At 39.1% G+C, this 144,179-nt stretch overlaps 2 protein-coding genes and 1 non-coding gene across 5 annotated transcripts; all 3 read right to left on the reverse strand.

Moving 5' to 3' along the window:
- Positions 1-466: 466 nt before the first annotated feature.
- Positions 467-75,792, reverse strand: FAR1 (fatty acyl-CoA reductase 1). 3 transcript variants are annotated; one of them, XM_046685954.1, is made up of 13 exons: positions 75,659-75,757; positions 50,519-50,592; positions 40,366-40,561; positions 31,934-32,109; positions 25,397-25,576; positions 22,236-22,413; positions 21,142-21,186; positions 20,899-21,017; positions 19,891-19,958; positions 17,728-17,899; positions 10,527-10,656; positions 4,951-5,078; positions 467-3,393 (listed from the first exon to the last, which is right to left on the reverse strand). In XM_046685954.1, the coding sequence occupies exons 3-13, from the start codon at positions 40,552-40,554 to the stop codon at positions 3,231-3,233; spliced, it is 1,548 nt and encodes a 515-aa protein (XP_046541910.1). In that variant the 5' UTR covers positions 40,555-40,561; positions 50,519-50,592; positions 75,659-75,757; the 3' UTR covers positions 467-3,230. The 3 variants fall into 3 exon arrangements, with proteins under 3 accessions (XP_046541910.1, XP_046541909.1, XP_046541912.1); XM_046685953.1 differs by lacking the exon at positions 17,728-17,899 and adding an exon at positions 18,207-18,378 and having other exon boundaries at positions 75,659-75,755; XM_046685956.1 differs by lacking the exons at positions 17,728-17,899; positions 50,519-50,592 and adding an exon at positions 18,207-18,378 and having other exon boundaries at positions 75,659-75,792.
- A 41,041-nt stretch (positions 75,793-116,833) lies between these two features.
- LOC124225900 (U6 spliceosomal RNA) lies at positions 116,834-116,940 on the reverse strand. The gene has a single exon (XR_006885123.1). It is a non-coding gene; the product is annotated as a U6 spliceosomal RNA (small nuclear RNA).
- Positions 116,941-124,400: 7,460 nt separating this feature from the next.
- LOC124225352 (EF-hand domain-containing protein D1-like) lies at positions 124,401-124,901 on the reverse strand. The gene has a single exon (XM_046637972.1). The coding sequence runs from the start codon at positions 124,831-124,833 to the stop codon at positions 124,432-124,434; it is 402 nt and encodes a 133-aa protein (XP_046493928.1). The 5' UTR covers positions 124,834-124,901; the 3' UTR covers positions 124,401-124,431.
- Positions 124,902-144,179: the final 19,278 nt, after the last annotated feature.

Consider the following 144,179-nt stretch of genomic DNA (forward strand, 5'->3'; position numbering starts at 1 on the left):
CACTCGCACTCTCCTGCACCGTAGCCTCATCCGCCTCCGTTTTCACAGTCAACCTCTGTTACTAATGAATGATCCTTTACACTTAACAGATAAACGACTACAAATGTACCTATAAATTAATATGATATCATTTAATGTGGAAGAGAGTAGCTGGAGCCTAATGACACCCTGGCAATCTGCTGGTACTGTTTTTAGAAAACAGAAAAACCACCTCATTCCAGCTAATAAAAAAAAATGATATTTTTAACAAAAAGTGCTCGTCCTGCCTATATGCCTCCCCCAAGACAATGTGTAAGAAACTTAGAATTAAATACAGTTAGGATACAAGAAGGAGCACACCTAAAAAGAGGTAAGAAGTATAAGTGAGGACTGCTTCCATAATCCTAACCACATTATCTCATTGGTGACTTCCAGTATGATTTGCAGTATCATTATTGTAAAAATACAATAAATACTATAATGGAAATATAGGGATTCATTTATTACTTTTTGGTTTACAAAAAAGGCACCCAATAATGCTTCTACTTACTTCTTATAAAAGATTATCAATTTACATTTAAAACAAAAATCAAAAAACCCTGAACCAGTTCCTACAGACAAACACAAAAAACGGGGGAGAAATAAGATTTTTTCCTCCCTGCTTCAAACCTTTATTACATAGATTCAAAGAGTGTTTATTTTATACCATTCTTAAGTCAAAGAAAGTATTGCCATGCTTCTTTGTGTTGAGTGTTAGGACATAGTAATGTTGCCACATAAAATTTAAATACAGTCACAACAATGTCACAATCGACAAATGCATATGCCAGAATTATAAGAATCAGGAGTGAGTGGGGGGAAAAAACCAAATGTTTTACAATATAGCTTTATCAAAAGAGTTAAATGAAATATTAAATTTATTTAATAGGCTAATAGGCTACCCTGTTAAAAATTAAGTTTGTGTAGAAAACTAATCAAACAGAACTAAAAACCATGTCTAGCAAATGACATAAATAGAATGATTTCCAAAATCTTTCAACTTTGAGTTAAGCTTAAAGTCTAGTTGGTGGGAATTAACAATCTGTATACTCTTTACACTAATTTTAGAACTCTAAATTCCAGAATGATGTATTAATTTACTCATTAGCTTTCTTTTGACAACAGAATTCTAAATAAACACACAAAATTATGCAGTGACCTCAGCACCATCCCAGTTAGCATTTAAGTTAGATTACAAGAACAATGACACAGTTCAGAAGACATATACCCCCATGTACGTCACATGCCTGCCGATGTTATACCTGATTCTTCCGTAAGACACAAAGACAATTCATCTGATTCTAAGTAGATTCGGCAGATGTGTAAAAATCATACAAATGTTAGCATGTTTTCAACACATTATGAAAATGTATTTGGAGAGATGGAGCACTCAGTGTATAGAGCATGTATAAAGTTAATTACGTGGGCCACTTTAAATCAAAGGCATCATCGTTTATTCCATTTTTAGACACTGTCCTGATCTCTCACACCTTATACCCAGGTATGATCCTAGACCACAGTATCTTCCAAAGAATATATATATATTTAGATAGATATTTCTTTTAAAATAACGTTTAAAAGTTTTACTACAGAAAGTCTAGCTTCAACATGGAAGCACTTTTCCTTTTCAAGATTACACACCTGCATGGAAGAAGGTGATTTTCTTTACATTTAGTTTTTTCATAATAACAAAATAAACTTCTTATACATTGCATTTAAATTGACAAAGGAAATTAAGGTGTAAAATTCTATGTAACTTTTTTGTATTGTGACTGACCTCATTAAACATATTCCAGATATACTGTTAACAATTTAAATATAGTACAACTTGGATCAGCTAAATCAGAACATGTTATGTTGATCAATCTGTTAAACTAAATGTATGTTAAAAGAGTAAGGAGAGTTAATCACTATTAAGGTTTAAAGGGAATTATAACGTATCCTTAAAATATACACTAATTTTCTTGCTATTACTTGTTTCTATAATGCAGTTCTTTCTAAAGCTAAAAACACATGCAGAAAAAATAAACGTTATCTTCAAACTCATTCAACAGTTTGCTACTTTATGTGGTATGTAAATAAAGTCCTTTATTTAATTTTATACACATTATTTTATGCATTATTTTATTTTTCTTGAAGGAATTCAGCTCTCAAGGTCAAAAGTTACTATGTGTTTACACACACGTGAGAACATTTTCTTAATGTTATGACTACCTGCAAATACATTCTTCCATAATAATGCACTTTCAGTTTCATTGGAAAGACACTATAAGCCTTTTAAAAGTCTTATTATTAAATTTATAAAGGGAGGAGAGTACAAGTATGGCGAATCCCCCCCCAACACACACACTTGCCAAAGTCTCAAAAAGTCCTCCAGCTTCAAAACATGAACAAAATCTCACAGGATTGATTTTTATTTGGTCATAATGTGGACAAGAAAAATGTATTGTCATTCTTTTTGATACTAATAGTCTTACTGAATTCACTTTAATTTTCCTTCAAAAAGCACACAGTGTATGTTGATATGGATTCTTAAACCCATTTAGATTTAGTAGGGTCCTTAGAATAACAGATAGCCTTCTGATTATAGAAGCAACTGATGGTTTATAGAAAAACTATATGGATGAGACCTCTAATCAGAGAAAGAAAAATGAGAACATGTCTTTCATGTGTGAGACCACTCAATAACTTAACAGGATGATGTGAAAATAGTTTGGCTATAATTTTAACAAAACTAAAGCTCACTCTGACTGATAGAAAAAATCAAACACTGAAGAATCAAATATGTACCAACTTAGCTAGTATTCCTGTCCAAATAAATGCTTTCCAGTGCACTAAATATTAGAATTAGAAATTCACTATATGTTAAGGCATATTTTAATTAATAAGTTCCAGAATTGCACAGTTATATTGGTCAGTTTTCCTATTTCCCCACTCCTACTTTCACTCCACCCCTTTTCCCGAGGGATCAAAATGTTAAGTCATGGTTTTGGTGGCTATTGTAGATTTGAGCTGGCATACCACAGTGTGTTCACTAGGTTTTTATGAGAATAAACATTAAAATGTTACATAAAATGTACCATAATTTACTCCACACTCCGATCTAAGATGGTTTAATGTCTTGACAAAAGGTGAGATGACTCAAGTACATTTTACATTTTGTGCATTTAGACCACCGTATGCATAGATGTTCTAATGCTAAATTCTTGTCTTCAGTATCTCATAGTGCTGGATGCTCGGAAGTAGGACAGAAACTTGTAACACAGACTAACCACAAAGTACCAGATGTTTCTTGCCATTTGTGATCTTGCAATAAAAATGCGCCAGATCAGGATCACAAGGATAGTATTGAAACCATAACGTATGTTCCTCAACCTGGAAAGCAAATTAAGGGAAGTATGAGACAATATTTTCAAGAATAAAATATTGCTGGATGGCAGATAATTAATGCTCAGTTTTTAATCTAATAAAGTTTAAATCCATATTAGTTTGAAACTTGTTTAAAAACTAACTAGAAGTCCTTAAGTTAGAAATTAGCAAAAGTCAAACCTGAATATGATACTCTAGTCAGCAGCCCATCAAACAATGTCTTACCTCTATTGACAATGAATAGCAGTTTTTTTAAAACAGTATGTTAGGGACAAAAGTTTATTCACTCAGCAAGTATTACTGAGCATCTTTCTGGGTGCCCAGGACTGTGCTAGGCACCAAGTATATTGTAGGCAAAAGAGACACACACCTTGCACTTCTGGAGCTTCCTCTCTAATCTAAAAAGGTTTGTTTATTATATACAGCATCCTACAGACAAAAATAAAGATTTTTTTGGACATCTTTAGCTATCAAGACAAGTTGTAAGACAAGTGAACTTACCCCTTCAGTTATAGCTGACAATCACACGATCCAAGGCCAACTGGTCAAGCCTCACTCATGAATGAAACATGACACTAGCTCTATATAGGAGGACCCTCTCATTCTCAAAGAGCAACATGCACACGATCTTGGTCATGTTTCAACATTTTTGATACTTTTTAATAGTCTTAGAAAACAATATAAATCTTTAGATATGCAATAATGTTACATAAATTACATTAACTTCAACAGGCAGTGCAAGATAGGACCGCAACATATGAACAATGGATGTAGACAAGAGAGTTATGAATTGGGAGTCAAAAGATCAGTGTTCTAGTTTGTTTGCCACTTAATACAATATCATCAAGGCAAACACAACTTCCCTAAGCCTCAATTCCTCATCTATACAACTAGCTGCCTGGCAAAGCCTCTTAGAGTTGGAGGCATGAGAAGAATATTATGAAAGTCTTGAAAACTGTTATAAAAATTGTCTAAGAAACTACAATAAAGGAGATTACTATTAAAATTAACTGCATCTCTGAATGACGGATTAACAGTGATTTTTCCTTCTCTATTTTCTGAGGTTTTTTTTTAAACAATCAGTTATGTATTACTTTTATAAAGAGACTAACAGAATAATTGTAACTCTATCTTATAAACAAAGAAAATTCCATGCCGAATGACGTATTATTATATCTCTTTTCCTCTTCCAAAGATGTATTTGAGTAGGGTAAAAAAAACTTTAAATAAATAAATTACCTCCAGTTTCAAATACATTTTTACTTTCTCCTAATCTTTACTTCTTCTGTAGCAATATAAGGGAAGATAATAGTGATTTTTAAAACTAAATTCCACCTGAACATAGTGCTAAGGAACAGTACAAACTGATGAAGACAGTAAATTTCAGCAATCTCAGGCTAAACCAACACTACCTCAGTTCCAGTCCAAAGGTAAGTACTTTTCCTAAATACAATAGATTATTAGCATAGTATCTTTCATTCAATATACCCGCTTACCAAAAACAACCGATGTGTAATATTTCAAAAGGAAGAGAAAATGAAATTAAACCCATGTAAAACTTACTTGTTCAGATGTTTTCTAGCTGCAGGGAGGCCAGACATTTCTTCATTCAACACATATTTCTTAGTTCCCATGCAGTAGTTCTCTATATATTCTGCCCAATGTAACTGCCGTACATCAATATTAAAGGTCTACATAAACAAAAAAGTTACTGGCCACTTTCTTAATTTTCTTCACAACTAGTCAGAAATTCATACTTTTTCTAAAGGCTAATTCCAAACGACATGATTACAAAATGTTTACAGTATTAACTTTTAAAGTCTTACTGCTTTCACAAAAAAGTTCCTTCCTATTCCCTACTTTCCATTAAACACAGAAACATTGGAGAAGATAATCCAAAAACTCATGTCAGCACCTAACAAAGATTATATGAAGTGTAAGGAGAAAGCCTGCACCATTAAAAAAAAAAAAGACAAAATCCTATTGTCCAAATGGGTCTATGTATTCCTCATTTATACATGTATTGATACATTATTTCCAGTTTCTTCTACCTACAGTATCTCCTCTCTTCTTAAACATCCTGCATACCACATGGATTAATTTTCCTAGCAAATAGTAGGGACATCAAGAGAAAGAATACATTATGAAAGCTGGCTTACGAGTTTAGACAACAGTAACAACCATTTGATGCAAAGAGTAGATAAATGCAGAAAAGAAAACCTTACAAAAATGCTATTTCATGACAAAATAAGAGGGCTATGCACTGCTCAGTGCTCCTCCACACACAATCAGATAATTTTTGTCATTGTGATAGATTATTTACTATATACCATCACTTATCTGAAAAAAGCAAGTTCTAAACAAAAAAGAAGCTACCATAAATAAAACATTAAAGTAAGTGAAATAAAATGGAGACTTGACTTAAGATATAAGATATGAGGTCTCATGTATGTGCAATTGGGTTCCCACAGGAAGAGTGAAAAAGAATGGAACAGAAGCAATATCTTAGAAGACAATGGCCAGAAATTTTCCACAAATGATGAGACATCAAGCCACACATTCAAAACATACATACACCACATGCACACACATATTGGGCATATCAGAGAAAAACTGTTGAAAGTCAAAGAGCAAAATTTTCAAGATGTCAGAAAAAGGCCATACAGATTACCTCCAAAGGACAACTGCTAGACTGACAGCTGACTTTTCAAAACAGGCACTGGGAAGCCAAAAGACTAAGAGAAGACGTCTCCCCAGTGCTCAAAGAAAACTGCTAAAGTGGAATTCTATACCAGCATAAATATCTTTGAAAAAGAAAGATGTTTCCAGAAAAATAAAAACTGAGACAATCTGCTACCAGCAGCAGACCCACACTAGAGGAAGTACACTAAAGGGTATTCTTTACACAGAATGAAAATGACTCCAGATCGAAGTCTGGAGATGAGGAAAAAATGAAGAGCTTTATAATAAAAGGACAATTATGCTAGTAAATCTATATGAATACTTACTGAACAGATTGTAATAAGAATAATGGTTTTGAGCCACATACACAGTATTAAAATAGGTAGTAATAATAGCAGATAGATGTTAATCCTTGCATTGTCCAAGAAAAGGTGCAAGTATCAATATTGTTAGACCTTGATAAATTAAGAAAGGAGGTTGTCACCTCTAGAGTAAGCTACCCAAACAAGTGAAAAAGAATCTATTTCTATGTAACCAACACAGATGGGAAAATAAGGAATTGTAAAAGATAACCTCAAAAAAGGCAAAAAAGAAAAGAAAAAGGAGCTTAAAACAGGTCGGACAAATAGGAAAGTACTAAGAGTCAGATTTAAATCCAAAATTATCAGGAATTACATTATGGATTAAATCTTCCAATTAAGGGTCAAAAACTGTCAGACTGAAAAAAAATCCTATATGCCGCTTATAAGAGAAATATCTGAAAGATAAGAATACAGAAAAGTTGAAAATAAAAGGATGAAGAAAGAGATTTCTACCAGCAATGTATGGGAACGTCCCTTTGCTCAAGGCCTCACCACAGTATGCTGGCAAAGTTTACATTTTTGCAAATCTGACAAATAGTAAATATCTCAATATAGTTTTAATTTGCATTTCCATTGGTATGAGCGGGGTTAAATATCTTTTCAAATGGTTAAGAAATCATTTGCAGTTACTTTTCTATAAAATGTTCGTCTCTTTAGCTCATTTTTCAATAGGATTATTGACTTTTGCCTTTTCTACATAAGCTTTTTATGTAATACGAAATGCAACTAAAATCACATTGAGACACCACTACACACCCACCAAAGTGGCTAAAATAAAAAATTAAAATGCCAAATACTGGGCAGGATGTGGATTAACAGGAACTCTCATACACTGCCACTTGGAATGTAAACTGATACAACCACTTTAGAAAACTATTTGGTATTATCTACTAAACGTATGAAGACCCTTTGACTCAGCTATTCTATTTTTAAATATACGTTCTACACAAATGTGTACACATGGTTCACAGAATTATTCCCAAGAGCCAACAACTGGAAATAAATGTTTATCAACAGAAGAATAAAAAATACCGTACAATACCATTTGTGTAAAGTCAAAAATTGGATAAAACTAACATTTAGTGTGACAGTTCAAGATGGAGTTACTTTTGGGAAAAGAGAGGAGGTCGGGATTGGAAGGGGGCATGACGGGATCTTCTGGGGGTAACAACGTTCTATGTCTTCACCCAGGCACCCACTTGCTAACAATCCATTGAGCAGTATGTGTTGTGCACTGGGATACATGTGTTGAGGCTGGGGGTGGAGAAAGTTAGATTTAGCAGAAGCCATAAATCTTTCAACCTGAGGTTATCTGCAGGACCCTGGTAACTCAGATACCAGGCTGCAGGTAGAGAGGAAGACTGGTTATATAAAGCCTATGGCCCCATAAGTTGAGTCTTACAGAATACTCCTGCAAAAAGATAAGAACCCAAAAAGTTGTATCCTTACAGCAAGGGTAAAAAAGAAGTAAATCTACCACACACAGAAGTGGGCAGAGAAACAGCACACTTGAGGAGGTCTGTCATGCAGAACTAGTAGAATGGACTAGATCTCACTGCCCAATATGGTAGGCACAAGCCACATGCAGCTCTTGGGCACCTGAAATGTGGCTAGTTTGAACTGAGATGTGTTGTGGAGTATAAAATGCACACTGGGTTTCAAAGGGTCAGTATGAAAAATACAAAGTAAAATATCTCTTAAATAAATTTTTTTGTTTTTTTAAAGAATGGCACTTGGGCTAACAACTGTTGCCAATGTTTTTTTGTTTTTCTGCTTTATCTCCCCAAACCCGCCCTGTACATAGTTGTATATCTTAGCTGCAGGTCTTTCTAGTTGTGGGATGTGAGACGCCGCCTCGATGTGGCCTGACGAGCAGTGCCATGTCCACGCCCAGGATCTGAACCCTGGGCCGCCACAGCGGAGCGCACGAACTTAACCACTCGGCCACAGAGCCGGCGCCTTAAATAATTTTTTAAATTTTAAATGATTCTTAAAATGTTGTTCAAATTATATATTATTTTGGATATACCGGGTTAAATAAAACATTATTAAAAAACTTTTTGGAGGCCAGCCCGGTGGCCCAGTGGTTAAGTTCACGTGCTCTGCTTTGGCAGCCCAGGGTTTTGCCGGTTCGGATTCTGGCGCAGACATGGCACCGCTCATCAGGCCATGCTGAGGTGGCATCCCACATGGCACAACTAGAAGGTACTGGGGGGCTTTGGGGAGAAGAAGAAAAAATAAAAAATAAAATCTTTAAAAAAAAAAACTTTTTTAAAGATGTGAGAAGAGAAAGGAAGCTGGTACTGGGAAGATGAGGGAAAAAAAAAACTCCTTTGAGAAACTATAATCATGAACCAGCCCTACACTCTATTTAAGGTCTATATTTACCTGAGTTATGCTAAAAATCCAATCAGATATGTTAAAGTGGTCCTGATTTGTTAATGCCACCTGGCTAGTTAATGCTAATAGTGACCAGGCTATTGGTGGAAGCAAAGGCAAATCCTCATTGGAAAACTGCAATTTCAATCTAGGCTTCAAAAAATTCCCACAGAAATCCTCAAGGAATATGAATTCACAGTCAAACAAACAACAACAAAAAACAAAGAAACAAGGGGTCATGAGTGAGGCCCAGCTTCAACCACAGAGGACAGACCGGATGGTGCACAGCCCTTCAAAGTCTGAATGATAAGAAACAGAATTTAAAACAATTATGCTTAACATGTTTCAAGAAAAAAATTCTAAAGATTAAGAAATGTCTGTAAGATTTGAAAAATAAATTGAACTTCTAAAAATAAAAATATAGCAACTGAAACCTAAAATTCAGTTGATGGTTTAGACACAGTTGTACACTGCCATAGCACTTTAACGAATTATCTAGATTGCAGGCCAGAAACAGATACAAAACACGGAATTAAAGTTAAAAGACCTGGAGGAGAGAATGATCTAACGTATACTAAAATTTCACAACAAGATAAGAGAATGGTGATGAGGCAATATTTGAAGAAACAATAGTTATTTCCCTGAAGTGCTAAAAAACATCAAACTTCAGATCCAGGAAGTCCAACTGAAACAGAATAAATTTTTCTAAATTACAGCCACATTCATTGTGAAACCGTGGAACATCAAACATACAGAAAACTCTGAACAGGAGCCAGGAATAACAGATCATTCAGAAAGCAGCAGCAAATTAGACTGACTTCTCAACAGCAACAGCACAAGACAGAACAGAAAATGAAAGCTTTCTTCAATGTGCTGAAACCATGTTAGAGAAACAAGAGTGAAAGAAAGACATGTTAGACAAACAAAGACCAAGAGTTCACTACTAACAAACCCCTACTAAACATATTCTGCTATTCTGGATATATTTCAAGGAGAAAGAAAATGATCTCAAAGATCTGATAGCAAAGACATTGGTAAATACATAGATAAATCTAAATAAAACTGAACAAAATAATCATTTCTACTTATGAGGCTTAACTAGAGAACTAAAGTAATGTGTAACTATGTAAGTTAGTGGTAGCGGAGGTGGTACTCACAGCTACAATATTTTCAGGTCCTAAACATCACCAAGGAAGAGGCTAGCGAAATTGCTTAATTTAGACTTTGTTAGGTATACACATTAAAATATCTAAGGTAACCTCAAAAAGAACACACACACAGAGTTTAAGTTTCAAACTAACAACAGACAGCAGAATGTCAAATGATGAAAAGTAAAACAGTATATTGAAAAACAACTTCTGAGAGAATGTTTTCCTCAAAACTCAAAGAAAACAAAGTGTTTTGGGGAAAAAATGCATAAAGAAGTCAAAGTTCTCTTTGAACCTGACATTAAAAGGAAAAAGAGAATCAACGTTTCGATCATACTTTGAAAATACCTCAGCCACTCTCAAATACTTACCTTATAAATTCTAAGGCAAGGCAATTTAATTTCACCACCAACAACTATGATTGAGGCTTTAATGAGAGACTATAAATAGATCAACGACTTTCTTGTTGCATAATGGCTGTGGAAAACACCCAATTATTTCTCAGGTTGGTAATGGTTCTCTAATTAGCATGCTACTTATTATCTAATATAAAACAGAAAATACTTGCCTTCTTATCTTCAGGGTTTAGTTGATTCATTAGCATATTGACATTGTCAGTATTCCAAACCCAAGAATGACTTGTGAAATATTCAAGAAACACCATAGCTCTGTGAAGACGAGTTATTGTTTTCATCATCCTGTATTATAAGAAAAATTGACAGATTCATATTTTGCACAGATTAGGAAAAGTATCACCACCACCCAGGGTACCAGTTTCTATATTGAGACATTAATGGTAAAACTATAATACATAATTCAGTAAGTGTACCAAACCAGCAGGCAATAAGAATATTTCTGCATCCTGGAAGAACATTTCATAAATCCAAAATGGAAAAGAAATTTTTTTAAGCAGCAGCAAATGAATTTAATACTACCTACACAGAGTTCTGCTTATATACGAAATTAATTTTCAAAGGAAATATAATATTTTAAGGTCAAATTTTCTATAGACAATACTAAGCAAGTAAATGGATTCAATTAGAATGCCCTTGCCTTTTGTTCCTTTGACCACATTTTAGTTCAGCTGCATTTACTAAGATTTCCTGTGAATTCACAATATAATGTATTATATTAGTTCAACTCTTCAGCATCACAGAAGCAAAGTATACAGAAATATTCCTTTGCCATTTAATCAACTCTCTTTCTATATATTTTAAATAACTTTCTCTTTAATACTGATAGGTACCACTCTTGATCATCTGAATGTGCCATGAAATCAATGACTCATGTTGAAAACTTTCTGAAATAGATATTCAAGATATTCACTCATCTCTCCAAATCCCCAATATCCATCCTTATAGACATGAGGGAGTTCAATATTTTTTGTTTCTTTTTAAAGGGGTGAGGGGCCTTAATCTTGAAATCATGTCATTTTAGCATGGCTCATTGTAAGTCATTGATATCATAACCCCAGTCTCAGCAGTAACAGCTATACAATAACGATTACCTAGAATCAGTAGGAAAAGGGAAGGAAAAACTTTTTGAAAGAAAACACACACCCAAACCTCCTAACCTCTGAGAAACAGAAAAATAATTTGTGGAGAGATACTTAAAAAGAATTCATTTATATTCCCACAATAAGGATTAGCATTACATGTAGTTTAGTAAGTCCCAGAATTAAGGTCTTTAGAAATGAGGGAAATAGCAGAAATTCAGAACATTGCGGGGGGGGGGGGGGGCGTCTAAAGAGTAACATTAGCTAAGCAATCCTGATGATACAGTCAATACTTTTAGAAAGAAATCATGAAACCAGATTATTGAGAGAAAATGAGGCAACATGGACTATCAAAAGAAAAACTATAGTTAAAAAACATAATTCCAAAATAAAACCTCCATTACACACAAAAAGAATTATTAAGCCTCAGAGGCTATATCTGGACAGAAATCGTTTCTATAGATAGAAAACACTTGGGGTGAAAAAAGCAAGACATGCCGCTTTTAGAAAAGAGATTAGACATTTTTTTTCCTAAAAATAAACAAGATATAACAGATTTAATTAAATCAATATCCACTGTCACAGCCAGTAGACTTGAATCACATACATACACATAGTTGGTTAACGTGGTTTTCTAACATGCATCTTATTAAAAAGATTTTCTTCCTTACTCCTTTTCCACTGCCAATTCTCACCTAGTTTTATCTTCAGATTCATTCAAGTGATGAAATTACTTCATTCAAGTGATGAAATTACTCTAAAGCCAATCACTGATTCAGCCATTCCAAAATAATTACAACAAAAAATTGGAGGGGAGGAAGGAACTTTGAACGGCCACATATGTGTGAACTTCATAGAACTTTTTTTTTTAAATAGATGAGGGAGTTTTTTGAGCTAACATCTGTTGCCAATCTTCCTTTTTTTTTCCTTCTCCCCAAAGCCCCAATACATGGTTTGCATATCCTAGTTGTCAGTCATTCTAGTTCTACATGGGCTGCTGCCACAGTATGGGGCTTGATGAGCGATGCACAGGTCCACACCCAGGATCCAAATCAGCAAACCCCAGGCCACTGAAGTGGAGTATGGGAACTTAACCACTCAGCCATGGGGCCAACCCCAAGCTCACAGAATATTTATCAAGAAATAGGGGCCGGCCCGGTGGTACAGCGGTTAAGTTTGCACGTTCCGCTTCTCAGCAGCCCGGGATTCGTGGGTTCGGATCCCGGGTGCGGACACAGGACCGCTTGGCAAGCCATGCTGTAGTAGGCGTCCCACATATAAAGTAGAGGAAGATGGGCATGGATGTTAGCTCAGGGCCAGTCTTCCTCAGCAAAAAGAGGAGGACTGGCAGTAGTTAGCTCAGGGCTAATCTTCCTAAAAAAACAAAAGAAAGAAAAGTACTAGATTGAATACTATGGAGGATAAAAGGAAACTTAAAATTTTGCACCATCATTCTTTGGTTAAATATGTCATAAGAGCAGATGCCTGGGGCTACACTGCCATGTATGTTCTGAGTATTTATTACTTATTATGGAAACCCGCAAAAAGTAATCAATCACAATTCTTTAGAGTGTAGGGTAAGATCTTAATGGTCATCTAGTCTAGGGTTTCTCAACTTCGGCACTACATAATTCTTTGTGGTGGGGGCTGTCTTGCGCACTGTAGGATGCTTGGCTGCACCCCTGGCCTCTACACAACAGATAACAGCAGCAGCCCTCCCCCAGCTGTGATAACTAAAAACATCTCCAAATACTGTCAAATAAAAGTCTCGTGAGGGGGCCAAAATTGTCCTTCGCTGAGAATCACCCAGATAAAAAAAAATGTCAGCTTCAGAGAAATTAAGCTAGAGAGAGTTAAGCTAAATAAAATACAAGACCATGGAACCATTTTATTTAAATGTCATTTTTAAGTCACGAAATATCTACTGTAGTTCAAGAGCTAGAGTGAATAATTTATACTCCTTCTACATGCAATAATATCATGCATCCTTGATCCCAATGACTATTAACCAGGAATCCATATGATGCATATCTGAGTTGTACTTTTCATAATTATGTCAAGATAGATATAACAAGTCAGATTTTTATCTGCTGACACTCAGAATAATGTAAATGAGTAAAATAGACATCATGAATGACATGATTAACATTAGTTCAATGTGGAAATAGGCATTATATTAAGGCCCCAATATAAGGTATAAAGCCTGTAGCCTGCTCGGTAAGTATCTGAACAAATTAAATAATATAAATTATAAGATTTTGTATTTGACATTTGTAAAATTACTTAAACAAAAAACCTTTACATCTCTTGCTGCCTTTAGACTACGAGCTCCCAGAGGTCAAGGATCATTCCTGCTTTGATACTTAGAAAGGCTCACACAGGACAAACCTCAGGTAAGAAGATTCTTTGTTTCACGTTTCCTATTTGGAGCAGACTTTAATTTCCAAAAGTGGCTGCAATATTATCTTCCATCCTACATGCTCACCTTGACTATCTTTCTGTCAAGAGCTGAAGGTAATTTACAACCAACAGAATGAGGCGGAAACGATACTGTGTGACTGCCAAGGGCAGGTAAGAAAAGGTGAAGAGCTGTCTGCCTTGCTCTGTGGAATACTCACCCTTGAAGCTTCAGTCGCCATGTGTGCTGTCCAGCACCCCCTGAGGCTGCCATGCTGTGAGGAAGCCCAAACTAGTCCATGTGGAAAGACCACACAGAGAGGCTCTGAGACTACATGAAGAGAGAAAGATGCCCAGCCCCGCCAGCTGCTTTGCACGCTTTCTCTCCCTTACCACTCCTCCACAGAGTACTTGCTCCTGGCCCTATCTCACTGCAACCACTTAAAAGACCAGGAACCAGAACCACCTAGCCAAAGTCTTCTAGAATTCCTGATGCATAGAAGTCATGAGAGATAAAGAAAATGATTGTTTTAAGATACTAAGTTTGAGATGATATGCCAAGCAGGACAGATAACAGGCACAGATCTTAGCACGGGGAGCAAGGGGCTGCTATAATGAAACCTAAGGCATGTAGTATTGGCTTTAGGATCAGGTGGCAGACAGAATCTGGAAGGCCCTTGAGGAGACTTTTGGTGAAACCTGGAAGGACCAAGAAAAGAACGCTAAAAGAAGCCTTAAAGGGCTTTAAGGAAGCTATTGGTAAGGGCTTAAAGAACAGTGAGGAAAATATTGTTGGAAGTTGGAAGAACAAAAGTGTCACCTGCGTTAACACGGGAAAGAGAAACTGTACCTAATAAACTCAGTGATCTAGCCAAGATGATCTGCTCAAAGAGGACAAAGATGGTCTTAAAAAATGAACTATTTTGAGTGGAATTTGGAGGAAATATAAAATGCCAGCCGGGAATTAAGAAATGGCTTCTGAGCATAGATCAAATCCAGAATACGGATGCAAGAGTCTTCGTTAAGACCTCGGAAAGATTTAAGGTAGTACCTCAGAATCTTTCAGACAAAAAAAGGCTCGTTCCAGATCTTAAAGAAACGTCTTATAGAAACCTACTGTTTAAGAGGCAAGGATCTAAGATCTAAGGGTATTGTCCCATAGCAACCTCATAAGGAACCCAAGATAGACAAGGGCATGTCTCAAAGAGATCTGTGGGTATGGCTTTGGTCTAATGAAGCTGATTGTTTCAAAACAGATACACAGGAAACCCACAGTTTTAAAAGGAACGCTACCAGCTTACACTTAAAGGGACAGAGACAGTATAAAATGAAGAGGCCTCTGGATCAAGGGTCAGCAAACCTGAGCCTAGGGTCCAAATCCACCTGTTTTTGTAAATAAAGTTTAACTGGAACACAATCATGCTTATTCATTTACATATTGTCTATCACTGCACAACTGAGTAGTTGCAAGGTGACAGCTACATTTAGCAGCAGAGTTAAGTATGTACAACAGAAACCATATGGCCCTTTACAGAAAAAGTTTGCCGGTCCCTGCCTTGGGGCCTCCCAACATTTTATGAGCAGGAAATCCAGTAAGAAGGTTATTCAGTTGCAAACACAGGCCAATTTTTTTTTCTGGAAAAAGAAAATGACTCAGAGAGCAGAGCTAAGAGCCATGGAGAATTCCAAGAGAGTAGGACTGAGCCCTAATTAAGGAGCCATCAAAATATATCTGGCTAAAAACATATATATATATCTGGCTGGAAGATAGAACTGTTATGGACCAGTGATTGCTGTGTGCCTCCCATTTTCTCTCTTTTTGAACAAGATTGTCTAAAGTCATTTTAGACAATTTTGTCTCACCCGTTACATAGTGGGTATATGGCAAGCTGGAAATTGGTTGCTTTAATTCACAGGCTTTCAGACCAATACTCAGGAACTATACTTGTAAAACCACTCCTAAAGAGCCTCATCCACGGTTGCACCAGATACAGTTGACCAAACACTGGCGTCAGGCTGATGCCAGAGGGGTCTTGAGGGGAAGTAGCAAGTGTATTTTCCATGTGGGAGGAGTATGAATTATTCTGTCCAGAAGGCTGACTGCAGCAGATTGCACTTTCCAAAAACAGCCACAACAATTTCTTTCATCTCACTTGCTTATTTACAACATGATCTTGACCATTCTCACACCCCCTTTCCTCGAATCTCGGAGGACTTATGACTCGCCTGCAACTAAAAGAATGAGGTGGAAGTGGGTGCTGCATGATTTCCATAGGTAGGTCAGAAAATGAATGTAACTTCCACCTTGCCTGCTAAAATATTCTCCTTGAAGCCTTCAGTCACCATGTAAGCCAGCAGTCCAGTTCTCCTAAGGCTGCCGCTAAGTGCTTGTAAAGAGACTCTATGAAGAGATCCTGACACCGTATTAAGAGAGTGATACTAGCTGTTCCACTGCACCAACCCTGCTTCAGCTCCTTCTGACCGCAACCACATGAAACATCCCCAAGCCGAAAATGCCCAGCTGATTCCCTCCCGAATTCCTGATCCCGAGAGAAATAATAATTAAAAGAAATAATAAAATGACTGCTGCTGCTTTCAAGCCTCTAAGTTTGAGACGGCTTGTTACGTTGCAACACCTACTATAAATTATTTAATAATTTTGGCTATTCACTCCTTTTTTTAAGTTTACTAAGCTCCTTTTTTCTGTGTAAGGCATTGTGATTTATTTAACCTCTTGTAATTTTTTGACCTAATTTTGACTTTTCTGCTCTAACTTGTGAGAACTTTATTAATATCAAGAAAACATGCATTTGCCATCACTCATAAATTTTACATTTGCTTTTTAGCCATGAAAGAATGTTGCCAATGACAAATACCACACTTGCAGATCATTCCAGAAACCCTTGAAAATAACTTTGATGTATTCTGTGTCTTTCTTCCGTTAAGTATTTCTTTACCCATTCTAAAGCTGTTCAATTCAACCCTCTCACATATTTCAATATTTAACATATAGAGTTTGAAACATAATGGACAACTGAATCCACAGAAAATTCCTACAAGTAACTCAGATCCTGATACACTATAACTGGCAGATACCTCACTTTTATTTTTTGAGCAGTTGATGGAAGTTCTGGAATCAGCATCTTCTTTATACATAAATACTCAAATCCTGAACTCTCCAATCAAAGGCTCCACTGTAATGCCAATGTAGTTAAAAAAAATAAATATTTTTATAGTACATTTCACTATAATTTTGGTAAGACAGTAGGAGGATTTTATTTAAGTTTGTGAGGTTTCAATAAAAAAGAAAAGAGAGAAGAAAGGCTATTATAACAACTATAAGAAAATAGAAAGTTTTCCATTTGTTATTAACTTTTTAATAAAACTATGACATTTTCAACCTGGAAAATTAGTCAGAAACTGTAATTACCATATTATAAGCTGAATGGGCAGCTGAGATATATTCAAACAATTAATTTTCTAGAAACATTTTATGTTTTTTCATATACAACTGCACAACCTACTTAAAGCAAAGGAACATTTTACCCTTAATCCCCTATAAAATCACCCCATCCCTAAATTTTGAAGGGGGAGAGGAGAAGGGCTCAATTTCAGCTTATAATAACAATGACAATCTTGATGTTGGACATTTCTTATATTATGGGATTTGGGCAGATCAATGGCACTATTAGACAAGATCCACATGTTAGCCTCCCCAAATATCCCAATTTCTAAGAAATGTCCTAGCATTGATTGTGATTGTGATTAATCAGGTTAGTAATGCTAAAGGTAAAGCTCATGCTAGCGACTGTTCGTCTTTCCAGCAAGCTTCCACCACCTTACCAATACATAGTGTATTTACTCCTATTCTTCTTACCACGGCTTCTGACCTGTCAACCTGAGTGCAAGATCGAGCAATAATGCAGGTACTGTATGTCTGACACCCTTCCAATAATGAAGCAATAAGTTGTTGGAATAGAACTTAATATTGGGGCGCCTGAACACTTGGTTTAAAGGATTCATCTTGAAGGAATGATTTAGATAATATCCTGTAGGAAAAATAAGCGTCAAAGCATTTTGAATGTTATTTGTTATTCAGAAACAATATCTAAAGTTAGTCCTAGAATTCAGCACATGACAGTAATTTATCAACCAAACTTTAGAATAAAATAGAGTGAATTACAACACTACCTTCGCTTTTCTGACAAAGTCTTAAATTCAAGAGTCTTCTCATTCATGAAAGGCCATTAAGCCTTATCATAGGCATAAACAAATACAGAGTTAATAGCATTTTAGTGTAAGCATGGGCTGTTTAACAGTCAGAGGAACAGATAAGACAGAGCTAGTCACCATTACCTTGGGCTTCTTCCAGTCATCCTGAGGTAGATATCATACAGGAATGCTGGGGCCTTATGGCTTACAGCAATCCAGTAGTGATATAAAAGGTGATTGGAGGTTAGATTTACATTGGGCCGTCTGAAGGCCTGTTCGAGAGGATTCCTCTTGAAAGTGGAAATTACATGGTATTCTGAGGAAGAAAAGTTGTGTAACAGCTTTGATAATAACCATGTAATGAAGTTTTGAAAAACAAAAAATCATGTTTTTACAAAGCAAAATATTTTACCAAAGATGTCAGAGATCACTCATTTAAAAACACTTTTCTACTCTCTACAGTAGCTCAGAGAATACGGGTGGTAGACTGTTGAACTCCAGTGGTGTTACAACTGCCACTATTTATGAATTTTAATTAGATGAATGAATTTTTGCTAAAATTCACTCTTAAAAATCCTTTTAATGTTTTACCTATGTCAGTTTACAATGTTACTTTCTATATTTCACCTCTCACGATAGCTTCTTTCTTTCTGTTCCTCTTTTCCGATTCTTATTACTGTACTTACTTAAAAAAGAAAAGGAAAATCATCATCCTTTGCGTATGAATAATTAAGTTGCTCAAATTAACATATGTCAACAAGCTTAAAACAACCCGAAATTAACTTCTGTTGTAATTTATTTAGGTTATGAAATGTCAAGACAATCAAATCTATTATCATCTATGTTAACACTTTAATAGAAATGTATATTGAGATAGTCACTAAAAAAACAATGCTTGACTTGATTTTTACTAAACTGTACAACACAATGAAAGATTACAAAAAACCTAACTCATTTAAAGTTTTAAAATTCCTAAAACACTTTATTATTAAAACTTTATTTTATATAAATATAATTAAATATTATTTAAATAATTAAACTTAAAATCATCCTAGATTTTTTCTTATATGCTCTTAACAATCTTTAATTTGAAATAAAAAATGCCATAAAAAAACCCTAAGACAAATAACATAAAAGATTTACTTTAAAATCAAAATTGTTCTGCAAGGGTAACAAAAATTGTTCAATGAGAGTTAAAATAAGACCTATTACTAAATCAATTCCATAAATATATTTTACTTTAAATTTGAAAACATAAATCCACAAGTTAAAAATGATTCAATTTCAGTAGGCTTTAAGTTATACTATTCCTATTTTAGAACAAGTAACATAGCATACACACTACTTGCTGTGAATTTAAATACATTAATAAATGTAATAGAAAATATTCTGGCAATATGTCTCCTACTTGCTAACTCCTTCATTTATTACTCTTGGGACCATTAGCTATCTCCTGCGATAAACCAACTCTTGTAGTCGGAAGGGATACTGCCTCTGGATAGGCAATAGCAGGATTCAGTGCCATGAGGGGAAAAAAAAGTACTGTTTCCATGCCACGGCATCTGAGGGCTGCTGCAGATGGCAGCAGAAAACAGTATAGGTCAGACAACAGTGGGACAGGGAGGAAATAGCACGATATTTTCAAATTTGTGAAACATTAATAAGGACCACAAGGCAGTATTGCTAGACATTAAGATGGCAATTAAAATAAGAATTGGTAACTCAGTGGCCTTAATGCCTCGTGGGTTACTCTAACATAAAAACTCAGTAAATATTTTAAGTTCTTTAAGATTTATTCTAAGATTCAAAAACACAGGTAAGATCATACCAACTTCACCCCAGTGGAAAGGATTGGTGCTGCCTGTCGTGCAGTTATACACCATGATGTTCCTTGGTCTGCAAAACAAAGATCAAAGCAATGAAAAGTGGAAAGGGGCCCAACCTAGCTAATCTAAATCTTATGACGTTTAAGCAGAAAGAAATGAGGATGATGGGTACCTTTTCTACATTGATTATTTTTAAAATTATCCTTAAAAGATGAATTTTTCTATCTGAAGGAATATTTACCATCACCCTTTTTCCCTCCTCTACCAAAAAAAATAACATTAAAAAATACAGATTTTTTTTCTTTTCCTATTTTTCCTCCTTGTATTAGCAGGATTGTTTGTTTTTAAATGCAAGGAAAATAACAGTCTCAGCTCTTCCAATCTCCTTCCCATTTTCAGAGGCTCCAGTTGAAAAAAATTACAGACTGAGTTCTCTTTTATTAGAAACAATATATTCATATAATCATATCCTTCTTTTTAGCATCTAATAAATTCTGACTTCAAAAATAAGGGCAGTTTATGAATTAGGAAAAAAAACTATTGAGAAAGTTAAAGTTTAGGTGCTCTTTGTAAATGCTACTATTCCCTTTTAAAACGAGGCCCATGAGTTGATTCAAGCTGTTCTAGTGTGCCATGTTTGATATATGTAAGTCATTTTCTGTGAATTTCAGGTTTTTATATATGCCTAGTTTATACCACGTTTTAGTTTGGATTAAGGAAAAAATCATCCAGGGGGAACAGGTTTTATTATTTTCATTTTTAATCTTTAATGAACTTGTCCATCCTATAGGTACAGTACATGAGAATTAACCTTAATGCTTAATTATTGCTGATGAAACCACTTGCTATATCATATGTGATAAACCAACTCTTGCAGTTGGAAGTGATAATGCCCATATATACTGGTATGGGAATATAAGGACCGACAGATTAATGAACATTAGTCAGTAGCTCTGTTTTTTCTTCTCAGTTACCATATCTTTAACAAGTGACACTGTCACTTCATATACCTATTAACTCCGGAATACCAGGCTGCCGCGAGACTCGTGTTGACAACGACATCTACAGGAACAAGATCTGCAAGAGCATTGTTGGAGGCACGCATTGTTCGAAGAATTCCTTTCCCTGCCTTTGTTGAAATTAAAAACAACACCTTAAGACACACAAGCCAGAGTGCATATTTACATATAAAGATATTCAAAAAACAGAAAAAAAATATAGAGAATATTAAATAAATCAAAAGATTTACTTACCGCAATAAAGAGACCACTTGGTCCATTAAAGTTATCAATCCATCCCTAATACCAAAAATTTAAAAAAAGGGAGCTTAGAAATATTATGAAACTAGAGATCTATTTTGAAATCTACAACTCCACATATATACTTGGTAATTTTCTTTCCAAAACTAAAAAATAGACTAGATTCAGGCCAGAATCTCTCTCCCTGTCCCAAGTGGAAGCAGTCTTCCAGGAACTCGGATCGCAAACGGCTAAGTCAAGTCACTTTCAAGGGGTCACCTACTCTTCCATTAACTCTCCACAAGCAGAACTTTATGAAAACGAGTTTATACCTATCACACATTTTTGCTAAATTAAGCCTGTCCAAGTTTGGTCTTGTGCTATTTACTGATGCACTATCCTGAGATTAGGGAGAAATGACACATCCTCCTCAAAATTACTGAATAAAACAGGAAAATAGAACAATTGTCAAAGCAACTAAAGAGATGCTATCACCTACTTCCATTCTAGAAACCGAAGTTTCTCCTAAATCAATTTTGCTGTTAGTTTCTATCGATGTTTTGTCTTCTTCCAGGGAGTCAGAAATACCATAATGCCCAGCTTTTCTACAGCAAATTATCATAGAAATCTCGGATATCTTTCTTAGCTTGTGATCTATGCAGGGTGGAGTCTATCTCTCGGAAGGCCTGCCTCTTTTCGGTACTAAAAGCAAATGAAATACAATAAGATCCTGAATATTCTCATCCTTATTCCCTTCACCTCTGCAGGGAAGCTAACCAACAAATAATTTTCAAAGCTAACAAATGTTGATGCGTCCGAGTCCAGTCTCTTGTCAGTCACAAAGAAAAGTCAGAAGGTATGGTCTCCTTTGACTTGAGACAACGTCATAGCCTTTTAAATTTCAATTATGATTTTGTAAACGGTGATTTGCATTTTTATACATGCAGGATTACATCAGAAATAAAAGTACCAATAGAAGTGTCTCTGCGAATAAAAAACAGCATTGCTATAGTAACACATGCTCTTAAACAACTGCCAACTCTTTTTATACCGAGTTACAACTTAAAATTTTCAACTCCAATTATTTACAAAGATTTCTAACAACTTACTGGAAAAGGTTCTTTCCAACTGGCACCCACAATCGAGGGCCTTACAATTGCCACATTTAGCTTTGCTCCTTCTTGTTGTACAACATATTCTGCCAATGCTTTTGTGTAAATGTATGTATTAGGTCTGTCTCCTATCAATTTCGGTGTGATATCATTTACTAGGCCATCATCCATCCACCTGGTAAACAAAGAAATTGCATGGAAAAAAGATTTTCAGATGTTTTACCATAAAACGAAAAACCACTTAACTTTGCACATTCAAACATATCTACTGCTCTGACTCAAATGATTTGACAACTTTTACTAAAAATATGGACGTTGGTCTCACTTTCAGGAAATATCAACTACAAGTCCACATCTCTTTTATCCAATTTCTATACCCAAAAAGGTCTGAAAACCTAGAGTTCTCTGATAAATCATACAGCAGATACCAAAAGCTAATTTGAACTGATTTATGGTCTTTTTAAAATACTGCTTAGTGTAATATTCATATACTTCACATGTGTTTGATCAGCTGTGCTACCGGAGATCTACCTGAAGTTATTTCATATTATACATAACATAGATTATACTCCTTTCTCAAGTTCAAATAAATTCCAAAATACATCTGGCCGCAAGGGTTTCAGATTAGGAACTATAGATCTGTATATGACCATCTAACAGTGTAACATGTTAATTATATACATTTGCAGTGAACATCCACTTACAATTAATATAAAGCGTCCAGCAATCTAAATATTTAAGGTGAAGCACTGAAAACTGTATGCTGTCACTAGCGAGATTAACAAATACTAGGATAAACGATAAAAATAAATTGAACCATGCTATAAAAATTCAATTAGCAACCTACTATGGAGTGATAAAATTCCTCGAATTTTCTCAGTGTCTCTGAAAAAAAGGTCTACTCTGATAACCTGTAAAAGCAGGGTGACACACTAGATGATATCTATGTTCTTTTTCAGTCTAAATTTCTGATTCCAGTATGTTATGTACTTGTTTTCAGATACTTTTCTTTATTGTCTATAATGGTATGCATACTTGTATACTCAGTACACTGTCACATTCTAATGATACCCATACTAACCTATGAGGAAGCACAAAATGGAGATTATCAAGATAAATTTTCTTCTGTATGTAGAAGCTTTTGTGTGTGGAAGGAAAAGAATATTAATGAAATTGAAGGAAGGTTGCTATTCAACTTAGGAAAAATTCCATAGTGGAGAGTAGTTTTGAAAAATGGAAGAGATAGTTACTACACTTAAAAAGAAAAAAATGGGGCCGGCCCGGTGGCACAGTGGTTAAGTGCGCATGTTCTGCTTCAGCGGCCCAGGGTTCCCCGGTTCGGATCCCGGGTGCGGACATGGCACCACTTGGTGAGCCCTGCTGTGGTAGGCATGCCACATATAAAGTAGAGGAAGATGGGCACGGATGTGAGCTCAGGGCCAGTCTTCCTCAGCAAAAAGAAGACTGTAAGCAGATGTTAGCTCAGGGCTAATTTTCCTTAAAAAAAAAAGAAAGGCTAAACCAAGGACAGGCTTTAGCCAGTAAGCCTTATCACTGGAGTGGGTTTACAGAGCCAATCTATGAGTTGACTTAAAATTACCTGTTAGTTAAATCACTTTGTAAGCAAAGAAAGGAAATCAAGAATTAGAAGGTTACTGGCTCTTTCTCAGCAACCTAGATGTTTAGAAATACCAACTGCTAATAAGAGAAAAAGTAAAAAGCTTCAGTAACTCCCACATTCAACTTTTCCTAGAGATGTTAAACACTTCTGCCTACTGATCTAAGAGGAAGACGAGGTAGATACTTGGGACCAGCTAAGAAAGGGAGTCAGAAAACAGAAACTAGGGAATTACCATAAGAATTTCTTGGTAAGCTACCATATTTACTAATTTTCTTACAATCTATCTGCTTCCTCATAGTGCTTAGCAGAAAAATCTTAAAGAAAAGGACTTGTGGGCTTATTTTAGGAGAAAACTTGGAGAAGGAGCTGTGAACAGCTACGGACACTCTGTACACCCTTGGGAAGAAAAGAATTCAACTGAGAAAACACAGGATGGTAACTAAGAAGCTGAGAGCGGACAGGATCTCTGGGAAGAAAGGAGATCTAAGGGGAAACAGAGAAGCATAAAGGAAGAAAAAGCTCTACAGGGACATTACATGAAGATTAACAAATATATGAAGACATGATGAATACTAGAATGTTTCTATAATTATAATCTATAAAAGAAAACAACGAGCCTTCCTCTTTTGTTTTTGCTCTGATCTTGTCTGTTTCACTTGATGAGAAGCAAATGAAATCTTCGCCATTGTATAAGCATACTTCACTTACTCCCTATCCATCAAATACTCACAAATACTTCTTTTTTTTTAATGATTTTTTATTTTTTTCCTTTTTCTCCCTAAAGCCCCCCAGTACATAGCTATATATTCTTCGTTGTGGGTCCTTCTACTTGTGGCATGTGGGACGCTGCCTCAGCATGGTTTGATGAGCAGTGCCATGTCCACGCCCAGGATTCGAACCAACGAAACAGCGGGCAGCCTGCAGCAGAATGCACAAACTTAACCACTTGGCCACGGAGCCAGCCCCCTACAAATATTTCTCATGCAATAACTGCTAATAGGATCTTAGTCCTCAGAAACACGATAAACAGTAACACTAGGAGTACCAATGAAAGGATCATGTCTCCTCAGATTCCCTAATAATTAAAGGCCCCTCTATAGATATACTCCATTGGGCAAAATAAAAAGGATAATATTTAATAAATTAGAACTTTGCTAATGAAGGCAGTCATCAGTCTCCATAGGTATCAGGTACTACTTAGTCACTAGGATTGATTTTCTGGAAAATAGTGGTCCTAGTATCATGGATGAGTTGTTCACAGGCCTTCTTCCAACCATGATACTTGGACAAAAGTGGAAGCTCCACAACTGACTTCACCAACAGTCATTTAGACCTAAATCTATACAATAAAAAGAACATACCATAGTAAAGTAATAACTTGTTGAAAAATAAATAGATAAATGTATGTACATATGTGTGGGTAGAAAGAGGTGAGGGGAGAGAGATGAAATAGACCAAGAGATATAGATAAATAGATAAACTTGGATCCAAAGTTTTGGGATCAAAGCAAATGTATACAAATTTCAAACAAACATACTCTAAAGAATCAATCAGCTTCTTGGGATCCACAGGGGGTGGATAGACTACTTCATCAATATGCTTTCGATTGCAGTAGGCATATGCTGTTGATACATGCATGAACACTTCCAGATTCTTCATTTGTTGTGCAAGGAGAATAAGCTGTCGTGTAGCGATCACATTTAATTGAACAGCATCTCTGTAAAAGAAAAGATGACAATGAAAAGTTTGGAAGCTACGTCATTTATTTCACCTGATAAAAAAAATCTTATTTACATTAGAGAGAAAGACAGACAGAGACAGAGAGATTTTTGTTTCTTTACAACTGATCCTTTAGCTCTGATTTTGTGTATTTTATTTCAGTATGAAGTACATCCATTCTCAGTTGTGCTTAAAAAGAAAGATTTTCTGATTATAAAATAAACTTCATATTAGAATTGTAAAAAGTAAAAAGTAAAAATTTTAAATTACCCAGAAATAAACACAAATAATTGCTGTCTTTGGCTTTTATGTATACATTTTGAAGTCATGTGAGCTTTCTCTTGCATCTTGATTTTTAAAAGTACGCAGTTTCATGATATGGATGTACCACAAGAAGAAACCAGAATGGTTATCTGAATGTTTTACCTAAGCTTACCAGGGGCAATGACCTGGACGGGAATCTGGCTTCCCCAGGTCTTTTGGAGAACAGTCATAAAATCTTTTCTTCCTGTCCCTTCTTTTTGTGAATACAGAAATGCAATTACTTACAGAAATGAAGCAATTATTATAAAAAGAAGAATTTATTAACAATATGGTTTGAAAATGAAGTGAACTAAATTTTTTCGTCTTCATATGAATTGGGATATTTTTCCATAAACATATTTAATCAGAAATATGCAGTGAAAGCAAGATCACGCTAATAAACTTGATTGTCATGCCCTCAAAAGAAAGAAAGAAACTAGAATGGTTAAACAATTCTAAAATGCTAAGGCTGAGTCACCAACAATGGTAAAACAGTCAAAGAAAACCTGGAAACATTAAATTATATTAACATATAATCAAGTTAGAACATACTTTTTCCCTCTTTGTAGCAATTAATTCAAACACCTTTATAAGATTATCTTACAAAATTCAAAAGGGTATTCTCATAAAACTGGTACATTTGGTACAAGAGGCACACGCAAGATCCCAAGATGATTTATATATTTCCTTCTTGAAATTTATTTGAAGCAAATAATTTCACAAATGCAAAAGTATATATGGAGAAAAATAATCAGTGAAGCATCATCTAGTAATAGCAAAAGCCTAGAGAGCCCAAATATTCACTATGAATGAGATGGTTTAACACAGTAGGCATTTTATCACAATGAAAGAATATAGCCATTAAAATAATTATATGACAACTATAAAAACATGGAAAATCTGCATGAATATTTAAAAATACATAGATTATGAAGTAAATCAAGATTAAGAACAAGATGGAATAAGACCTGAGTTCGAATCCTGACTTGGCCTACCTATCAGCTAGGATTAGGTGACCCTGTAAAGTCACTCAAGCTACTCGGACCTCAGTTTCCTCACCTGTAAAAGGGAACAATAATGGAGTCTACCTACTAGGACTTGCATAATTTTAAATGAAATAAATAGCTTGCAAGTATTTAGCATTATTCTCAACATAGTCTCAAAAACAGATATTCAATAAATACTAAGATAATGAGATGGTGAGTAGTTTTTTGCTTCCTATTAAACTTTTGTTTATAGTTTGTTATTTGAGAAAAAAAGATGGAATACTCAAACTAGTAATACTACGGGAAAACCAGCAAAGTAATATACTGTTGGTGACACTATAAATTGCTACAACTGACCTGAAAGAGACCGGACAGAGTACCAGGAATTACAGAAGTGATGCCGTTATTAATCTAGTCCATCTAGTGAAATTGTAACTCAGAAGAAAAATTAACTTTTCAAACAAAAAGAAATTAAAATTCCCTAAATTTGCTATACTAAGTGAACCTTATATCAACATGATGAAATAGCATCACATCATGAAAACTGCAACTATGACAATAATTAGAAACAGAGAAATTGTTTCTATAAATAAAATTAAAATTCTGTTTACATTTCATATAAAACAATATATGTTCAAAGATGGACAAGGAAATTTTTTTAGAAATAAAAATAGTGAGTACTTTCCAAAATTCTAACATTTTCAGTATTTAAGAAGAAAAAATCCAACTATTCTTTTAAAAAGGACATGTCACAGATGGAATCTGGGCCACTTGACTGCAGAGCAGGGCTGTGAAGCTATCACATCTGTAAAACAATGGGGATGGGAGGGCACGGACTTGGAAGAGGCACACAGAGAATATTCTGTTACAGGTTCCTAAGGACAGGACAACCAGTCTGGGTCACCAGAAACAAGCATAATTCATGAGAGGAAAAACTCCTGGGCCTTATTTTTTCTTCTAATTTAATAGTATCTGAGAAGCTATGAACACACAGTAGAAGGAACTTTTTTTAATGAAATAATTGGGTTGGGGGGGGTCTTACAATCATGAACGTATCTTCTTTCTTCCTTATCTCAACTGAGAGGGTAAAATCTGTTCAAATGGAAATCCAGCAAAGAAGACATTTCACAGAGAGGACACTGTCCATGAGACTGTAAGGCAACGTGTTATTTTCTTTCGCACTTGCAAAACAATGGGGGTAGGGAGAGTACTGTTTTCACAGCAGTACACAAAGGATATTCTGTTACAGGCTCCTGAGGATGGTGACAGAGCTTCTGGGTCACCGAAAATAAGAAATAACTTGAGAGAGGAAACACTCCTGGGCCTTGCCTACCCCCACCCCCTACCCACCCATTTGTACCTGAGAGCCCAAACCTGAAGGCATTCTGTACCCGCAGAAGTAACTCTTAGTATCTCCGCCAGGCTAGTAACCTCACTCTATTCTACCACCATCCAATCTCTACTCCATTAAACTTCAGGCTGAGACCATGACATGTCAGATCAGAAAGCATTTAGTATTAAACAAAAATAATGTTCTCATTATGTTTGGTTATATAGTCATAAATGCATCTTAAATAGCACTGGCTTTTGGAAGGAAGCGCAAAATGAACAAATCTTTGTAATTATAGTCCACCATTAATACAGACATAGAAATCACTTTAAATAAAAAGAAAACAACTTGAAATGCCAATAAATTTTCTTGTTCACTTGTCTTCTGCAGACATCCTGGATTGTTCAAAATCTATGTTGACAATATTTCTAAGACCTTAAACTAGAGATATCACACTTGGCATGACAGACAGCTGGGAGCTCATTGAAAATGTAGATTGCTTGACCTCATCCTCAGACACTTTCTAATATCTGAATGGAGGTCTGGGAAACTACATTTGAAATAAATTGCCCAGGCCATTCTGATTTCTCTTTCCCCTTCCCCACCTCTGAGAAAATATTACCTGGATAAGATCTTCTCACTACTGCTGTTGATTTTTTCTTCTTCTTCTTCTCCCCAAAGCCCCACCCCCCAGTACATAGTTGTATATTGTAGTTGTAGGTCCTTCTGGTTGTTTGGGACACCGCCTCAGCATGGCTTGATGAGTGGTGCCATGTCTTTGCCCAGGATCCGAACTGGTGAAACCCTGGGCCGCCGAAGGGGAGCATGCGAACTTAACCACTTAGCCACAGGGCCAGCACCTGATTTTTTTTTTTAATTTAATGACAACATAGACACAGATGTCTAGGGACCAATTAATCAATCTTAGGATAGGAGACTCAAACTTCTATAATTTAAATCACACCCAAGGCTCTTGCTAAACATGAGGATTCCTGGGTATCCCAAAACTAGAAGATCTCAATTCGGCAAGTACAGGTCCAAAATTCTGCATTTTTAACACATTTTCCAGGAATTCTTACGGTTCATATACATTCTAAAGTTTGAGAATCAATGTTCTTAGACTCAACAGTTTCTCGATCTTTTCTAATCATAAATCTTTACTTCCACTCCTTTCTGAACACCTACTCTCATATTCATATCCTGAGACTTAACACCCCAAATTGCTCCATCTCTGAAATCTCACACTAAGAATTTTCCCTAGACCACACCATCTCTCTGTCCTTCCATTTCTCCCCTTTAGCCTGTTTTCTGTCCTCACCATGGTCTCTAGTTTCTTGATACTTCTTTACTCTCAATTCCACTGGCCCTGTCCTATCTTCACTTTCCTTACTAGGTAGGGTATACCACACCCCCGGATCAACTATTTAAGTAACTCCCTTTATTATCCTCAGTATTTCTTTACAATTCCTAATCTAAATATCCATTTTTTTTCCTACCTGAAGGCTTACAAACCACCATATGTGAAAATAAATGACCTCTATACATCTCAACTCAACTTGACGTGCGCTCTTCAGTAACTCCTTATTTTCTATCCTATATTATGCTTATTTAAGCATAACCTATCTCCTCTATTTGACTATATGGACTTTGCAAATAGGATCTGTGTGCAGTTTATCTTGGTTTCTCCCAAAATATTGGATATAATGTTGGGAGTAAAATCTGGATTTTTTTGCCCTGGCAGTAAAGGTTTTGTGTCATTTTTTATTTGTGGGTTAATTTAAAAAATGGTTATAAAGAGTAATTGTTTTGTAAGTAGTTATTATACGTCAACCTATAGTATTTTAGAATGTCTGGTCCAAATCTAATGTTGCAATATACCGCTGAGACATCAATATCCATTAAAATTGCTTCACAGAAAACAATAATTTCAATGTAATGACTAGGGTTAGGTCATTAAACATACAAGCCTCGACAAGGAAGAAACAAGCAATAAATTTTCTTGTTCACTTCTCTGCCCTTCCACAATGGTATCTCCAGTAAAAGAAGAAAGGGTAATAAAGAAGAGATTTCCCTTTCATTAATGGCAGCCTTGCTTACCCCGCGGGGAACAGAAAGAGAGAAAAGTATCCTCCTTTGGTCTTCCTCATAAAGGTAACTTTGATGAGTCTCACCCTAAGGAATGTTGCTTATTTGCAAATCAATTTCGCCTTTAAAAGCACCTAATTTCCCCTTTAAGCCAATGAGGACTATACCACAATTATCCAGTATCTGCATACTTTTTTTTTGAAAACAGTTTCATAGGGCTGTGTGAACTCTTTCTTTTAGTTACGAAAAAAAATAATGAAAGCCAGAACTATGGGGGAAAAAAATGTTAGACTATTGCATACAAAAAACCTACCTGTAATCACACTACCCAAAGATAATAACTAGCACATAACGAAAGACACGTACCTAAGTACAGATATATGCATATACATATTTTATGAAAATGAGATAATACTATAGGTCTAATAAGATTCTTTTATCACTTTTGAATCATGAACACATAATGGCTGCACGGAAAGAACTAAAAAGTAAATAAATTATCACCACCAGATAATAAACAATAAAGTCAAGATCAGAATTAAGGTACATAATTCCAAAGCTCATGCCCTTTCCAGTACACAGTGCTGCCTCAGCACTCAAGCATAAAATGGATTTGCCTATAAGATTATAATGGGTAACATTACCACGGTATAAAATAATGAATGAGAAAACGCCCTGAAAACTATAAAGCACTACTACAGAAATGTAAGGAACTATTACAGCACCCTCCCCTGGGATACAGCAAAACACATTATGAGGCATTGGCACTGAACTGTCATATTGTACTATGTCAATTAAGGTTTATACTTCTATATTAAAGACAATATGGGAGATAATCTAAAAGCCTTTTATAATCAGATTTTAATTTAAAAACATTTTAAGAAAAAGGCCTTCGAGTAATTGTGAAACTGAAAGAAGCTTGCACCATTGTAACTGGCATAAAACCATACAATTAGATTAACATTATAAAACTGTAATTTTGGACATACTATCAAAAAGAGTGTTCTGAATAAAGCACAATTATTTGAAATACATGTTTGTTAGATTTTTAAAAAAACAGTGAACATTAAGAACATAATTTTCTTCCTGAAACAGGCACCTTGAAGGAATTCCAAATGCTTTTTACATTAAACTTACGTCTACTGTACCCTGCCACAACACTGCTACCAAAGTTTTAAAACAAAAACAAGGTATGACTTAAATTTATAAGCTATTTTATCTTAGTCTACAAAACCTGAGCCTAATTTGTTAAAATTTTCAGATGGATATGTATGGAGGAGAAAAATAAAGCTGCTGGGATCCAGGCCTCTGAAAGAAGGGAGGGAAGAGGAAGCAAACACTATCAGTTGCAAGATAACACTCTAGCCAAGGTCAACTTCTCTTTCTTCTTCTCCACACTTCCCAGTTCTTGCCTTCTCCCTTTCACTATTTCAATTCGCGGCAACTCCGTCCAATAAACACGCTAGCTATCCAGTGTTTCTAAACTGATACAAAGAAGGAAATTCTTTTAGCATTTTGTAGGACACTGAAAGCTGCAATTCACATAGGGCAAACAGCTTCAAATCACTTTCAAAACAACTGACTATAAAGTAGAATTCAAATTAGATTTTTTAACTATGCTGAAGTTCAAATCATAAATAGCTTTACTTACCTTAAGTTTTCATTAAACCTTACTGTAGCTGCACAGTGGAATATAATATTGGTAGAATCTATGATGATGTCTTTATCTTCTTCACTAAGTGCCAGTTTAGGTTGGGTGAGTTCACTGTTGATTGCTATAATTTTCTCCCTAAAATCTGGATTTTCATCTCTCAATCTGTCAAAGAGCTATCAAAGGGGAAAAACTTTTAGGGCAGTATTTTTCAACTTTCTAAAACCCATTGTCATCCCCTTTTCCCCACCAAGAATCACTATTTTAAAAACTTCAACTACGCAAACCCTAAGGTTGCTCTTCTTAATTGCTATCATTCTGCATAGAAAACACTCTATGAAGCCCACTTTAGTATCCCCAGTTTAGAGACAAGCAATCTGAGACACAGAAACGGTAAACAACTTGCTGAGGACACAGAGACGGTAGTTTGCAGAGTTAAATTTGAACTGTTCATGCTTTTGTTGATTAGATTATATTACCCAGTGGAATAGGCCTGAAGCAGTACCGACATCGGGACAATGTCCACCATGATCATTCAGGTTTCTAAAATCCAGACCTTAATTTATCACTTCCTTTTATTTTGGGTTGTATTCCCTTTCAGTAGATTAGAGTTAAATATCATGATTCCTATTCTACCTAAAATCTTAGAACAAATTTTTTAAAAGGGAAAAAAAAGTAAACATGTTAAAGGAAAAAAAGTTGGTAAGCAAATATGCAGATTAAAATCTGAACGAACTTGAGAAATATCACATGTGCATACACAGGATTCTAAACTGAAAATTGAATACTTCTTAAGTATACTCAAAGGAATAAATTTAACTAGAGAATCAGATCCCAAGGTGATTATAGTGTAGAGGTATATTCAATTGCGAGTCAAATTTTTTATTCTAGATTTCACAAACATTGATGCTACCTCTAGCTTACTGCTCTATTACAGTTTGACTCTCCACTTCATCTAAAGGCCATATTTGCAGTTTAAGCAAGGATTCTCGATCTGGGAAGAAAGTCCATACGTGTTGTGTACTCACTTTCACTTTCCTAGATGACTTCTAGTAGGTAACAGTCTTTCCCTCCACCACTCTTAGCTAGTGACTTCAATACTAACGTGTTCTTACATTAATTCATAAAATATTTACTAAGCATTTCAGATGAGTCAGAGACCTTCTAGACACTGAGAAAAAAAGGAAACGACCTTTGCCTCACGCTAGTTAGATTGTAACAGGACACACTAGACAAGTAAACTAACAATTAAAACAGAGTTATAAGTAATCAAATAGGGGTAATATTACAGTGCTTTGGGACTATACAGGAGAAAACAACTAACCCAAGCTTGGAAAGGACCTGAGATTATAAAGTAGAATAGTGTTCTAGGCAGAGAAAGTAGCATGTATAACCACCTGAAGTGAGAGAACATTAATTTGCTTGGGAATTAAAAATAATTCAGTAAGGGTTTGGCCCAGTGGCGCAGCGGTTAAGTGCGCATGTTCCGCTTCGGCAGCCCGGGGTTCACGGGTTCGGATCCCGGGTGTGGACATGGCACTACTCGGCAAGCCATGCTATGGCAGGCGTCCCACATACAAAGTAGAGGAAGATGGGCACGGAGATTAGCTCAGGACCAGTATTCCCCAGCAAAAAGAGGAGGATTGGCAGCAGATGTTAGCTCAGGGCTAATCTTCCTCAAAAAAAAAAAAAAAATTCAGTAAGACTTGGCCAATGACGATATGAGGGATAAGGAAGGTACACTTCATGAGGACACAAATCACATTTGTTTTGCTCAGCATACAAGCCCTAGATAGCAGAATGCCTGGCAAGATACAGACATAATAAACATTTGTTAAGTGAATAAATTCATTAGGTGGAAACCAGTGGAAGAGAAAGAAGTACAGTTACGGAGATATGAGTTCAGTTCTGTGAATGCCGAGTGTAAAGTACCTATGTGACACCTCAGATGATAGGTCTAGCAGAGGTTAACTGGCTCTGTGGGTCTGGAGTTGTGGGGAGAGCCAGACTACTGACAGCGATTTTACTAACCACACACAGGTAGCCTGTGGTAGAAGATCATCCAAGTAGCAGCACTGATGAGCAGCTGAGGTCTGAGGTCCAGACTACAGGAAGCTTTTTCCAAATCTAATTTAAAATATAACCATTCATCTCACATTAAACAGAGGATGCTGAGTAATCACCTATCTGGACCTAGTAAGAAAAGATCAAGGCTTAGGGAAAAACTCTGAAGAATACCAATATTCAAGGGGCAAGCAGAGAAAAAGGAAGCTGAAGAATGACCAGAAAAGAACTTGTAACACCTTGAATTGACACTTTTTTGTTCTGTCAGATTGCCAACGACCTTTAATTCCCCCTCATATCAGATATCTCTACCACTACTACCAAGACATGACCGTGCTGCTTCACAAGTTACATCTCAAACTTGATACTCCTCCCCTCTCTAGCCACCATCTCTTTATTCAGTACCATCTTTTCCAGTGAATTTAACCTACCGGTACCCCAATTAGTTCCTACTTTATTAAGTTCACTAATGCCCTCTGTAATATACTTTACTCCCTGTCCAGCATTTATTTTGTGGTCAGCTATTTTAATTCAATCCTCACCATCCAAAGGAATTTCTTTTCCCAGAGACGTTCCCATAAACCAGTGGTTCTCAACTAGGGGCATTTCAGCCCCTGGGAACACTTGGTGATGTCTGGAGACACCTTTAGTTGTCACAACTGGGGGTGGGGAGGCGGGGTGGCAGTAAGGAGCAGGAGCTGCTGGCACCTACTGGGTAGAGGTCAGGAATGCTGCTGATCCCTGCAATGCACAAGACAGCTCCCACAACAAGGAGTTATCCAGCCCAAAATGTCAACATTGCTGAGGTTGAGAAACTGCTCTAAGACAATGTTCCACTATAGTGTATGCTCTGTGCCTATGCTCTTTACTGTTTTAAAACCATAATAGGCTTTACCTCTAAGTTTCTTACCAACTTCAAGTGTACATTCCCTGCTACTTGAAACAAAAAGGACTCATTTTACTCATTCACCAGCAATGCTATACGTAACGGGGAATGAGCGGCCCTAGGATTAAGTGGCAGGATGTGCTAGGACGGAATTAAAGGCATAAAATAAAATGACAAAATTTTATGGAGTGTTTGAGTCCAATACTTATTTAGACAAATATTTGGGGACAAAGTATTTTATATTGAAAATAATGGCCATGTCTTTAAGCTATCCCACAGAAGTTCAATGAAATTTCAGGCTTTAAATAGAAGATATTCATTTTCTTTACAAATTAGACTTAATGGAGAGGAAAAATTCTAGAAGCACTGCCCTACAGATCCCAGAGGGGATGCCCAAATCTTTTATATTTTACTCAGGCCCTCAATTCCAACCAAGACATCAACTTCAACAACTGCTCCTATCCAATCTCTGCATACCTCTGCACTCTCTCTTCTTTCCCTCCTCCCTCTTAAAAACTCTCCAGAATGTAGGCTCCAGTAAGGCTGGGACTCTATCTTATTTATCTCTGAATTCAACACCTCACATCAAGTCGAGTGCCCAGCACTGAGTAGGCACAATAAATGTTTTCTGAACAATAAAAACTGACTAAGAATAAACAGCCTCTCACTAGGGGAAGAGAGACTATTAGGAGGGAGATTAATGAACACCAATTACAAATCGTTCACGATAAAATGCCAAGATGAGTAAACAAAGGGCAGAGATGGCGACAAAACACACATGCAGGTATTTTTACTTAAAAAAAGCCTTGTGGCCTTACAGCCCCTCAATGACTCCCTTTCTCATAGGTTTCCAGGGAAGCAAAAGATTCCAAAAGGACTCAGGAGAGAATCAGAAAGAGAAAAAATGGTGAATGTAGACTAATTTGAGTAGTTGAGAACTATAGAGATAATTTCTAAATATCTGAGAAGGAATCCCACATCTCACAGTTAAAGATAAAAGCAACATGTTGAAGAGTATCTGCTGTATGATGTCAAAGACAAGCTAATGTGATATGACAATTAGTTCCAATCCAAAGAACTATCACAAAGGTACACTTATGTGCCACATAACGATGTTTTGGTCAACAATGGACTGCATATACGATGGTGGTCCCATAAGACAGTACCATATAGCCTAGGTGTGTAGTAGGCCACACCAACTAGGTTTGCGTAAGTGCACTCTGTGACGTTTGCACGACAATGACATCACCTAAAGACACATTTCTCAGAATGTATCCCCATCAATAACTGATGCATGACTGTACATGAAGTTCACTTGAAGTGAAAAGTCTGGTTGGTTGCTCTGTAGAAGCATCTGCTACTATTTAGGTTTTTTTCAACAGACCTGTAAGAACTTAGATATTCAAATAAGCATTATTCTCAATCCAAAATAAATGCTATAATCAAAATTCCTTTTTGGGATATGCCTTCAGAGTCAGATTCCTCACGTGTACTAAAATTGAGCTCATAGCTTTCTAATCACTTTTGTTTCTGACTCCAACTTCATTCTCTGAATCTTTAGTGCTAAGCTCGGGTTCAAATTAATTTTGGATGTCTGTGCAAGTCAACTCTTTCCTTAAAGCATGAACATTTCCCTTATTAGGTACATCCATAAGAATGTGCTGGAAGTCTGTCTAAGTAACACTGTATACTCTTAAACAGCAGCAGTTCTCAAAGTGTGGTCTAAGGATCCTACTAGTCTCCCAGACTATTTTAGGTAGTTCACAAGGTCAAAACTATTACCATACTAAAACTAAGACATTATTTGCATTTTTTTACTTTCGTTCTCTTAAAAGTGTAGAGAGGAGTTTCTCAAAGGCCATGTGTGTGATGACATCATTGCTCTGATGCTAACGGAATGTGTGCTTGTATATTCTTTTACTTTAGAAGGTTCTCAGTTTTAATTTCTATCACAATAAATATCAATAAGATATTTGAAACAAAATTTCACAAAAACAAAACCTCACAAAAACAAAACCTCTTAAATCTCAATAATTTTTAAGAGAGCAAAGGGGTCCAGAGACCAAAAGTTTGAGAATCACTGCCTTAAATAAACAGAATCTTCCAACCTATTTGGCAGACATGAAAAAGTATAGCCACAAGGTAATGGTATCAGTCTGCAATACACTGCAGTCAATCTACCATTTCAAATAATTTTCTCAAGAGTTATAATTAAAAGTCACTTGGAAAAAATGTGTAAATTATATCATGTGTTTTAAAAATGTCCTTATACTAGTCTACAAAACAGTTTCATTTTAAAATGATATGGAACACAGCTCAGTCCCTCTCCTCAGTTCTTGGGAAAAATCTGAAAATGAACTCTGTACCTCCCGCACTTTAAGATGGCAAGTTCTTCAAGTGCAGTTAATATGTAGTTACCTTTTCTGTTAGTAAATATTGAAATATTAACTTACATCTTACTTTTAAAAATAAATACCTGGAAAGTTCCTGTGGTAAATCTTTAATCTAAGAGTTTAAAGTTAATACTATTTACACTCTTCTCATTTTAATTGTATTTCAGGAGGCAGAAACCTTACTTGGGGAAAGCAGGAATGTTGGTAGAGAACACCCCAGCACTTAATACCTACGTTACATGCCTTATACAGCTCCCAGTAAGGCAAAAACCACAGCTTGCCCTGGATCTTTCAGCCCATCAAACAGCACCCATGGCAGGGCCTCTGCGCCTGCTGCCTCCTCTGCCTTGAACACTCTTCCTCCACGTACCCACAAGGATTCCCTCACTTCATTCAGGTCTCTACCCCAAACGTCACCTGAGAGAGAACTTGTCTTCCATCGTATCTAAAGGAGCACCTCCATCACTTTCAATCCCCTTTACCTGCTTTCCTTGTCTTCACAGCAAGTATCACTATTCAACACCTTACAGATTTGTTAACTTGTCTCCCTGACTAGAATGTAAATTCTCCAAATGCTAGGACTTTGTTTTGTTCTCTGTTACATCTTTAGTCACCTGAACAGGCCCTAGTGCACCAGCAGGACTCAACATATCTTTGTGGCAGGGAGGGTAGGAGAGGAACGCAAGCACATGAGAGTTTGGGGCAATGGGAAGAACATCACTAAGGTATAACTAGCTACGTGAATTATACTGCCATTGAGCAGCTCTCAAAGAAGATTTTTTTTTTAAGTAATTCAGAGAAAAGAAGTTTTTCTAGTTGAAGTAAGAATTATTTAAAGTTTTCAAGCGAGGACAAACTAAATTAATAAAGTAAACAGTGGAGACAAACGTAAATTTTTTTTATTCTTTAACTCCCTATTAATGGTATCAAATAATTTTTTTTTGAGGAAGATTAGCCTTGAGCTAACATCTGCTGCCAATCCTCTTTTTGCTGAGGCCCTGAGCTAATATCCGTGCCCATCTTCCTCTACTTTATATTTGGGACGCCTGCCACAGCATGGCTTGCCAAACGATGCCATGTCTGCGCCCGGGATCCAAACTGGCGAACCCCGGGCCCCCAAAGCGGAACGTGTGCACTTAACCACTGCACCACCAGGCCAGCCTCAAATAATTTATTTTTAAAAGGAAAAACTAATATTAATTTACACTTCACTGCTAAAACCCTGTGTATAAAATTACCTCTTTATAAGGGGGAACAAAATACAAACAAGGAAAACATGGATGCTTCACACAGAAGTGAAGTTTATCTTTCTGAACCAAAATTATATTTGAATGGCAATCATTCTCAAACAACACAATATCTCAGTAAAGAAAATATTCTACATATAGCTTAATGTCTTCTTAACTCATCATGTCATCATAGTGAATATTGGCTATTGTACTTTATCATAATAGTGTGATATTAAGACAATTAAAAAGTTATATTTTAACACCCCCAAACTTCTATACATGTCTTAGTGTGTATGTTTCCCGTTTTTTCTCATAATTGTTCTTCTGCTATCGTACTTGTCACTCCTGGAAGATATGCTCCCCATTACTGCCCTAACCCATAACCTGACTCCTCTCCTTGCTGTGTGTTACATGTTATTCTTATTCTCTACCCTTCACCCTCTTTTTTTCTGCTCTCTGTCATCTTCTCTCTTAATTTTTGTCAACTTGGGCACCAACTGCCATTAGCTTTGGGAAATCAAGCTACTTTTACTCAGCATGTATCAGCTACAAATCTTACAACTAGTAAGCTATCCAACTCTAAAGACTACTTTACCAACTTACCACAAAGCCTTCCATCATCTTTTCTTTACTTTCTTATCTATTGGGGAAGTAATGTTACAAAGTAGAAAGATAACAGGGGTTTGTTAGCAAGTCATCTGTATTATCTCCAAGGTCTATCAGCTACAGAACCTCAGATAAAATTACAACCTCTGAGACTCACTGTCCATATTTGTAAAATGAGATCTATCAACATCTGCCCATACCAGAGGATGAGCTCTGGGTTGGACTGCCAGACTGCAGAGACATTAGCTCTAACGTTCATTAACGATATGACCTTGTGAAATGGGAATACCCGTACCTACCTTAAAGAGTTGTTGTGATAATTAAACACATATAAGGTGCTTTGCACACAGTGCCCAGCACAAGGTAAGTACTCAATAAATGTTAATCACTATTAACTACTTTACGGATTTCTACTGAAAGATCCAAACAGACTGGAAAACAAATCATGTCTAACAAATTATTTATTTATTAACTCTAGTGACTTAATCTATAATTAATCATCGTATCTTTTGACACTTTTCAGCAATTCTTTGACTGCTCAGTGACTCAGAGGTTTCTGGGTTTTTTTTTCAAACATCAGTCATAGCTGCTCTAGAGGGTTAAAACGTACCAGATGCCTATCTAGAAACTAAAAAATGACAGAGCTACTATACTAAACTTACTATCAATTAATGTCAAATTCATTCATTTTGAGAGAATCCAAAAGCTTATGATTGTAAAATAATTTTAATCCAGCTCATTTCTACTTTTTCTTAGCACTATTTTTCTAAAGGGTCAAAATGTACGACATTTCTTGTATTTTATGACCCCTCTGTCATTATGGTCATATTTGTCAAATGGGAATACGTAACTTTGTGACCTCCTAATATAGTTGTGGAGAGCAATCAGTGCTTACAAACTTTTAAGTGTTATCAAAGTATAATGTCTTAGCATAGTAGGTGGTTAGAAATTACCTCAATTACTATTATTCTGAAGAGTATTTAAAATAGCTAATTACAAATAACCTGCCTCAAGTATTCTAAATATTAAAGGCAATTTAGAACTTAATATAGAATTTTGCCTATCATAGAGGAAAGCCTTTTTTTCCCCTACTGATCACAAGTCATATCCAGTTTATTGCCATCCTTTAAGATTTTTTTTACTAATTTTTTTTCAGGATACTAAGGAAATATACCAAGATGTTAATGATTACAATAATTATACACCCAAAAACACACTTTTTCTCTCCTCCAAATGATCATTTTCCACACTTACCTTGCCACTAATGATTTCTTCTACTCGCTCTTGGGGCGTCTGTCCAGCTTTCTGTCTGACCAAAACGTACACTGAATTCACCTTAGGACAAGACCTCAGCAGCTTTTCCAAAAGCACCTTCCCCAGGAAGCCAGTGGCTCCAGTGAGGAGGACGTTCTTGCCTTCGTAGTATTCGGGGATTGAAACCATCCTGATCCTAGGGAAACAGAGCAAACAAGCACTAGTTCAAAGACGTACTTTCATCCTTGTATACTAAAAATCTCTTGGTATTCAAATAAGTATTTTAAAGGACAGGCAAAAATCCAAGTTGAATGTTAACAAAAGGGACTTCAACATTGGGTTCACTGTAGAAAGGTAGAAAGAACAACGAATTAAAGCTATGGCTTCTCATACCTGTGTTCTCCCGCTGGATCACCTCTGACAACTCACTCCCCTTCTCTGGGCCTGGGTTTCTTTAGTACAGTTTACACTAAATGACCTCTAAAAATTCCTTCCAGCAATAAGAACCCAAATCTTCATTTAAACCTCTGTTAAACCCTAAACACAAATGAATAGTGTTTCTCTGTCTCCAAAAAGATTTATAACACCAAATAGAGGCCAGCAGCAAGACTGAATTGCCTAGGTTGTATAACATGGCAAGGTGTCATATTCATGTATCATCGCCAGTTGAAACACGAAGAGGTAACACCAAGTCCTTTCTCCCGCATGTCTGTAGTGACAATATATCCAAAAAGTGCTTAAATTAAATTTCTCTTTTAAAAAAGCCATAATAAGATATATATGGGCTGACTTCTCCTCCTACCCAAATTCCACTGAAAAAGCAGAAAAGATAGTATACTAAGAGAAGGAACAAACAAAAGAACCATGATGAATGGAAAAAAACAAGACACAAAAGGAATCATGCAGTGTCATTATTCAAAGCTCAAACACACTCAAAACAACGCTCTTTAATGTTTGGAAATGTATATACACAATAATATTAATAGATGCATGAGAGGGAGTGCAATACAATCAGAGAATAAGAAGCTTCAATTATATTTATGTTTTATTTAAGCTGGGGAGTAGATACATGTGTCTTATGTGCAAATTTTTCATAATTATAAAAAAAATCAACAATTTGAAAATAAGAAATAGACCCAGAAACAAGCAAAAATGAAGTAAAGAATTTCTAGAAGAACCAGATGAGACTAAATTGATAGAGAAGCCGTAGCAGAAGAAATAACAACTCAAGCAACAAGTATAGGAAAGGACTATAAGGAGACAAGAGCTGTCCCAACCCCCTAAATAGAAAACACCAAACTCAGGATCAAGAAGCTGCATTAAAGCATAGGGAAATCAAGGTTATTAAAGATTTGCTCACAGAACAACAGAGCTAGTCATGACAGTCTTACTTCCTGTATAAACTTTGGCTCCCAAGCTGAGTATCTAGATCTGCCGAGAAGAGCATTCAGCATGGGTGCTAGGGACAAAAGAGAAGTAGGGCTGAGACTGAGGTTGTACCAAACATCCACAAATGGAGGTGGAGGAGGTGGGGGAGAGAGGAAACAAAAACAACCCAAAGAAAAACGTTGGGGCCAGCCCGTGGTCAGTGGTTAAGTTTGCGCGTTCCACTTCAGCGGCCCAGGGTTTCACCGGTTTGGATCCTGGGCATGACATGGCACTGCTCATCAAGCCATGCTGAGGCGGCATCCCACATGCCACAACTAGAAGGACTCACAACTAAAAATATACAACTATGTACCAGGGGGCTTTGGGGAGAAAAAGGAAAAGGTTTAATAAGACTATTTCAAGATTTCAATGACCAAAAAGTCTAATTAAAACTATAGAGCATTAAACTTAAAACATTAATAACCTCATAGGGGAGAAATGAAGAATAGTTCTGTATGAATACACCTAACACATCTTGTAGGTATTAATGACAATTACATACCAAATATATGTTAAACACAGTGTCCTTAGAACACAACCCAGAACAAATTATCTAATTCTCTGAGTTTCATTTTCTTCATATGTAAAAGTTTCATCTGCATTTTATTTTTTTCTGCTTTTTCCTCCCAAATCCCCTCAGTAACAGTTGTATATCTTACTTGTGGGTCCTTCTAGTTGTGACATGTGCGATGCCACCTCAACATGGCCTAACGAGTGGTGCCATGTCTGTGCAGGATCCAAACTGGCGATACCCTGGGCTGCCGAAGCAGAGCGCAGGAACTTAACCACTGGGCTGGGCCCCATCATATGTAAAAATTTACTCAACAAATTAAGCATCTATATATAACGATATACACCTGAAATTCATATAATGTTATAAGGCAATGTTACCTCAATAAAAAATAAAGAAACTAGGGATAATATTAATAAATTAAAAAAAAAAAAAAACCAGCATCAACTAGATACCAGGCACCAAAAAGTTTTCCTTGGGTATATATATGCATTTAAGACAGAAAAAGATACTAAGCAGTTTTCCCTCTAATAATTGAGGATTTTTTTTCTTTTTTTTAATTGAGTTAATGATAGGTTACAATCTTGTGAAATTTCAGTTGTACGTTAACATTTGTCAGTCATGTTGTAGGTGCACCACTTCACCCTTTGTGCCCACCCCCCACCCCACCTTTCCCCTGGTAGCCACTAATCTGTTCTCTTTGCCCACATTTTTAAATTCCTCATATGAGTGGAGTCATACAGAGATTAGCCTTCTCTAACTGGCTTATTTCACTTAACATAATTCCCTCAAGCTCCATCCATGTTATTGCAAATGGAATGATTTTGTTCTGTTTTGCAGCTGAGTAGTAGTCCACTGTATGTATATACCACATCTTCTTTATCCATTTATCTGTTGATGGGCACTTAGCTTGCTTCCATGTCTTGGCTATTGTAAATAATGCTGCAATGAACATTGGGGTGCATAGGACTTTTGGAATTGCTGACTTGAAGCTCTTTGGATAGATACCCAGCAGTGGAATGGCTGGATCGTATGGTAGTTCTATTTTTAATTTTTTGAGGAATCTCCATACTGTTTTCCATAGTGGCTACACCACTTTGCACTCCCAACAGCAGTGTATCAGGGTTCCTTTTTCTCCACAACCTCTCCAACATTTGTTGCTATTAGTTTTAGATATTTTTGTCATTCTAATGGGTGTAAGGTGATATCTTAGTGTAGTTTTGATTTGCATTTCCCTGATGATCAGCGACGATGAGCATCTTTTGATCTGCCTATTGGCCATCCGTATATCTTCTTTGGAGAAAAATGTCTGTTCATGTCTCCAGCCCATTTTTTGATCAGGTTGTTTGATTTTTTGCTGTTGAGTTGTGAGAGTTCTTTATATATTATGGATATTAAGCCTTTGTCGGATATATGACTTGCAAATATTTTTTCCCAGTTAGTGGGTTGTTTTTTTGTTTCAATCCTGTTTTCATTTGCCTTGAAGAAGCTCTTTAGTCTGATGAAGTCCCATTTGTTTCTTCTTTCTATTGTTTCCCTTCTCTGAGAAGACATGGTGTCTGAAAAGATCCTTTTAATACCAATGTCAAAGAGTGTACTGTCTAGGTTTTCTTCTAGAAGCCTTATGGTTTCAGGTCTCACCTTTAGGTCTTTGATCCATTTTGAGTTTATTTTGGTGAATGGTGAGAAAGAATGGTCAATTTTCATTCTTTCACGTATGGCTTTCCAGTTTTCCCAGCACCACTTGTTGAAAAGAGTTCTTTTCTCCATTGTATGCTCTCAGCTCCTTTGTCGAAGATAAGCTGTCCATAGATGTGTGGTTTTATTTCTGGGCTTTCAATTCTGTTCCATTATCTGTGCACCTGTTTTTGTACCAGTACCATGCTGTTTTGATTATGGTAGCTTTGTAGTATGTTTTGAAGTCAGGGATTGTGATGCCTCCCATTTTGTTCTTTTTTCTCAGGATTGCTTTAGCAATTCGGGGTCTTTTGTTGCCCCATATAAATTTTAGGATTCTTTGTTCTAATTCTGTAAAGAATGTCATTAGGATTCTGATTGGGATAGCATTGAATCTGTAGATTGCTTTAGGCAGAATGGACATTTTAACAATGTTTATGCTTCCAATCCATGTACATAGAATGTCTTTCCATCTCCTTATGTCGTCATCCAATTCTCTCAAAAAGGCCTTGTAATTTTCATTATATAGGTCCTTCACTTCCCTAGTTAAATTTATCCCGAGGTATTTTATTCTTTTTGTTGCGATTGTGAATGGTATTGTGTTCTTGAGTTCTTTTTCTGTTAGTTCGTTATTAGAATATAGAAATGCTACTGATTTATACAAATTGATTTTATACCCTGCAACTTTGCTGTAGCTGTTGATTACTTCTAAGAGTTTCCCAATGGATTCTTTGGGGTTTTCTATATATAAGATCATGTCGTCTGCAAACAGCAAGAGTTTCACTTCTTCCCTCCCTATTTGGATTCCATTTTCTTGCCTGATTGCTCTGGCCAGGACCTCCAGTACCATGTTGAATAAGAGTGGTGAGAGAGGGCATCCTTGTCTCAGTCCTGTTTTCAGGGAGATGGCGCTCAGTTTTTGCCCATTGAGTATGATGCTGGCTGTGGGTTTGTCATATATGCCCTTTATTATGTTGAGTTAGTTCCCTTCTATGCCCATTTTGTTCAGTTTTAATCATAAATGGCTGTTGGATCTTGTCAAATGCTTTCTCTGCATCTATTGAGATGATCATGTGGTTTTTTCCTCAGTTTGTTGATGTGGTGTATCACATTGATTGATTTGCGGATGTTGAACCATCCCTGTGTCCCTGGTATGAATTCCACCTGATCATGATGTATGATCCTTTTGATGAATTGGTGAATTCTTGTTGCCAAAATTTTGTTTAGAATTTTTGCATCTATGTTCATCAGCAACATTACCCTGTTGTTCTCTTTTTTCGTGGTGTCCTTGTCAGGCTTTGGTATCAGCATGATGTTGGCCTCATAGAATGTGTTAGAAGTGTTCCATCCTCCCTAATTTTTTGGAATAGCTTGAAAAGGATAGGTACTAAATACTGTCTGAACGTTTGGTAGAATTCCCCAGGGAAGCCATCTGGTCCTGGGGTTTTATTCTTTGGGATGTTTTTGATTGCTATTTCAATCTCTTTCCTTGTGACTGGTCTGTTCAAATTGTCTGCTTCTTCTTGAGTGAGCTTTGGGAGATTGTAGGAGTCCAAGAATTTATCCATTTCCTCTAGGTTATCCATTCTGTTAGCATAGAGTTTTTCATAGAATTCTCTTATAACCCGTTATATTTCTGCAGAGTCTGTTGTTATTTCTCCTCTTTCATTTCTGATTTTGTTTATTTAGGCTTTCTCTCTTTTTTTCTTTGTAAGTCTGGCTAGGGGTTTGTCAATTTTATTTATCTTCTCAAAGAACCAGCTCTTTGTTTCATTGATCCTTTCTACTGCCTTTTTCATTTCAATAGTATTTATTTCTGCTCTGATTTTTATTATTTCTCTCCTTCTGCTGACTTTGGGCTTTGTTTGTTATTCTTTCTCTAGTTTAGTTAGGTGTAATTTAAGACTGCTTATTTGGGATTTTTCTTGTTTGTTAAGATGTGCCTGTATTGCGATGAATTTTCCTCTTAATACAGCTTTTGCTGCATCCCATATGAGTTGGTATGGCATGTTATCATTTTCATTTGTTTCCAGGTATTTTTTGATTTCTTCTTTAATTTCTTCAATGATTCATTGCTTGTTCAGTAGTGTATTATTTAGTCTCCAAATCTTTGTGCCTTTCTCAGCTTTTTTCTTGTAATTAATTTCTATCCTTACAGCATTATGATCGGAGAAGATGCTTGTTATTATTTCAATTTTTTAAATTTGTAGAGGCTTGCCTTGTTTCCCAACATATGGCCTATCCTTGAGAGTGTTCCATGTGCACTTGAGAAGAATGTGTATTCTGCGGTTTTAGGATGAAGTGATCTATATATGTCTGTTAAGTCCAATTGTTTTAGTTTTTCATTTAGCTCCACTATTTCCTTGTTGATGATCTGTCCATTGATGTGAGTGGGGTGTTGAGGTCCCCTACTATTATTGTGTTGTTTTTAATATCTTCCTTTAAGTCTGTTAATAGTTGCTTTATGAACCTTGGTGCCCCTATGTTGGGTGCATAAATATTTATAAGCGTTATTTCTTCTTGATGTAGTGTCCCTTTGATCATTATATATTGTCCCTCTGTGTCTCTCTGTAGCTGTCTTATTTTGAAATCCGCTTTGTCTGATATAAGAATTGCAGCACCTGCTTTTTTTTGCTTGCTATTAGCTTGAAGTATTGTTCTCCACCCCTTCACTCTGAGCCTGTGTTTGTCCTTGGAGCTGAGGTGTGTTTCCTGGAGGCAACAAATTGTTGGATCTTGTTCTTTAATCCATTTTGCCACTCTGTGTCTTTTTATTGGAGAGTTCAATCCGTTTACATTGAGAGTGATTATTGATGCATGTGGACTTAATGCTGTCAATCTGTCACTCGTTATCTGAATTTCCTGCGTTTCTCTTCCTGCGTGCTTTAGCCTACCCATTTAATACTGCAATTTCTTATGCTGGGTTTCTTGGATTTTTCCTTATTTATGTTTTGTGGCTCTGTTCTGTTTTTTAGTTTAGTGGCTACCCTGAAGTTTGTATTTAGAATCTCGTGTATAATATAGTCTATTCTCTGGTGGTCTCTTACTTACTTGGCCTAGACTGATTTAGTCCCCTTGCTCTTCCCCTCCTAAATTATTTTTTTCATTTCTTATTCCAACTCATGTTATGAGTTTGTAGTTAGAGTGATAAGATTGTCTTTGCTTTGGTCGTTTCCTTACCTTTATCCTAACGCTATAGTTGAATATTTGCTATCCTATTGTGGTTCTATTTATTTGTCTCCCTACTCTGTGGTTTGTGACCCCTGTCTCCCTTTTTTCCTTTTTCAGGTATGAGAGCCTTCTTGAGGATTTCTTGTAGTGGAGGACTTTTGGTTACAAATTCCCATAACTTTTGTTTGTCTGGAAAAGATTTAATTTCTCCCTCATATCTGAAGGATATTCTTGCTGGATAGAGTATTCTGGGCTGAAGATTTTTATCTTTTAAAGTTTTGAATATGTCACTCCATTCTCTCCTAGCTTGTAAGGTTTCTGTAGAGAAATCCACTGAAAGTCTGATAGGAGTTCCTTTGTAGGTTATTTTCTTCTGTCTTGCTGCCCTGAGTATTCTTTCTTTGTCTTTCATTTCTGCCATCTGTACTACTATATGTCTTGCAGTAGGTCTTTTTGCATTGACAAATCTAGTAGATCTGAAAGCTTCCTCTACACACATTTCTCCCTCAATCCCTAGATTTGGGAAGTTCTCTTCTATAACTTCATTAAGCACACTTTCTGCTCCATTTTCCTTTTCCACGTTCTCCGGAATTCCTCTGATCCTTAAATTCTTTCTCCTCAGTGAATCTGCTCTCTCTCTGAGATTCTACTCATTTTTTTTAACTCTTAGTTCTCTTTCTTCCTCTGTCTGGAGCCATTCAGCCTGTCTATCTTCAATTTATCCTAATTTGCTCCTCTGTGGTGTCTACATGGGCATTCAGGGAATCCGTATTCTGTTTTATCTGATCCATTGCATTTTTCATCTCTAGTAATTCTGTTTGATTCTTCTTTATAATTTCAATCTCTTTTGTGAAGTAAGTCCAGAACTCGTTGGCTTGTTTCTCTGTCTTTCTCTCTACCTCACTGAGTTTTTTGATTATAGCTACTCTGAACTCATTTTCACTTAGTTTACCTATTTCCAAGTCCTCAGGACTGAATTCTGTGTTTTTATTGTTTTCCTTCTGGTCTGGGGCTTTTATAAATTGCCGGGTGGTAGAGGAGCAGTTTTTCGCATGGTAGTAGAATTCGGTTGCAGTTACAGCCTGTCGCCACTAGACGGGGGTTGAGAGCCGCACGTTCTGAGCTCTCCGCCTTTGGGCAAGACGGTGGCACCCACTGCGGTTTGCCAGGGGGAGGGGCTATTTTTCTCACACAACAATCTGAATTCGGATCTGTTCTGTTCTCTGGTCTCCCGAGTCCCCGGGTTTATGGGGTCCCCGCACATAGAAGCTTTCCCCCGCCAGCAGGTTTCCACTGTACCGGCGGCAGGAGTCCTGGACGATCCCCTGGTCGTGCGGCCCCTCCCCTGCTCCTTCTTGTACCTGCGGCAGCGATCCCAGACTCTAGGGGAGGGAGCAAAGTCCTCTCCTACCCTGTTCCACCTCCTCCGAGGCTGGCAGCAGGGTCTCCATCCTCCGTCTTTTTGATACTGTAGGTCTCTGACGTCCTGGCATTAGGTTTATTAGCTGAAATTCAGGTTTTTTTCCAGTCCTTTGTTGTAATTTGGAGGGGAGAGAGTCCCGGGTCAGCTCACCCTGCCATTTTGCTCTGCCCTCTTCGGATCTTTCCAATAATGGAGGATTTATATCTTGAATATGTGATTGGCTCAACCCTAAAAAAGCACAACTACATACTTTCTTCCCTCATCTACCAGGACATCTTCCCTATAAAGCCTTAATAACAAATCTGTTAACACCACATAGCAGAAAATTTTTACCTAACCTAATTCTCTCTCCTCAAGCTTAACTATATACAGATTGTTTAGGGAGTTGCAGAAAAACTGCTTCTTATCAGTTTCAGTAAGTAGCTCAAAGCTATTAATACGTGGTTTTATCCTACTACAATGACTTACATGGTCTTCTTCATGAAGAAAGTACAGAATTCCCACAATTTCCCCACCTTATCACAATGCCACCAAAAACTTTACAAGCACTAAGTACTTTTAAACTCTATCTCTAGGTATTCTTGATTCCCCCATCCACCAATACACTCCACCCTACTAACTTAGTGGCAAAGCCAGTACAAATGAGAATTCTTTTAAAGGAAGTTCAGACTTGTCACATCTTCCACACAGTCGTGCCAGTGTGCCCAGAAGATAGTGGAAAAGCAGAAACCAGGAAAGAGATGCTGCCAATCCTTCCAGGGCATGTTGTTTAGATTTCTACTGTGTGATTCTCCTACACAGCAAGATATCTAAAGCTCCCACTGCCTGCTGAAAAGTCACTGCAGCACTGCAGTACTGAGCACAGCGGGAGCACTGCCACTCCCCTGGGCTGGCGGGGAGGAGCCAGGACACGTGATTCCTATTTATTTTCACCGTTCTTGAGCAGCCTCAGGAAATACCACCTACCAGTGGCAACTGGGTATTTTCCTCAAAAAATACCTTATCCTAAGATATACAGATGGCCAATAGACACATGAAAAGATGCTCATCATCACTAATCATCAGGGAAATGCAAATCAAAACCACACTAAGATATCACCTTACACCTGTTAGAATGGCAAAAATATTCAAAACCAAGAGTGACAAATGTTGGAGAGGCTGTGGAGAAAAGGGAACCCTCATACACTGTTGGTGGGAATGCAAACTGGTGCAACCACTATGGAAAACAGTATGGAGATTCCTCAAAAAGTTAAGAATAGAAGTACCTTATGACCCAGCCATCCCACTACTGGGTATCTATCCTAAGAACCTGAAATCAGCAATTCCAAAAGGCCCATGCACCCCTATGTTCATCGCAGCATTATTCACAATAGCCAAGTCATGGAACCAACCTAAGTGCGCAGCAACTGATGATTGGATAAAGAAGATATGGTATATATATACAATGGAATACTACTCAGCCATAAAAAAGGACAAAGTCATCCCATTCACAACATGGATAGACCTTGAGAGTACTATGTTGAGTGAAACAAGCCAGACAGAGAAAGACGAACTATGTATGACTCCACTCATAGGTGGTAGTTAACATATGGACAAAGAGAACTGATCGGTGGTTGCCAGGGCAAAGGGGGATGGGGGAAGGGCACTAGGGGTGAAGTGGTGTACCTACAACATGACTAATAATGACATACAACTGTAATTTCACAAGGATGTTAACTTTCATAACCTTAATAAAAAAAAAAAAATACCTTATCCTAAGGTTCAAAAGTTAAAGAGGCAGAAATCTTTCGGAAGACCAGCAAAATGCTGGGTACCAGATATGACAATTATTCTCAAGCCTTTCTTGCTAGAGTGGGTTTTCCCAGTGGGTTTTAATTATACATTTATATTTACATTAAGAGAACATATTACAAAGCTACTTAAATTAAAATACATTCACTTACTAGGATTTCAAGTCCAGACTCTGCCACTTTGAAGCCAGGAGATCCTAAGATCTACTCTGAAGCTGTTTCCTTATCTGTAAAAGGAGAACATGAGGGTCTCATGGGCAGAAAGAGCCTGAAATGGTCGCAAATGGGGGAACCACAGAGAGCTTCTAAGACAGCACTCACGCAATCAATAGCAACTGTACCCTTGTGACATAGTCGTACTCTCGTAACAAATGTTCTAATATTAAGAGAAGGATAATCTTGTTGTCTCATTAGTTTTAGAAACTTAGTTAAGATAAATGATTACAGGCAAGATCCTCTCTCATTTTCTACTTTTTTTTAAGAGTTCTTTAAATAGACAAAGCAATTAAAGTGAGAGACTAGGATATTATAATAACCAGAAAACCACAAAAATCTACCAAAAGACAAAAAAAAAAAAGGCAGCTCTTCAGTGCCAAGAAATGGGAATTCCTTTGCCTGTATTAGAGCCAAAAACAACTCAATTAATTAAAATTTTTAATGTACTGTCAACTAATTGTGTCAGACACTTGCTAAGCAGAAAGACAAATGTGAACAAGCATAGGGCAAGTAGGGTATGGTGGGAAGAAGGAATGAGAGGCAATTCCATGGTCTTGAAGCCCAGTGTTACAAAAGACTCACCAATAATGAGAAAAATAAACAGTAAAGGGAAAATTTATTAAGCACAGAAAACTATCTCTGATGATTTCAGGTACAATTTCCCACAGGGCTCCTTAATAATTTTTCTTGCCGCCCAAGATCACTCAGCACACATATATGGCAGAGCCAAGTTTGAACCAATATCTTCACACTAAATCCCACATTTACAGAGGACGTAAAAAGTTCCTACTGGGACCGGCCCGTGGCTAAGCGGTTAAGTTAGCAGCTCCGCTTCCGTGGGGTTCACTGGTTCGGATCCTGAGCATGGACCCACACACCGCTCATCAAGCCATGATGTGGTGGCATCCCACACAGAAGAACTAGAAGGACCTATAACTAGAATATACAACGATGTACTGGGGCTTTGGGGAGAAAAAAAAAAAAAGGAGGAAGATTGGCAACAGATGTTAGCTTAGCAATCTTCCTCACCAAAAAGCATACCTTTAAAAAAAGAATTTCTGCTGGTCCTACAGTAAGGTAAAGGCACCAATTCATGGATAAGGACTGAGTGCATAGCACTGGAAAAAAGTTCAGAGAAAGTGAGGAGGTTGGAACAGATGATCTGGAGGGCCCTTGCCACTTCTACAGCAGTACGATTTACCAAGAGGAAATGAACAGCACTCTTCACTACAGGGCCTTCTTGGCATATCCGAAACAGACAAGAATGTCCTCCATAGAAAATTTTAACACACAAAATAAGGCAAATTCTAGCTCCAGAAACCTTAAAATTCCACATCATTCCATAACAAAAGTTGTTGGGCCAAACCAGCAAAGCTTTATGGAAATGTGACTATTAATTGGCTCACGCAGACTCTTCAACAATTAAAATTCAAAGGCAATTAGACTTTACCAGCATTTCCCTGAGGGCCAGTTCCAGAGGCAGCCAACAAAGGGAAAGAATGTAAGAGGTCTACTGTCAAACTCAGAATGGGACTCCCAAAACCATCAAGGTGGACTTAATTATTGCCATGATCAGTTTGAATAAAAAGACATCATTCTCAGGTTAAGAAATAAGCATTTATCAAAGGTTAGTGGATTTATTTCCAACTCTCCTCTACCCCACCCACTGACAGACTTTACCTAGGTAGAATCATTATTGGAATACTGGGAACAAAACACCTAGGGCAGCAGAGATAGTAAGATAAGGTAGAAGAAAAGAAGTTCTGGGGTCTTGATTAAGATTAATAACAAAATTCAAACACGTTTCTGCAAATATCTACACCAAAATAATCCTACGGATCATTGAACTTTGAAAATATGTATTGGACTTAACTGCCTTTGAAAACCGTAAGTTTTGTGTGAGGGAGCACGGGGGATCAGAAAGTGCATCCCCAAAATATGTCACTCTGGCAAATGGATTACTTTGAGCTGAAGGCAACTGAGATTCAACAGATGCAGAAAGAAGTCTTCTTGGAGCTTCCATTATCTGATTCAAAGCAGAAACTTCTGAAAAATGAGGACCACCATAATGAGGACCCCCTGGGGGAATTTTATGGCCATGAAGAAGATGGAAAGTTGGCACCAAGATGAGTCTGCACAAACAAACCTTACTAAAATAATCTTTATCTATTACTAGTTTTCCCGTATATTTATCTTCCCACAATTTACTGCCCCTAGAAGCCCAAACCCATTTTCCTTTGTCTTGTCATTTCTCCATAATTTGTCACCCTTTTGTTAATATGGTATATAACCTTTCAAGTCTAACCACATTTTGGGGTTTTCATTTCTTTTCTGTGAAGCCCCCATGGATATTAGAAAAATATATATATATATATATGTATATATAGACAGACATGTGTTTTCTCCTGTTAACCTGTTTTTGTCAGTTTAATTAGCAGGCACCAGCCACTGAACCTAAGAGGGTAGAAGAAAAGTCTTTCCTCCCCTACATGAGTTATTAGGAAACTAAATCTCTAGTGAAGCCATTTTCAGTACTGTATGAAACCAGGCCCTACTATAAACTGCTTCCTGCTAAATAAGGTTGTCCCTTTGTGGAAACAAGCCTTTCAGATAACTGGATGTCAGAATGTAGTGGAAACCCTTGGGCTCTGAGTCTAGCAGGGCTGGGCTGGAATCCAGGCTCATCCATTTATCTTGGGGGTGAGCTTACTTACCTGTTTGGTTCTGTATATTCCTCATCTCTAAAATACAGACAGCATACCCACCCCCTCCCCTCACATCGCAGCATTTGTGTGAGGATTAAATGTAATACACAAAAGGCTGGGCACACAATTACATTTCCTTATTCACCTTCCCCTAACATCTTTGGCAGTAATTCTTGGTACTATCCCTTGGTGGTCAGTCCAATCTGTAAAATTTCCGTTTAAAAAATTTTAATGGTCCTGTGGCCGGCCCTGTGGCCAAGTGGTTGTGTTCGCACACTCTGCTTTGGCAGCCCAGGGTTTCGCCAGTTCGAATCCTGGGTGCGGACATGGCACCACTCGTCAGGCCACGCTGAGGTGGTGTCCCACATGCCACAACTAGAAGGACCCACAACTAAAAATACACAACCATGTCCTGGGGAGCTTTGGGAGAAAAAGGAAAAATAAAATTAAAAAAAAAAAATCTAATGGTCCTTTTCTATGGAAAGAATCTTTTTAGACAAGGAGGAAAATTTTATTACCAAAGCAAAACTTATAGCTATTTTCTCTCTGCACTATACACGGCTATATTCACATGTACATAAACTCATTTTTTAATTTTGGGAAAGAAATTAATGATTTGAGCAGAAGCAGGCTTAAACCAAACCTTTGAGGGCTTGACAAAACAACTGACAAGCCATACCTCCTTACTGGCTGAAAGAAGGATTAACAAGCCTTCAAATGCTTCCTAAGGTAGGAAATCGGGCTACAGTCTCAGGGCAGCTTTATTAGGAGCAATATACCCAGGTAACGTCTCCACCCTGGGGCTTCTCCGACTTGTAGATGATGGTGTAGAACTGGTGCCCTCCTAACACTTCCAGCGCAGCAGAAATAGGTACAATCACTTTGGGAAACTATTTGGCAATATTTACTAAAGAACACCAAAAGACTTGAAAAACAAGAAGATTCAAAGAAGTATTATTTGCAACATCCTAAGCAGAAAAAATTCAAATACCCATCAACAGTAAAACAGATAAATAATGGCATATTCCAACATACAAATTCTATACAGCAATGAAACTGAAAGAGTTCTCAAATCTTAGCCAAAGAACCTAGATGCAATAAGAATACATGTAGTGTGATTCCATTTGTATAAAATTCAAACAAAAGCCAACTCATCTAGGCATGTGAAGTCCAGACAGTGGTTACCTCTGGGGAGGAAGGAAGGGGCATAAGCGAGTCTTCTGGGGCTCTAATATTTTCTGTTTTTTGATCTAAGCCCACCAAGCCTTAAACTCTGACTTGAACACTATTTCTCTTGGCTGAACTCATCACAGTCGGCCTAGCTTTCACCAATTCCCTCTCCCCAGACCCTGTCCTAAACATAAAACCTCTACTTGGAAATTTTATTTCAATCCTAATAAATTCTGGACCCTGGGGAACCCTACGGAAATGAAACATTCCAGTGCTAAATAAAGCCATATCCAAAGACCCCTGCTCCAGTTCCTCCAGGAACAAAACCCCACATCTCAAATCTTTTTACTCGTCCAATTTAGAGCCAAGTTCATGAGACCCCAACCCCCTCAGAAATGGTCATCTGTATACCTCTCCGGGAGGTTACTGCCTTTCAGGCCAGATGAATCCCTCTACTAGTGCTCCCATAACTTTAATTTGCACACAAGTGACCCAGAGACAGTGCTAAAACAGATTCTGATTCAATAAGTCTGGCATGGGTCTGAGATTCTTCATTTCTAAAAGCTCCTAAAAGTGATGCTGGGAACCACACTCTGAATAGTAAGACTCTACTACAGACACTCCCACTGCTAGCTCACCACTGAGGCTGTGTGTTCCCAATAGTGCCAAGACTATTTAATAATCTGTTTTACTTAAGACAAATGAAAAGGAACAAAGAAAATACCAAGAATATCTCCCCACATTCAAGCGCACACAGACACACACACATATCTTTATGCTACATACCCATGATCTCTAATATAAAATGCAATGCTTCCAAATGCTACAATTAGCCAGAATGGAAGTATATCATATCAAAGAGAAAGGGCCTATTCCTGTCAACAAAGAAACAGCATTTGCAATCTAATAAAAATCAAAAGATCATTGCAAGACCCAGACAGAAAGCAGCTTCCAGTGTCGGTGCCAGCAGAAAATACTAAGTGTTAGTCATCCACAATAAATTAAAAATATAATAAAGGAAAATTAAACTAAAAAACAAAAAAACCAACAATTAATTAGATGGGCCAAAGATATAAATGGAAAGTAAACAGAAAAAAAAAATACAAACGGCTCTTAACCATCCGTAACGATACTCAACCTTACTCATTCAGAAAACTGCAAATTAAAGCTACAAGATTCATTTTTTCACTTATGAGACTTACAAAGACCACCAAAAACTTATAATTAAAATACACACAAAGAACAGAGACGCTTATATTGCTGGTCGGGCTATAAACTAGTACAACCTCTATGGGGACGGAGGAGAATATCTATCAAATTTTAAATGCCCATTACCTTTGACCCTGCAATTCTATTTCTAATAATTTATCCTGCAGCTACTCTTGCATGTGTGTGAAATGATGTATTCACTGCAACACTGATATCAAAAGACCGAAAACCTAAATATCCACCAATAGCACACTGAGCAGACAAATTGGTATATTCCTATAATGGTATACTTTGCAACTAAAAGAAGAACGAGTGGTTCAACATACACTGACACGGAATAGCATTCCTGATACTTTCTGAAGGCCAAGATGTAATATACTGGATGATATACCACCTTTTAGGGAAAAGGAATGAAAAAAAGTATGCATATGCTTATAAGTATATAGATTATTTCTGACAAAAAAGCCAAAAGATTGGTAATGATGGTTGCCTCTGGGAGAACTGAATAACTGGGCAAGAAAGATGAGGGGTATTTACTTTTCACTACATATCCTTTTGTACATTTTTAAATTATGTACTATGTGCATGTATTATATATTTGTAAAAACCACTCTTGTAAAATAGAAAGAAATCAGAAAGCACCAAAATAAATATTTGAAAGCACAAATTTTCCCCTCAATTAGCCAGTCTCCACTACCTTTTGTCTTCCGACAATTTATAAATTCATTTTCATCTGTTATTAGGAAAAGTTTGACAAATCTTTCTTAAAGAGATAATAAAAGACTACCATATTGTTAAGAAAAAAGGGTATTTTCTTTCTTCAGCTAACCTTTATTACTTAAATTTTCATTCCATTTCTTTATTGGATGGAAAATCTATTAGATTAAAAATGAGATGATTACTTAACTATGAAACTCTTGATGAACAGGACTCTAACAGGCTGGATTTCCTGATGGAACGTGAGAAATTCGTCCCCCTCAGGCTAATGTTGGTCTTGGGATCAGATGGCCCTCTCCTCCATCTCCTGGGAGATCTTCTACGTTCACCATGTTCACCAAGCAGTCAAGTACACAGTACTAACAAATACAGTTCTGCAGTGAAGTCTAGACTCGCTCTACCTGTGTGACTTTTTTTTTAATGATTGGCACCTGTGCTAACATCTGTTGCCAATCTTCTTTTTTTTCCTTCTTCTCCCAAAAGCCCCCAAGTACATAGTTGTATATTCTAGTTGTGAGTGCCTCTGGTTGTGCTATGTGGGACGCCACCTCGGCATGGCCTGATGAGTGGTGCCATGTCCCCGCCCAGGATCCAAACAAGCGACCCTGGGGCGCCGAAGCGGAGTGCACAAACTTATCCACTTGGCCACAGGGCGGGCCCCTACCTGTATGTTTCTTTCTGCATCAGTATGTATTGAACACAAACAGTAAAAACTGACAATATTTGTAAGGACTCTTAGTTCCATGTTTTAGCTGCTACAAATTTATTTAGGGAAACTAAGCACTGAATATGAAAGTCTCAAGTTAATGTCTAACATTCAATCCAGCTTCCTATAAATTTCCACTGCCTACAGCTAACCCTTAAAGTAGGGACCATTTAATTGTGTTCCTATTAAAAACTGGCTCCTGTGTGCCTTCAGCATATAAACAAATTCAAAGTCAAAACTTACCAACGGAGACAGTGAGAAGAGCAAATGGACGAAGAATAAGATATTTCATCTATCTTTCCATTGGGAGTCAGTGACTGACTCCCAATCAGGGGCAACTGTGTGGAACACAGCCACATCCAATGCTGTTTGGTCTCAGTCCTACTACGCCCCTGAGCTGGAGCACCACTTGGCAGGAACACTGAAGGAAATTCAACCAGCAGACAGAAAGTGGAGCTAACTAGTCTTTCAATCTCCCCTAGATTCCATTACTGAAAAAGAAAGAAAAAAAAAGAACTTCATATATTCTTAAAAGGGGGGAATTAATTCCAAAATATTCTAAACCAAGAGTTGGCAGAGGTTTCTGTAAAGGGTCAGGAAGTAAACGTTTTCAGCTTTGTGGGCCATACACTCTTAGTAGCAACTACTCAATTCCGCCATTTTGGGCACAAAATCAGCCACGGACAATAAGTAAACAAATGGGCATGACTGTGTTCCAATAAAACTTTATTCACAAAAACGGGAAAACAGGTTTTGCAGGCCATAGTTTGCCAACTCCTGTTCTAAATGATGATTTCCAATATTACACATTCAGAAAAATGAACTACAAATGCGAAAGGCATTAACAGGAAACCAGTATGGTCTAAAAGTTCATTGCCTATGACTTTGCTACCACTAGAGTTACTATTCATACCACCATAATATGGACAGTAAATACCTGTTTGATATAATATCTTCAAAATCAAACTAACAAATTAACACCAAGCTTCAGAAATATAGATATGCCAAAGGCTAAATGCAAAACGAAGACATGATCTACAGGCTCTTTCAAGGTGTGTAAAAAAATCTGTATTTTTAAAACGAAAGCCCATTAAGATGTTCAGGAGTGAGGCTTGGACAATATTATTTCAGAGAAAAGACTACAATGGAAGAAAAGCACAGAATATAATCTTGTCACAGACTCAGAAACCCTAGACCACTACTCTGTTCAAAAAAAATCTTGATATCGGGGCTGGCTCCATAGCCGAGTGGTTAAGTTTGCACACTCCGCTGCGGCGGCCCAGGGTTCGGATCCTGGGTGCGGACACGGCACCGCTCATCAGGCCACATTGAGGCAGCATCCCACATTCTACAACTAGAAGGACCTGCAACTGAGATATACAACCATGTACAGGGGGTTTGGGAAGATAAAGCAGAAAAAAAAAGACTGGCAACAGTTAGCAGCTGAGGTGCCAATCTAAAAAAAAAAAAAACTTGATATAATAATAAAAAAATAACAGGATTTAAAGAGGTGAAGAGTTAACCCAATGCTGTGGCAAGACAGAAAGGGCTGTTTATATACTGTGTACAGGTCTAAAAGAACCTAGATTATTCTTCTCTACAGAAAAGCATGACATTATTTACAATTTTACTTAGCCAAAGTTATATGTGGGGGATAGGGGCGGGAAAAGAGTCTAACGACATGGTAAATGTCACATAAATATGAAGATTTCCCAGAAAGCTGCATTGAGCTACAATGACCACAAGGGAATCCTACACATGCACATACATCCACTTCCTCCTTTTTTCCCTTTTATTTTTTCACTAAAAGGGAAATGGAGATTAGGTATTTCCAATCCATGGGAATTAATAACAATCTAATCCAAAAGTTCATGAACAGGTTTCGGGGTAGGGGGTACAAGAACATAGTTTCACATAAAATATTGCTGTGAATGTGTCTGTATATATATGTGTGCAAGTGTGCTCTCCCATGCATACATTTGTACATTTTTCTAGGGGAAGAATACACTCCTTTTATCAGATTCTCAAAGGGGGTCAATGAGCCTAAACAGTTAAAAACTACTATCAAATTTTATGTACATTACGTGTGTATGCTGGAGGGAAGGGGGACTTAACATGCAGAGAACAGAACTTCATGGGCACTGGGGGCCAGCCCAGTGGCACAGTGGTCGAGTTCAAGTGCTCTGCTTCGGCAGCCCAGGGTTCACCGGTTCAGATCCTGAGCACAGACCTACACGCTACTTATCAAGCCATGCTGTGGCAGGCGTCCCATGTATAAAATAGAGGAAGACTGGCACAGATGTTAGCTCAGGGCCAATATTCCTCAGCAAAAAAGAGGAGGATTAGAGGCGGAGGTTAGCTCAGGGCTGATCTTCCTCAAAAAAAAAAAAAAAAAAGAATTTCATGGGTACTGATTAAAAACCCCATTCAAATTTAAAGTGAAGTAAACATATGTAAATGGTTAAAACATAATTATACCACTCTCCCTTGAGGCCTGTTACGGATTGAACTGTGTTCCCCCTAAAAAGATATGCTGAAATCCTAACTTCCAGAACCTCAGAGTGGGAACTTATTTGGAAATAAGGTCATTGAAGATGTAATTAGTTAAGGTAATTGATGTCACACTGTAACAGAGTGGGTCTCTAATCCAATTATCACTGGTGTCCTTATAAGAAGAGGGCCATGTGAAGACACAGAGACACACAGGGAGAACTCCATGTGACAACAAAAGCAGAGACTGGAGTTGGAGTTACACAGCTACAAGCCAAGGAATGCCAAAATTACCAACAAAAAAGCTAGGGAGAGGGACCAGCCCCATGGCAGAATGGTTAAGTTCAAAGTGCTCCATTTCAGCAGCCAGGGTTCGTGGGTTCAGATCTTGGGCGTGGACCTACACCACTTGTCACCATGCTGTGGCAGTGACCCACATATAAAAAGTGGATGCAGGAAGACTAGCACAGATGTTAGCTCAGGGCTAATCTTCCTCAAGCAAAAAAAAAAAAAAAAGACAAGCAACAGATGTGAGGGGCTAATCTTCCTTAGGAAAAACAAACCTAGGAAGAGGCAAGGAAGGATTCCCTTATAGGTTTCACAGGGAGGATGGGTTTCAGACTTCTAGCCTCCCCAACCGTGAGACAATAAATTTCCATTGTTTAAGCCATCCAGTTTGTGGTAATTTGTTACAGCAACCCTAGCAAGCTAACAGAAGGACAAATATCATAGTAACTAAAATGAAGGTAGAGAGCAGAAGGCCTTCTAAAGATGATGCATATCCTCTCATGCCATAATAAACATATCATGGACACTTTCCAACACACACAACAGTCTCAGTTATCAAAATACACTCTACCTAATTCTTAAGGAAGGAATGGCTTTTCCAAATGATTGTAGGAAGGGATGGTAGAAAAAAATTTTATATATCAAAGGTAAAAGATCAAAATAAGGCTAATGTTCGGATCCCAGAACAAATCATTGGGAGTGTATTCCTGACTGTACATCTGCACGTTGTCAAATCTCAGTATACGGTAGCAGATTCAGGCAAAGAAGTGTTGTAATTATCTATTGCTATGTAAGACAATAACTCTAAAACTTAGTGTCTTAAAACAACCATAATCCTTTTATCCTCTCTCACAATATCTGTGAGTTAGGAATTTGGGAAGGGCTTGAGTAAACATCTCTAGCTGAACAGTTCTAGCTCCTCATCTTAGATCCTCTTCCCATGGTCTCGCCACATGAGGTAGTTGGAGCTTCCTTGCAGCACGGCAATCTCAGGCTAGAGTGCTTACAAAGCTGCTAAAGGCTCCAAGAGCAGTATCCCAGTGAGCTAGGCAGAAGCTCTCCCACCTTTTCTGACCTCGCCTTGAAAGTCACACAGTATAACTTCTGTCGCATTTTATTGGTTACAAGCGATTCACAAGACCACCCAAATTCAAGGAGAGGGGACACGAACCCCACCTCGGGATGAGAGAAGAGTCAAAGTCACCCTGAAAGAATACGTGAGATGGGAGATATCATTACTACTATCTTTAAAAAACACAATCTGCCACAAAGATCACAATGAAGTAACTGCTTATTACTCCTGAGACTGTCAACCATTTAATCCATGTGGGACCTATTTCATGAGGATAGGGGACAACAAAGAGTTGTTCCTCACTACACTTTTCTTTACCCACCTCAAACTTTAAAAAATACGGCCCCACGAGCCTCCTACTTTGAAATACTTTGTCTACCAAATAACCTCATTTACTGAATAAAAAATTTCATTTTCCCATGTTCACTTAACTGTGAACTTCTAACCAGTAAGTTACCACTTGGAGTTGACACAGTTCTAGCCAAAAGCAAGCCAACTTATTTTAGTCAGGCTATGAAGAGGCCTCACCTTACAGATGCCATCTGGAGACAGATGGGAACCACTGGTCTAATGTCTTTCCTACTATATTTTAGTAACTCTGGAACCTTTATTTAGTGTTTTGATTAAGACAACATAAAATAAAACCTCCTCTGAAAGAAAGCTGTAAGCAACAATTAAAGGGTCAAAACGCAAACTCAAAATGTACAAACTATTTACTGTAGCTGTGCTGGTAAGAATAGTGGGTTCCTTTTTCCTTTTTCAAAAAGTAAGGCTTATTAAGGCATTTTTCCACAAACAAAAGAATGGCTGTAGCATCTTGGTTAACATCTCTTTTTTCAATAAAAGATGCCAGTGTCCAACCCTATTGTAAGCACTCATTGAAGTAGATATAATGGCCACTCTGTTTGCCCACACAGACACTGATATACCAATATTTAACTCTCTGTATCCTACTTTCCTCAATGTCCAAGGTACTTCCTGGTGGTAAGGAATCTCAACAGGTTCATTAGTTCTTAGGGCAATATACAACTATTTTGTACACTAATGGTGCTCTGTGAGCATGGCACTTTGGCAAGAGTTAAAATGCCTTAGGGCCTCACTATCCTGGAAAACATTAGATAACAAGAAAAATCAGTCTCATATGTAAAAGTCAAACACAAAGACATATTAAAAAGTCAAGTTCTACTCAGTCAGAGAGAAAATGTCAATTCTACAGCATTACAATTACAATCTGCTGGCAAGGAAACTTGTATTTTTCAGCAATATCCATTTCCCTTTGTTTCTGTTTCCATCCTTAAGGCCTGCACGAGTTGGGTGACTTCTCTACCGTAAAGCCTACAGAAGGGCTGTGCTCTCGTTACACACAGTTTGGTAATAAACCATTCCACTGTTGAGAAAACAAGTATTCGATTCCATTCTGAGGGAAAACAATTTAACAAAGTAATTTCCACAAGTCACACATGATTCTTTTTTAGATAAACTATTGTGCTATAGTCTCTCCTTACGTTAACAAAAATGTTTTCATGTTAAGACATGGAATTTTTCTCCTAATACTTTCAGACTCAGAAAAGTGAAATAAAATATTCCAATATACAAAGTCAAACTAGTATTTTAAGTGTACTAAATCCCATTTTGCTTAAAAATTCATGAAAGTTTTGTGTTTTACACCATAATATATCTAAGGATTAATATAAAAATGTTTCAGGGGCTGCCCCCGTGGCCGAGTGGTTAAGTTCGCACGCTCCACTTTGGGGGCCCAGGGTTTTGCGGGTTTGGATCCTGGGTGAGGACCTAGCACGGTTTCTCAAGCCAGGCTGAGGTGGCGTCCCACACAGCAGAACTGGAAGGACCTGCAATTAGAATTTACAACTATGTACCAGCAGGCTTGTGGAAGAAGAAAAAAACAAAAGACTGGCAACAGATGTTAGCTCAGCTGCCAATCTTTAAAAAAAAAAAATTTCAAACTACTCAGTAAAATTGATGTTAACAGGAAAAGGTACCATATTTACCCTGAATACTACGTGTAGACTACCCACAAGTTTACCCAAAAAGTGACTCATGCAGATTACTAATTATGTATCTTGTACAGTCCAATTTAAAACTACCAAATCCTACTCATGAAGACTCGTTACCTTTCAAAACAAGCTGGGAGAACGAGGTATCCCAGTGGTCAGAGAAGTAGTTCAGACTCTGCTTAGAAGCAGTTTAGACTCATCTGATCACTACAGCAAACGACTTGCAATACTTAGCAGCAAGAAAGTGCTCTGAAGTTCCTGCTGTATTTCCTGTTTCTCGTGTCACTTTCTTACGCACCTTCTGAATCTGTTCTCAAGGCACAACCTAAAAACAGGTTCCAGTCCTCCAAGTCAGCATTTTCCGAATCCTGGTAAATGGGGCTGGAAAACTACTTCATCCCCAACCAGGATCAATACAGTATATTAGCATATCAAAAACCACAAACTGGCCTGAGGTAAAGAGGCTCATTGAACTCCATTCAAGCCCAGCCCTTCACAAATTTCCCAAAACAGCTAGGGAAACAATGCTCCTGAAAAACTCCTTACCTTCTAACTGTCCAAAAATGGGCCAAACTTCCCATGGACCACAAATGATTGAGAAAGCATGATGTTCCTTTGATCCATAAGGCTACTTATGAATAAAATACTAAGCCAGTTATTAATCTTGCAAAAATGAGCATGTTATTATTAGAATGTACCAAAGACTTCAATTTGTATATAATTAATAACTAGTTGCTGCAACTCGCTATGCTGCGAAGCTCCTACCACATGTGCACACTCGAAAGCTGGAATTCTGTAATTTTCAAGAGGGACACTCCCCGTCAGTGAATTTGTGTTGTCTTTAGCTGGTCACGGTTTTCAATTATCATTATTCTTACTTTTAATTAAAAATTACCATTAGATGAGCTTCATTATTCTCATTTTAGTTTTAGTTGTTTTACTGAACCTGCAGAATGTATTACACAATTGCATCACTAAGATTTGAGGCCTAGTTTTTTAACTAGTCTAGACTTTATTTTCTGTGATTCAATTAGGAACCATGCATATCCCTAACTGGGAAACCAGGGGCCAACTTGCTTTAACTATATTCAGGTAGCTGTTTGCAAAAGTACTTAGATAATGCATTACTGGAGCCCACCCCTTAGAGAGCATCTCTGTGGCCTGGGTCACCACGGTAACGGGTGCTTAAGTGTTTCAGGAACTGAGAGTTGGACTCCTTTTCCAGTTCTGACCAGTTAATACCACTGACTCATCAACTGGGCCGTGCAGATGACCAAAAGGTGACCCTTTGATATCAGGGGGCTGAAAACTCCACCCTCAGATATTGCTAACATCACCATTTTGTGAACACGTGGCCTATGAAGAGCCATGAAGCCTGACTACACTTGGACGGATCATCAATTACCTCACTTCCTTACCTTCGATCATTCATCCCCACACTTCAGACCACCCTGCCCCATTTATTCCATAAATAGCCCTAATCCCCATTCTCGGGGGTGGGCCAGGGGTACAGATTTGAGATTTGGTCTCCTATCTCCCCGCTTGGCTGGCTTGTAAAGAAACCCTTTCTCTGCTGCAAATTTGTCTGTCTTGGTGATTGGCATTTCGCGCAGTAGGCAAAACGTAACTGGTTCAGTAACAATTGCTGTAGAAAGCCCCTCTCCCTAAAAAATGCTTGTACCTTAACAATGAGTTGTTCTTATTCCACAAGAAAGTTATTATTGAACCAAAGAATGACCTAGGGGCTGGCCCCAAGGCTGAGTGGCTGAGTTCGCGTGCTCTGCTTCGGCGGCCCAGGGTTTCGCTAGTTAGAATCCTGGGCACGGACATGCCACCGCTCATCAGGCCATGCTGAGGCTGCGTCCCACATGCCACAATTAGAAGGATTCACAACTAGAATATGCAGCTATGAACTGGGGGGATTCGAGAAGCAGCAGGAGAAAAAAAAGAAAGGAAGAAGAATAAGATTGGCAACAGTTGTTAGCTCAGGAGCCAATCTTTAAAAAAATTAAAGAAAAAATAATGACCTAGCTAAAGGGCCGCGATTAAAACAGCTTGAGAGTCACTGTTCTAAGTCACTGTTCTAACCAACATCTGCTTAACAAATCACTAAGGGGCAGGTCTTCTTCCTGGCCACCAGGACTACACCAACTAAATGCGGCCTAAGGACTTGGAATAAGGGCCCTCATGGAAGTAATAACAACTTATCTGAACTTGGCCATCAACGATCCTTCCAGTCTCTAGCTTTGAGTCCGAAGCCTTCAGGAATGTCTTAAATCCACTAAATCTCATAATAATACCCCCCCCAAAAGAATCTTTTCCCAGTTTATCTTTAAAACTTTGCAAGGGGGGCTGGCCCCATGGCGGAGTGGTTAAGTTCACGCACTCCACTTTGGCGGCCCAGGGTTTCACCGGTTCAGATCCTGGGTGCAGACATGGCACCGCTCATCAGACCACGCTGAGGTGGCGTCCCACATGCCACAACTAGAAGGACACACAACTAAAATATACAACTAGGTACTGGGGGGTTTTGGGGAGAAAAAGGAAAGATAAAAAATAATTAAAAAAAAAACCTTTGCCAGGTTCAAAGACAGCTTGCAACTAAATGCTGACAGGTAGGGATCAGCCCAGAAAGGTATGGAAAACATAAGGGAAGTGTTTAATGACTTTTTCAATTCTTAGCATCTGTTTCCAGGTGCGAAACTGCCTAACCTCCTAAGAAGCCTACTCCAAAGAGCTTTGTAATCATGGGTTATTGTGCTAAAGATGGGGTGAAAACATGAATAGCAAAGTAAAAACATTAGAGTATAAAAATTCAGGGAACTTTTAGCCAATTTATCACTTGAGAATCAAAGTCACAATGCTAAATAAAAACTCTAGTATTGAGCTACTTTCTTCTCCAGAAACTGAGATCCAGAAAGAAAAGACAGCCAAAATAAATAAGCCCAAGAGACTTAGCAAAAATCAGGCAGAGTAATGAATAACTACACCGTCGGGACTGCCACTAACCACCTGACCTTGGGCAAGTCAAGTAACTGTTGTGATCTTCCGTGAAATTCACTGAAGGGGCGGCAAGATGACTGATGTTTAAATCCTCTCCTCGCTCTCAAAGTCTGTGTATCTATTTCTACATATTAGAATGAGTTGTTTCCTAGTAGTACATTAGGTACTCAGAAAATTATTAACTCCAATAGGTCAGAGGGTTATCACTTTAAAGCAATATACCTAATATTAAGTGATCTTCAAACAGCCTACACACTGCTCCGGAGTCAAATATCCCATAAGCAGCTAATTCACGTGTTCCCATCTCCTAAGGACTCTGCTAATGATAACAACCATTATCATGATTACATTTTAGGTGCAATCCACAGGTTTTTAAAACCACATATTTATAAGAAACTTATTAAGACCATCCTTCGAACTAGATGGATGATAACCACATGATAGGGTTCCACTGAGAATCAATCGTTTGTGAGTCCAATACACGTTTGCAAGCCCCTGTATCACTAAGCCCCTGTATCACAGTTATTTTAACACAAATGTGAACCTCAAAATATATATTTTTTTGAGAAAGATTAGCCCTGAGTTAACATCCACTGCCAATCGTCCTCTTTCCACTGACAAAGATTGGCCCTGAGCAAACATCTGTGCCTTCCTCTACTTATATGTGGGACGCCTGCCAAAGGACGGCTTGATAAACAGTGCTAGGTCTGCGCCCAGGATCCGAACCAACGAACCCCGGGCTGCTGAAGCAGAGCACATGAACTTAACCACTACGCCATGGGTCCAGCCCCACTCAAATACTTTAACAGATCCTTTCCTCCTGTGAGAGATGAGATGAATGGAGCCATATTAAAACAGAGCTGGAGCTGCCATTTCAGAGGAACTGCCTTGCACATCTTGTTTTCTTTATCTTTCAAACTGGACCAAATCACCGAAATTTCAAGAACTCAGTAAAGACAAGAATACTGTTTATACGGACTGATGAAACTGGACTTTGCTGATGATCAAATTACTAACCAATCAAAGAAGTACAAATCTAGCCTTACCTCATCTGGCACCAATGAACTCTTCTTTAATGCAACTTACTTCATCTTCCTCCTTTTTTCCCATAAAAACCTTGAGCCCCTCTCCTGTAATCAGACAGTATTTGGGTTTCTACCTGAATCAATGCTCCCCAAATTGCCAAATTTTTGACCTCCAAAAAACGCCTTTCTCCCTCTCATTTTGGCTATTTTTAGGTTAACACTCCACGGATCTTAACTACGTAGGGGCAAGATGGCTCAAAGAAGTTTTTTCCTTTACCTCTGAAAAAAATAGTATTTACACATTTATTCATTCGTAAGTCATATATTCTACTTCCTGTTAATTCAGGATGGACAGCAGCCATTATACAAAGTACCACACATTTATTCCAAAATCTTTGGTAAAATCCATTCCTACATACTTATTAAACTGGCTACAGCTTGTTTTTCCCCAATAAACCAATTAAGAATTGGCCTATTTTTTTAATTAGGTATTTGCATAATGAGTTTTATAATTTTGTCACTCAATAATGAAAATGAGGGGCTGGCCCAGTGGCACAGCGGTTAAGTTTGCAAGTTCCACTCCGGCAGCCCAGCGTCCGCTGGGTCGGATCCCAGGTATGGACACGGCACTGCTCATCAAAGCCATGCTGTGGCAGGTATCCCACATATAAAGTAAAGGAAGATGGGCACAGATGTTAGCTCAGGGCCAGTCTTCCTCAGCAAAAAGAGGAGGATTGTCAATAGATGTTAGCTCAGGGCTGATCTTCCTCAAAAGAAAAAAAAAGCCATTTGTTTGTAAAAGGTGAACAAATAAATTTGAGTTGAATTTTAGTAGTATGCTTTCTGCCAATACATTAAAGAATGGATTATTAAACCAGAATCCATAGAACCCCAAGGATATATGAATGGGTCCTGAGAGTCTTATTACCCCCCAGAAATTACATGAAAAACTAAGTGTGATGAACATTTTTCTGAGGAGATAGCACAAAGCTCTGAGGAGATGCTAAAAGAGGTTCACGACCTCTGAGTAAGAATCTCTGCATTATGGAATATATTTTAAGATTTATTTCTCAGTTAATACTTCAAAGTATTTAATACTCCAAAACAATAAGGTATAATGGTAAGAATTCTGTAAATTCAAGAAGGATTTCTCACATGACTGTCATGCCAACATTTCTGGCAAAAATTCCAAAGTCAAGAATGAGGTAAACTAGATATTTCAAAGTAGTCTTAAAATTGTCAAATAGTTATCAAACACACACACACACACACAGACATGCCACCATTTAAAATCTCAAAATGATTATACTTGAAAGCTGATGGCACACACAAACATTCTAGACAAAATGGATCTATTAATACATGTGGAACTAAGATATTCAGAAGCCTTTTTAAAGGAATGTGTCAAATAATTCACCATGGACACAAAGTGTCCTACTACAAAGTAGTGTGTCCCAATTTGAATACAGGAACTGCCTTTTTTCAAGTACTGATGTAAGATCTACACTATGTCAATAACATCTTGTAGAGGTCTAAAAGATATAGAGAGATACAGATTTAGACAAAACTTTTTCTTTGAAGCTAAAGTTAGATTTTTCTAACTGCATGTTTTCTCCATGTGATCATCCTCATCTTACCCCCTAAATGTTTTCTCTCCTTGCCTAAATCCTACTTTCATTCAGAAATAATGTCATTTTCCACTTAGAATCTCTGTCGCCAATTCTGGCATAGGATCTCGCATTGCTACATTCTGTTTTATACATGTATATTCAATCTCCCCAGTTACATTATCCCCACCCTACCGATTATTATATCTAATTTCTCTCGCCCAGCACAGTATAAAAATACAAGTCTCAAAATATACTTATACGAACAAATTTCCATTTCACTTAGATTAGCATGTCTATTGTGACACTAACACTGTATAGTGTTAAAAACAAAAATCCAAGCAGTAAATTCGAAGATCTAATTGACTTTACTCAACTATTCATGAATCAGGCAGCATCTTACCTAGCAAGCAGAGGCACTCCCAGAGGATATACACAAAATGGAAGGTTTTTATAGGAGGGAGGGTGAGGCAAAGAAGCTATGAGAAAAGAAAAGGTTATTGTGAGCCAGACCTGCTGTTTGGGGGGAAGGGCCCAGAAAGGGTTTTATCATGCAGATTGCCTCTTCCTCCTCTGGAGAGGAAGCAGAGGGCCCAGAGGACCCACGTGACAGATTATCTCATTGGTACTGACCAGAAAATTCCAGACTGGTTGATTAAGATTACATTTCTGGGTAACTGCAATTAGGTTAGGTATGAAATCTAGGTTTGGTATCATGGGCTTCAGCACCAGTGACGCCATTTTGGGCCTGTGGTTTTCTCTTTAACAATGGTAATAATTGCTAAAAATGTCTAGGGATTTGCTTCAAAATAAAAAAAAGGGGGGGGGGAGCAGAAGTGGGTGGAGGTACAGATCAAACAAGATTGACCACAAATTGAAACTGTTAAAGTTGGTTATACATATGTTATTGTATTTTTAAAGTTGGTGATATGTATATTATTGTATTTTTTATATTGGCAATTTCCTATAATACAGTTTAAAGAACTTTGCCTTTCCTTCTAGAACAGAGAGCTTCTTAAAGACAGACCCAGTAGTTTCCTTCTTTGTACATGTTCCCAGTAAAGAGCAGACAAATTTACTCAACACATTTCAATCTTTACACAGAACTACTTTTCAATGAAACTTCAACAGTTTTTTGATGGTATTTTATTTAAATGATTTATTAACTCAGATAAAACATATATTTATTCATTCATTAACTATTTACTAGGTACCCACATTCTCAGATATTCTGTCTTGGTAAATGAGGATATCAAAAATAATTCATCTTCAGGGCCAGCCCAGTGGCACAGCAGTTAAGTTCGCACGTTCTGCTTCTCGGCAACCTGGGGTTCGCTGGTTCAGATCCTGGGTGCAGACACGGCACTGCTTGGCAAAAGCCATGCTGTGGTAGGCGACCCACATATAAAGCAGAGAAAGATGGGCATGGATGTTAGCTCAGGGCCAGTCTTCCTCAGCAAAAAGAGGATTGGCAGCAGTTAGCTCAGGGCTAATCTTCCTCAAAAAAAAAAAAAATCTTATCTAATTAATTAAGAATCTGACAGTACCCTCAAGAATTCATGAAAAAAAGGGTAGGAAGAGAAGACAGGGAGACAAGAAAAAAATAGTAAAAAGCAATAAATACAGTTATTGATTTTTCTTCTTCTTCTTCTCCCCAAAGCCCCCCCCCCCAGTATATAGTTGTATATTCTAGTTGTGAATGCCTCTGGTTGTGCTATGTGGGACGCCACCTCAGCATGGGCTGATGAGCAGTGCCATGTCTGTACCCAGGATCTGAACCAGCAAAACCCTGGGCCACCGAAGCAGAGCACGCAAACTTAACAACTCAACCATGGGGCCAGCCCCTTAGCAAAGGAATCTAAGACATCCACGTTTTTAATTAGAAACAGGGCATATAGTTTGTTCAAGCTAGACAGGCCTAAAGGTCCCCTCCCTACTTCATTCTACAGATGAGGAAACTAAAGCTCAGAGAGAAGTGACTTGCCTCCAGCCACACATCAAGTTGAAGCAAAACCAAAATTAAAACTCAGATCTGATGATTAACAGTGCCATGCGAATTTTCTACAGCTAAATATTTTCTTCTACACCATAATATTCACTAGCTAAAGTGAATGGCTATTTTGTTATCAATATATACTTCAATTCTGTATTATACTATACTAAAAAAAGGAAGTAACAGGCTAAGTAAACGGGGGAGATGGAAGAAAATGCACACAGCAAACTGCTCAGTTACACGTGAAGACTACATGCACATACCACACTTTCTCAGTTCTAAGACACGTGACTGTAAGACAGTACCATTTCATAAACATTTTAAAATAGACCGTAAAATACATCTTCATTTCAAAAATTACTAAAATGGAAAACAGACACCTCTAAATGTAATATAGTGTATCCTATAAGACCCACAAAAACCCTATCATTTAAGAGCCAGAGTCACAAGGCACCACACACACAGCCAGAGTCTTATCTTCTATGGTAACAAAGAGTTACTAAATATCGAAGGTTAGGTGGCATTTTTTTTTTTTAAAGACTTTATTGTTCCTTTTTCTCCCCAAGCCCCCCAGGTACATAGTTGTATATTTTTAGTTGTGGGTCCTTCTAGTTATGGCATGTGGGACCCTGCCTCAGCATGGCTTGACGAGTGGTGCCATGTCCACACCCAGGATCCAAACTGGCGAAACCCTGGGCTGCCAAAGCGGAGCACTCGAACTTAATCACTCGGCCACAGGGCCAGCCTGGGCATTTTTTTCAATCGTAGGTAATAATAAAAACAAGTCCTTCTTGCCATTTGTCTCACATGCATGAGTTTTGGAGTTAGACAAAGCAAGGGTTGAATCTCAGTTCCGCCACTTAGCTCCCTCAGCTCTGGAAAGTTACTAAGCTTCATTGTCTGAGCCTCAGGCTCTTCATCTGTAAAATGGGATATCTACCTTAGAGAACTGTATGGAAATTTTTATTTTTTCATTTTTTATTTTTTTTGGTGAGGAAGATTGGCCCTGAGCTAACATCTGTTGCCAATCTTCCTCTATTTTATATGTGGGATACTGGCACAGCATGGCTTGATGAGCAGTATGCAGGTCTGCACCTAGGATCCAAATGCATGAAACCCTGGGCCGGCGAGCACATGGGCTTAACTACCACGGCACGGGGCCAGCCCCTATATAAGAATTAAACGTGATCATTTATTTAAGGAACATAGTACAGTGCCTAGATGAAACATTAAGTTTCTTCTCACAATCCCTATGGACCAAATGAAATTAAACTAAACACTAAGTTCCACTCTTGACCCACAAGATTCCTCTGTCTCCATTTTAGAGATTGGAATAAATCTAAAATGCTTCTAGGGCAAATCCTACTAGTTTGCTTTGAAATAATTATTTGATAAGAAAAGCTTCTTGAAATTTGTCTCTTTTCTTCTTCAAATTGGAAACAGAAAACAATGAGGAATGTTAAGTGTTTAAGTTAAGTATTAGTTACATGTAAATTCAGGACTTTCATATCATCTTAACCCTTTACAAACCTAACGAAGAGAGGAACTATAGAACTAATGTGTGGGAAGAGGAAAGGATGGAAGGCCAAAAGACAGTTAAAATGACTCAATTGTATGAGTGGGCTTTTTTTTTTTTTATTGAATTCATTTATTACACTCTAAGAAAATAACATTCAGGAGAGCCAAAACCGTATCTCCTCAATTCAGGGTGCTTTAGTAGCCTGACCCCTCAGATTAAGCAAATACCATTTTTCAGGATATACAGTTTCATGATGCTTCCGCCAGTAACAACCCAGTCATTTCCAAGATGGGTATGTGCCCTTCAAAGTGGCTGATCTACAGTAGGTACTGAAATAAGACTGTCTTTTCTCCTACCTCAAACATAGTACAGACTAGCCCACCCACACTATAAACTCATTTCAGTTGAGTGATTTTTCTCCACTAACTATAATGTTTGTGTTTTTAAACTTGGGAAAATACAAAAAGTACAAGCATTTTTAAACCAACCATGATCTTATCAGCCCAAAATTAAAATATTACAAGGGGACATTCCTACATCTTTCCTAAGAATTTGACCATAACTGTGATCATACCAAAATTTAAATTTATATAGAGCACTTGCCACTAAACATGATTAAATACCAGCCTATATCTTAATATCTTCATTCTGGCTTTCTTGAGACTAAATTTACATTACTCTTTTCCTTACTCAACTCAGGAGTTCTTCTCAATCTTTGTTCTCTCAGCTACATATTTTGCTGCTGACCACTTCCTCTTTCTTAAAACTCTATCTGAAGTTTCCCTAAACAGTATATTTCTCAGTGTCTACAAAAGTCTCTCCAATTAATCTTTTTCTCTTTCTTCACTGGCTCTCTTCTGTTAACTCTTGACAATCTAAAAAAATGACTCAATACTTGAATAAAACAAAAAAATAATAAAATAAAACAACAGGATACTATAAAATAGGAACATTCAAATAACAAAAAAGAACTTTTGAAAACTAAAAATGTGCACCAGAAATTAAAAAAAAAAAAAAGGCTCAGGCCTAATCTTTGGACTGGCTTGTCAACTTTAAATCTCTAGCACTCAACAAAAGTGCCAGGCATGAAGCAGATGCTCAATTAACATTTACTGATTGGCTTTGCCAATTTTGACCTGCTACTCACTAGATGGGTGACCCTGGGCAAATTAAATCTTTCTGAATCTCAGTTCCCTATCTATAAAATAGGGACAATGAAAAAGGAAGATGATGCTTAGAAAGCTCAAAACAGTGTCTCACACTAAGTTGCACCCAATAAATTTTGCTATTATTAACAACATAATCTAATGCGGAACTCAAAAAATGTTGCTGATTATCATATACGGTTCAACACCAAATCTACCTCTCAACAACCCAACTTAAAAACTTTCACCATATTCTCTTATCATAACTATCAAAAAATATTTTTGTGCTTCCCTTTACTACCTATCTCCTATCCATCACCAACTATTCTAATTCTTCTCTCCTAGCCACCATGTGGAACCATCATTTATCAACTAAGCTACAATAACAGGTTTAGTTGATTTCTACACCGTTAAATCTTGATTTGAATCTTCAATCCTCCCTAAAAACCATTTTTAATTTGTCACTCTTGCCCACAGTTGTCAATAGCATGTCCAAACTACTGGAACCTCATCCTCATGTTTTCCAGTAACCCATATCCTAACTCCTAGCTCAAAAAATGGCTCAAAACTCACCTCTTCCAGGAAACCTTCCCTGATTAACTCCACACCACTCAGATTACTTCTCTGTTCCCAGTTGCCTCAGCATCTCAGCACTGAGGTATTCTGTTATACTAAGGGTAAAATGTGATCAGTGAATAGCATTACCAAGAAATTACTTCCACAAAATCATTTCTATGTCCTAAAGAATGAGCCATTCGATACAATGCTTTATTGATCTAGTTAATAAGCAAACATCCTATACAATAAATGCCCTCTTTGGTTTCTGTCCGTGACACTATACTATCTTATGTTTGTCGAGAAGTGTTTAACTCTTCACAACCCTTTCACCCTACCTTCAAGCAGAAAGTACACCTCACTGTCTATACTTCCTCCCATTTAAAGCCACTGGAAATGCGGCAGGCGGCCACTTTTTCCCCTATTCCTTCTTCTCTGGCCCCAACCTCTACCCACACCCCATAAATAAAAATTCCAAAAAGGCAACAGCAGTGATACACACATACTATGTCTTTCTCTAAGTGAAAAGAATTTTGAACCTATTTAGCTACAAAACTCTTCCTAAGGCTGAAAAATTTCTCAACAAGCATGATACACAATCAAACTCTACCACATCAAAATAGTTGATCCTATAAGATTGTACTTATATGCTAATTCTCACTTGTGTTACTATAAGAAATCTCGCGTCATTTTTAAGCTACACTACACATGCCCAACAAGATAGCTGAGAAACTTCCCCGTAGGGCACATTTTCTGTATCTTCCAACGTTATCTTTAAGCCAACGCATTCCACTTTGTTTAATATAAAACATTAAGTGATTCCTCACTGCCATCCAATCCAAATCAAACAATACTTGTGTCATTACTTCTGAGAGGGTGAGTTTGCTGCTGAGGCAAAACAATGAGACGAACTATGGGGGCGGGGGTGGGGCGGGGAGACACACGACCATCAGTCTCAGCAGTGAGAGTTAACCAGTCTGAGTGTTCGGGCCCTGGATCAGGAGCGAATGAGCCAATGAACCTGCCTGACTAGCTCCTACCTGAGACATTCGGCTCTCCCGTGCCTGCCAAAACGAACAGCTGTTCTTGCTCAATTACTCATAAAAGGTCCATACCCTTGAGCTATCATAGCTCAACCTACGCCGTTTGTTCTCCGTAGACTTTATCCTAACTGGCCACCTAACGCCTTCTAATCAGCCTCCATCCAGACCGCACCTAAAAACCTTCCCCTCTCACCTGCCGTTTGCAGTAGGTGCCTCTCACTTCGGATCCACGTGTCCCCATTTGCTCAGAGATCATAACCTTCAAAACCCAAGCCTGTCCTCCCTCCACTCCCACTGACCCCCACCCCGCCAATGCCTACTTCCAAGAAGCCAACCCCACTCCCGGACTCCGCACTTTCTCCCCGGGCACGCTTTTCTGAGCATCATCCTTTTCCCATCACTGATTTCCTCCCCCAGACCCAGAATCCTTCAATCGCAGGCCCCCTTGGCGGCCACCCTCGGGCACACGAGCCTGCTCCTCCGTTACCTACCCCGCCCAACCTTCGCCACCTCGAAGCGGCCTCGCCACCCCAGGCGGCGCTCCCGGGCTCCGCGGCTGCAAACCAGGCTCCTCCCTGCAGCCCCACTCGCGGTGCCGGCCCTGCCGAGGGCGGCGGCCCGGCCAGGGGCGCAGAGACCAACCGGGCTGAGGTGGGCGCCCCGGCTCGGGCGGCCGAGGGTGGGGGCGGGGAAGGGGCGCCCGAGGTCGCCCCCGCCTGGGCCTGCCCCGCCGCCGGGGCTCCCGCGCTGGCCCCCGGGCCAGGCGAGGAGGGGCCTGCGGTCCGGCCTCTCCGCCCGGCGCCCCCGCCTCTCACCTAGACGCAGAGGCTCGGGCCTCGCTTTCCCCCCGGCCGTCCACGATGGCTCCGCCGCCGCCGCGCTCTCCTCACTCGCTCTTCCACCGCCCCCGACCGGCTAATGAAGAGCGGACGAACAGTGGCACGCCCATTGGCTGCGACCCTCACTCGCGTCAGCCGGCCCCGACCCGGACCTCGCGATGTCACTGGCTGGCGCGGCGCTTCTTTTCCACGTCCGGCCCTGATTGGCTGTCTCGTGCCCCCTCACCGGGAGGACCGCTCACCCTCCTCCCGGCTTCAGCACCCCCGCCCCCAACGCGGTCTCCAGCCTGGCGGGAGGGGGGCGGGAGCAGGCGCGGGTGGGATGCGAACCGCCAATGGGAGCCCCGAGAGACGCCCGGGAGGTGGGCGCTGCGGCCGGCCGGCCGGCCCGCCGAGGGAAGTGCAGCCAATGGGCGCGCGCCCCACATCCCGGGTTCAGGAGCGCCCCCACCCTGGCCGCTGACGTTCGGGCGGGTGGCGCCCAGGGCCACGCCCGGCTGTCGGTCGTGCCGAAGGGGCACCCGCTCGAAAGGTGGGAAGAATGCGGCGAGGCCGGCGCGGGAGAGCCCGGGGCAGCCATTGTGGCGTGCTCCGTATCGCCTACGTGGGGCCCGGAGCGCCTTTTGGTGGGGCTGGTTCAGGTCAGTGAGCGCGGAGCCGCCGCTCCCTGGATCCCTGGAACCTCCGCGGGGTGCCCATTAGGGAGGGAACCGAGCCTGCGTGTGGTCTAGCCCCGCAGGACTGTTGGTCAAATCATTTAACTTTCTCCAGAAAAATTTCATGCGAAACTTACCAATGATGAGAGAACTTAGAATGATGGTTACCTCTGGGAGATGGAGGGACACAAGGGAACCTAATGGGAGCTGGAAAGGCTCTGTCTCTTGGTACGGGTGGTAATTACAGAGGTGTGTACATATGTAGAAATTCATCGAGCTGTACACTTCATATTAGTGCACTCAACACACTTTGTATAATATCTCAATTTTTGAAATAATGAAAGGATTGTGAGAATAACTGTAATATTACCATAACCTTAGGCTCCCTGTGACTCCCACGGTATAAACAATCTCACTAGGATTTAACTATCATTCAAAAACTACAAACCATAGGAAGAAAAAAAAGATTGTGAGGGTTAAAAATGAGTGAAAGCTCCTGGCACAGTGAATAACACGCGCAGGTTGATGCTTGAAAGGTGACCTGAGATGGTGCAGAGTGCTTTTTCTTTGAGCATTTGGAGTTTGTTTCGGTGCCTGTCCCTCTTAGGAGCACAAAAGCACCCATGGCACTGCACCCAGTTGAAAACTACAAAGTTTGCTGAGCTGCGTACCTTGTGGCTAACCTAAATTCTGAGCCCAAGGGACTTTTAATTCGAATACCGTCGCTTCTGCCCTGGAGGAGCTCCTAATGCAGCAGTAAGTACAGTTATTCCTGGAGAAGGGCGCAGTACACAAAGCCAACAGCTACTTACCCTCAGGGATGAGGCGTTCTACCGGATTAGGCAAAGTGTGTGGGCCTAGAACTTAGTACAGTAGGAGAGTTATGAAATGCCAGGCTTAGGTGAAACACTCTTAAGAATGAGTCGGGGCGGGCCCATTGGTGCAGAGGTTAAGAGCACATGTTCCGCTTAGTCTGCCTGGGGTTTGCCGGTTCGGATCCCGGGTGCAGACATGGCACTGCTTGGCAAAAGGCATGCTGTGGTAGGCGTCCCATATATAAAGTAGAGGAAGATGGGCATGGATGTTAGCTCAGGGCCAGTCTTCCTCAGCAAAAAGAGGAGGATTGGCAGTAGTTAGCTCAGGGCTAATCTTCCTCAAAAAAGAAGAATGAGTCAGTAATATTCTCCCCAAAAGAAACATAAGAACTCTGGGCCAAATTCCAGCCTGTGAAAGGGCAGCAGCAAAACAGTTAAAGATTACAGGATTCATATTCACTCATTTATTCGTTAAGTTGTTCAGTTCAGATAAATGTCTTTGTTTAAAGTACTCGTCTCTGAAGTAGGCACACAAAGTTAGATAAGACAGTATCTTCCACAGAGCATAGGGTGTAACAGGGAGACAGACATAGACAGATAATTCCACTATAATGCAGGATGAGGATATACATATAAAGAGGATCTAACCCAGCCGGGGGTATTTAGGGCCATCTTCTGAGAAGACACAAACTAAGTTAACCACTGCTGAGGTTTATGAGCAAACCATATGCAATTAGGCACTATTTCTGGAGAATACTTTCATGACAAATTTTTAAATTTTCGTGCAAATATCTTGATTTTTTTAAATAGCTATATATAAATACAAAAACATAAATTAATACTTAGTTCTGAGGAAAACACATGAAGAAATTAAGTAATTGCTTAATGAGTACATTATGATTTTCAAAAATAACTTGAGGATTAAGAGCATAAAGTCATCTCATTTGATTCAAGTCAATGAGTATGCAGCATGTGTCTCCAGCAGAGAACCCACACTGTGCTTTCCGGAGGAGAACTTAAAATTAAAACAACAGTTCACTCTCCGAGATGGTACTCTCCAAGATAAGGAGGACAGGTTGGGCATGCTGTATGGCTCAGAGTGCACTATCATTCTTAAGTGAATTCAAAGAATTCATATATCTACAAACAGTTAGTAGTTAATAGTCTTCACAAAAGGCGTTGAAGGATTTTGCTGGGGGTCTAACCTATAAACTGTAGTAATACGGGAAAAGGTAATCATGCATTCAAGTGCTTTTCCTATCTTTCTTCCACAATAGCTCTGAAAATTCGGCTACCATATATTGGAATCAACTGCATTGTAATTTTATTCAAATATGAAACACCTGTATGTGTTTTTATCCTTGCTATAGAAACATAGTTCTGTAAATGAAGGCAAGTTACACCAAGCCCAAAATGTGATATTATAGTTTACAACCTAAAGAGAGATACCATACATTACTAAGAAAATAGATAGGAATAAACACCAAAAATACATATGCTACACATAATGTAGTTATAGATATTTATGAATCCCTCAGAATTTCATAACTTCTTTAAAAGCAGAAAACAAGGTTAAGCTTTAATTTTTTTATGCAAATAATACCTCTTCCTGCTCTGAGTAAACACTTTTCTTATAGCATGTATCAATTTCTAACTCATCTTACATATTTTTCTGTCAATGTCTTATTAAACACAGTTCTGGCGAGGTTCTTCACAGCAGTCTTATGTAAATATTCATCTATGTGTCTGAATTTCACAGAAGAGAAAATTGAGGCTTAATGAGCCAACTAACTGGCCCAAAGTCACATAGCTGTTGGGTGGCAGAAGTGGGATTGAAATCTATGTCAATTTGATGGCAAACTCCCTAATCATTCTGCTATGCCACATTTGCCTCTTCCAAAACAAGATCACGTCATTTTGCCTTGTCCTTATACACTCATGCACCTCATAATGATGTTTTGGTCAACAACAGAGCACATATTCAACAGTGGTCCCGTAAGATTGGTACCATATGGCCTAGGTGTGTGGCAGTATTGGTACCATATAGCCTAGGTGTGTGGTAGTACCATCTAGGTTTGTGTAAGTATTGTAGGAGAGGAAGAAATTTTCCTCTACTAAGTTCTTCTGGCTGGCCCAAGAATTAAATTGGCGTGAGACAGATTAACAGGAGAAAGACAAACAAAAGCTTAATAACGTGTATACATGGGAGAAAACCAGGAAAACCAAGTAACTCACCAAAATGGCCAAAGCCATCACCTTAAATACCATCCTCAGCTAAAGACAAAAGAAGATGTTGGGGGTGGGGAGAATCAGGGACTTCAAAGAGAAGGAAGGCAACTCACAGGTAGGTGAAAAGAAGCAAACATTGGAAAGCAAGTGTTTGGCCACACAGACATGGAAAAACACAGAGGGGAGCTCAACATACAGGCTTTTCTAGGTTCTTCCCTATCTGCCATCTAGTTCATGTGATGCTAAGGTGATAGCTCGCTCCCTGAGACAGGGTTTTTATCTGAATTCTTTTAGGCAGTTAAGGGGGAGGTAACAAGAAAAATTTTCTGAGTCTTTTGTTTCTGAAAAATAATCAGCCTAAAATTATCCTCATGTTAAAGAGACATTTTTTTGAGTGGCAGATTTTGTTCCCCTTCAGTACACTCCATGATGTTTGCACAATGATGAAATTGGCTAATGACACATTTCTCAGAACCTAATCCCATCATTAAGCAACACATGACTGTACATCTTTATATTCACTGCAATGAGTAGCTCAGAATCTTCCATATGTCCCTCATGGAACTCATGGAAATTAAAAATTGCTTGCATCATGCTTTATCTTTACACATTTCATGACAAGCGAGAGTGTGAATATTTAAAAGTAACTGTTTCACGGGGGCTGGCCCAGTGGCACAGCGGTTAACTTCGCACATTCCGCTTTGGCAGCCTGGGGTTCGCTGGTTCGGATCCCGGGTGTGCACATGGCACTGCTTGGCAAGCCATGCTGTGGTAGGCATCCCACATATAAAGTAGAGGAAGATGGGCACAATGTTAGCTCAGGGCCAGTCTTCCTCAGCAAAAAGAGGATTGGCGGCAAATGTTAGCTCAGGGCTAATCTTCCTCAAAAGAAAAAAAGTAACTATTTCACATTAAAAATATTTGTGTTGATGAAACTAAAGGGAGCATAACTTTCTTTGTAGAAGTTGTGATGGAGAACCCATCACAACTATGTAGAAGGCAACAGTAGTGCTCATTTTCATAGCGTAGAAAAGAGTTTCAGACAACTTTTCTCAAGAGAGCCAAATTTCTAGAGAAGGCAGTTATTCTCTGCAATTCAGTTGGTAATCTCTGCTTTGCCCTATACTCAATTACGACATCCAGAATTGGTCTGCTTTAAACATATTTTTAAAGCCTTTTATTAAATAAACAAAATAAAGGGGCCAGCCCCGTGGCATAGTGATTAAGTTCGTGTGCTCTGCTTTGGCAGCCTAGGGTTCACAGGTTCACATCCTGGTTGTGGAACTAGCACACTGGTCAAGCCATGCTGTGGACGCATCCCACATAAAATAGAAGAAGATTGGCCCAGATGTTAGCTCAGGGCCAATCTTCCTCACCATAAAAAAAATCTGCCCAGTTTCTAACATTTCCACTGATACATCAGTTGCCAGTCTGAGCAAGTATGGACACACAGGTCCATATGCCTTCATTTCCTCATCTCTAAAAGGAGGGTGAAGCTTAATGCCCAGCATCTGTTCTGAGTGTTTCAGAGATCTGTGAAACAAGTTCAGTTTTTGTCTGGAGGTGAATCATCTCACCCTGAGTTATTAAACAGCCTTAATCGAGGTGGGACAAAGATGGAGCTGCTATGTTCTTGGCTCTTCTAAATCATTCCCTGTGTCCTGACTCCTGACTTTCTCATTCTTGAAGGGTGACAGAATATGCCACCCCAAAATATGCCACTTTGGTATAAGGACTATTTTGAGCTAAAGGCACTTTAAAAACAGTAGATGCAAGAGGGCATTCTGACCTCTTCTTCCTGAAAACCGGAGGTAAGAGCTCCCGTGTGAAAGATGCTCTCCCTATACGAGAAGAAAAGAAACCTTCTTCATTGGGGAATCAAAGCCAAGAAAATCCTGTATAAATAGGATTGTTAAAATAATTCTTGTTTTCCCTTAGCTTCCCCATATGGTTTAGTTACTTTCCCACAATTGCCTGTCTTTGTTCAACCTATTGTAAAGGCCTATAGGCTTTGCCATTTCTTTGAGTCTTTTCTTATGAGAGCTCCTGTATCATGTAAAACATGTAAATTTGTATACTTTTCTCTGGTTCATCTGTCTTATATCAGTTTAATTCTCAGGCCCAGCTGAAAAACCCTGAGAAGATGGAGGTAAAATTTTGCCTCCACATTTTCAACTGTCTCTGGTGTTACCTAGCTCACAGGTGTTGGGAGGAAGAGGAACAGTATTTGTAGCATTTCTGTAAATATCATCTGTTGTCTATTTTCTAAGCATCATTCTGAAAAGAAGAAACCACCTTGCTAGCCAGTTTCTTTCCACATCTGCTGAGAGGGTCGTTTGGCCGTTCTCTAGTGGATGGCATTGTCAGTGTTTGAACCGCATTTCTTGGTGGTAATAACTCAGTAGAACCCTGAGACCTGGAGATTATTCTTTTCTTTTTCCTGGCTCCTTTTCTTCTTTTTCTTTTTTCGGGATTTACTCCTTTTGTACATGAGTCAGAACAGAGCTGCTGCAGATGCCCAGAAATGAGAATCACTTGTTCCTCCTCTGGGTTCCAACATCACAGCATGTCCAAGGTGCGAGCCACAGACTCTAACTCTCCTATTTCTGGCTCTTTGGATGGTGCTTTTTGAGAACTGTGACTGAAGTCTCTAAGATCAGTACCAGCACACCCTTGAGCTTCTAGGGAAACACCTCCTCCCAGAAATATTTGCAAACAAACGCCCGGGAGTGGAGAACCTCAGGCAGCGAACCATACCTCCATGTAAAAACATTGCCAGTATGTACAAAGGTGCGACTGTAAGAAAATAAAACTTTGACTCAGTCCCTAGTCACTTATTCTCCAGAGCAGAGAACATGAATGGATTACAGTTTCTTCACACAAAAAAAAAAGCCATTTAATCACTCTATTATGATTATGGATTAGAGCAGCCAATTGCAGGTTTTTCCTAATGAATTCGGCAGTGGTTGGCTTGAGAAGAATGGAGTATAGTGATGAGAGTCCGGACTCTAGAACTGAAATCCTGCCTGTGGAATCCCAGCACCACGACTTATTCTCTGTGTGACTCTGGACAAGTTATTTACCCTCCGTGCCTCAGTTTCTCAGGGGGTAAAAGGAAATAACAATAGCAGCACCTACCTCCTAGGGGTGCTATAAAGCTGAATGAGTTATTATTTTAAAGCACTTACCACAGTTTCTGGCACATTGTAAGCCCTATCTAAAGGCTTACCTTTAAGATTATTAATTCTTAAGGAAAAGAAAAAAGAGTGAAAGACTTCCCAGAACCAATAATACTGCCTATCTTCTATTTTTTAAAGATATACTAATACGCCAAACACTATAGATATTATTTCCAAACCTCACAACAAGGTAGGTATTACTGTCTTCGTTTTACAGATAAGGAAGTGGAAGATTGGAGAATCTAATTAAATTGCCTAAGAGCACATAACTGAGTAGTGGAGTTGTGAATTCTAACCTGGATGTGTCTAATTCCAAAGTATGTGCCCTTCCACTGCACAACATTGTTCCCTAAAACTTATTCTTCCTCTACATTTATTTATATCCACACTATTTTATTTTTTTTACTTATTTATTTACTTATTTTCTTTTTTGAGGAAGATTAGCCCTGAGCTAACTTCTGCCAAGCCTCCTCTTTTTGCTGAGGAAGACTGGCCCTGAGCTAACATCCATGCCCGTCTTCCTCTACTTTATATATGGGATACCTACCACAGCATGGCTTGCCAAGCGGTGCCATGTCTGCACCCGGGATCTGAACCGGCGAACCCAGGGCCGCCAAAAAGCAGTAAGTGCGAACCTAACCACTGCACCACCAGGCTGGCCTCTATCCATACTATTTTAAAACTGGTTTTAGGAGTCACTTTGCCTATCCCCTCTCTCCTTTCACAAAGAGATCATAAGAAGTTAAGTGGCTTTCCCAAGACTACCTAAGTACTTAATGACTGTTAAGTAGCCGTTGAATGCCAACCAACCATTTGGTGATAAGGAAAAGAATAAACAGTTATGTATATGACTTATCACAGTGCCTTTTACATGGTAAGCAATCAACACTAGCTATTCGTTCATTTAACATTCATTTATTACAAATCAGGCACCTGGGAATACAAAAATGAGCAAGATATCATTCCTTTTGCAGCTCACACTAGCTGTCCAGTATGGTAGCCGCTAACCACATGTGGCTGTTAAGCACTTGAAATGTGACCAGTCCAGACTCGCATGTACTATAAGTACAAAAACCACACAGGATTTTGAAGACTTAGTACAAAAAAAAAGATAAAATACCGTATTAACAAGTTTTCTGTTAGTTACATGTTGAAATGACAATACTTGGGATATCTTGGGTTAAATAAAAATATTATTAAAATTCTTTCCCTCTTTTTCTTTTTAGTTTTTTTAGTGTAGCTACTAGAAAAGTTAAAATTACATGTGGTTTGTATTTCTGTTGCACAGTATTGGTCAAGATGGCAAAAAAGATGAACACAATAAAATATAAGTGCTATGAGAAGAGTCAAAAGAATGTTCTGTGGGAACACTGAGGATCAGCTGCCTAGAGGAGTCAAGAAAAGTTTCACAGACGAGGTAATAGTTGAATCCCAAAGGATGAGCAAGGTATTGTCAGATGACTGTTTTCCAGCCAGAAGATGAGCATGTAGAATGTCACATAAACAGGAGAGAGTAACCAACAAGTTGAAATGTGATAAAGAGCTTGACTTTCCTCGAGTTTGGGATAGAGGGCAGGAGTGCTTGATGAGACATAGTAAGAGATGAAGTTGGAAAAAGAGATTAAAGAAAGATTATGAAAAGCCTCGCATGACATGTACTATTGAAGTTTTTTATGAAAGAAGACTCATGTTAATTTAATTGAGCTTTAGAAAGATAACTCTAGGGGCCGGTCCTATGGCATAGTGGTTAAGTTCAACATGCTCTGCTTCACCAGCCCACATTCACAGGTCAGATCCCGGGCGGGGACCTATGCCACTCGTCAGCCATGCTGTGGTGGCATCCCACATACAAAACAGGAAGATTGGCACAGATGTTAGCTCAGGGACAATCTTCCTCAAGAAAAACAAAAAAGGAAGATTGGCAACAGATGTAGCTCAAGGTGAATCTTCTTCAGCAACAACAACAACGAAAAGATAACTCTGGTGGCCATATGGAGATTGGATGGGAGGTAGGAAAAAAACTTGGGACAGGAGAATGGGAAACAAAAATAGGAGATTTAGATGGCCATAATTTGGGCAATGGTATTGGGAATTCAGAGGAGGACAGGGCCATAAAAGATAGTAGGACTGACGAGACTTGATACCTTATGTCTGGGAAGCAAAGAAAAGAGAGGGATCAAGAGAGACACCAGTTGTAATTGTACATGATTATGTAGTGACAGTTCCTTCTGTTTATTCAACAAATATTTATTGAAGGCCTACTTTTGTGCCAGGTAAAAGGTAATAGTGCTTAATGGACCCCTGAATGTCTTAACATTATGACATATTATGATTATGTTTAAAACATTTACTAGGGATCAGAAAAGAATAAACGGTTAAATCCATATTTAATTATTGATCCACTAATGAAACTTTTATTTTACTTCTGTGGAATTATATCTTATTTTCTGGGAGCTTAAAGCTCAGTGCTAAGGTGAGAGGAGGAGTTCCTCATCAAATGAGAGAGCCACTTAGAGCAGGAATCCGATCCCTGAGGGGAGAGGTCAGCCCACAACTGACAGGTATAAAGTCTGATAATATGAAGTTTAGGAAAGGATATGAAGAAACAGGAACTCCTTCATCAACTGCTTGTAAATTAGTAAATTGCATCTTGAAAAGCAATTTGGTAGTTTGTATTAACATTCAAAATGTGCACTTCATAGAACTCAGCGACTGGATTTCTGTATCCCTGAAAGTGCTCCACAAAGCGAGCGTCCAGTGCCCCAGGCATGTGTGGAAAGAAAATAGAAGAGCTTCCGATTACATGTATTTTTAAAAATATATATTTATACAGAAATGAAAAGGAAATTGAGCTTTACTAAAATTTAGTCTAAGGATTGAAGCAGGCGCCTTCCTCCAGTCTGTGTGTCAGATATCACATGCATGCTGACAACTCCCAAATTTAAACATCCAGGCTTACCTTCTCCCCTGAACTTTGCCCACCAAGTATCTTCGCTCGGAAATATATGATTACGTTGAAAATACGGAAAGACTAGGAAGTTAGTAGGTAATTTATTAATAAAACAGATGAACCAAGAGAGCAGTATATCAATATTATTAAAGTTTATTGAGGTAAATGACAGAATTCCATCTTGAAGTGCTAGAAGCAAATCCTCCCTCATTACCATCCCCCTCGAGGTGCCATTCTCTTCCCTCTGACAGCCTTTCCCCTGGGCACTGGCACTGGTGCAAGAAAAGCCTGGGGTGTGGGATTGCTGGGGAGCAAGGAAGACATGCCTTAGGGCTAAGGAACTGGCCAAAGTCTAAACTATGAGGCAAGAGATTAGTGTAACAAAGAACCTAACAGAAAGTTCTATGGAAAAGGGAGAGGCAGTATATCAGGAAGTGCCAGAATTATGGTCACAAGATGTATTGGGATGGAGTCTGCCCTTTCTCTCTCCTTCTCCTCTTCATAAAATCTCAGCTTTGGAAATTCCCAGTCCAGTCACCCTTTCTTGACCAAAGGGAAGTATAAAAGTTAGGAGGGGATGAAGGACATGGTGTGGAATAATACCATGGCAACAGCAGACGGGGCTTTTTCTTCCCTTTCTTGCTTGCTATCCCTCTCACCTTTCCCACCATGGGCACAGTACAGAAATAGGGACCAGAATGGAAGGGGAAACTGAGTCGAGGCCCTGAGACTGACAAGGATCAGCTCCCAGAGAGGAGAACAAGGTGGGGGTAACTGCTCATCCACAGTGTAGAGGGAAGGAAATTTCCTGCTCTACCCAATCCTGGGGGAGGAATACACAGAAGTCACGCATTTCTAAGTCCAGGCTTGTCTGTAGTAACAGGACAAAAATTCTGTCAGTCAAAAATTACCCCATCCGTTTCTTTAAAGTCAAGTGTTTATTTACTGTAGTAATCAGAAAAAAAATTATGTGTAATAAAATTTGAAAAATGAAGAGGTAAGAAATATTGAGCACCCTGAGTTCTCATTCTGGCTTCACGTACAAAGATGCTCTGCCTGCCTTTGCTCGACTCGCCAACACGTTGTAGTTTTCAAGGGTTTGGTGAAATCTGAGTGGGAAGGAAACTCTCAGGTACCACAGTTAAACTAAAAATTATTGGTAACCAGCTAGAGCCATAGTGGCCAGAAGAACTTGAAGTTCAAGGCAAAGTTTTAGAAACAGTAAAAAGTGAGAAAGGGGAAGGACCTAATGCTTGATATACAGGTGATACGAATATTTCTTCATCTCTGAAAAGAATAGTGGCAATTCAGGTTACACAGGCCTGCAGCTGTAGAATGATAAGGAAAAGCACAAGGAAAGAACACAGATTAAAGAAAAATTAGTTATATAGGAGAGAGAAAATCAACTTATTTTCTTTCAACATGGTAGGAAGCTGGTAAAGGCTGGATTCCAGTCATTTTTTATCCGTGTAGTGCCCTAATTTTTCCAGAATACAGCCACAACTTTTACTTAAAAACATCAAGGGGGCTGAAGGAATCTCACTTTTGAAACTGGTACTGATGTTACTCAGGAAAGTGGAAGGGATGCCAAGGTATCCAAAATAGCAAGTATGGTGTTACTGGCAGTGTTGCTGGGAGAGCTGGCTGCCAGGAGGCCTAATGGACTGCAGCAACAACATAGATAAAGGGCTGGGTGTGGGAGTGTGCAGGAGTTAGGAAGGGAACCCATCAGATTGCAGGGCCTGAATTTGAGACTTGCTAGACAAGAAAGCAGACTTTGGACCCTAGAATGAGCAGGTTCTCAGTGAGAGATTAATAACAAAATTTTCTGAGGTTGGTGCAATTGGCCCGAGTACCAGTTGATTGATTTATAATCAGGAGATATATTTCTGTAGTGACAGGATGCTCATGTGCCCTCTTCAACACAGGCCTCCCAGGACCACAGCCTCCTGTAGGCCGCATCGGCAGTCCAAAAGTTGTTGGGTAATCAGGGAATTCCAGCCAAAGGAGACAGACCTGAGGCATATTTCAGCCAGCTAAGGCCTGAGGAAATATTCCTGACCCGCAGAAGAACACTTTTCTTGTACTAGACACTCTGTCAGAATTTGCTTTTCCTGAGCCTGCTTCTTTTGGAATAATGTTAAAGATTTTATTTTTCCTTTTTCTCCCCAAAGCCTCCCAGTATATAGTTGTGTATTTTTAGTTGTGGGTCCTTCTAGTTGTGGCACGTGGGATGCCGCCTCAGCATGGCTTGATGAGCAGTGCCATGTCCGTGCCCAGGATTTGAACTGGCGAAACCCTGGGCTGCCGAAGCAGAGTGTGCAATCTTAATCACTTGGCCAAGGGGCCGGCCCCTGGAATAATTTTAGATTTACTAAAAAGTTGCAGAGGTAGTATCGAGAGTTCCTATACACCCTTCACCCAGCTTCCCCTAATGTTAACATCTTACACAAACATGGTACAGTTGTCAAAAGTAAGAAATTAACATTGGTATTATACCATTAACTGTGGCCTTTTATTCAGATTTTACCAGTTTTCCGCTAATGTCCTTTGTCTATGCAAGTATTTGACCCAGTATCCCACATTGCATTTAGTCATCACAATTCCTTAATCCCCTCCAGTCTTTGACAGTTTCTCAGTCTTTCCTTGGTTTTCATGACTTTGACAGTTTTGAGGAGTACTGGTCAGATATTTTGTAGAATGTCCTTCAGGTTGGGCTTTTCTCACGATTACACCAGAGTTACGAGTTTTGGGGGAAATTACCACAAAGGTGAAGTGCCTTTTCCTCACATATTATCAGGGGGCATATGGTATTAACACAATTTATCACTGATGATGTTGACCTTACCCACTTGGTTAAGGTAGGGCCTGCCAGTATTCTCCACCGTAACGTTACTATTTTTCTTTCCCATACTCTTGTTCTTTGGAAGCAAATCACTAAGTCCAGCCTACACTCAAGGAGAAGGGAATTAAGCTCTACTTCGCAGAGGGGGAAGTGTCCACAAATATTGTTCTGAATTCTGTAAGGGAAATTTGTTTTTTCTCCCTCACTTACCTATTTACTTATATATTCAATTGTTTATTTATATCAGTATGGGCTTGTGGATATTTACTTTATTCTTTGGGTTACAATTGAATACTATCGTTATTTTGTTGCTCAAATTGTTTCAGCTTTGGCCAGATTTTTCTGGCTTTGAGAACTCTTCCAGGTTCCCTCCTGTGTCCTTTTATTGGAGAACTGTATTTAGAAACCAAGATTTGGGTCTTGGATGTGCTCATTGCTACTGAGGTGCCACTCCTAGGCCCACTCAGTGAACAGAGCTAGCAGATCTGTTTGTGTGTGTGCACATAGATATTTACATTAACATGTAAACACATGTGTTTATATTCATCTCTGTATCTATCTGCATATATATTAAAATACACTTTAGTTCATCCAGAGATCCCCAACTATAACACAGCACTACAGGATTCAGTCAAGCCTTCTCTCCTTGATTAATTTTTAACTTTATTCTCTGCCAGTGAGAAATCTGGCTCATATCATCTACAGCTTAATTATTTATTCTACCCTGGTATACATGTAAAGCAGTTTCAGAAATGCTAACTCATGCCAATTAGAATCTAGTGCTTATATATGATTCTTTTTGTCTTTAGCCTTAAAGTATCCAGTCAAAACATAGTTCTCCAAAGTTACTTAGGTTAGCACCTGTTTTCCCCACTTCCTTCAGTGAAATTATATCATACATTTGTAATACAATTAGATTCATTCGTCACTGTCCACACACCATCCTGGGATCCTTGCACATCCTGGTTGATATTTTTAAAGTTTTCATGCAGAAAAGTTCACTATTTGTGATGCATAATTCTATGGGGTTTGACAAATGCATGTGTCATCTATATACAACTGTAATGTCCTTAACAGAAATTCCCCTGTGCAGCCCTTTATAGTCTGAACTGTTTTAAAATACTAGTTTCCTCTATTAATTGATTCATTCGCTTTAACCACACAGCTGTTCTGAGGGCCTAGGAGACGCTTTGCTGGCTTCTCATGTGTGCTGAGTTGGTAAGTTTAGGATTCAGAGGGCAGCATTCTTTCTCATTTCTAAGATTTTGAAAGCCTTCTCACTGTTGCTTACTCCACTGCCATGTATTAACTAAATAGCTTGCCCATAAAATTATAATAAGCAAAAACTTGCTTCTGAAAAACTCATTTTGGACTGAACTGTGGGACTGTTCCATCTCCCTTGTAATATCATATCAGAGTAAGATGTGAAAAACCTTGTTGGAAAGCAGAGATGCATATTTAATCTGTTATTTACAGTTGGTGAGGACTTTCTATTTGTGTGATGAGCAGTCTGTAAGGGTGCTGCTTTTTTAGACATCAGAAGTAGGCCTTCAAGTGTCAAAAATGGTTCACTCAGTTTCAATGTCTATCTGTAGTGGCTCCTTGATCTTTCTTGGCCAGTCTCAGACCCTTCTAGATTCTGAGAACATGGTGAAAGCTGTGGACCTTTCCTCCAGAAAAATGCATCCACTCAAAATGCTGTATATAATCAGAGAAGTTTCATGAACCCTCTCCCCAGACCTGAAGTTGGGTGACCCTCCAGAGGTCCATGGATACCAGGTTATGAATCTTGATCTAAACACTAATAAGACAAGTTGATGAACATAACAAAGGATTTGTTGATAATTAATGAATGTATTGTACTATAGAGTTAAATGTACATACGTGCATTGTGATGGTTAATTTTATGTGTCGACTTAGCTAGGCTATTGGTGCCCAGTTGTTTGGTGAACCACCAGTCTAGGTATTCTGTTTAAGGGTGTTTTTCACATGTGATTAGCATTTAAATCAGTAGACTTTGAGTAAAGCAGGTTACCCTCCATAATGTGTGTGGGCCTTGTTCAATCAGTTCAAGCCTTAAGAGCAAAAACTGAAGTTTCCTGAAGAAGAAGGAATTCTCCTCAAGGCTGCAGCATAGAAACCCTACCTGAGTTTCTAGCCTGCTGCTCTACAGGACTCTCAAGACTGCAACGTCAACTCTTACCTGAATTGCCAGCCTACCCTACAGATTTCAGACTTATCAGCCCCCCTCAATTTCATAAGACAATTGCTAAAAAAATATATACACACAAACACACACTCACATATGTAAAATCTTCTGTTGGTTCTGTTTTTCTGGAGAACGCTGAGTAATACATATTTCAAACTGTAGCAAATACACAGTGGATTCCTGTAGAAATGTCCAGTTCCCTTCTCCCTATGAAAGATGATGACAGCTCTTACTTAGTGTTTAGCCAGGTATAGCCTGCGTTTTGATTCACGTTTGCTTCCCCTTATCTTTGCATTTTCCAAGTCCTCTAGATGGGCTGTTGCTGTGTCTCATGCTGTTCTTGTTCTCTGTCTGTCTGCACTTGGATATTCTATTGCTGCTGTAACAATTGCCACAAACTTAGCGGCTTAAAACAGCACAAGTTTATCTTACACTTCTGGAGGTCAAGTCTAAGATGAGTGTCAGCAGGGTTATAGATTCCTTCTGGAGGCTCCAGGAGAGAATCCATTTCCTTGCCTTTTCTGGTTTCGAGAGGCCACTGGCATTCCTTGGCTAATGGTCCCTTCTTCACACCACTTCAAGTTTTTCTTCTATTGTCACATTTCTTATTCTGACTCTGACCTTCCTGCCTCCCTTTTATAAGAACCTTTGTGATTACACTGGGCCTACCAGGATAATCCAAAAATAATCTCCCCATCTCATGACAATTTAACTTAATCATATCGTTAAAAGCCTTTTGGGCCAGCCCAGTGGCGCAGCAGTTAAGTTCACACGTTCTGCTTTTTGGCGCCCCAGGTTCACCAGTTCGGATCCCAGGTGCGGAAGTGGCACTGCTTGGCAAAAGCCATGCTGTGGCAGGCGTCCCACATATAAAGTAGAGGAAGATGTGCACGGATGTTAGCTCAGGGCCAGTCTTCCTCAGCAAAAAGAGGAGGATTGGCAGATGTTAGCTCAGGGCTAATCTTCCTCCAAACAACAACAACAACAAAAAAAACCCTTTCGCAGATAAGGTAAACTTCACAGACTCCAGGGATCAGGACGTAGGTATCTTTGAGGACTCCCTGTTCTATATACCACAGATGTCCTTTTTTCTAACGTATCCTCTGTTTTACTTAGCCCTTATTTTTGTTCATAGAGTTATTTACAAAGTTCACTTTTAGGACTGTTTTGATTATTTTATCCTTCATAGGTTTATTCTTCTAATACTCTGCACAAGTATTTTTCACTTGTTAAACCCCAAATGCTTTTCTCTTTTTCTGATTGCATGATTCTGAAGCATTTCTCTCTATATACCTGAGAGCTCTACATCTCTCTGAGTTCTGTTTTGTCCTTTCTATGGCAAAGGAAAGACTTTTTAACAATCCTTTTGGTAAGATAAATAAATTGTTGATTAGTATTCTAGCCGAAACTAGGTTTCCTCCCACTAGATGATGGTGTGTAGATAGGGAGTGCATATGCTCAACTGCTGTCCCCCACTTCGCCCTTGCCAGATGGAACTCCAATTTTGGTTTGTAGTTGGACTACTAAAAATGCTTCCAGATATTCTCAAATGTCCCCTGGAGGATAAAATCACCTTCAGTTGAGAATCACTGTCTTAGACCAATCAGAACAACCCAATTCTCCTTTATCACTGACTGATTTAGGAAAGGACATATGATGCAATTCTGGCAAATGGAAGGAGAAGTCTGTTTAGGAGTTGAGGGTCGAAAGAAGAGGGTTCTGAGGAAGAATTTCCTTTCTGAAGAAAAGAGCTAAAGAATGATGAGTTCCTTCCCCTTTCTTGCTACCTGGGATGCTGGTGTGTATGGACTTGAATCTTGGAGCCGTGGCAGCCATCTTGTGATTTTGAGGTATGGCATAGCAGAAAGATGGGGAGAGCCTAGATCCTTCATGGTATAGTTAAACTGAGAAACCAACCTTGGAACTGACTACCTCTAGATACTAGATATGTGAGATAATAGAATGTGTTTATTGTTGAAAACATTGTTAGTTAGAGATTCTGTTATTTGTGGCCAGAAGCATCATAACTGATAGGATTAAAACAGGATAGAAATAGGGACCCACATTAAACATTCTCCCCCTTCCTTAAAAATACTCGAATGCTGAAAACTTAGAGCAGTGTGGGATGTTTAAGAAGAAATATCTGTAACTATTTAAATACTATGCATAGTCACTACTAAGCAACAGAATAAAAATGTTCGTGAGTACTTTTCACCTAAGGAAAATGTAATAAGAATATTCATTCAATAAAGCAAGAGCTCGAAGATAGATAAAACAACAACAGGAGATGAAAAAGGAAATTACAGAGTTAAGACAACAGTTTAAGGACTTAAATAACTGTCATCTAACAAATTACTATGAAATGGCAAGAAACAGAACGGACACAACTGAGATGCGATTTCTGACACAAAAGAAAGCCTGTCTAATCATTGCAATGGCAGAGGAGAAGAAAATAAAAGTCAAGGCAATTAATGAGAAGTTAGTCATTGCAGACGATAAACATTATCCAACATAAAATTAATTATTATCCCTAAAAGAGTGAGCCTAAAAAATGCAGCAGAAAAAAAATACATTAAACTGAATCTGCAAATGAAAGGGCCCATCTTGTTCCAGAAGAAAGTGATATGAAATGATTGACCTGAGATGAAACACGTCAAATTAAATTGAATTTCAAGGATTAAAGAATATTCTTCAGGCATCCACACAGAAAAAGAAGGTTATCCGTAAGAGAGGAAATTGGATTATCCTCCACTCTTCCACAGCAATATCCAATGCCAGAAGATAACAGCAATATCTAGAAAGTTAAAATGTGAGACAGGAATATTACACAGCCAAGTAGTGTGCATATAAGGAAGCATATTTACATTCCTAAGCCGAAAGGAGCTCAGGAATCACATTACGCAGGAGTCCTAGAATAAAACTGCTATCAATAAAATCCATACATCCATGAGATTTAAGTATAGAGAAGGTAAAGTAAAAGGATTAGTGGTAAACAAGGAAAACATTTAAATATGGAATTAAATAGCTGTGATAGAGAGCACACCGTCTGAAATGGTGTTCACCAAATATTTCTGATGATTATTTCTGAGTGATAGGATTTTGATTATTTTTTTACTGTCTTATTAATATGTTGCAGTGTTGCTTGAATGCTTTTCAAAGAATATGCTGTATTTCTCTTTTCACAAACACAATGATCATTAGTCTAAAAATAAATTTGTGATATAGCTTAAATAAATAGCTTACCTCTAGAAATTTTAGAAGAGTTTAAACTTTATCTGGGAGAAAACTTCTTGGCTTGATTTTTGTCTTTTAAATATTTAGTACCTTGTTCATAAGAGTCTATCTTTGTATGTAATATTTTGTATTCTTATAACCCAGAAGGATAGAATTATCCAGCACAAAGCAGTCTTTCATTTTCTTGACCTTAGTTGCATTACTAAAGGCCTTCACAAATTCTTCAAAAAAGTAGAAGAGGAGGGAATATTTCCCAACTCATTCTATGGGGCCAGTATTACCCTAATACCAAAACCAAAGACATCACAAGGCAAAAAACAAAACAAAACTACAAACCAACATCCCTCATGAATATAGTCACAAAAATCCTCAGCAAAATAATAGCTACATATTTGTGTATTTGCAAACCAAATCCAGCAGCAAATAAAAAGGATTTTACACTGTAACCAAGTGGAACTTATGCCAAGAATGCAAGGTTGGTTAAACATACAAAAATCAATGTAATATACCACATTAATAGGATAAAGTTTAAAAACCATATGATCATCTCAATATTTCTGATAAAAACATTCAACGGACTAAGAATAGAAGGAAACTTCCTCAACTGATAAAGGGCATCTCTGAAAAACCACAGCTAACATCATATTTAGTGGTGAAAGATTTAAAGCTTTCCCTTAAGATCAAAACAAGGATGTTTGTTCTTGCCACTTCTAGTCAACATTGTGCTGCAGACTATAGTTAGGGTATTTAGGCAAAAAAATAGAAATAAAAGGCATCCACATTATCTAATTAAAAAAAAAAAAGACATCCAGATTGGAAAGGAAGAAGTAAAAGCCACTTCTACTTGTATATGACATAATCTTATATATTGAAAATCCTAAGGACTCCACTAAAACCACACAACTAAGAAAATAATTAATTTACCAAAGTTGCAGAATACTATATCAAAACAAAATATCAATTGTACTTCTGTACACCAGCAAAGAACAGTCAAAAGAAAATTGAGAACAATTCCATTTTCAAAAGCATCAAAGAAATAAAATACTTATAAATAATTTTTTTTTGGAAAGAATCCAAATTTTTTTCTTCTCCCCAAAGCCTGATTGCATGGTTGTATATCCTAGTCGTAAGTTCTTCTATGTGAGCTGCCCCCACGGCATGGCAACTGACAGACAGGTGGTGTGGTTCCACAACCAGGAAGCGAACCCAGGGCACCAAAGTAGTGAGAGTGCCAAACCTTAACCACTAGACCATCAGGGCTGGCTCAAGAAACAAATTTTTTTAATTATTAAAAATTTTGAAAGAAATTAAAGAAGATCTAAATAAATGCAAAGACGTGTCCGTAGATTGGAAAACTTAATATTGTTAAGATGGCAATACTCTTCAAGTTGACCTACAGATTCAGTGCAATCCCTATAAAAACTCCAGCAGCTTTTCTTTTGCAGAAATTGACAAGTTGATCCTAAAATTCACCTGGAATAGCAAAGGACCCAGAATAGCAAAAACAGCCTTGAAAAGTTGGAGGACACAGAATTCTTGATTTCAAAACTAACTACAAAGCTACAGCAACCCAGAGAGTGTGGCACCAACATAAAGATAGCAACATGGATGAATGGAATCAAATTGAGAGTCCAGAAATAAACCCTTGCATTTACAGCCACTTGATTGTCAACAAGGGCACCAAAACAATTCAATGGGGAAAAGAATAATCTTTTCAACAAATGATGCTGGGACAACTAGATATCCGTATGCAAAGGAGTGAATTTGGACCCCCTACCTCACATCATATACAAAATTTAACTCAAAATAAATCAAAGACCTAAATGTAGGAGCTTGAACTATAAAACTCTTAGAAGAAAACATAGGGGTGAGGTTTTGTTACCTTGGATTAGCTAATGATCAGATATGCCACCAAAAGCACAAGCAACCAAATAAAAAATAGATTGGACTTCATGAAAATTAAAAATGTTTGTGTGGGGACTGGCCCCATGGGCAAGTGATTAAGTTTGAGCACTTCTCTTCAGCAGCCCAGAGTTTCGCTTGTTCGGATCCTGGGCACCAACATGGCACCGCTCATCAAGCCATGCTGGAGTGGTGTCCCACATAGCACAGCCAGAAGGACCTGCAACTGGAATATACAACTATGTCCTGGGAGGCTTTGAGGAGAAAAAGAAGAAAGAAAAGATTGGCAATAGATATTAGCGCAGGTGCCGATATTTAAAAAAAACAAATGTTTGTGCTTCAATGTCAAGAAAGTGAAATAACAAACCACAGAATGGGAGAAAATATTTGCAAATCATAGATAAGAGACTGATATCTAGAATACATAGGGACACTTTCAACTAAACGATAAAAAGACAATCCGTTTAAAATATGGGCAAAGGATTTGAATAGACATTTCTCCAGAGAATTTACACAAATGGCCCATAGAACTGAAAAGGGGCTTCAGGGGCTGGCCTGGTGCTGCAGTGGTTAGGTTCGCATGCTCCACTTCAGCAGCCTGGTGTTCGCAGGTTCAGATTCTGGGTGCAGACCTGGCATCACTACACAAGCCACCCTGCGGTGGCATCCCACATAAAATAGAAGAAGATGGGCATAGATGCTAGCTCAGCAACAATCTTCCTCCAGCAAAAAGAGGAAGATTGGCAACAGATGTTAACTCAGGGTCAATCTTCCTCACACAAAAAAATAGATGCTTAACATCATTCGCCATTAAGGAAATGCAAATCTAAACCACAATGAGATACCATTTCACACCCACTAGAATGGTTAAAATAAAAATGATCGAAAGTGTTGAGGATGTGGAATGGAACCCTCATACCTGCAGATGGTGCAGCCACTCTGGAAAACCGTTTGTCAGTTTCTCATAATGTTATACATAGAATTACCATATGACCCAGTAATTATACTCCTAGGTATATACCCTATAGAATTGAAAACATATGCTGACACAAAAACTTATACATGATGTTCATAGCAGCATTATTAATAATAGCCAAAAAGTGGAAACAACCCAAATCTCTATCAATTATGAATGGATAAGCTGTGATGTATTCATACAATGGCATATTATTTAGCCATCAAAAGAAATAAAAGTTCTGATACACATTTCACCATGGATGAACTTCAAAAACATTATACTAAGTGAATGAAGCCAGACACAAAATGCCGCATATTATATGATTCCATTTGTATGAAATGTCCAGAATAAGCAAATTTATAGAGAGAGAAAATAGATTAGTAGTTGTTGGGGGTTGAGGGGAGGAGACAATGGGCAGTAACTGATAGAAACGTTCTGGAATTATATGGTGGTGATAGTTGTACAAGCTTGTGAATATACAACCACTACCAAATTGCATGCCTTAAAAGGGCAAATTTTATGGCATGTGAATTGTATCGCAATAAAAAAAAAAAAGAGAGAGTGTGAGGGCCCATGTATTGCCCCTGTTTGAGCTGATCTCTGAGCCACACCAGGTTAAAGCATTAACTGAAAAAGGAAATGCTATACCATTATGACCTCTTCCCTTCCTAGGTGGACAATGTCCCCAGAGAAAGCTGGCAGAAGACACAAGTTAAGAGAATCCAGTAGAGCCAAACACTGCCTGAAGAAGCAAGTTGGGGCCTTTTTGAGAGGGTTTAATAATTTCTGTAGGAGACAAACAAAGAAAACAGAACAGCGCCTTTTCCTCAGCAATCTGCCTCAGCTGTTTTGGTTGCAAGAGACTGAGAAACATTCAAGTAACAGCTCCGGTAGTCACAGAAATAAAAAGACCGGAATTTCAGGCACATGGGAAGGCCCATGGGAACTCAGGAAAGGACAAAAAGCCATTTGCTGGGCAGTGACAGTTCCTCGTTTGGCTTCCCAATATTCCTCTTTTCCCCTTCTTAACACCCCAATTTCCTTTTTTTCCCCCATTGCCTCTTCCACTCTGATTAATGCAGTAATTATTTGGGACTTGGCTTATGACCAAAGCTAGGGCACTGTGTATTCCCTCCCTGGAATTTGAATCTTTAGCCCAGGGACAAGGAAACTGAAGCTATCAATGGTCGGGTTTTCCCTTCTGCTTGTGTAACAGCATCCTAATCAGGCCATTCTTGCCACAGAGACTGCTATTGTCTCCAGGGCTGTCTTGGTTCCCTCCCGTTCTCAAACCTGACTCTCCCACCTCCTGTCAATTTGATTATATCCCTAACGCCTTTTGAATAAATTTCCTTCTGCTTAAGTTAGAGACATTTTCTGCAGGCCGCTCCAGAAAGATGCACTCATGAATGGCGGGAACCGTGGTAGGGCTGGGTCCCGTGGACTGGGTGGTCATGCAGAATCCAAAACAGCTCTCGGGCCCTCAGCAGGAGCAATTCAAGAACTCTCTCTCTAATGTGACACGATCCACTATCTGCATCTGTTTCTCTCCCTATTACCAACTGACTTCCTCACCCTTTATCTTTTCTCCAGCTCACAGTTTCTGTATATTCAAACTTCCAGTCATTCTCTTCAATATACTTATGGCCCATGTCGGGGAGGAAAAACCTTTCCTCTATCCTCTTAGGTTCTGTGACCAGGACTGAGAATTAAACTAACACAAGACAGATTAACAGAAGAAAAGTATACAAATTTCATTTAAACTTTTTACATGCACTTGGAGCCTTCATAGGAAAACTGAAGACCTGAAGAAGCATTTAGAACCGACAGCTTAAATACTTTTTTGTAAAACAAAGAATGATAAATTTGTAGAGGAGTGACAAGACAAAGGAAAAGAAGTTAAACTTCTAGAAATGGTAAATTGTGAGGAAGTGACCAAGAAATACACGAGAGAAACTAATGGGAGATAAGGATTGTTTAGTAGGTTGGTTTGTACAGCTCCATTTTGGCACTGACTCCTGGTCTCTGGTGATAAGAATGTTCTTCTCTTCCTGGTACAGAGAGGGCACCTTTCTCATGGGAAGTTTTATGGTCTGCTTTTAGGCAGAAATGGAGAGGTCACTGAGCCCTTCTCGCCTCTGCTGTTTCTCAAGCACCTTCAGCTCAAAGTAATCAATACGCCAAAGCAGCATATTGCATGCAGCAGCCCCTCGGAGAGCAGACTTCTGGCCTCCGCTCTCGTCTTTAGCTGACTAAATCTTTCAGGATTCTGCAATCAAACTGCTGTGAATGAGACTCCGTTTGCCACAGCTCATTCCCCAGTAATTCAGAGTGCCACGCAGGGCCAGGACTAGGGGGAAGGCAAGCAAGGCGCCCAGGACATAAAATTTCCGAAGGTACTCACTCTGGGATGCCAGCCGTGCACTTGCACACCCTGAGAGGGAGCAGCTCCGGAAATGCTGCATGCTGGGTGCCTCGCTCCCCTCACGCTAGTGCTGGCCCCCATCTGCCTCAGCAGAGTGGAAACTGTGCCTTATCTTACCCTCATGTGAGGGCCAGCCTAATTCTTTTGTTTGTTTGTTTGTCGCTGTGGTTTTAAAAGGTTTTATTTTTTTTAGAGTAGTTTTAGGTTCACAGCAAAATTGAGAGGAAGGTACAGAGATTTCCCATACACCTCTGTCCCCACACATGCATAGCCTCCCCATTACCAATGTCCCCCACCAGGATAGTACATTTGTTACAAGTGATGAACCTACACTGACACATCGTAATCCCCCAGAGTCCATAGTTTACCTTAGGGTTCATTCTTGGTCTTGTACATTCTATGGGGTTTGGTAAGTATATAATGACATATATCCACCATTATAGTAATCATATAAGGTATTTTCTCTAGGGCCAGCCTAATACTTGCTAGGGTACCCTTGAGCAAAGTTCTCCTCCCTTAGGTCCGTTCCTCAAATTCCCAAGGCTCCAGGAGGGAAAATTGCTTTTGTCTTTCCCACAGAGTCCTCATTTTATGCTCCAGAATTTTTTTCCCCAGGGTGAGTGAAGGTGGAAACACGCATTCTTTTTATCCCCCACCCTTGAGGCTGTCCTTTCTCACCTTAGGCTCTCACCAGAAAATTCTTTTGAAAATAATGAGGAGTATGTTTGCCAAAATATGAAATATTTAATTTTTAACAATATCACAAAATAGGCTTACAACCAAACCGTCAAGTTCATTTTGGATAATTGTGGTTTGTCTCTGGCTCTAATTTCCTATTTTTTAATTTTTTTTAAATTTTTCTTTTTTAAAGATTAGCACCTGAGCTAACAACTGTTGCCAATCTTCTTTTTTTTTTTTTATTCTTCTCCCCAAAGGCCCCCAGTACATAGTTGTACATTCTAGTTGTAGGTCCTTCTGGTTGTGCTATGTGAGACACCACCTCAGCATGGCCTGATGAGTGGTGCCATGTCTGCGCCCAGGATCCAAACTGGCGAAACCCTGGGCCGCTGAAGCGGAGTGCACAAACTTAACCACTCGGCTACGGGGCCGGCCCTAATTTCCTATTTTTAATTACTTGGACAGAAACACATCCATTTCTTCAAAACAGTGATTTTTAGGTATAGGCTATTCTAATTACAGATTAGGGGAAAATGTCTTTAATATCATTTTCAGGGACATGGTTCTTCTAAAAGACATACCTATTCTAAATAGGACACAGTTTTTCACTATAAATCCTCTGTTTTTGGTATTTTCATTGAATTTCCCAAGAAAAGTTGATACTTGATTTATATCAATATAACTAAAAAGTCATGGAAAAATAGTACTTCCCAGAATGCAGAGAGGGTCTGCTCCCAAAAGCTAGCTGTTTTTTCTACCCTGGATGACAGAAAGTGCTTGCAATACATAAACTGAAAATTTTCACACATCCACATTTTTTGTAAGGTTCAGTCTTTATTAAGCAAACCCCTACCTCAGTTAAGACAAAGCATTTTATGCCATCCCGCTGTACAGGATGTGGGCCAGCCTATGTATTGGTTGTTCTTCACTCAATTCACTCAATTATCTGTAGCCATGGGATATGGAGTGAAGTGATGACATGATACAAACCAAGGTTACTCGGTCAGCAGGGGCCAGTGATGGGGCTGGTGACATTGCAAATATCTCCATAGTTCTCTCTGGTATTCAACATCATCCCCAAAAAAGTCACAACCACAACAAGGAGCTTGGTGGAGCAGACACAGAGAATAACACAGTGCCTGAAGAGTTGATGTAGGGCCTCTCCCTGATCCTCCGTAAACAGTGATGCAAGAAGAAATCCAAGTTCCTCACCAGGGTTTCTGCTTCTACTGAGTATTACTGTGTATTTGCCACAGGCTGCCCTGGAGGAAGACCAAGTGTCCAAAGACCAGAACAGAGCAAGTGAAAGAAGCGTTCACTAAACGCTGAGGGGGCTTTAGAGGTGTTTGGTCATTTGGTAGGAATGAGGTGACTTGGTTTTCTAGCACTAGAAATGTAGTCCTTTAGTTGCTCCTTTGAATTTCTTTATTGCAGGCAGAGAGGAAAGAAGCAAGCAGGACCAATTGCTATGTGGATGCCTCTGGCTTAGCACCTCATTCAAGAGGACATTATTTTGCATTTCATTTGTTTTGTTTTGTTTTTAAGCTTGAACAGATGAGAAGTTAATAGACGAGAGCCAGAGCGTGGAAAAGACTTTGCAGTTCCTTTCCTTTCACCTCCACCTTCAGGAAGACTTTCGGTTTTGTGGAGGTTTTTGTTTATTTTGCTTTCTTTTTCAGTCTTTGTCTAATTATTATTATATGTCTGAAGTACCTTTCTCTGAAATAGTGCCTTCCTTACCTGACTCCAACTCTGCTTGGAGAACCATTTTCACTTTTTGAAAGAGCTTTAGAAATTTCCCAATTGGGTAACTGAAACCGTGGAAAGCGAAACCGCAAATAAGGGAGGGGGACTGTAGGAGACGACCTTGTTTCCCTTTCCCATGGGGATGTATGCATGCGCGTACAGAAACGAGAAAAAAGTTTGGAAAGTCAAAAATGAAAGTGTTATCAATGGTTACCTAAGTGGCAGGGGACAGATCCGGATTGTTAAAGGCCGTAAAAGGGGATTTTAGCCTGATCCAAAATATTTTTTTACACGGAGGGATGATACTAATAATAAAAGAAGAAAAAAGTAGATTCAAAGTTAAGATTTAAATAGTGAATGTATTTTAATTCTGAATAAATATATTCTGAACTGGTCAATGTGACTTGGTTGAAAGAAAGGTTTGATTTGTATTCTTGTCTTCCTAAGGATGGGAGAATAGGGAAAAAGTATTAGACTAATGTTTTATTTTACTCTGCCCAGATGAAAGCCGCGTGAATCTCAGGTAATACTTTTTAAGTGCCTTGAATTAATTATTCAGTCATACAAAGAATTCATTAGAAAAGTTTTTTCAAACATCTAAAACATTTGAATTCATCAGTAAGGAGCTATGTTTCCAAATAATGTTTAAAAAACACTTGAATTGGGTCATCAAGATCTCTTGATAAGGTAGACATGGATACTAAGGAAAACCTGTTGTTGCTGCATGTAATTATTCAGTACAATAGACTTTAGGGAAAAAGGAAGGGACAAATTAAAAAGCAAAAAAAGAAACCACAAAGAAAAGGAGGCAGGTGATATTTTAGAATGTCGATTGTGACAGAACGTAGAGAGCACACAATCTGGAGACAATAACCTTGGATAATTTTGACTCTGTCGCTTTCTAGTGTGACCTTAGGGAAACCAGTTAACGGACTTACAAAACGAGAATGAGAATGTCTACCTTGCTTACCTCCCTGGGTTGCTGAGAAAGGCACTGTGAAAGGCAAAGGACTGACAAAGTCAAAAGCGTTCCAAAGAATTAGAAAGGAGTGAACAAGATCAACTCAGTCATGTAAAATCCTCAGGGAGATAAGAGCTGCCAAAAGACGGACAGACTGTCCAGAGACCAAGTACAGCTTTATTCTTTTTTTTCTTTCTTTTTATTTTTTGATCCCCTTCACCCATTTCTCCCACGCCCTCCCCCTGCCTCTGGCAACCACCAATCTGTTCTCTGTTCTCCATTATCTATGAGCTTATTTTTAGGTTCCACATATAAAAGAGATCATATGATATTTGTCTTTGTCTGTCTTATTTCACTTAGCATGATATTCTAAGCGAACGGACAGACCTTTAGGTCCATCTATGTTGTCGCAAATGGTAAGATTTCACTCTTTTTCGTGACTAAACAATATTCCATTGTGTGTGTGTGTGTGTGTGCGTGTGTGTGTGTATCACGATTTTTTTATCCGTTCATCTATCAATGGAACTCAGGTTGTTTCCATATCTTACCTATTATAAATAATGCTGCAGCAAACATGGGGGTGCATATATCTTTTTGGGTTAGTATTTTCATTTCCTTCAGATAAATACCCAGAAGTGGAATTGCTGGATCATATGGTAATTCTATTTTTAATTTTTTGACAAACCCCGCCATACTGTTTTCTATAGTGGCTGCACTAATTTGCATTCCCACCAACAGTGCGCAAGCATTCCCTTTTCTCCACATCCTTGCCAAAACTTCTCTCTTGTCTTTTCGATAACAGCCATTCTAACAAGTGTGAGGTGCCCTCACTGAGGTTTTGATTTGTATTTCCCTGATGGTTAATCATATTGGCCATCTTTTCATATACTTGTTGGCCATCCGTATATCATCTCTGGAAAATGTCTATTCAGATCTTATGCCCATTTTTAATCAGAACGTTTGCTTTTTTTTCCTGTTGAGTTGTATGAATTCTTTATGTACTTTGGATATTAATCTCTTATCAGATTTATGATTGGCAAATATTTTCTCCCATTTGGTAGGTCGCCCTTTGATTTTGTTGATGGTTTTCTTTGTCATGTAGAAGCTTTTTAGTTTGATGTAGTCTACTTGTTTATTTTTTCTTTTGTTGCTTTTGCTTTTGGTGTCAGGTTAAAAAAATTATCACAAAGATCTATATCAAAGAGATTATTGCCTATATTTTCTTCTAGGAGTTTTATGGTTTCAGTCTTAAATTCAAGTCTTTAATCCATTTTGAGTTAATTTTTGTGTATGGTATAAGATAGTGGTTGAGTTTCGTTCTTTTGCATATGGCTGTCCAGTTTTCCCAACACTATATATTGAAGAGACTGTCCTTTTCCCGTTGTATTTTCTTGGCTCCTGTGTCATAAATTAGTTCACCATATATGCGTAAGTTTATTTCTGGGCTCTCTATTCTGTTCCATTGATCTATGTGTCTGTTTTTATGCCAATACCATACTGTTTTGATTACGATAGTTTTATAATATAGTTTGAAATCAGGGAGCATTATGCCTCGAGATTTTTTCTTCTTTCTCAAGATTGCTTTGGCTATTCAGTCTTTTGAGGTTCCATACAAATTTTAGGATTATTTGTTCTATTTCTGTGAAAAATGCCATTGGAGTTTTGATAGGGATGGCATTGAATCCATAGATTGCTTTGGGTAGTATGGACATTTTAACAATATCGATTCCACCAATCCATGGGCATGGAATATCTTTCCATTTATTTGTGTCTTCAATTTCTTTCTTCAGTGTCTTATAGTTTTCAATATACAGATCTTTCACCTCCTTGGTTAAATTTATTCCCAGGTACTTTATTCTTTTTGATGCAATGTAAATGGGATTGTTTTCTTAATTTCTCTTTCTGACAATTCATTATTAGTGTATAGAAACACAGTTAATTTTTATGTATTGATTTTGTATCCTGCAACTTTACTGAATTCACTTGTTAGTTCTAACAATTTTTAATGGAGTCTTTAGAGTTTCTCTATGTAAAGTCATGCTGTCTGCAAATAGTGACAGTTTTACTTCTTTCTTTCCAATTTGGATGACTTTTCTTTCTTTCTTTCTTTCTTTTTTCTTTTTTTGATTTTTTAAAGATTTTATTTTTTTCCTTTTTCTCCCCAAAGCCCCCCAGTACATAGTTGTATATTCTTCATTGTGGGTCCGTCTCGTTGTGGCATGTGGGACGCTGCCTCAGCGTGGTTTGATGAGCAGTGCCATGTCCGCACCCAGGATTCGAACCAACGAAACACTGGGCCGCCTGCAGCAGAGCGCGTGAACTTAACCACTTGGCCACGGGACCAGCCCCTCTTTCTTTCTTTTTCCTTTTTTTTTTTTTTTTTTTTGTCTAATTTCTCTGGCTAGGACTTCCAATACTATGTTGAACAAAAGTGGTGAGAATGGGGCCGGCCTGGTGGCACAGTGGTTAAGTGCGCACATTCCACTTCGTTGGCTGGGGCTCCTGGTTTGGATCCCAGGTGCAGACATGGCACCACTTGGAAAGCCATGCTGTGGTAGGCGTCCCACATATAAGGTAGAGGAAGATGGGCATGGATGTGAGCTCAGAGCCAGTCTTCCTCAGCAATAAAGAGGAGGGTTGGCAGCAGTTAGCTCAAGGCTAATCTTCCTCAAAAAAAAAAGTGGTGAGAATGAGCATTCTTGTTTGTTTTTTGTTTTTTTTTTAAGATTTTACTTTTTCCTTTTTCTCCCCAAAGTCCCCTGGTACATAGTTGTGTATTTTTAGTTGTAGGTCCTTCTAGTTGTGGCATATGGAATGCTACCTCAGCATGACCTGATGAGCCATGCCATGTCCACACCCAGGATGCAGACCAGCAAAACCCTGGGCTGCCGCAGCGGAGGACGCAAACTTAACCACTCAGCCACGGGGCTTGGCCCCAGCATTCTTGTTTTGTTCCTGATCTTAGAGGAAAAGCTTTCAACTTTTCACCACTGAGTATGATGGTAGCTGTGAGCTTGTCATATATGGTCTTTATTATGTTGAGGTACATTCCCTCTTCAGCCACTTTGTTGAGTTTTTGTCATGAATGGATGTTGAATTTTGTCAAATGCTTTTTCTGCATCTATTGAGAAGGTCATATGATTTTTTTCCTTCATTTTGTTAGTATGGTGTATCATGTTGACTGGTTTGCTGATGTTGAACCATCCTTACATCCTGGGAATAAACCCCATTTGATAAAGTGTATGATCCTTTTATTATATTGTTGAATTTGGTTTGCTAACATTTTGTTGAGGATTTTTGCATCTTTGTTGATCTGGGATTTTGACCTGTAATTTTCTTTCTTTTTTTTTCAAACATTCTGCTAAGTTTTTTTTTTTTTAAGATTTTATTTTTCCTTTCTCCCCTCAAAGCCCCGTGGTACACAGTTGTATATTTTTAGCTGTGGGTCCTTCTGGTTGTGGCATGTGGGATGCTGCCTCAGCATGGCTTGATGAGCGGTGCCATGTCCGTGCCCAGGATCCAAACCAATGAAACCCTGGGCCACCGAAGTGGAGTGTGCGAACTTAACCACTTGGCCATGGGGCCGACCCATGTAATTTTCTTTTCTTGTGGTGTCCTTGTCTGGTTTTGGTATCAGGGTTATGCTGGCCTCATAAAATGAGTTTGGGAGAGTTCCCTCCTCTTCTGTTTTTTGAAAGAGTATGAGAAGGATAGGTATTAATTCTTATTTGGATGTTTGGTAGAATTCACAGTGAAGCCATCTGGTCCTGGACTTTTGTTTGTTGGGGGGTTTTTGATTACTGGTTCAATCTCATTACTATTTATCAATGTGTTCAGGTTTTCTATTTCATCATGATTCAGTGTTGTTAGGCTGTATGTTTCTAGGAATTTATCCAATTTTTCTGGGTTGTCCAATTTGTTGGTGTATAATTGTTCATAGTAGTCTCTTATGATCCACTGCATTTCTGTGGTATCAGTTGTAACATCTCCTGCTTCATTTCTGATTTTATTTGAATCCTCTTTCTTTTTTTCTTGGTGAGTTGAGCTAAAGGTTTGTCAATTTTTTTTTTAATCTTTTAAAAGAATCAGCTCTTAGTTTCATTGATCTTCTCTATTGTCTTTTTAGTCTCTATTTCATTTATTTCTGCTCTAATCTTTGATATTTCCTTCCTTCTGCTAACTTTGGACATTGATTGATCTTCTTTTTCTAGTTCCTTGAGATGTAAAGTTAGGTTGTTTACTTGAGATTTTTCTTGTTTCTTGAGATAGGCATTTATTGCTATGAACTTCTCTTTTAGAGCTGCTTTTGCTGCATCCCACAATTTTGGTATGTTATATTTCCATTTTCATTTGTCTCAAGGTATTTTTTTTATTGTTCTTTTGATTTCTTCTTTGATCCATTGGTTGTTCAGTAGCATGTTGTTTAATCTCCACATATTTGTGAATTTTCCAGTTTTATTCATGTAATTAACTCCTAGTTTCATACCATTGTGGTCAGAAAAGATGCTTGACATGATTTTAATCCTCTTAAATTTATTGAGACTTGTTTTGTGGCCTAACATATCATCTTTCCTTGAAAACATTCCATTTGCACTTCAGAAGAATGTGTATTCTGCTGCTTTTGAATGGAATGTTCTGTATATGTCTGTTGTGTCCACCTGGCCTAACATGTCATTTAAGGCTGATGTTTCCTTATTGATTTTTCTGTCTGGATGGTCTATCCATTGATGTAAATGGGGGTATTAAAGTTCCCTACTATTATTGTATTGCTGTCTATTTCTCCCTTTAGGTCTGTTAATATTTGCTTTTTATATATATTGCTTTATATATTTATATATATATAATATTTGCTATATGTATATTTATATATATATAAAGGATATATATATCCTTTAACATTGACCCCTTTAACATTATGTAATGCCCACTTTTGTCTCTTATTACAGTCTTGTTTTAGAGTATATTTTTTTCTGATATAAATATAGCTACTCCAGCTTTCTTTTGGTTTCCATTTGCATGGAATATCTTTTTCCATCCCTTCACTTTCAGTCTGTGTGTGTCCTTACATCTAAAGTGAGTTTGTTATAGGCAGCATATAGATAGGTCTTGTTTCTCCATCCCTTCAGGCACTCTTTGTCTTTTGATTGGAGAATTTAGTCCATTTACACTTAAAGTAATTATTGATAAGGATGTACTTATTGCCACTTTGTTAATTATTTTCTGCCCATTTTGTAATTCTTCTGTTCCTTTCTTCTTCTCTTACTCTCTTCCTTTGTGGCTTCATGACCTTCTTTAGTGGTATGCTTATACACCTTTCTCTTTATCTTTGTGTATCTGCTATAGGGTTTTGGTTGTGGTTACCATGAGACTTACATATAACAACATATACCTACAACAGTCTATTTTAAGTTGATAACTTAAGTTCGATCTTATTCTAAAGCTCAACATTTTTACTCTCCCCCACCCCCATGTTTTCGTTTTGTTTTGTTTTGTCTATTGAGGTCATGATAGTTTATAACATTATGAAATTTCAGTTGGATGTTATTATTTGTCAGTCACCATATAAATGTGTCCCTTCTCCCCTTGTGCCCCCCCCAACTCCCTTCCCCTCTAGTAACTACTAAACTTTTCTCTTTGTCTATGTGTTAGTTTATTTTCCACATATGAGTGAAATCATACAATGTTTGTCTTTCTCTTTCTGGCTTATTTCACTTAACATGATACACTCAAGGTCCGTCCATGTTGTTGTGAATGGGACAGTTTTTGTTTTTTTTTTTATGGCTGAGGAGTATTCCATTGTATATATATATACACCAAATCTTCTTTATCCACTCATCAGTCAATGGGCACTTGGTTTGCTTCCACTCTTGGCCATAGTGAATAATACTGCAATGAACATAGGAGTGCATAAGTCTCTTTGAATTATTGATTTCAAGTTCTTTGGATAAGTACCCAGTAGTGAGATAGCTGGCTCGTACGGTATTTCCATTTTTAATTTTTTGAGAAATCTCCATACTGTTTACCATAGCGTGCACCAGTTTGCATTCCTACCAGCAGTGTATGAGGATTCCCTTTTCTCCACATCCTCTCCTACATTTGTTATTTTTTGTCTTGGTGATTATACCCATTCTAATGGGTGTAAGGTGATATCTTGATTTGCATTTCCCTAATGACCATTGATGTTGAACGTCTCTTCATGTGCCTATTGGCCATCTGTATATCTTTTTTGGAAAAATGTCTGTTCAGATCATCTGCCCTTTTTTTTTTTGAGGAAGATTAGCCCTGAGCTAACATTGGCTACTAATCTTCCTCTTTTTGCTGAGGAAGATTGGCCCTGAGCTAATATCTGTGCCCATCCTCCTGTACTTTATATGTGGGACGCCTACCACAGCATGGCTTGAGAAGTAGTGCATAGGTCCGCGCCCAGGATCTGAACCAGAGAACCCCAGGCCACCAAAGCAGAGTGTGCAAACTTAATTACTATGCCACTGGGCCAGCCCCCTCTGCCCATTTTTTGATCAGGTTGTTTGTGTTTTTGTTGTTGAGTAATGTGAGTTCTTTATATATTTTGGAGATTAACCCCTTGTCAGATATATGATTGGCAAGTATTTTCTCCCAGTTGATGGGTTGTCTTTTTGTTTTGTTTCTGGTTTCCTTTGCCTTTCAGAAGCTCTTTAGTCTGATGAAGTCCCACTTGTTTATTTTTTCTTTTGTTTCCCTTGTCTGAGTAGACACAGTATTTGAAAAGATCCTTCTAAGACTGATTTCAAAGAGTATACTGCCTATATTTTGTTCTAGGAGTTTTATGGCTTGAGGTCTTACCTTCAAGTCTTTGATCCATTTTGAGTTCATTTGTGTCTGGCAAAAGGTAGTGGTCTACTTTCATTCTTTTGCATGTGGCTGTCCAGTTTTCCCAACATTGTTTATTGAAGAGACTTTCCTTTCTCCATTGAATGTTCTTGGCTCCTTTGTCAAAGATTAACTGTCCATAAATATGTGGTTTTATTTCTAGGTTTTCAATTGTGTTCCATTGATCTGTGTGTCTGTTTTTGTACCAGCACAACACTGTTTTGATTACTATAGTTTTGTACTATATTTTGAAGTCAGGGATTGTGATATCTCTAGCTTTGTTCATTTTTCTCAGGATACCTTTAGCTGTTCAGGGTCTTTTGTTGCCCCATATGAATTTTAGGATTCTTTGTTCTATTTCTGTGAAGAATGTCATTGAGAGTCTGATTGGGATTGCATTGAATCTGTAGATTGCTTTAGGTGGTATGGACATTTTAACTATGTTCATTCTTCGAATCCACGTGCATGGAGTATCTTTCCATTTCCTTATGTCATCAACAATTTCTTTCAATAATATCTTGTAGTTTTCATTGTACAGGTCTTTCACCTCCTTGGTTAAATTTATTCCTAGATATTTTATTCTTTTGGTTGTCATTGTAAATAGGATTATATTCTTGAGCTCTCTTTCTCTTGGTTTGTTATTAGTGCATAGAAATGCAACTGATTTTTGTAAGTTGATTTTGTACCCTGCAACTTTGCTGTAGTTGTTGATTATGTCTAATAGTTTTCCAATGGATTCTTTAGAGTTTTCTATATATAAAATCATGTCGACTGCAAACAGCAAGAGTTTCACTTCTTGATGGCCAATTTGAATACCTGTTTCTTGCCTGTTTTCTCTGGTCAAAACCTCCAGTACTGTAAGAGTGGTGAGAGAGGACACCCTTGTCTTGTTCCTGTTCTCAGAGGGATGGCTTTCAGGTTTTCCCCATTAAGTATGATGTTGGCTGTGGGTTTGTCATATATGGCCTTTATTACGTTAAGGTACTTTCCTTCTACACCCATTTTATTGAGACTTTTTATCATAAATGGATGTTGGATCCTGTCAAATGCTTTCTCTGGGTTTATTGAGATGATCATGTGGTTTTTATTTCTCATTTTGTTAATCTGGTGTATCACACTGATTGAACCATCCCTGTGCCCCTGGTAAAAACCCCACTTTATCATGGTGTATGATCCTTTTAATGTATTGCTGTATTCGGTTTGCTAATATTTTGTTGAGGATTTTTGCGTCTATATTCATCAGCCATATTGGCCTGTAATTTTCCTTCTTTGTGTTGTCCTTGTCTGGCTTTGGGATCAGGGGAATATTGGCCTTGTAGAATGTTTTAGGAAGTGTTCCATCTTCTTCAACTTTTTGGGATAGTTTGAGAAGGATAGGTATTAAATCTTCTTTGAATGTTTGGTAGGATTCTCCAGAGAAGCCATCTGGTCCTGGACTTTTATTTTTTGGGAGGTTTTGATTACTGTTTCAATCTCTTTATTTGTGTTTGATGTATTCAGGATCTCTATTTCTTCTTGATTCCATTTTGGCAAGTTGTATGAGTCTAAGAATTTATCCATTTTTTCTGGATTGTCCAATTTGTTGGCATATAATTTTTCATAGTATTCTCTTATAATCCTTTGTGTTTCTGTGGTATCCATTGTAATTTCTCCTCTTTCATTTCCAGTTTCATTTATTTGAGCTCTCTTTCTTTCTTAGTGAATCTGGCTAAGGGTTTGTCAATTTTCTTCACATTTTATGTTTTTGATGTCACATTGTACATCTTTTTATCTTTTGTATCCCTTAACTAATTATTATAATCAGTTGTTGTGGGGGTTTTTTTGAGGAAGATTGTCACTGAGCTGACATCTGTGCCAATCTTCCTCCATTTTATGTGGGATGCCACCACAGCATGGGTTGATGAGCAGTGCCAAGTCCAGACCCAGGGTCCAAATCTGTAAACCCCGGGCCACCAAAGCAGAGTATGTGAACTCAACCACTACACCACTAGGCCAGCCCTGAGTAATCATAGTTATTTTTACTGCTTTGCTCTTTTAACCTTCATATTAGCTTTATAAGTGATTAATTATATTTATTTATGTATACTAATTATTATATATTACCTCTCCAGTGAGATTTATTCTTTCATATGTTTTCTTGTTACTAATTAGTGTCCTTTCTTTTCAGCCTAGAGAAGTTCCTTTAATATTTCCTGTGAGGCCCGTTTAGTGGTGATGAACTCCTTTAGCCTTTGCTTATCTGGAAAGCTCTTTATTTCTCCTTCAACTCTGATGGTAATGATGCTTGGTAGATATTCTTGGTTGGAAGTTCTTTCTTTCAGCACTTTGAATGTATTGTAACACTTCCTTCTGACCTGCAACGCTTCTGCTGAAAAATCTGCTGACAGTCTTACGGGAGTTCCCTTGTGTGTAACAAGTTGTTTTTCTCTTGTTCCTTTTAAGGTTCTCTCCTTGTCTCCTTGTTAACATCATAATTATAATGTGTCTTGGTGTTGGTCTCTTTGGGTTCATCTTATTTGGAACTTTCTGGGCTTCCTGGATCTAGATGTCTGTTTCCTTCCCCAGATTAGGGGAATTTTCAGCCATTATTTCTTCAAATAAGATTTCTGTCCCTTTCTCTATCTCTTCTCCATCTGGAACCCCTATAATGCAAATGTTAGTCCATTTGATGTTGTCCCATAAGTCTCTCAAGCTATCTTCACTTTTTTCATTCCTTTTCCTTTTTGCTGCTTCTGATTGGGTGAGTTTCACTTCCCTGTCTTTGAGTTGACTGATCCTTTCTTTTACTTCATCTAGTCTGCTGTTGAATCCCTCTAGTGTATTTGTCAGTTCACTTATTGTATTCTTCAGCTCCATGACTTCTATTTGGTACTTTCTTATATTTTCCATCTCTTAAAATTCTCACTGTGTTCATTCCTTCTTCTCCCCAGTTCAGTGAGCATCTTTATGACCATTACTATGAACTTTTTATCAGGTAAATTGTTTGTTTCTGTTTAATTAAGTGTTTTTTTCTTCTGAGGTTTTTATCTTGTTCTTTCATTTGGAACATATTCCTGTGTTTCTTTATTTTGCTTGATTCTCTGTATTGGTTTCTTTTTTTTTTTTTTTTTTTATTAATGTTATGATGGATTACAAGCTTGTGAAATTTCAGTTGTACATTTTTGTTAGTCATGTTGTGGGTACACCACTTCCCCCTCCGTACCCTCCCCCCACCCCCCCTTTTCCCTGGTAACCACCGATCAGATCTCCTTCTCAATATACTAATTTCCACCTATGAGTGGAGTCATATAGAGTTCGTCTTTCTCTGACTGACTTATTTCGCTTAACATAATGCCCTAGAGGTCCATCCACATTGTTGTGAATGGGCCAATTTCGTCTTTTTTTATGGCTGAGTAGTATTCCATTGTGTATATATACCACATCTTCTTTATCCAATCATCAGTTTCTGGGCATGTAGGCTGGTTCCACGTCTTGGCTATTGTAAATAATGCTGCGATGAACATAGGGGTGCAACGGACTCTTGAGATATCTGATATCAGGTTCTTAGGATAGATACCCAGTAATGGGATGGCTGGGTCATAGGGTATTTCTATTTTTAACTTTTTGAGAAATCTCCATACTGTTTTCCATAGTGGCTGTACCAGTTTGCATTCCCACCAACAGTGTATGAGGGTTCCTCTTTCTCCACAACCTCTCCAACATTTGTCGTTCTTGGTTTTGGATGTTTTTGCCAATCTAACGGGGGTAAGGTGATATCTTAGTGTAGTTTTGATTTGCATTTCCCTGATGATTAGCGATGATGAACATCTTTTCATGTGTCTATTGGCCATATTCATATCTTCTTTTGAGAAATGTCTGTTCATGTCCTCTGCCCATTTTTTGATCGGGTTGTTTGTTTTTTTGTTGTTAAGCAGTGTGAGTTCTTTGTATATTATGGAGATTAACCCTTTGTCGGATAAGTGGCTTGTAAATATTTTTTCCCAATTAGTGAGCTGTTTTTTTGTTTCAATTCTGTTTTCCCTTGCCTTGAAGAAGCTCTTTAGTCTGATGAAGTCCCATTTGTTTATTCTTTCTATTGTTTCCCTCAACTGAGGAGTTACAGTGTCCGAAAAGATTCTTTTCAAACTGATGTCAAAGAGTGTACTGCCTATATTCTCTTCCAAAAGACTTATTGTCTCAGGCCTAATCTTTAGGTCTTTGATCCATTTTGAGTTTATTTTGGTGTGTGGTGAAAAAGAATGGTCGATTTTCAGTCTTTTGCATGTGGCTGTCCAGTTTTCCCAGCACCATTTGTTGAAGAGACTTTCTTTTCTCCATTGTAGGCCCTCTGCTCCTTTGTCGAAGATTAGCTGTCCATAGATGTGTGGTTTTATCTCTGGGCTTTCAATTCTGTTCCATTGATCTGTGGACCTGTTTTTGTACCAGTACCATGCTGTTTTGATCACTGTAGCTTTGTAGTATGTTTTGAAATCGGGGATTGTGATTCCGCCGGCTTTGTTTTTCTTGCTCAAGATTGCTTTAGCAATTCGTGGTCTTTTGTTCCCCCATATGAATTTTAGGATTGCTTGTTCAATTTCTGTGAAGAATGTTCTGGGGATTCTGATCGGGATAGCATTGAATCTGTATATTGCTTTAGGTAGTATGGACATTTTAACTATGTTTATTCTTCCAATCCATGTGCAAGGAATGTCTTTCCATCTCTTTATGTCATCGTCAATTTCTTTCAAGAAAGTCTTGTAGTTTTCATTGTATAGATCCTTCACTTCCTTGGTTAAGTTTATCCCAAGGTATTTTATTCTTTTCGTTGCGATTGTGAATGGGATAGAGTTCTTGAGTTCTTTTTCTGTTAGTTTATTGTTAGTGTATAGAAATGCTACTGATTTATGCACGTTAATTTTATACCCTGCTACTTTGCTGTAGTTGTTGATTATTTCTAATAGTTTTTCTGTGGATTCTTTGGGGTTTTCTATGTATAAGATCATGTCGTCTGCAAACAACGCGAGTTTTACTTCTTCGTTACCTATTTGGATTCCTTTTATTTTTTTTTCCTGCCGAATTGCTCTGGCCAGCACCTCCAGTACTATGTTGAATAGGAGTGGTGAAAGTGGGCACCCTTGTCTTGTTCCTGTCCTCAGAGGGATGGCTTTCAGCTTTTGTCCATTGAGTATGATGTTGGCTGTGGGTCTATCATATATGGCCTTTATTATGTTGAGGTACTTTCCTTCTATACCCATTTTACTGAGGGTTTTTATCATAAATGGGTGTTGGATCTTGTCGAATGCTTTCTCTGCGTCTATTGAGATGATCATGTGGTTTTTGTTTTTCATTTTGTTGATGTAGTGTATCACGTTGATTGACTTGCGGATGTTGAACCATCCCTGTGTCCCTGGTATAAATCCCACTTGATCATGGTGTATAATCTTTTTGATGTATTGCTGTAATCGGTTTGCCAAAATTTTGTTGAGGATTTTTGCATCTATGTTCATCAGTGATATCGGCCTGTAGTTCTCCTTCTTTGTGTTGTCCTTGTCAGGTTTGGGGATCAGAGTGATGTTGGCTTCATAGAATGTGTTAGGGAGTTCTCCATCTTTCTCAATTTTCTGGAACAGTTTGAGGAGAATAGGTATTAAGTCTTCTTTGAATGTTTGGTAGAATTCTCCAGAGAAGCCGTCTGGTCCTGGACTCTTGTTTTTGGGGAGGTTTTTGATTACCGTTTCTATTTCCTTACTTGTGATTGGTCTATTCAGATTCTCCATTTCTTCCTGATTCAGTTTGGGGAGATTGTAGGAGTCTAGGAATTTGTCCATTTCTTCCAAGTTGTTCAATTTGTTGGCATATAGTTTTTCATAGTATTCTCTTATGATCTCTTGTATTTCATTGGTATCTGTTGTGATTTCTCCTCTGTCATTCCTGATTTTGTTAATTTGCGCTTTCTCTCTTCTTTTCTTGGTGAGTCTGGCTAGGGGTTTGTCAATTTTGTTAATTCTTTTGAAGAACCAACTCTTTGTTTCATTGATCCTTTCTATTGTCTTTTTTGTTTCAATATCGTTTATTTCTGCTCTTATTTTTATTATTTCCCTCCTTCTACTGACTCTGGGCTTTGTTTGTTCTTCTTTTTCTAGTTCTGTTAGGTGTCGTTTGAGGTTGCTTACGTGAGCTTTTTCTTGTTTAGTGAGGTGAGCCTGTATTGCGATGAATTTCCCTCTTAGGACTGCTTTTGCTGCGTCCCAAATGATTTGGTATGTCGTGTTCTCATTTTCATTTGTCTCCAGATAATATTTGATTTCTTCTTTAATTTCTTCAATGATCCATTGTTTGTTGAGAAGCGTGTTGTTTAGTCTCCACATTTTTGCACCTTTCTCTGCTTTTTTCTTGTAGTTGATTTCTAGTTTAATAGCGTTATGATCAGAAAAGATGCTTGATATTATTTCAACTCTCTTGTATTTATTGATGTTTGCTTTGGTTCCCAAAATATGGTCAATCCTTGAGAATGTTCCATGTGCACTTGAGAAGAATGTGTAACCTGCTGTTTTTGGATGAAGTGTTCTATATATATCTATTAAGTCCATCTGGTCTAATTTTTCATTTAATTCTATTATTTCCTTGTTGATTTTCTGTCTGGATGTTCTGTCCATTGGTGTTAATGGTGTGTTGAGGTCCCCTACTATTATTGTATTGTTGTTGATGTCTTCTTTTAGTTCTATTAAGAGTTGCTTTACAAATTTTGGTGCTCCTGTGTTGGGTGCGTATATATTTATAAGTGTTATGTCTTCTTGGTGGAGAGTCCCTTTTATCATTATATACTGTCCCTCTTTATCTTTCTTTATCTGTTTTGCTTTGAAATCTACCTTGTCTGATATTAGTATAGCGACACCTGCTTTCTTTTGTTCATTATTAGCTTGGAGTATTGTTCTCCATCCCTTCACTCTGAGTCTGTGTTTGTCTTTGGGGCTGAGGTGTGTTTCCTGGAGGCAGCATATTGTTGGATCTTGTTCTTTGATCCATCCTGCCACTCTGTGTCTTTTGATTGGGGAGTTCAATCCGTTTACATTTAGAGTGATTATTGAGACGTGGGGGCCTACCACTCCCATTTTGTGTCTTGTTTTCCGGTTTTTTTCAGTTTCCTTTGTTTCTCGTCCCATGGTTTAATCTGTTCTGATGTAGAGCTGCTACTCTCTGTTGTTGTCCTTCTACTTATCTCCTCTGCTCTTGGTTTTGTAGCCCCTTTCCTTTTTTGGATTTTTCAGGAATGAGGGTTTTCCTGAGGATTTCCTGAAGAGGAGGTTTTGTGGCAATGAACTCCCTTAATTTTTGTTTATCTGGGAAAGTTTTTATTTCTCCATCGTATTTGAAGGATATTTTCGCTGGGTAGAGAATTCTCGGCTGTAGATTTTTGTCCTTCAGAATTTTGAATATATCATTCCACTCTCTTCTAGCCTGTAAAGTTTCTGCTGAGAAATCTGCTGATAGCCTGATGGGGGTTCCTTTGTAGGTTAGTTTCTTTTGCCTGGCTGTAAAAATATGGAACGCTTCACGAATTTGCGTGTCATCCTTGCGCAGGGGCCATGCTAATCTTCTCTGTATCGTTCCAATTTTAGTATATGTGCTGCCGAAGCGAGCACTCTGTATTGGTTTCTATACAGTAGATGAAGCAACCACCTTTCCCAGTCTTGAAAGAGTGGCCTCATGTAGGAGATAAATCTTGTTGTTGAACCCTGCCCCAGCTCTTTGCTGTCTCTCACATCCTTGTACTTGTCCAAGCAGCCTGTGATATCTTTGATAGCTCCCACTAGTTGAAGATGTGCTGAGACCTGTCAGTGTCCCTAAAGGGAAGATCTCAGCACCTAGATTCTAGCTGATTGGAAGGTAGGCCCTAAGACTGCAGCTTATAAAAGTATGAAAATGTATACAGTCCTGTGGGACCACAAGTGTAAGCCTTGCTGGCCACACCAAATCCATGTGATCTGGTGGTGTCCCCTGGGTGACAGCCACAAAAACCAGGTCACCAGACATAAAACTGGGGCACCAGACTCATGTAAAGCTCTCCTCCATCTAGAGATGGAGCATGGCAGAGGGAGAGCTCTCTCTAGAGTGTTCCAGCAGGCTCCTAGATGTGTGTGTTGAGTTAGATACCTGCCCCTCAGGCCATGCTTTAGTATAAGCAGGTGAGCCTCCTTCACTTTTAGTCTGGGCATGACTGGCTGCTTCTGAGGTGGGTCCTGGGGTATATGGGTCCAAGCACGTGGGCCCTTTAAGAGTTGGTCCTCGGATCACTTTATTCTTTATCCTCTGCACAGTAATACACAAGTGCTTCGGGTTACGCCCCTCCTCATTTCAGGGAAAGTGCTCTTGAATCACTAGCTAAATCATTTCTATCATTTCTATCCCACAGGTTCGTTGACTTAACTAAAATATATATCAGTCTCTCCAATCTACTCAAACTGTGTGTTTTTGAAAATCATATATTCAAGGGAGGCAGTATCAGGGAGTAATTAAGATGGGGGGCTCTTGGGTCAGATTGCCTTGGCTTAAAGCTAAGCTCAATACCTTAACAAATGTGTAGAGTTGGAAAAGTTACTCAACTTCTCCATGCCTCAGTAAAATGAGTTAAGAAAAATATCCAATAGGTAGAGTTGTTATGCAGTGAAATGAAAAAAAAGGGTAAGTTTCTTTGAACAGTGTATAGCACATATTAAACACTCAATAAATGTTATCTCTTTATTAGTCTATTTGTCTTGCATCTTCCTGAGTCATGAGGAACTGAGTCAGGTGAGTCTTTTATGGTTCAGCATTGAGGAAATTCCTCATTCGAAACGGATAAAAAACACCATCTGGGCTTTCATTTTGTTTAAATAAAAGAAAAAACTCTGACTCTCCACCCCCACCACAAGGAGGTCTGATATTTCAATTTCTATATTCTATATTCTTAGACTTCCCCTCCCCCCACTGCCCTCACCAAAAGCAAGGTGAAGCCTAAATAAAGTACTCATTTCATCAGCATAGCTGCAATCCCAGTGCTGATCACAGCATTTCTTGGCTGTAACTCCATATTTCCATAAAAATGGACAGAGACCATGATGACAGCCAATATTTATTAAGCACAATTATGTACAGCATCTACTATGTACTGGGCACAGTTCTAGTGCTTTACATGTATGATTTCACATCGTCATAAAAACAATCCCACGAAAAAACTAAGGTTACCTACTTTGTCCAAGACCGCTCTGCTGCTAAATGGTGGAGCCTAGACTGCTACACTTCTGCTCTCTCCAAAAATCTGCTACCTCTGCCATAGTGTGGAGTGTTTTACAAATCAAATAAAAATCAGAAAGTACCAGCTCCTTTAACTAGAGCTCTCCATTGCTGATGGGAGTGTAAATTGATATCACACCTTTGGAAAACAACCTGGCATTATATACTAAAGGTGAATGTAATACGCGCTCTATGTCTCAGCAATTCCATTCTATTTCTAGATATGATCCCTGGAGCAGCAGTTCTCAAACTTTTTGGTCTCAGGTCCCTATTACACTCTTAAAGGTTGTTAAGAACCCCAAAGAGTTTTTGTTTATAAAGGCTATGTCTATCAATATTTCTTATATTAGAAATTATAACTGAGACGTTTTAAGAACTTTTACTTGTTTTTTTTTTTAAAAGATTGGCACCTGAACTAACAACTATTGCCAATCTTCTTTTTTTCCTGGTTTTTCTCCCCAAATCCCCCCAGTACATAGTTGTATATTTTAGTTATGGGTCCTTCTAGTTGTGGTGTGTGGGACACTGCCTCAACATGGACTAATAAGCAGTGCCATGTCCCCGCCCAGGACCCGAACCAGCAAAACCCTGGGCCGCTGAAGCAGAGTGTGCGAACTTAACCACTTGGCCACAGGGCCGGCCCCAGAACTTTTACTTTTAATTCACTTAAAATAACAATAATGGGGCTGGCCCCGTGGCCGAGTTGTTAAGTTCGCGCGCTCCGCTGCAGGCGACCCAGTGTTTCGTTGGTTCGAATCCTGAACGCGGACATGGCACTGCTAGTGAAACCACGCTGAGGCAGCGTCCCACATGCCACAACTAGAAGGACCCACAACAAAGAATATACAACCATGTATGGGGGTGCTTTGGGGAGAAAAAGGAAAAAAAATAAAATCTTAAAAAAAAATAACAATAATAATCACATTACATGTTAGCAGAGATAACATATTTTTATGAAGAATAGCTATATTTTCCAATACAAAATAATGAGATGAGTGGTATTGTTTTACATTTTTACAAATCTCTTTTATACTTGGCTTGAAGAAAAACAGCTGGTTTCTCATCTGCTTTTGCACTCAGCTGATTGTGATATAGGGCTTTCGTTGAAGTATTTGAAGAAGAACTGGTCTCACACAGATATATACAGATCTTCCTCAGCTTACAATGGGGTTCATCTGGATAAACGCATTGTAAGTTGAAAATATCTTAAGTCAAAAGCGCATTTAATACATCTAAGCTACTGAACATCACAGCTTAGCCTAGCCTAGCTTAAACATGCTTAGAACACTTACATTAGCCTATAGTTGGGCAAAATCATCGAACACAAAGCCTATTCTATAAAAAATGTTGAATGTCTTTCATGTAATTTATTTAATACTATACTGAAAGTGAAAAACAGAATGGTTGTACAGGTACAGAATGCTTGTAAGTGTATCCGTTGTTTATACTAATGATCACACTGCTGACAGGGAGATGCAGCTCACTGCCACTGTCCATCAGAGAGGAAGGATTGTACTGCATATCACCAACCTGGGAAAAGATCAAAATTTAAAATTTGACGTACAGTTTCTACTGAATGCATATCACTTTTGCACCATGGTAAAGTCAAAAAATCATAAGTTGAACCATCATAATTCAGTGACCATCTGTAGTTGGGAAATGGAGCATTTTGTGGACCTCCTGAAAGGGCCTCAGGGACCCCCTCAGGGAGTCTTCACACCATACTTTAAAAATTGCTGCCCTTTTGGGGCCAGCCCCATGGTCAAGTGGTTAAGTTTGCATGTTCTGTTTCAGCGGCCTGGGGTTTGCCAATTCAGATCCTGGGCATGGACCTACACACAGCTCATCAAGCCATGCTGTGGCAGCATCCCACATAGAAGACTAGAATGACTCACAACTAGGTTACACCACTATGCACTGGGGCTTTGGGGAGGAAAAAAAAGGAAGACGATTGGCAACAGATGTTAGCTCATGGCCAATCTTCCTCACCAAGAAAAGCAGCAACAAATATCTTTTTAAAAAATATTTGAGGAGAGTTCATTATAATAAAACTGACAAGAAAATTTGGTTATTTCTGTGACATACATTTTAAAATTATGACTGATATGTTATACCAGGACATATCAGATTTTTAGAAATTTTATACAAATATACCATAAGGAAAGTTTAGCATCACTTCTTGTTTGAAAATGCTTTCCATGCAATTTAACATACCAAATAAGCTTAATTAGTTTAATATCTTCCTTTCATAAGGAGAGAGGACATATCTTTTGAGATGTTCCGAGGACCATCTAGAAAATCCCAAAGTTAGTTTGAGGTCAACAAGACTTCATTTAGAATTTGATTTGGGAGAAGCTTGTTAAAAATACCAAAAGATTTAAAACACTTGGTTAAATAGGATTATAGGTCACTGTGAAACAATAGTTAGTTATTAATTTAACCAAAGTGACAAACACTTCAAAGGTAAATACAGAAAAGTTACATAGTTGCAAAAAACTTAGCTCTTTTAGTAGAGAAGATTCAGTTTATTAAATAATCAAAGACTTGATAAAGACAACATGGAGCACAGGAAATTATTTTGATAAAATACAGAATCTTTGTTTTCTAGGCAGCTTACTCAAAAGGTAAAGAAAAATTCCTCACATTCCCATCAAGAATAGACCAAGGGCCAGCCCGGTGGTACAGTGGTTAAGTTTGCATGTTCCACTTCGGCAGCCCAGGGTTTGCCAGTTTGGATCCTGGGTGCAGACCTATACACCGCTTGTCAAGCCATGCTGTGGCAGGCACCCCACATATAAAGTAGGGAAAGATGGGCACGGATGTTAGCTCAGGGCCTGTCTTCCTCAGCAAAAAGAGGAGGATTGGCAGCAGATGTTAGCTCAGGGCTAATCTTCCTCAAAAAAGAAGAATAGACCAATAGTCCAAGAAAACTTTGTGCTTTTATCAGATAAAAGGAAATTGTTTCAGTTTTACATAAATATATTATTGATGTTAAAATTTGTTTTTCTTTAAGCCAATTAAATAGAACTCTTAGAAAATAATTTTGGCAATGCCCTCTGGAGCTAGAAAAGCATCACATAGACATAATATACATCCATATACACACTTAAACATACAGACTGGAAACAAATAGAGAGCCCATAGCTTTCATTCCAAAACACGTGAACACTCCAAATTCCGCAAGAGGCAATACAGTGTAGTTGTGAAATCACAGACTAACACCAGACTGCCTAGATGCAAATCAGCTCCCCTACTAACTCATAGGATTTTGAGCAAGTTACTTACCTTCTCTGTACCTCAATGTCCTCCTTATTGGAATGGGGATAATATAAGATATACATCATAGAGTTGTTATGAAGATTAAACAAGTTTATCTATACAAAGTACTAGAAGGGTTCCTAGCTATTTGAGTTGTACTCATGGGATTTTAATTTCTGGAGGTGACTGAATGATGACATGGAGAGGCTAATGCCATTGAAAGAAGTCTTTATGACTTACATTTTCTGAGAGGAGGAGGCACACCAGATAACGCAGGGCCACAGGGGAAGCACCATTGTTGATCAGGAGGCAGAAAAGAGTGAGGGGGGAAACCTGACCTGGAGCTTTTTATGTTTTCCATGGGAAAGGCAAGGCAGGGCAGGGGAACTGCTTAGAGATTTGCTAGTTTGAATAATTCTGGTGGGCTCTGGGCTATAGGGGTGGTCTCTAGTTGTCTGGTACCTGGCCCTGGGTGATTTACGGCAGGGGAAATATTGGCTTGGTGTGGGAAAGTTTCATAAAGGAGGTGGTTGGGGGTATGGACTTGAGATTGGTTAGTTTGTGTATGAAAAGCATGCTTTCAGGCAAGTTGGGAATTAGCTAGCTCTGAGAGGGGCAGTCTCTCCTCAGCCAGTTAGGCCCCTCAAGATGTCAAAACATCATAAAATATTAAAAATATGCTTAATACACTAGCCCATGGAAAGTGCTGCCTAGGTGCTAGCTACTCTTCTGCCGCAGATACTGAGCCTTGTAAGAAGTTAAATACGAGAAGATTTCAGATGAAGCTCAGTGTGAAAGTTTGAGTTGCTTTTGCTTTACAGGTGGCAGAAAGCTAGGAAGCTTAGAAAAACTCCTGCCCAGAATTTTTCTGTTGGTTTGTGTCTCCCCTGGTTCTGGCAAGCTCTACTCCAACTCTAGTTCCTGACACCGTCCTGTTGATTTAGTGAACAACTGCTTGAGCTAAAGGTGATACCTCTTTGTGTCTGCTCACCTTTTGGTTTTCATGGAAACCAACGTGGGGATATGCTAGACTACATTCTTGCTTTGACAATGGCACTAAAGCCTTTATGACGCAAATCAGCAAGCTTTAAATAAGATAATACTAAACTAGTGCCACCAACCCAGACTAACCAAAGACTGAAAAGTGTAGAGGTGGGTGTGAACAAAACATGTTAATAGTGTACAGTATCCGGGAGATGTGGTGGAGAGCTGTAGAAATACAATCCTGAGGTAATGGTTATATCGGTTCTTGTGACACCTTCTGAAAAGCCTTCAACCTTGATCAACAGCTCATTTTATTTGGCCCAGCTTTTAGGGCCTAACTTGCTTTGTAGGTTGGTACATGCCTTGCAAATTAAAGCTCTCACTAGGTCGTCCTTGACCTCATGAACAAGAAGTTTTTGTTTTGTTTTGTTTTGTTTTTTAAGGTAGAAATGCAGATATTTTCTTTATTGTAAAGACAGCAGTTACAAAAGAGAAGTAATAAATATGATGTTAGGAATTACTTTTCAAAATACAACCAACCCCTGCATTCGTGAGCAATCCCAAGAACTCACAACATACAAAAATTTGCGCTGGGAGTGGGAACACCTTCACCCCAACGCCTGGGAGCAGACGTTGGAAACTCGCTAGATGATGAGGGTAGTCATGACTCGGGGGATTTTGAAAGGCTCTGGATTTGTCCCTTGGGAGTGTCAGGGATCTACTGTAATATAATTTGCATAGAATCATGTAGAACAGAAATTCTTCTATTCATTAATATTACTTCTAAGTATTCTTTCATTCTTACAGTTAAGTAGCACAGTGTTTAAGAGTAGAAAAAAAGGCTGAAAAGGGAAGATATGAATGGAGGGGGATGAAGAGGGTAGAGGATATGGGGGTTGCTAAGAGGACAGGAGAAAGGTGATGGGAAGAAACAGAACTTCCCATCTTTTCTCTATTGTGTGTCATCTCGGTGGCATGCCACGCCCCCTGTTGGAGAGAGGGCAGTGGTCCAGCCTGGCTCCCCTTAAACCTCACCATCATCAAAGGACAGAAGAAGATGCAAAAGCAATTGACAGAACCAGGCTAAGCATGAGAATAAGGAAACTGAATGAGAAACAAAGAGGAGGCGGATGTGCCAGAGAGAGGTGCAGAGAATAATTACCCAAGGACACAGGCAGCATTTAGCATCATAGCCCTCCAGGGACTGTCTTCTCTGAGGACCACCAAAGAAGGAAGTATCTGTACAAATTATCCCAGCAGGCCACTCTTCAACGTGGAATGGTAAAGGGCCAAGGCACAAGTAGAGGGTGCCAAGTAGAGGCACGTTCTGGCTACAGAGAAGGACAGAGGCAGGTGGGCAGGAGAGAGAGGCGAGGGGGCTGTTGGCTCATCCTAGGACCGTCAGGGAGGGGCTCCCACTCTGGGATGAGAGCCATCTCCTGTCACCCCTATGAGGCTAAGGAGTTTGCATTGGGCAATGGGTGCGGAGGCTGGTTAGGGTGACGGGTCAGCAGGAGTGAGGATGCCTGGCCAGCTCTCGCAGCTGGGGCATCCGTGAGGCACAGCTGTGGACGGAGGTCAAGGTTGCCTGACTATGCACTGAAAGCGGCCTTGAGTTCTCAGAAGGCCGCCTGGAGGAGCCTCCTCTTCTCTTCCTCCTGCTTCCTCTCATCTTGTTCGGCTTTTAGCTCAGCTTCAAACTTACTGGCAGAGGACAAGGCTTGGACCTTGGCTTCAAAGAGGTCCTTGGCACCTTTGACGCCCTCCAGGGCAACATTGATTTCGGAGAGCTTCGCCAGCGCCATCAGCCCGCTATCCTCCTGGAGCTCCCCTGCTGCGGCCTTGTGGAATATGAGCAAGAACTCACGGAAGCTGAGTTTGCCGTCAAAGTCTTCGTCCACCTCCTTGATCATGCTCTTCAGGCCCAGGTGGGTCTGGGGAGCCTCCAGCTTCTCCATCATCAGCTTCAGTTCCATCAGGTCGATGAAGTTGTCCTGTCCAGCATCGTACAGTTTGAACATGTTCTCCAGGTCCTTGATAAGGCGGCGGCTGAACTCTGGGAACTCAGTGTCGGGGTTGAAGACCTTGCAGCGGCAGGGCCATGCCACGCCCTCGTTGATGTCCAGCCATCGGCTCAGCTTTGCGCTCAGCTTGGCATCGGTGCTGGCCAGGGGTACACAGGCGGCCAGTTTGGGCTCCGGCTCCGGGGCCGCCACGGCGTGGGGCGCAGGCTGGGGGCCGCCCTCCCAGAAGTTTTATAAGCAGTTGAACAAGTGGTCAAAGTGGAATGGAGATGAATAGATTAATTTGAGAATTTTTTCAAAAGGTACCTGTCGGGGGTGGCCCCATGACGTAGTGGTTAAGTCCAGCATGCTCCACTTCGGCGGTCCGGGTTCATGGGTTCTGATCTCAGGCCCAGACCTATACCACTCGTCAAGCCATGCTGTGGCAGCAACTTGCATACAAAATAGAGCTAATAGGGCTAATCTTCCTCAAGGAAAAAAAAAAAGAGGAAGATTGGCAACAGATGTTGGCTCAGAGTGAATCTTCCTCACCAAAAAAAAAAACCAACAAAATACCTACAGGACTTTATGGCAAGTGATTAGATGTAAAAAATGAAGGGGTGGGAGACTGAAATCTAATGACCATGGGAAATAGTTGTTACCACTAAGAAATGGAGTTGAAGGGAAACTAACCTAGAGAGCTAAGCGAGTCCATACCCAGACATACTGTACTGGAGGTGATGTGATATACAAATAAATGTACTCTCTATGCAGGAGGAAGCATGAGCCTAGATGAGAAGATAACGGGATAGGAATGGTTGTGAAACCAGTGAGCAAAAACTAGGGTAGCATAGGGTATGGCCCTGGGGTGTGGTGGGAAGAAAGAGGAGAGTAGTGGAGAAACGGAGACAAGGTGTTCAAAAGTAGGAGATCCAGCATGGTATAATACCTGGACAGAGCTCACAGGACAAAGTTCACAAAGCAGAGAGCAGGCAATTGTGTCTAACGCAGTATAGAAGTTACATGAGACAAAGGAAAACGGACCATTGGATGTGGCAACACAGGAAGCCGTGGTGAGAACAGTATGAGTGGTGAGGTAAGGAAGCCACATCTTAACAACTAAAGAAACACTTTATCTGGGTCGGACAGTGATTATATAGCTCACTTAAGGAGCTACACAATGAAGAGATGGGCTGAACCCACAGAAGCTACCCTGTGTATCCTTTCTGCTTTAAGAGCATTAAATTTGATTTGATTTGATTCACAGATAGTCTCTTTTGGAAAAGAAATTCCATACTAATGTGCGAATTTTTCAATTGAACTTCAAGATTAACACCAAAGTCCAGGGCTGGCCCCGTGGCCGAGTTGTTAAGTTCGCATGCTCTGCTGCAGGCGCCCCAGTATTTCATTGGTTCGAATCCTGGGCGCGGACATGGCACTGCTCATCAAACCACACTGAGGCAGCGTCTCACATGCCACAACGAGAAGGACCCACAACGAAGAATATACAGCTATCTAATGGGGGGCTTTGGGAAGAAAAAGGGAAAAAATAAAGTCTTTAAAAAAAAAAACACCAAAGTCATTGAGAAATGTAAGGAAGTTATTTTAGAGAATATTTTTATTGAACATACTTGTTCAGCACTCTGTTATTAAGCAAAAAAAGAAGAATCTGTCTGCCATCTTAATAACATTTATCCTCTACAGCAAAAATATCACTTGTGCATCTGAAAAGGATAAAAAGAATGTTATGTTGTATTACTCTTATATGTATAATATTATTTGTCATGAGGATAATATGAAAAAAATAGACTTTCACAAAGTTAAAAGTTTCTGCTATGATTTTCAACTACTGCTCTCTAAACAGCAACTTCATAGAATTTCATAATGCAAGTGAACAATAACAATAAATATGTGTATAATTCTCAATATTCATGTTGAAATGTTGTGTTATGATCAGTTATGAGGTATCTTACAGGAAATCTATTATTAAGAAAAGTTAGTGCCAATCTTTCATCACAGCTGACTAATTTGCAGAAATTGACAAACTGATCCTAAAATTCATATGGAAATTCAAGGGACACAGGCTAGCCAAACAATCTAAAACAGTCTTGAAAAAGAAGAATAAATTTGGAGGACTCAAGTTCCCCAATTTCAAAACTTACTACAAAGCTATACTAATCAAGACAGCGTGGTAGTGGCATAAGGATAGATGAATGGAATAGAATTAAGATCCAGAAATAACCCCTCACATTTTATGCTCAGTTGATTTGCATCAAAGGTGCCAAGACAATTCAATTGGAAAAGAATACTTTTTCAACAAATGGTGCTGGGACAACTGGATATCCATATGCAAAAGAGTGGATTTGGACCCTTATCTGACACCATTTGAAAATCAACTAAAAATGAATCAAATACCTAAATCTAAACATTAAAATTATAAAACTCTAAGAAAAAAATATAGGTGTAAATCATGGCCTTGGATTAAGTTATTGTTTCTTAAATATGAGACCAAAAGCAGAAGCAGGCAAGGAAAAAATAGATTAATCAGACTTCATCACAATTAAAAATGTTTGTGCTTCAAAGGACACCACTGAGAAAATGAAAGACAATGCACATAATGAAAGAAAATATTTGAAAATCATATGTTGGATAACAGACTAGAATCCAGAATATACACAGAACACTTTCAGCTCAATCATAGAAAGACAAATAACTCAACTAAAATATGGGCAAAGGATAGACATTTCTCCATCAGAAGATGAAAAATTTTTACAAAAGTCTAGAAGATGGAAGATAAACAAGGATGTGTTACTAGATGAGATAACAAAGGAATCTGCAGCCTAAACTAAGGGGGCTGCTATATAGCCAGGAGGGAGATGGGCCTGGCAAACTCAGACGGTCCTTAGAGTCTGAGTCAGCAGATACGACTGAGAGCAGGAAGGGGAACTGCTGCTGAAAACAGGGAATTCATCTGAGGTTTAAACACATGTGCAAAGGTAGCAGGTCGCATGATACCCACCCTCCTCCCCAACAACCCGGGATGGGGGTTGGAGGAAAGAAAGACTCTTCTCTAAAAGATTAAACATCTTCCATTCACTCTCCTGGTAGAGGTTTATGTAGCATGTGCTCTTTGTGCCCAAAGCCACATCCCCTCAGCCCAGCTTGGGTTTTGGTAGCAGTTATGGTGGACAGTCCCATGCACAAGTTCTCCCACGTCTGGCTCTCCCTGTGGCTTGGTGTCCAGCCTCAGAGGTTTTTCCTGAAGCCAAGGAAGATTTATCATCCATCCATAGGGTAGTCCAGAAACATTCCTGGGAGCAAGCCTCAATGAGGGATGGGAATCAGTGAAAAGATGCTCTAGCCTGCCATCCTTCAGAGGGACGATTCGGAGGCCCATTTCGTGTGGTTCTTCTTTTTTTCTTTTTTTTCCTGCTTTTTTCTCTCCAAATCCCCCCAGTACATAGTTATATATTTTAGTTGTGGGTCTTTCTAGTTGTGGCATGTGGGACGCCACCTCAACATGGCCTAATGAGTGGTGCCATGTCCGCACCCAGGATCCGAACCCTGGGCTGCCGAAGCGGAGCCCATGAACTTAACCGCTCGGCCACGGGGCAGGCCCCTGTGTGGTTCTTTAGGGGGTGCTAAGGGGGATTGAACTCCAATTGTTCACACAGTTACTAGCTTAACAACACATCCTTTATCGGCAATTTCTCACTATCTGTCTCATTCTCTTTATTCCCTCACTCCTGCTTCCTGATATTACCTGCTACACCCAAGTCCTTGTTGCAGACTTTGTTTTGTGAGAAATTTAAACTAAAATAGTTGTCAACCAAATTAACTTTCACACATGTTATGTGTGATATAATGTAAAAATCTTTGGGGACTCTGATAATGAAACTGGCAAATAGTTAGCCATTGATGATTACGTAGCTAGGAACTAAAGTATTTTTTCCTTTTTGCAATTACTGATTATATCTTTTAGCTGTTTAACACACCCATTGTTTACTACGCCGTTTAGGCAATATGCTATCTGACTCCCGCTAGGTTCCTATAGATAAGATCTCCCTGGAGCCTGGGTTGCTATAGTAGTGAGCGTTTGAGCTGTTCTTCAGGAATTAGAACACCTTTGTCCACTCCAGGCCGGTTAAGACCACGAACCCATCAACCCATTGTCCATGCAGATGTCCAATAGGCAACCTTTTGACATCAAGTGGCTAAAAACTCCACCTCCAGATCGTGTTAACACCGCCATTTTGTGAGCATGTGTCCTATGAAGAGGCATGGAGTCTTACCATGCTTCTGTGGATCATCAATTACCTCACCTCTCCTCACCTCCACTCACCTATCTCCACATTTCAGACCACCTTGCCCCCCATCCCATAAATATCCCTGAGTCCCTATTTTCAATGAAGTGGATTTGAGATTCATGCTCTCGCTTCCTCACATGGCTGCCTTGTGATTAAACTCTCTCTCTGCTGCAATCTTGTTGTCTCGGTGTTTGGCTTTCTGGGTGACGGGCAAAAACAAACCTGGTGTGGCAACAATAAGAGGACTTGTGTTAGAAGGCTGACTGTCTTTAAGCACTAACATGGGGATTTATCCAGTTTGCTTTGAGGAAACTGACTCCTCCAGGCTTTCCCAGTACCACAGCAGTACCAGGAATGTGATACTGTTTTTAATTTTCTTTGTCAAATTAAATCTTATGCCAAGGTGAGTGATAAGCTCAATATCAGTCATTCTTCATGGCTCCCTTCTCTTTCTTTGGGTTTTATCAAGATTCCGGAGCTTATTCAGCTCTAGGATAAACAGGGGAGAGACCTCTGGCCTTCTGTCTGTTATGATCATTACTGAAGACATGCTCAAGGCTCAGTCTCTTTTAGTCCATGAGTTTTGCCACAGGACCATCTCTCATTAGACTGTCCTAGACCACCATTCAGTTGTGCCCACTCGGCCACAGGGAACTTTGCCACAGGCGCTCAGGGTGCTGCCCTGTCTTAATGCAGCCACCTGTATCTTCCCAGTGCACTACATTTGAGTAGTTTTAATTTCTACCACTAAAAGAAATCCACTACTTTCCTACTTCTCCACTGATTCTCTCCCACTTTTTCTTAATCTACCTCTCCAGGGACCAGATTTTTCACTCCTCTGATACTTGAAAAATATCCAGGCTTCCTTTTCCCACTACTTTCTTTAATAATGGGCTTAACGGCTTATTAAGAAGCTTTAGATATTTGAAACAGTGAAAACCCAACCTTAACATCATGAAAGGGTATTTTCTGGGGATAAGATGCTTTCAGTCTTTAGAAAAGTAGTAGTCTCTCAGGGATACACAGCGTGCTGCTTCTAAGCAACAGAAAATAAATAATAATGTTGAGTGTTTACATCTAGTCTTGCTCCATTTAATTCTCAATAAATCACCCTGTTGCACACTTGTCTTGGTTTAAGTGGCATTGTTAGTGTTTCTGGTTAATCAAAAGGCTAATTGGTCCTTCTTAGCAGAACAAAAATGGTATGAAGCAGTAATGACTAAATGATATGAGCGTATTGGCATTTGGTGCCCCTAGAAGCTTGGTAAGAGAAGCTTTCTGAAACAATTAGGAGAAGCCTGGTGAAACAATCTAGAGACATTCTCTTACACATATGATGTTAAGTGTTTTGGCAGGATAAAAGGGCTCTGATTTAGTAGAATACCTAAGGAAAGATATCATGAGTCTGGGCCACACCTTGAGGTCACTTCGTAAGTCAAGGACAGGGAAAGGTTGAGTACATCTGGCATATGGATGTTGCTAGTTTGGTTACTCCGGTCAAGCCTCAGCAGGGAAGGTTAAGGTAAAACTACAGCTTTTCCCCAGGACCGTACCTCATCAAATAGTCCCTCTTAACAGAGAAACTACTGGGAAGTTGCTGCACCTCTTTGAAGTAAGCTTCAGGGGCATCACTTTCTTGACAAGGTCTTCCTTCTTTGCCCTCGTCCACTCCTAACAGGAAGAAGGAGAGAGAGTATTAAACTTGTCAGTGGCATTTATTAATTTAGTAGCTCAGAGGGGCCAGGGATGACTGAAAAAGGGCAGAGGAGAAATAAGAGAATTGCAGTGTTAGGGAGTGCTAGCAGCTGCAAGTGGGACTGAGTCTGGGAGAGTGCACAACTTTATCAGCTCTGCCAGCACAGCACCGAGGGAGGGGGCAGCGCACTCAGGTGCTCAGCAGCAGGTGATGGTGGTGGGCATGGAAAACTATGCCCGGGCCTCCTGGCTGCCTGACAGCGCAGATCTGAAGCTTCCAAGATGGGAATGAATCAGAGAATATCAGATAAAGTCAAACCAAGGATACTGAGAACTGATGTGGCCCTGCTGTGATTGGTCATTATGGGGAAAGCACACACATGGAGAGTGGAGAGGTGGCATTCTTCCAACTTTATCCTCTGGGACACAGTCCTGGGAGAAGCTTGATGAGAGAAGGGATTCTCAAAGGGAGAGTTTTCAGAAAGACCTTTTCTATTTTCTTGACTTCATTCTGCTGAATGGTTTCATGGCCCACTATTAATGTTTTCATAATTAACTATTTTATTTTTTTATTTCATAAGTTTCATGTTCATTGACAAAAAAGGAGAAAATTATAGATGAGTAAAATGTGTATATAAATACTTACAATAGCTCCTTGGAGTTAAGCACTTTGGTTATATATGCCATCTAAAGTTTTTTGCATACAGATACAGACATTTTTCTAGGGGAGAAAATGATGGTCTCAAACAGCACAAACTATTTTGTGACTTGCTATCCTGAACAACTAGCTAAAAAAAAACAAACAAATAAACAAACAAACAAAAATGTTTATTGTGATTATAGAAAAGACTCTGCAGCTATTTGAAAAGTATCAGAGACCTGCTTGGGCTGGGTTCCTCACAAGACCCCAAAGAATCGAGTGGATCTGGAGGTTTGTAAGGTCAGTTCTGAGACTGAAACAGGAGGTGGAGAGGCATCTCCTCTGTCTTCCCCACCGTCTCCCTCCCCTAGATTTCAAGAGCTGAGTCGTGAAGCTCAGCTCACAGCATTACTCCAGAATGACCTTACCTCTCTCAAAGTCCTAGAGCGCTGGGTCAGGAGAATGGCTGAGAACAGAGGAGCCATCAGACAGGCCGCTCCACTCTTTCATTTCATCTGTAAAACTCTTCCTACCTTATTGAACACAGCTCCCTTGAGCCTATTTCGTTTTTTGTCATGTAAACAGTCTGATTCTATTGTCTCTCCCTCCCGCAGTTTAATTCTTTGCATAGTCCGGAACTAATTTCTTTGAGATTTTCCTTGAGGGATAATGGGAAGGCTCCAGAGCAGCAGCCCAGAAAAATCTGTGTCATGTTTAAGGATTCCCGAGGCTGTCTCTGCATGCTGTTGGCTGGAAGCAGTAGAGTTAGGGTAGTTAAGAGTGTGGCCTTGGGGGCCGATACTGCCTCAGCTCCCATCCTGGCTCTGCTGTTTACTGGTTGTGTGACATAACTAGGACAAGCTATCTTACCTCTCTACCTCAGTCTCCCCATTTTAAAAATGTGAGTGACTGTACTAGAACTTACCTCATTAGTCTATTTGTGAGGTTTAAATGAGTTTTTACACATGAAGTGCTCAGAACAGGGCCTGACGGGTGGTGATCTCTCAGTAATAAGTGTTAGCTACTAATATTACCTGAGGTGCCCTCATCTCCCATTTTCCCTCACTCATGAGGACCCCTCCTTCAAACATCCATCTCCTTATCCTCTCCTCCTCTGTCATGTTCAAACTACTCCCTGGAAAGGGGTCATGCATGTTTGTGCTCCGGTTTGAATTCTGAGGGGCATTCGCAGTCTCGCAAGACTCGACCTGAAATGACGGACCTAGAGCTGCATGTGGTGCTGACATTTGGAACATTCCTCGCCAAGATCACTCTCAAAGTTGGCTGTCCTCAGCCAGGAGAGAGAATGGCCTTCATGTATGTAAGCGCTGATGCGTTTCTGATGGCTCCACACTATTAAAATCTTAAAATCCATAAAGGATATTCCCTGAGGATCAGATACCACAACAGCCTGCTCACGTGAAGGCTGCTCATTCATTCACAACCCTGTAGATTTCTGGATATTCAGGATCCAGAGGCAGAGTCAGAAGCCTCTTTTCTCTGTTCCTTAACACCGCTTTTTTACCCTTACTCTTCCAACTGTTTGTAAAAATCTCTGTTTTTCATAGTTCATGCCATTTGGCTGTATCACCTTCTAGTCTTCCTTGTTCTGTCATTTCTTGACATCGTAGACACTGCCTCTTGTTCACTGAAGACTCAGGCATAAGCTCATCAGCTGTCCTGTCCACCTTTACTCCTGCCATCAATAGGGGTAACTTTAGAATCTAGAGAGTACCGATTATCCAACACCCTGGCTTTCAGTTTCTTGGTCTCTTTATTTTCAGTGACCTCGCCTCAGCCAGACACTCCCAATGTTATACCCTGGACCTGTCTCAGAATGGAACGACTCATTCTCAGCCACCATCTTCCATTGTTTCTGCTTCTTTGCTTTTCTCCCCATATACTTGCTTTTCAGACTAACTTCTGATTTATTGACACATGTACTTTCTTAGTACCCTCTTGCCTCCTTTTGCCTCAATCCAACTCGCAACCAGTCATTTCTGTTATTCTCTTGACCGTGATCTATATTCCTTTGCCCCTTTGTCCTTTTGGCTCATTTTGGGGAAATACTTGAGTTCCGGGTAAATGAGTTCCAGAATGAAAACTTCAGTCCTATCTGCCTTTACCATGCCTTCCCATGGGCCTCTGAGCATAGCTGGAGAAAGATCACATAGCCAGGCCTACACCCGTCATCCTAAATTCCCGGTCACCAAGTTCAGCTGAGCCTTCAGGGCTTCCCAAGACTTACGGCATCTCTCGAGTCTTACTGTTCCTCTACTCTTTCTGGTGACTATATCTAACTTCCCTCTCCATTTCCAACCTCTCTCTTCCCACCCCTGCTGCCTCATCAATTCTCAGCAGATGAACCTGCCTCTTATATCATTGTGAAAACAGAAACCAACAAACTGGTACTCCTGAAACTCTCTACCACAACATCCTCATACCCATCTGCACCTGCACGCAATTGTTCTGTTTCTTTTGTTATAAGGTAGCAGGTATCCTTCTTCTTACTTAAGGAAGAAGTAAGAAGGCTAATATTTGCTTAAAGGCTAATATTTACTTAAGGCTAATATTTGCATTTTTGCCTTTGACCTCACTCCCCATCTCTTCTGGGTACGCTTGCTTTATTATCCCTCTTTCACTTATATGATCAATAGCTCCCTCTCCCCTAATATATAAAGAGCTCCTTGAAATTGAGAAGAAGAAGGCCAACAACCCAAAGGAGAAATGGATGAAGACATAAACCATAAGACTGTGAGAAGCACGGTTCACTGTAAAAGAAATACAAATTACGTTTAAACGTATGAAAACATGTTCAACCTCTTTTATAATAAGATAAATGCAAAAATAAAAGTGTATCAAAATACCGATGATCACTCATCAGATTACCAAAAATTCAAATGTGTGGTCGCATTTTCTGTTGCTGGAGGTAGGGGCACAGGCACTTTCACAGACTGCCTGGGAGAACAAAATGGGACAAACCCTACGGAAGGCATTTTGACGATAACCGTCAAAATGAAAATGCATTAATCTCCAATACAGAAACTATACTTCTAGAATTTTAGCCTAAAAACACACCTACACATGTGAATTTTCTTCTGTACGAGGTCATTCAGTGCAGCATTGTTTATAGTAGCAAAAGGTTGGGAACAACCTGTGTCCCTCTATCGGTACTAATCTGGAAAGATATATAGGTCTATTGTGAAGTGAAAAAAATCAAACTGGTATGCTGCTTTTGTGTAAGGAAGGGGGGAGGGATATTAATTTACACTAGTATTTGCTCTTATCTGCCTAAAGAAATAGTGGAGGGGCCGGCCCAGTTAAGTGCGAACATTCTGCTTCAGCGCCCTGGGGTTCGCAGGTTCAGATCCTGGGTGTGGACACGGCGCCACTTGGCAAGCCATGCTGTGGTTGGCATCCCACATGTAAAGTAGAGGAAGATGGGCACGGATATTAGCTCAGGGCCAGTCTTCCTCAGCAAAAAGAGGAGGATTGGCAGCAGATGTTAGCTCAGGGCTAATCTTCCTCAAAAAAAAAAAAAAAAGAGAAATAGTGGAAAGATTCCAAAAAACTAATAGATTGTGGTTACATATAGAAGATAGGGTAGGGAATATAGATTAAGGAAAATAGAAGGACATCTGTGAAAGTAAGACTTCTCAATGTATAATTCTTTAAACCTTTGAACCAAATGAATATATTACTTATTAAAAAATAATTAAACTGAATTTTTAAGTATTTTGATGTCCAATCCAGGTAGCTGCTCCAGATCCTAACCTAATTCTTCTTCTCTTTCTCATTTGCAAATTTTTCTGAGTTGCTTCACTTGCTGTGTCTATTTCTTTTTTTTTTTCAAGGAAGATTAGCCCTGAGCTAACATCTGCCAATCCCCCTCTTTTTGCTGAGGAAGACTGGCCCTGAGCTTACATCCATGCCCATCTTCCTCCACTTCATATGTGGGACGCCTCCCACAGCATGGTTGCCATGCAGTGCCACGTCTGCACCCCGGATGGGAACCAGCAAACCCTGGGCCGCCAAAGCGGAACGTGCACACTTAACCGCTGCGCCACCAGGCTGGCCCCCTGTGTCTGTTTCTTTACCTCCTACTCATTAACGCTTTTCATTCTGGTTTCTGGCCCCATTACACAACCAAATTCTTCTTACTTGTTGTCTCCAGTAACCTTCGTGTTGCTAAATCTGATATCTCTTGCTCATTTTTTCCCTTACATAATCTCTCAGCAGCATTTGACAGACTACTTCCTTTTAGGTGCCTCCTCTTCCCTTGACTTCCATGTCTCCACGCAATCCTAATATTCCTCCCATCTCTCCGGATGCTCTTATCTTTCTTCTATTCCTCTCTTCTCTTCTCCCTCCTTCACCCAAGCACTAAACATTGATTTCCTCAAACCTCTATTGTAAGCCTCTTCTCTCTCCACACTCTTGTCCCGAGGACATTTCAACACAGAACAACAGATTCAGTTGATAACAGGGACTTCCACATTCCTGTTCCCAAATCGCTTCAGGACAGAGGCAGTCTGTTCCTGACAGCTCCTTCTGGCCAAGGACCGTGTCTCGAGTGAGACTCAACCGCTGAGTTTCCAGCAGCCGAAAGCTTCTGGCAGTCGGGGAAGCATCCACTGCAGATATATGTATTGTGAATATTGTGAATATGTGATTTGCTTTTCCCTTTCTTTTCAGTGTCTTGATGGATGGCTAGTTTTAATTTTTATGAAGTCCAATTACTCAATTTTTTCTTTTATGTTAAGTGCTTTTTTTTCTGCAAAGATTTAAAGAATTTTATTGTGGTAAAAAAACACATAACAAAATTTACCATCTTACCCATTTTTAAGTGAGCAGTTTAGTAGTGCTAAGTAATTCACATTGTTGTGAAACAGGTCTTCAGAACTTTTTCATCTTGCAAGTCTCAAACCCTATACCCATTAAACAGCAACTCCTCACTTCCGCCTCCCTCTAGCCTCTGGTACCCACCGTTCTACTTTGTGTCTTTATGAGTTTGACTACTCTGTGTACGTTGTCGACCTTCAACAGATAGACATCCAGTTATTTCTCCAGCAAAAACGGGTTTACTCAGGATTATTGAAGAATTGCAATTTGGAGTCTGTAACCACAGCAAACCACGTGCCAGCCCCCCAGAAGCAAGGGAGGAGAAGCTCTTTTACAGAGGGGAAGAGGAAATGGGGAGGGCTATCGTAAACAAAGAGCTCGAGGTGTAGTAGCTTTTTATTGGCTTAGTTGTGACAGTCTCTCATTGTCTGAGCTTCTTGCTGCTCAAGAAGAGGAAGCCTTTCTTCTCCCTTTTGGGCTCTGCTGTTGACATAAGGCGTAAGAGCTTCCCCTTTTGGCCTCCTGGCTCCAATTTAATGAGATTTCTGTTTATTAATTTGATGTCATATAAGTGGAATCATAGAGTATTTGTCTTTTTATGACTGGCTTATTTCACTTAGCATAAGGTCCTGAAGATTCATCCATGATGAAGCATGTGCAAAGATTTCCTTCCTTTTTAAGGCTGAATAATATTCCATTGTATGTATATACATTTTGTTTACCCATTCACCTGTCAATGGACCTTTGGTTTGTTTTCACTTCTTGTCTATTGTGAATAGTATCTCTTTGAGACTCTGCTTTAAATTTTTACAGATATATACCCAAAAGTGGGATTGCTGGATCCTATGCTAGTTCTATTTTTAATTTTTGAGAAACTTCCATACTGCTTTCCATAACAGTTGCACCATTTTACAATCCCACCAACTGTGTACCAGCATTCCAATTTCTCCATATCCTCGCCAACTCTTGTTATTTGCTGTTTTGTTTTGTTTTGTTTTGATGGTAGACATCCTAATGGCCCTGAGGTTGTTTAGTGCTTTCTGTGGCTTTTTAAAGAAATATTTACCCCTCCCATGGTTGCAAATATATTCTTCCACGTTTCATAGTTTTTGCTTTTACATTTAAGTCTATGATACATCTCAAATTAGTTTTTGTGTGTGGTGTGAGGTATAGATCAAGATTCATTTTTTTCAGTTTGATATCCAGTTTTTCTGGCACTATTTGTTGAAAAAACTTTCCGTCTACATTGAATTTTCTTAGCACCTCGGCAAGTTTCCTTTGACATTGGTTTTAAGAGGCATCCTAACTTCAGAAACATTAAGCTGTGGGGAAAAAAAAATGTGCATCTTAGAATTGAGGAAATTGGTACTGCTTTTGGATTTCTACAGCACCTGGCACAATATATGTGGGTCATACACAGGGAGCGATATAGGGAGCTTTAGAATCAGACAAACCTGGATTCAGAGACAAGTCTGCATGGCCTTTGAACAATTTATCTAACATCTTCTTCCTCACTTTCCTTATATATACAGTAAGGATTCAATGATGTGATGAGAAACTAAACTATGTAAAATGCCTATAAAATATTTTTCCCTTCATGGTTTCATTTTTTTCGATAAATATTTATTATCTTCGTTTGACTCAGTGGTTTGAGGTATGGATGAAGTTTCTCTGTCTAAATTCTTTGCTAGTTTTTTAAAAAGGCTTTCAAGTTGATTTCAGGTCTCTTTGGCTTTAGCAAGATATACTGTCTAGTATTAATCTTATTTTTCTCCAAAAGGCTCTTCTTTTGTGACTTCTTGAGACGGTGGTTTGGACATAATTATGTGGAAATTTCATCACGTCAGGGAGAAATTTGGTAACGATGCTGTCTGATCTCCAGAAGTCAGGAATCCTTCATCTTCAGTCAGGCTGGAGCGCAGCTCCTTCACTTTAAGACGCACATGACCCGCCTGAGGAGCCCGTTCACCTCCAGACTCCAATTCGGGGAGTGTGGAGTGGAGCCTAATAGTCTGCATTTCTAGCAAGCTCCAAGGAGATGCCAACGCTTTTGGTGTGAAGACCACACTTTCCGTAGCTAGAGACTAGAGGCTCCAGTTCCCTAGGAGAAAGTTCGTGAATAAATAATGTTTCGCTTTTCTCAGTGTGATTGATTGAAGGGAGAGAGGGAACTGTTCATTGAATTTTTCCCATGCTCATGCAAGTATGCATCTGGGAGGAAGTGTAGGTAGACTGAGCACAAACATTTTCTCTTCTAAGAACTCTGGATTTGGACTCAGATGTTGTAGTTTCACGTCCCAACTTCTCCACTTAGAATCCATTATAACCTTTGGCAAGTCACTAAACCTCTCCAGACCTCTCACACGGTAGTTGTAAAGATGAAATGAGATAATATAAATGCATTTGGCTCAGCTCCTGACCTGTCCATAGCATTTACTAAGTATTACCTAAATATGATTTCCTTAGCAATTCTTGCCAGATTAGCTCATTGAATAAAAATAAAGAGCACTGGCTAGAGTGTCCACACCTGGGTTTAAGGCCTTACTCTACTCACTAAGTAGCTGTGTGATCACTAGACACTGAGGAGCCCCGTCTCTTAAATATCAAATAAGGAGATTGGGTTGGATGTTATCTGAGTCCTCACAGCCCTAAGGGTCCTCACACCTAATGGTCCGTGTGATTCTTGGGCACCTCTTTTCTGTAAGGCAGAGGTAGGCAAGCATTAAAAGAAACTGTCTCTTGAGTCAGAATTAGCTGAATTGATAGAGCAAACCAGGAGTCAGGCGAAGAAAGAAAAAGAGAGAGAGAGAAAAGGAAGGATCCTAAAGCTGTGCTGGTCCATGTCCTTGGTTCTTCTAGCTCAGGACAGCTTTCAAAGTGAGGCTGAGCTCAGGAGAAGCAGCCTCTGGGGACGCCTTGTCTGTGTGAATAATGTTTTCATCCCCTTAGTCACCGCTCTCCTTTAGGCCTTAGGAGTGGGGAAGGGAGGGGTAAAGTCTGCTCAGTCAATCACTGACCCTTTGTTCTGAACTCAGTCCTTTCTCTTTCCAGGCATGTGAGCCACTTCAAAAATAGACTCAGAAGTCTCAAACACAAAATTAGAAACTTTAAGAGAAAGAACTCAAAATGATACTTGATAATAGTAAAGGGTGAGAAAAATAAGACAGCCACATTTCAAGTTCAGTATATTTTGCAGAATTTCACAGAAACCTGTACAGGAAAACTTTAGATGCTAAGTAACAGAGATTAAAGATATACCAACAAATCATTATACTACTGTGACCAAGTAATAATAGCATTGTTTTTTTTACTGTCAACTATGTCAAAGGGTTAAAAGCTTAATATAGATCACCACATTTGGATGTAAAAACAACCTTCTGAAGTAGGTACTATTATCTATAACATATAGCTGGGAACACTGGACCTTGGAGAAGTTAAGCCATTTACCCAAGAGCACAATAATTCGAACTGGGGCGGTCTGATTTCTGACCCCACTTTCCTAACCATTCTACCACATTGCCGTACAGCTCTGTGGAGCTGACTGAGATTTACCTGGTTTTAAAGTCTGCAGTCCAGATTGCATGCTACTGAATTCCTTAGAGAATATGAAATAGAGTCCAAACGACCTGAGCAGCTCACTGCGGAGCCAGCTTATGAAGAGGGCAAAGAAGTATTATCTTTACTCTAGTAACGATAGCCTCATGATGACGTACATGACAAAGCTCATTTAAACTTCAAAATACAGGAATGTAGGGATTGTTTTGGATGAAGAAACTGAGGCTCAAAAATGCTAAGTAATTTATCCACATGAAAGATTCATAGCGTTTTGGGTTTCAAGTAACAGGAAGTTTCCCTCAAACAGTCTTAAACTGTAAGCAACTATACTTTCCCACTTACTAAGTCTAGAGGTAAGGTAGCCTTTCGGGTCAGTGTGCCTGGATTCCTGCCTACCTCTGGGTACTTCCCTTGGCTCTTTCCTCCAGAGTGGATTGGCTTGAGGCTGAAGTGCTTCCAGGCATCTCATTTAAACATCACAATGTCCAAAGGAAGAGGGGCCATCTCTCTCTGTGTCTCTATTTTAGGAATAAGGAAGTCTTCTTCATTGGCTCCCTCAGCAGCCTTCCCCTTGTGTTTCATTGCCAGGATTCAGCTGCTCCTATACTAAGGGGAATGGAGTTACCACGCTTGGGCTGGAAGTAGACGGGGAGTGAAGAGCGCATCACCATGACTACTGCACCAACACACCACGCTGCATCTCCAGACAATGTCAGTTTTGGTCCTGAAGACTTGCTCTGGTTCCTGACCAGACACTCTTGTTTAGTATTCTTGGCCAGGACTCCTTGGACTGAGAGAGAGCGATACCAGGCCAACAAGGCATTACATCTAAAGAATGAGCTCAGCTATAATCCAGGTATGGGGTTTTAAAAGGGAAACTTTTGAGGGCCCCATCGGTGAGGCCACAGCCACCAGGCAGTGAACAGGGACCAAGTCCCTAGGAGGAGGGCACTGGCAAGAGTAAGGCAGTTTAGCAATTTAAGTTGAAATTCACAGAGAAGTAAACATCATGACTCAGGCAGCATCGATACTAATCACTGGTTCCCTATCATCTTCTGAGAACCTGAGAGCAGCCTAAGGGCATGATAACACATTGAACTCCTGGGCTGGGAAGATAAATGTTACCAAACTTCATCAGATATTTGGATTGAAAATTATTTCATAATCCTATAATCTTATAAAGTTTGAGAACCAGAATAGGGCAGACTTAGATGCAAGAGCCATCAGTGGAAAGACAGGGGAGGACAAAGACAGAGAGAACCAACAAGATCTCCCTACTAGGAAGTGGAAGACAAATGACCTTCCTTTTATATTATGTAAGGCCCTAGAATTTTGGATAATCAAGGAAAATAGGAAGCCTAAGAGAGAGATAAGGAATCTTCTATTGCTCTAGTGGATGGGGGCACTAGTAATTTATCGAAAAAAGGAATGAGCTGTCACAGTATTTATGTCCTGATTTTGCAGAGTGGAATATACTGGTTGTGCGTATAATGGAGTACCATGCAGCTGATAAAAATGATACACATATACGTTTATACATTTACTTCATGGAAAGATGTCCACGACATATTGTTGAGGGAAAAAAGCAAGTTATAAAATGTCATGTATACTATGATCTCATATATGTAAAATAGTTCACAAAGATCAATAACAAGTATGCCCTCTTCATTTGCTATAAAATAAAGTTATACTTCTTCTATTGTTCAAATGATAATAGCTTTAATTCTGTTCTTCTCATTTTAGCAGCAAATTGTTTTCTTTCTTGGGTCTCCTGCCCCAAGATTCCTCAATGACATTCCTCAATGTCACTTTTCACAGAACCAACTTTTACTTTTGCTGATTTTTTTCCTACTGTGTTTCATTCTGTATTTTGTTTATCTCTGCTTTGGTCTTTATTATTTTCTTCTTTCTAGCTTTGGGTTCAGCTTGCTTGAAGGTGCAAAGGTAGATTATTCCTTAAATGACAAGACTCTCACATGTGTAGGGGAGGAAGACATTTCCTCTACCCGCTCTGGGTTCCTCTGGCCAGAGAATGAATTAAATTCACATGAGACAGAATAACAGGAGAAAATTAAACAAAGCTTTATAACATGTATACATGGGAGAGGCTCAGGCAAACTGAGCAACTCGCCAAAATGGCAGAAGCCACCACCTTAAATATCATCTTCAGCTAAAGACAAAAGAGGATATTGGGGGTGGGGGGAGTCAATCATGGGAGATTACCACACAAGTACAGTAAACAGGAGTCAGGTTATTATGCAGACTTGAGTCCCTGCCTTCCACATTGATAAGAGTTTCTAGACATAAGATCATCCCCCTTCCTCCTGTACAGAGAGGGAGACACCTTTACAGATGGAGATTTCCTTAACAATGTAAGTGTCTCTTAACAAAGGGTAAGTAAACTCTGCTTTTCAGAGTTTCTTTCCTGTCTGCAGTTTTTAAAAGTAACCAGCCCCAAATTATCCCCATGCCAAAGAGACATATCTTGGGGTGGCCAATTCCAGTCCCCCATACATGGGTCTTCTGAATTAATGCTGCTTGTCACTGTAAGAAAGCTTGAGGATCAAATGCATCACTGCTTTCCAAAGTAGATCTTGACTTCCAACTTAGATCTTGATGGACAGGCTTTTCTATTGTTTACACACTCACCGCGTGCTAGGATCACAAGCCTCCTCTCATACATACTGAAACAGAGACTGGTGTCTGCTGGCCCACAGACCCTAAAATTTCCTCACTTGAGTTGCAGGGCAGAAGCCAGTCCACCACCTTCTCTGTTTTTGATGGTTACAGGCATTTTTTTGTCTTAGGGACCAGTTGCTTGCCACTCCAAATTGTTTAAGACCACTGCTTCAATAACTGTGAATATCAAAGAAGGATCTGGAACTTGTCTCTTGGAGATACCAGTGCTCCTTATATAAATTTTCTTCCCCCTCCGGGGTAAATTTCAGATTCTGCACATCACACATTCACATAAAAATATGACTGGAAGGATTTTCACCAAGATGCTAGCAACGGTCATAGAATAATTTGAGTGGTTTCTACTTTTTTTTTTTTTTTACTTTTATATATTGCTGAATTTTTGGAATGATGAGTGTATATATTTTTATAATCAGAAGAGTAATAAACAGCTACCACTTATTAATCAGCCAGCCCTGGTAGTCTAGTGGTTAAGATTTGGTGCTTTCACCGCTGTGGCCTGGGTTTGTTTCCCATTCAGGGAACCACACCACCCACCCATCAGTTGTGATCTGTGGTGGCTGTGTGTTGCTGTGATGCTGAAAGCTATGCCACCAGTACTTCCCAGACCAACAGAGTCACCCATGGTGGACAGGTTCAGCAGAGCTTCCAGGCTAAGATAGACTAGGAAGAGGGACGTGGCCACTCACTTCTGAAAAAATTGGCCATGCAAACCTTGTGAATAGCAGTGGAGCATTGTCTGATATAGTGCTGGAAGATGAGAGGACGGTGCAAAAAGACTGGACCGGGTCCTGTTCTGTTGTACATAGGGTCTCCAGGAGTCAGAATCAACTGGACAGCACTAATAACAAACTTATTAATCACCTAACGATATGCAAACTCTTTACATCTAATCCTTCACAAGACCTCTATGAGGTGGGTACTATTACAGTCCTCTTTTTTTTCTTCTTCTTCTGAGGAACATTTGCCCTGAGCTAACACCCATTGCCAATCTTCCTCTTTTTGTATGCGAGCTGCTGCGACAGCATGGCCAGTGACAGGCGAGTGGTACAGGTCCATGCCCAGGAACTGAACGTGGGCTGCCAAAGTGGAGTGTGTAAAACTTAACCACTAGGCCTTCAGGGCTGGCCCACAATCCTCATTTTACCAATGGAGAAACAGAGAGAGAGGGGTTAAGTAACTCGCCTGGGTCACACAGCTGGAAGTGGCAGAGTCGGGATACAAACCTAGGCAGTCTGTTCTTATCTTCCATGCATACTGTATAAAGAATTTTTATTGCAGTGGGAGAAGTAAAGTAGTAAGAACCTACGGGGGCCGGCCTGTGGCACAGCAGTTAGGTTCCAACGTTCTGGTTCAGTGGCCTGGGGTTCACTGGTTTGGATCTGGGGTGTGCCACTGGGCCGGCCCCACAAGTGGCAGTTTTATTGAGATGCACCAGCCAGACAGACAGATTTTAGAAATTATTTTTCAAGTTAAGAAAACATGTATGATTATATAGTGAATCAAGTTTTAAAGTAAATGTAGATGACTGGGAAGGTGAGGTGAAAAAGGTTAGGTTCTGGGGCGGCCCGGTGGTGCAGCAGTTAAGTGTGCATGTTCAGCTTCTCGGCAGCCTGGTGTTCGCCCGT

The sequence above is a fragment of the Equus quagga genome, chromosome 14 (genome assembly GCF_021613505.1).
Source record: "Equus quagga isolate Etosha38 chromosome 14, UCLA_HA_Equagga_1.0, whole genome shotgun sequence".
Lineage (NCBI taxonomy): Eukaryota > Metazoa > Chordata > Mammalia > Perissodactyla > Equidae > Equus > Equus quagga.

Coding starts and splice junctions, on each gene's coding strand:
- FAR1 (XM_046685956.1), bottom strand. CDS start 40,554: ATGGTTTCAATCCCCGAATACTACGAAGGCAAGAACGTCCTCCTCACT. Junction 5,079..10,526: donor TAAACCCTGAAGATAAGAAG/GCAAGTATTTTC, acceptor TTGTTTATGTAG/ACCTTTAATATTGATGTACG. Junction 3,394..4,950: donor GCTAGAAAACATCTGAACAA/GTAAGTTTTACA, acceptor TTTGCTTTCCAG/GTTGAGGAACATACGTTATG.
- LOC124225352 (XM_046637972.1), bottom strand. CDS start 124,833: ATGTTCAAACTGTACGATGCTGGACAGGACAACTTCATCGACCTGATG.